Genomic DNA, 119,442 nt, shown 5'->3' with positions numbered 1-119,442 from the left:
CGGGGTGGGCGCGGCCTGGGCGTCCCCCGGCCCCGCTCCCAGGCCCCTTGCTCTGCCCGTGCAGAAGGGAAATAATAAAAGCCTTAATGAAATAAAGCAGGAGATTGGAACGTGTTGGCTCTTCCCCATGTGGGCGCCCGCCCCGCAGGTGCCCGCTCTGTCTGAAGATGGGTTGGATTGGATGATCTCGGAGGGCTTTTCCCAGCCCAGTTGATTGAGTGGCTCTGCGAGCCCGGCCGTCGCAGAGGCCGATGGCGAGGGCGGGAGGCGGCGGTGCCGCGGCACATGGGCCGTGGGTGCCTCGGCCCGGCCCTGCCCGCTCGGCGCTGCCCTGGCGGGGAGCTGGGTCCGAGCCCCGGCCGGGCTACCGCAGAGCCCGCAGGACCGGACAGCTGCAGGCTGACAGTCTGTCCGCCTCGCTGTCCCTGCGCGGAGCCTCGCCTCGCGTGGAGTGCCGGGCTGTGCCTAACCTGGCAGCGTGTCTCGTCTCCCGCTCCGTGCTGCAGGATCCGATCCTCACCCGACCCATCAAACAGCTGCAATGCCAGTCCTCATAAGCGAGCAAGCTTCCCGCTGACAGCTCAGGGCTCGCCCTGGTGCACCATCAGTTTCTGTAGAGCTTTGGTAGTTCCATCCTGGGCTGGTTTGGTGCTGGGTGTGAGTCACTTTCGGTGCTTTAGTAGAACAGTCCAGAATTTCAGCATGGTCAGTTTCATGAGTGCACAGTTTGACTCTGAAACTAAAACACTGTAACATTTAATCTTCTGGAAGAAGGCGCGTGGAAAGGAGCTTGGGTGCTCATAAGCCATTTTTTAACTCCCCTGTGGTCAGTCTGTCCCTGAGCCAGGTTGATCCAGCAGAGGTGCAGCCTTAGTTAGTCAGGTAGGCACATTCAAATGTTTGAAGATTTGTTTGAATTGTGAACATCTGCTTGTGCACCAAGTGGTCAGTATTCCCTCCTGTGCCACAGCTTCATGTGCAGGAGGTGTGAAGGAACCACTCTGGAATTCACAGCTGGAAATTCCCACAGCTGAGCTCTCCTGGTCTCCTGTGGGCCTGGGATGAGCTATTTGGAAAGGACCTATTGGACAAAATTGTGTAAAAGAGTGAAATTACAGGGGTGTGATAAGTGCCCAATTTTCTGTCATTCATTCTGACCATAAATGCACTCCATCACCTTTGCTGTATAGCAGAAGCTGTTCTTAACCAAGTTTCATCTGGATATTAATGGACTATTTATGACCTGCTTTGGCACTTTTTAGGTTTTCCCTGTACACTTAGCTTTGGAAATTCACGATTACCAGAAACAAGTTAGATTCTGCCTTGGAAAGATTCAGTGGGTGTAAAACAATAATCTTACAGCTGTGCGTTTTGACAATCTGAGACCAAAAAGTAAGGCTCAAAATCTGGTTCTCTTGCTAACTGACTGCTTCCCTCCAGTACTGTTGCCTCCAGAGGGCATTTGTTAAAATGACAACAATCAGTTGCAAAAAAGACAAGTTTGGGTTATTATTTAGAGAAAACTGAGCCTGTTGTTTAGAGCAGGGCTTCAGTTCTGCTCTCTGAAACTCTTCTCCACCAGTGGGCTGGGTATCCTTTAATGTCTAAGGAAATTTTACAGGACTAGAGGAATTAGTTCAAGGGAAAGTTACTGTAACTTGAGGACTGGCTGTCCCAGATCCACCTGAGCTGTTGAAATAGAAGCTGTACTTAGCAGACACAGTCCTGTAAGGCTCTGCTCTTGGTGGATGTTCATCCCTAAACACAGGAGTTCTAGTGTGTTCTTGTGATGCTAATGTACACTTTTGTGATTATGTCGCTGGTGAGAAAGTTGTTTTAGGCAGGCAAAAAGTTAGCCCACGGAAAAAAAAACCTCTTCTGTTTTACATCTAAAACTAAGCAAAAAATATGGTAGCACACATAGTTAAATCAGTAGTTAAATTGTGTTAACTTGATGAGTCTGGTGCCTAGAGTACAAAGCTCAAGCAATGAGAAGGTAATGAGAGAAATGAAATTATTCTAATAGTAAAATAAAATGTATTGATACTGTAGATAAGTAAAATTGCTTACTCTTTATATACTGTAAATTTGAATAGTGTCCCCTCCATTCTTATTGATAACAAAACAAGACTATTTTAGATACCACCAACTTCCCTCAAGTAATTTTAGGATGGTCTGTTAAACAGAGTCTCTTAATTTTCCTGTTTATTGCTTCCAAATGTAGGCAACAGTATTATTTTGGAAAAAAATGCAGTTGCTGGAAGGATCTGCTTGATCTGAATATTTGGGATAATGGGTATTGTCTTATCTTTATTTTGTTCAGAATGGTGTATGGCTTCAGATTCCCGATGTGTAGTCAGATTTCTGAGAAACACAGATTGGTTTGGAGAGGTTTCAGAAAACATTCCTTCAGTAGCCATTTCCTTGGTTTCTTTTTCAGGATGTGATTTTCTAGTCTTGAGAAACTTGCCTGGCACCAGGTAAATGAACTGTCTGAGAAATAGTGTCACAGGTAGAAGGGAAGGCAGATAGCAGCATCTGGCTGACTGCTGTCGCATTTCAGCTGCTGCTTATACTTCTCCTAGCCAAGGTCAGGAGATTGAACCTGAGGCAGGTGTTTTGTAGCTGCCCACTCAATGCTCAGTGGCAGCTGTGAGGCTCTCTGGGGCTTGGGCAAATTTGCTTGGCTGTTTGGCAGAGCTCTGAGCAGCAACAAGGACACTGAAGCCATCTGTGGGCAAGATACGCTTATCTTTCACCCATGCTGAATTTTCCAAGTCCTGTGAGTTAGACTCAGATACCTGATACTGATCATTCTTCAGCTTGCTCCATTACCAAACTTAAGGTGAGCATCATGAAGAAACAAGATCTCTGTATTGATGATATTTTGGACTTTAAAGTGTTGTTTGAGTTTTATTCCTCAAACGGTTTTCTGAAATGGCTTGGTTTAATAAAGCAGATCTGCCATAAATAATACTGTTGCCTAACTGTACTTTTAGTGATGTTTCCAATGGTGCACACTTCTTTTCAACTGGCCTTATATTCCTATGGGTAAGAATTAAACAAAAACCAATTTGGCAAACAAAACCTTGTGTCATTAGTGGTTGCTTGAAGAGCCTGAGGAATGGTAGCAAACTTGACTAACAGTAGTTGATTACCTGCCTGGAAGATTGCCTTGTTTGTCTCTGGTTTTATTGGCACTGCTGGTACCTTGCCCTTAAAGACAGAGTCATCTTCTGCAATAGTCCCTTTTTTGTTCAGTTGAAAACAGGAGTCAGTGGTCGAAGTGTCTGAAGTTATAAACTAGGTAAAATTACACTTCAACACTGACACTGTCAGAGCCACGTTTCTGGTCACTTTGCTAAATTACAGTGGTTAACAACTGCTGTTAACCACGCATATACAAAGGTGTTTATGTTGCCTGGATTTTCTTCATTTTCAAAAGGTCTACCCTTGCTCTGTGTTTGTTGGCTGGGTTTGATGAAGAGTGATGATTTCCAATTTCTAGTCCCAAACACTATGGCTCTGCATGCTTTTTTAAAAATTATGATCTATCTGATCTCTTAAAACTTTTTCTTATAATGTCAGCATTTGAATAAGGGAACATCATGTATCTTCTAAGGAACGGACTAGACTGCCAATCTGGCAGCAGTATCTCAGAGCAGTACCTTTTAAATGTTGCTATTGACAAGCTCCTAATGTCTGAAAAATTTATTCTTCTTTGTGGCAGGTGGGTAATTTTTATGGCCAGAGAAGTTTCTTAGGACACCTTGTTGACTGCCTTACTCCCCTCTGTAGTCATCTGCTCTACAACTTATTTTTTCCCATGTACCTGTGTGTATATCTTCAAACACAGCAGCCATCCTTCCCCAGCAGAACACATCCTGCTTGAATGTATTAGAGTTTTAATGTTTTTCCCACTTCAGTTTCTTGTATTGAACCCTATCTTATTTTCAGAAACTTGTGAAGGCAAATCTTTTGGTGTGAACTTAGTGGTTGGTCTTTATCAGGCAGTGGCGTGTTTAGTTTCCCTGCCCTGTTTTTTCCAGGAAGCTGTAAGACTGCAAGATGCAAATTTGGGGTTTAATTAAAATTACTTGTACACACTTCCACAGATTTGAGTAAAATCAAGGCGTACGGGAACGCAGATGCAGGAGCTGACTTACACTATTTGTACCTAACAATTACCTTCATGTACTTAGGTGATTTTTATTTGTTTATTTTATTAACAACTGTTTGGTAATTGAGCCTTGTAAGTTTCAGCAGATGCAACTGATATGTGACCAAAAGCTTGTTTTGCCCATGTAAGCTTTAGGCCTGATAATAGTTTTATGTATTCTGGGTCAAGATTTGGAGTCATTGTAAAGTGATGAGTGTAATGCCATCCCATACATTCACCTTTACAGGAGGAGGTGTTAAAAATGCTGCCCAGGCACATTTGGAAATAGTTTGCATTTGGCTGGTGCTGCTAGTGCCATATTGCATCCTGTTAAGTACTGATCACCTGGATTTGGCAGAAGGGATCTTTGAGCCTAAGGTGGGGAACAAGGGAAAAATTGATCCCTTTTGGCTTTTGTTTATCCTCTGACAGCACTTCACATGCACTCTGTACATGTAGGAGGCCGTTGTTGTTTGAGAGTTTGCACAACGTTCTTGGCCTGATTCTTCCTATTCCATGTACACTGGGAGGAGGAATGTGGTGGTAGCAGCTCCATTAAAGCCTCTGGTGCTGACAGGGGTATTTCTGTCTCTAATGATATATCCAAAAAGGCAGGTGTTAGTTTACTTCTACCAACAAAATATGACTTGATCTGGATAGCTTGTTTCATCTTGAGCAGAGGACTTCTTGCACTGTCAGCTCTTTCTCTTGCCTGTACCAGTAAAGTCATGCCTGGTCCATGATATGGAAGCATAAACAGTGGAATGATACTTGCTTCCTTTGACAGCTCTACTTATTTTTTGATTAAATAAGTAGGTTTGAAGTGCAGAAGTGGCATTACTTATTGATTTGGCATGGAAGGGCTCTCAATCTACTTGAAGGCCACCCTGGTTTGCAATATAAATACTGAAGTATATATCCATGTAGCATTTTTAAAGTTTGGGGTTTTTTTTTAATTTGTGTTTTTTAATATGCAGCTTTAGGAAAGGGGTAGATTAATTTTTTAATAAAAGAGTAGGAAGAGTCACCACCTCACTCTGGGTAAATGAAGGTGTCTTTTCTGTGGTTCACTGTGAATTATAGTCATTATATACTTTTACCCTTATGGCCTTGTTTTAGTAATAAGTGCTTTTTTGCCACAGTAAGTACCTAATATATAAAACATCTAATTTAGATAATACTTACATTTTGTTAGCAAATTCAGGTTCAGGAGACACAGGTTCACAACTAAAAATCAAAAGACTAAGTTAAAATTAAAGGAGCTTCTGCATACAAAGTTACCTACTTTATTTAATACTGATAAAGGGCATTGATATGTGCTTACAGGTCAGTCTCTTCTGGCCAGCTGAGCTGTGGAGTGTGTAGCTGGTGCATAAATGTGGTCATTGTTGTGAAGGAACATGCTGTGTTCACTCACGCTGGCTATTTTGGGGTTTTACTCTTTTACTGTAAGAAAGAGCAGGGCTGGCTGGGAATATGTTTTGGGTGGATTAAGAGCTATAGCCCAGAATATTCTGTTATTTTCTCCTTCAGGGCTAATGATTCAGAGTTCTCTGTTTGTGGAGAACAGAAGAGAGCTGTCGAGGGTGGGGCAAATCTGTATTTACATTTTGCAGTCATTTGCAGAGTATCGAATGGCAAGAATGACTTTGCCTTAAAGGCGAGTGAACGTGAGCAGTTTTCAAGTATGAGGGAGCTTGAACTGTATCTGCTGATACAGTTTTCATTCATTTTCTTGCATCTGGATGGTAGAAGTCTCTTCCCTTGTTTTCCTGAAGGGAACAGGGAATAGCTTGGCAATGGAGCAGTGATCAAGAGGCACAGCCTTTGTGTTCTGTGTAGGAAATACATCGTTTCACACGCGTGGTTTCTTTTTTGTTCATCTACCTGTTGGTTTTCGTTTTGGTTTTTTTTTTCCTGCTTCTTGAGCATGGGAGGTGGGTAGGAGTCTTGGGTACATAAGGAGAAGTGGGGACAAAGTAAAGGGATGGATGGGAGACCCTGGTTTTCCTGGTGCAGGGATCAGCTACTGTGCAGGTACCTATATATTGCATGAGCCATTCTTTCTAGGATTGTTCTGTAACCTGAGCCAGTGTGGGTTTGAAATTGTCACTGCAAACCAGTATATTCACCTTGTAATTTTTGAACTCAATCAATAAGATTGTTTAATTCTACATTGATCAAAATTGATTGTTTTGGGAGCTACCATCTTTTTCAGACATTTCCTAATTGCTTCAATTCTAGAAGGATGTCCAGTTCATAAGATATTAATAGGCTATTAATGAAGTTTATGACCCATGTTATTTAAGAAGTCTGTGTAGACAAACAGAAGAGTTTTCAATTTAATCAAATGGAGAGCAAATTTGGGAAGAGGTACTGCTATATTAACTTTTTTCTTTTTTTTTCCATGTGTAGCTATTGGCGAATATGAAGAGCTTAGAGCAGAAAATAAGAAAACAAAAGAAGAGGTTTGTATATGTCAATTATTCATTTAATACTAAAATACTAAATACCAGAATGCTGTGTTGACTGTGGCAAATTGTTGACTGCTTTTTTGAGTTCACTGTTACTTACTAATAATATTACTTGTACCTATGTTTTAAGGAGCAGTGAATGCAACTCTCACAACTATTCTGGCTGTCCCACTCCAGAAAACTTCCTGTAAATATACTTTAAGTGATTGCTGCTTTACCAAGTTTGTGATTACAGTGTGAGAACAGACCAAGTCATGTGTTTAGATAAAATTATTTCTCTTCAATCTAAGTCTTGTTTTATTATGACTTCATTTGCACAGGGGACTTAATTACTGAAAAGAAAAAAAGAGAACAACTTCCCTCAGCCAGCCCGTCTGAACATTCAGAATGTAAGAATATGATTTCCGAAGGTAGGGAGGAATGCAGGGGAGTCAGTGCTACACTGTATTGTAAACAAAATTCTTCTTTCTCCAGTATGAGTGAGCTGAAGATGTAAGAAACCTGTTAGTTTTCATATCCCTGTTAGCTGCCAAGGCATGTATGTTTAATTCAGTTTCTTCTGAAGTCATTTTGGAAGAGTCATTTTTAGTTCCAAATGTTGCAGTTCAAGGCTGTATTGAGAATACCTTGTCCTTAACTCTTTTTTTATTATTAAAGAAAATTTGAAACTTATGTTCACTTATGATTGAGCAAACATTTTATGTATTTCTACTGAGGTCAGCATACTGTTCTTCATTCCCCCCTATCCACTGACCTCCTTGTTTTTTTCACTTTGCTTATTGCTGCATTCCTGTTCTGCTGTCCTTCACCAAAGTCTCGGATATCCTAGGATATCTGTCCTCTGTCTTTGCTGTTTGGAAGAAATGCTCAGAAGAAAATGAGAATAAAACTGAGTTAGACCAAGATTCCGTCCAGCCCAGAATCCTGTTTCTGACAGTGGAAAGGGAGGCCTGTAGGAGCATGTTTTAACACCTGGGCAGGTTTCTCTTGCAGTTCTCCAAACCATTTGCAGCCTTGGAGCTTCCTCACCTGGAAGTGATTTCAGCATCCTGCCCTCTGCTGCTCTCTTCCTTTAGTTTGTCCCATGCTGGCTGTTGGCTTCTCTCATATGTGGGGAGTGTCATGCCAGGACATGTGTACACCACATGAAAAACAGGCTCTCCAGCTTTGCCCTGAACCCAAGTCATATCAGCTTTGGTGTTTCTTCTGCAAAGCTTTGTTTAGCTTGGGAAGGAAGGACTGGGGAGACTTTCCTGAGCTACATTTTTATTTTAAGGTTTTTTTTCTTCAGAGGGAATTTCAATGAAAAATTTGTTTCTGAAATTGAGATGGAATGAGATGTTCTGAGGTTTCTTCCATTCTGCTCTTCTTGCTTCCTTGCTCCTCTCTCTCACAAGACTTCTTTCCTACAGATGCATATCTCTAGCTGCTCCTGTGTGTTTCAGCTGAAGGCTGCTCTGAAGTTTTTCAGAATACTTGCATAACACCTGAAAATCCTCCAAGCTTGAGCACATGAGGATTACATTCCCAGCTGAGCAAATCAGTTAAACACGTGCTCAGGGCTGGATTTTCAGTTGTTACACAAGTATTCTCCATCCAAAAACTCCATCCTGCAAGTTGGTGTGCTTGTGTGAGCAGTCATGGTTCATTGTTTAAGTGCTTGGGCTCAAGTGGTTAAGTGTGAGGCCCTCAGTGCATTTCCTCCACAAAAAAAAAAGAATCTACTGATAGAGAGTTCATGGTTATATTTGCTTCCAGTGCCATTACTGGAAGAAGCTAGTCCTTGTGTTATGGCCCTAATCCCAAAAGGTCCTTAGCATCTCCTGCTTTGTATCTTAGTTTGAGCTCTGCAGAATCAAACCTGCTACTGGAAAAATGTAGCACAGACTTTCTCTGCCTGTGGGTCTGGGAAGTTGTGGGTGACTTCTGTTCAGTTTCTGCCACTGTCTGTCACTGTGAATGTAAGCAAATGGCTTCCTCTGTATCAATTGTGGTCACATAATTGCATCGACAGGAGAAGGAGAAGTTAATTTTTTTAGCAGGTGACTTGCAGACTGTTTGTGGAAAGTGCCACAGAGGAATTAAATAGCAGTCTGTGTGTATGTGCTTTTGATACACTTGGTGGAATATTTTCTAAGTCACTCTTATACTTGTTTGGCTCTGAAAGATGAGCTGTGCATGCAGAAATTATCCTAGTTTCCATTAGACACAGGGAACTTGGTGGATAATTGGCAGCTAACTTAAGATATAATTTTAATTTTTGAAAATGCATGCTCTTTGTTCCGTATTTTTTCTTAAAATTAGGAAGTAAATTGACTTTTACGTGGGTTACTTTGTTCAAAGCACTGCTGCTTTAAAAGGGTGCTAATAACCACAAAAATTCAGGAGCAAAATACGAGGTCTTTGATCCACAGTGTCTCTTCCTCATTGCCTTGCAAAAATGCCAATTTGGAGACCACTGGTGGAGTCTCTGACAACATTTCCCCAGGCATTTTGTGTTAGTGTTTTTAAATACTTTCAGAAACAATGGAGCCAAAATGATATTGGTAGATTATGTCTCTTAGGTCACCTTTTCTTATTGATGTAACCAACAAAACATTCATACCAGCCCCCCAAAAATGCATAACTAACGTTCAGCTGCACACAAATGTGGGTGACTTAATATGCAATTCTGACATATTCAGAGTCAGATCATGAATAAATATTTGACTACTTGCTAATCAGATAGAAATGACTCTGAACGCTGGTTTTGACAGTGTTTTGTCATGCTGCCAGTAGGGGGAAAAAAAAAAGCAAGACAGCTATCCAAAACAGTAGGTGTAATACAGTATCTGTGTTACGTCATTCATGGTGTTTGCTCTGTTAAAACACACATATGCAGTGGATTTTGTGTTTTGTCACCAAGTGGGAATGGGGAAGGGATTCTGCCTTGATGACATGCTCATTGTTTCTGTAAGTAGAGTATTGCAAATGTCATTGGATACTTCAGAGCACTGCACCAAACTCACAGTTTTAGAACAAGCATTAAATCTGCATACATTTCACAATCTGTGTAAATGGGAAAGAATTGTGTCTTGTGTTGCTTAGCAATGGTTTAATTGACTATATGACTACTACGTGAGCTTCTTGCATCTTAATATCTGGACTGAACAATCTCCCTGTTGTTTTTGCCCTTTGAAGGCCTTTTACTGAATTCTGTGGGAGCTTGTGTGCAAAATAGTTGGCAAAAAAGAAGCCTGCAAGTAGAGAATACACAAGAAACTAGAAATTAAAGTATTGCCTTGTATATTGGGTAGGTACCTAGAAGGCAAAAATCTGAAAGGAGTGGAATTGACAAATCTTCTGAACTTGCACCTGCAAAGATGAAGAATATATAGGAGTTATTCACAAAATTAATTTTGGCAACTGGACTGTTAATTTCTAAAAATACAAATGCAATGTATTTTTACTGCTAAGAGATTATATTGACTCCTATAGCCAGTTCAGGACTGCAATATTGTCTGTTTACATTGTTGGGGTTTTTTTTAAGTGAGATAGTGGTGGTTTAAATATTAGATTACTAATACTAGATATATTCAGTAAAGTAGAATAAATGCTTATTTTACTTTGCAGAGAAGCTGGAACTCTTAATTAAGTTAAAGACAGAAAATTGACTGGCAATCCAGGAGTTACAAACTTCTTTATTTTTATTCAAGGGTGCTCTTTAATATGGAGCTATCCCTTAACACTGACAAGGGCAAGCTTAGTAAATACATGGAAACTGTTTCTCCACAACAGTTGTATGTGCTTGAATGTGGAAAGTGAACAGCAGATTTTAGAGTAATGTTACACTATTTGCCTTCTATATTTAGGAATAGTGATAATTTTGTCCATTAATGATTCTACTGTGTGTGCTTCAAATTGCTTTTTTGAAAAGTGAGGTGATCATGAACTTCTAAGGCTTCTGTGGAACATTTTATGAGCAGCTCATACTTCTAAATTTTGATTTTTAAACTTTTGAGTTTTAAAGGTTAAGGGCAATTTATTTTAAAGGATGACAGTATTTTTTACTATGAAACATAGTTTATAGACTTTTTATTTTTGTGGAAATTTCAAATTTGGAACAGTTTAAGTAGTTAAAGAGAATCTCATATTCTCCTAATTCTTAGAAGATAAACTAGGGTATTTTTTTGGAAGGACCTATAACAGCTCTGCTTGCATGGCTCTGATTGCAAGACAAGGCAAAGTGCTTTCCATTGATCATTTCAGCAAGGGCAGCAATCTCCCGCTCTCCTTTTCTTCTTCCTCTTTCATTCTGAAGCACAGTAGCAGCAAAAAGAAAGTATTGAGAAAGCTTCAACTGGGAGCAGGAATTGCTCTGCAGAGACCCAAGCCTGGAGACCCTGATTGTGCAGAGAAATGTCGCAGTTATGAGGAGAATAGTCAGCTTGCCGTGGTCCAAATGGAGCTCTCTCTGCAAATAGCACTCGAGGTGAAGTGGAATAGGTCATTTAACTTCCCCTTTCCCTGCACAGGGAAAGCTGCTACGCCTTACAGCGTGCTGCCTGGAGGATTTTGAAAGGAGTTTTTCGTGTTGTTGGGATAGGGAGTGTGCTATGTCCTCTACATCAAGGTGTCCATCAGTAGGAAAGTGTCATTGGCTTCCTCAGGCAACAGATGAGATCCTTAAAATGCTAATGTTTCTGGGTTTTAAACTGACCACTAAAGGCATTTGCTCACTTAATGTGCAGTGGGCTGAAAGCTTGCAGTGTGCAGGAAAGTCCGTGGGTGAAGTATGTCAGTGTGGCTGCAGTGTCTTTCTTGGGAAATACGAGGCAGCAGCAGCTCACACCAATTCCCCTCTTACGGCAGAACTCTGAACTGTGCTCTGCAGGAATAGCCAGAAACGCTTTCTGCATCTTTCACTGCCTTCTGCTCTTTGACTGCACTTCTGCCGCGAAGGTAACACAAATTTTTGCTGAGAAAACAGAGGGAGGGCAGTGAGCAGCAAGATACATGCACAGATTTCCCTTCCCCAGCTCTCCTGTGCAAGATTCTCTTAACCGGTTCTTTGTTAACAGGGCCCCAGGAAACGGTGAGTCCTCGTCTGGCGCCACTTGCTCAGCACGTCTTTGCTCCTTGTGCTCCTTGTTTCACAGTCCTTAGAGCAGCTGGTGACTGACCTGTCCCCCTACTCAGCCCCTGTCCCGTGAAGCCTCATCACCCCACTGCCATCAGAAGAGAGATTGCTTGTTGAGTGCAGCTCCTTTGGTCCCCAGATATCCCATCAGCTGCCTCTGAGGCAACACCAGTGGCATCCTCGCCTTGCCCAAGTGCAGATCCTTCTTTGAGTCTCATCCAAGGTCCTCTATGGCTGATAGAAGAGTTCTCTTGAATTTGGCTGCCTTTGAATCGGATTCTCCCCCTTCTTGTTGCTTAACAGCAGGCTCCTTTCCCAGCCAACTCAAAGTGGCTCCTCATGTGGAAAAACTGAAAATCGAGCAAAATCATTTCAGGGTTGTAGTTTTTTTTTCCCCCAGTTCTGTTCCAGTGGCCAGCATCCTTGTAATTGGAGTTGGACTGTAAGGAGCTCGGTCACACAGATCTCTTCCAGAAGTTAACTCATGGTCTTAGGTTGATTTTTTGCTGTGAACATGCCCAGCCGCATGTGAGGAAGGATGTGTGTGTAAGGCACCTTGTGTGCCAGTCATACTTCCCCCTGGGTCATGTGTTTTTCACACTGTGATTAATCACTGACTGTGTCTCTTGTGAATTTTACTCATTTCTTTGAGTCTTTCATTTACTTACAGAATGGGTTTTCTTAGAGAACTTTATTTAACATCTGTTTTATTCTTTCTGTTTGAAGAAACCATTCCATCGTAAGATCAGTGATCGCAGACCTGTGTAGTGTTAGCAATGACCACAAAATTAATAAAACTGGGGTGATGGGAGCTCCTTAAAGCATGAAAATGAGTGTCATTCTCTCTACAAAGCTGAAGCTTTCCTCATGATGTTATGAAACTAAAAACAGCGTGTCCCTGATAATTGGCTTTGAGGTTTTCCTTGCACATGGTAGGTATAGAAATGTAAGCCTCTTTCCTGAGTCTATTTGTGTTAAAGAAACTACACTTACAGCCTATTTTTGGCATGCAAAGTATTGCTTCTACTGTTGGTGTAACATGGATAACTGTTTATATCAGTTTTGGATAATGTGTCTCTTTAAAATATTTTCAGAATAGCTCTGAATTGGAACGTAAATCAAGTAGAGCATGCCGGTTTGGTTAGGAAATACTCTGAGTAGTGAATTTTTAATGCATAGTTTCCATCGATCTTACATGGCTGTAGGGAAAAAGAAATGCTTTGATAGGCTTCTGTACATTGTTGAGCTGGCAATTGATCTTGGTTGATTTTGCATGTTGTGACTGCTAATTAAGTAACTGGGATCAGTGTTTCATTTCAATTTTCTCTTCTCCTACAGTGTGACAAAATCAAGCAAGAACGAGATGAGGCTGTCAAAAAGCTGGAGGAGTTTCAGAAAAGTAAGCTGATAATATCAGTGTGATTTTCTTGATGTAGACAATTATGAACATAGTTCTGCATGCTCTACAGCAGCGTTAAGAATGCTGAGATTCAGGTCCATTTGCTGTTTTCCTTCAAAGCTGTGTTTAAGGAGCTAGTCCAGTGAGACTTTGCCCATATTCGGACTAAATGCTGTTTACAGCATTTGTACTCTCTGGCACAGGTAGTCATTCTCAAGGTGCAAAGTGGTGAAAATACAGTGGTGCAAATGTGGCTCTATCTCACCTGGATTCTGCAAGTGACTTTTGGAATGATGCATGCTTGAAGTGAGTGGGATTTGATGCTGTTGCTGAGATTCCTAATAATAATAATGGCAATTTTTTTCATGAAGGGGTAATAGTACGTTAAGCATAGACACACCAGGAAAAGGTTTTAGGACAAACTGCTCTCGTGGTAATTTTTAGTGCAAGTTCTATCTTGTCTGGACTGTGAGAATGTCAATATTCAGTTTTACACTTTCATGGTAATGGTTCTATTGAAACCGTATGGTGTCTGGAAGCAACAAAGCACATCTAATGGGAGTGGAAGTATCCTAGTGGAATAGCTCCTTAGAAGAGACAATTACAATGGGATTGTGGTCTGTTATGTCTGGTTTGTGCCAGTACAGTGAACTGCACTGGTGAAGCATCAGAAATGTGCATGAAGTTAATGCAGGAGAAGGAAATCACATGGTCTGTACTTTTGTGTGACTGTGTTAATAGAGGAATTTGCTCACTTCTGTTTTATAATAGTTGGTGTGATACAATTATGGAAAATAATCTAAAATCAACAGGAATTGTCTACTGCCTTAAATTATCTAGGTAACTGTTCTGTGAAGCAAGAATGTTCCCTAAGAAGGAAGTATAATTCCTCTGGAAAAACGGCTGCCTGTTTTGTTTTTGTTATGATATAAGGAATACTGGAGTGTGGCAGAAAATGTCAAGTAGTTAAGACTTAAAATTTGAGGTAATATTTGATGTTGTAAGATTTTATAGGTTTCTTTTATCTTCCTTTCACATTTTTAAAGGACATACCTTGTAAACATAGTGATAAAATGCCAGGAATATTAGGATTTTAAAGCAATAATGGAGCCCATTATTTAAACGACAATATAAAAGGCAATTATATTGATGAAGAGCTACATTGGCTTTGTGTCTGTGAATAAACTTGGCCTGTACTCAGCTTCTATTTGTTCTCCTGGCATAAACACATATTGTGTGTGATTCCAGTTTAATGGGGCCCCGTTTGTATGCCAAGCAGCTGCATTTTAGGCCCTATTGCGTGATTTCATAGCTCTCTGAAAATTGGTTCTATTGAGCACAAGAGATAGAAGGTGGTGGTGGGGGGGAAAGCTTCAACACACAATCATTTCTTTTCAATTGGAGCCAGCAAGGTTGATGACAACATGACCATTGTGTTATAATGATAAGACCACTAAGGATCTGTACCTCTCATCAAGGCTTTCACACAACAGCAGATACAATTTAATTCACTGCTCTGTCAGCAGTGCTGATACCATTATGCCGTCTGTCTCCACAGTTATAATCACTGTCCTCCGAGAAATGCAGTTGAAATGATCTTGAGCAGTCAAAGAAACTCTCAATTAAGGCTGCCACTTCCAATGTGTCAGATTGTGTCTTATGCACTTGGTACAATTTTCACTTCCAATCCTGTTTATTTACAATGTCTACCAGTAATTACGCTTAACATGTCATTTAGTGAGGGTGCCCCTGCCAAGGAGATTGTTGGGTGCTGCAGTACCATTGAGGGGGAGTTTCTCGCAGTCAATGCCATCAGCGGCTTTTAGTCCCTGATGGGATGCAGTAGTAATGTTGATAATGCAAGTATCGTGCTCATCAAGTCATAATTAGATGCCACTCAAATGTGCCACTTGTAATAACAGTGTTGATTCATGTTTTCTCGGTGACTGCAACTACTAATTAGTTAAGTGGTTTTTGGTTGGCCTGCATTTGCTGCGGATTATTATTACCCCTGAAAAAAACTGTCAAGGTTAGAGATGTTTCAGGCCACTTAGTGCTTCTTTATGAATATTAATATTGACATAATAAGAACTTTGGACAGACTTAGGAAATAATATATTTTTTGTATTTAATTTGGAAAGACTTTTTTCCCCTGAGTTAATCATAATTGCAGGTTAATTAAGTTTAAATGAACCAAGAGTAATCCCTAGTTCTGCCATGAGAGCCTGATCCTTGTTTCCTAACTTTAGCCTTGCTTGAGGCCATTAGATTCCTGTCTGTAAAATGGGAGCAGCTCTGTATCTCCACTGCTCCCTCGTCCAGCCCAAAGCATCTCATTGCTGAGAGCTCCCAGGCCTCAGCAAAATAAAAACAGAAGAGATAGGTTCATGTACCACCTAAAACTTTTCCTCTCTCAAATTAAACGTAGCAGCTGGTGTGGCACACTTGGAGCAGGTAATTTCTCCATAGTCAGGAGAAATGGAAATAAAAAAGACAACCAAAGAAAGAGGTCTGGTTTCTCTGCTGTTAGAAGGCTTCATGTGAATATACCTTCTAAATCTTTTTAGACCAAGATTTACCAATAGGCTCCCCTGCCTTTTCTTTTTTTGTAGATTTTGTGTCTTTCATGCAGCTACTCAGCAAACCAATGTGTTGCTGGTTTCCTCTGATAACAACAAAACTTTAACAAGGAAACCTTCAGTTGATACTAAGTATAAAGCTGCGTAAATAACATTTGTTGATGGCCTTCTTTTTCCTATCCTGAAGTCCTGTTTTATGGTCATTAAGATGACCTCTGTGTATCAAAGAGGGCTGAAATATCTCTCTTCAGTTTTTAGTCAAAACTCTTGGAAGAGGGCAAGGGGGCTTTTCTACCCAGTGGTATAAAATCACTAGGTTTTAAAGCTTATCTTGATGAAAAGGAAAGGAAATCCTATTAGAAAAAATCCTCTGTATTTACGCTATATTTTCCAGCCTTGTTCCTGCTTCAAAGTGTTGTTCAGCTGCAAATAGCTCCTTTCCGTGCATTGAAATCCTGACACTGGGCTGAGAAGGAATCTGTGCCATGCAATGGCTTGCAGAATTATGGTCCAGGCTGCTGCTTAGGATGGATGAGAGTGCCAGGAGCCAAGGGGGAATTGCATCCATGAGCCTGAGAAATGGAAAATTATTCTTGGGTTTTCTGCTTTGCTCCCCTGTGCAGCCTTAAACGTGTCCCTTAGAAAAAGACTTTGAACACTACTAAAGTACATATGTACTGCTGGAAGTTAAGTGGAATGCAAGCCAAAATGTACCTATACTTTTAAATTTTTTCTGACTTGCATTGGTTTCCTGTGTTACAAAACAAGATTTGGTCCAGATTTTGTGAGTGTGTTGGAATCTTATGTTGTGGACAGTGAAGGTAGGTGAGACCGTGGTGCTTATTTTAGGGCCTGCTCAAGCACAGAGAGACTTCAAATAAGAAACCGACTAGAAAGTGAAAAGAAACTTTGTAATACACCTGTGTTAATCTTGCTGATTAAAAACACCAAGGATCCACTCTTCTGAAAATGTCTTGATGGCAGTCTTAAGGGATAATCCTAAAGATCTCATTCTGATTCCTCAAGTGTTAGTGAAATACAGATGAGGAATGAGGGTGGTCAGGAAGGGTCCTGCTGGTCTTCTGCTTCCATAAGTTTATGCTCAGTTCTGCAGTTGCTCTAATGCTGCAAACATGGCTTGAGAGAATTGCTTAAAGAAACAAACCAAGTATTCAATGCTCAAAACAGTTCCTGTCCATGCAGATTATCTAAGGCACTTGTATTTGAAATGCTTACATTGAAAGTTAGCAAAAGGAGATGTGCTGTTTCTGATCATGGGGGGCATGTGTCAAACTCTGGAAAATACTGACTCATTTTTGAACTCTTCCCTTAGTTTCTCACATGGTTATTGAGGAAGTAAACTGTATTCAGAACCATCTTGAAATTGAGAAGACGTGCCGTGAAAGTGCTGAGGCTTTGGCTTCTAAGGTGAGAAGAATCATGGTGATGCTGTTTTATCTAATCTATTTATTCACCTATTTATCTCTTTATTTATTTAAAACTTGAGATTGTATGCATGACCCTTAATGTGTTTCTGTATAATCTTGTGGAGCTGTGAAATAGTTTGGAAGTGGCAAAAAATGAAAAGCCAGATGCGAGATGCAAAATACCATTCCTGCCTTTAAAGAAAAAGAATACGCATTTTAATGTAGTTTCTGTTTTCATGGACCAGCATCCTGATCTCTAGTTTTCATATGCATTTAGGTTAAATGGAAAATAAGTTTTAGAACTCCTCTGTGTGAAAACAATAATGAGCATTTCAGTGTCTAAATCAAATGGAAAAAGTCAACCACTGCATTACATTTCAGGTGATTGTTTATGAAAGCAAAGTGAGGGCAGGGGAAAGGTGACCTCCACTGCTCTGTTGATTGCGTCTAGTCTGATGAATTTAGCAAGTGTGTAATTTTCTATATTCCATCTCATCAGAAGTGCATTATTATTAAAGAATGTTTTTATCTCTCTTATATATTTTTGGTTGTGTAAAATGCATCTGAGCCACTTCATCAGAAAATGGATTACAGCAATTTTGAACCAAATTTCATTAGCAATGCTGACTGCCTTTTTTTTTTTTCCTTTTCCCCCTTCCCCCCCATCCCATTCCCTGCCCAAAGTACATCCTTAGATATGGTAAAAATCACACCAGCAAGAAATCACTTTAATTTAGATGCATTAGCAATGTACTTTCTGGAGGTATTTACTTAATTGTTTGCATAATGACACTATATTAGAATTCATAAGATAGACAATCAGCATATAAGTAAGAAAATGAACACATTTATGCAACTTGTCTTCTTCTCTGCACTTTCCCTGTAATGCACGTACAAGGGCAGTTCAAAGACTCTCTTTACTCTGTGGGGCTGTTTGTCCCTGTGAGCTGACTAAACCATGTAGGGTTCTTCACACCACTCTCCCCACTTGCTCACTTTCATTCTTTGGGAGTGAGATGAAAAAGATCCTTAGTAAATCTCACCTAGTTGAAGGGCTGAGGATAAGGGGATCAAAGATGATGGCTTAGGTAAAAATTCAGGGTCACATGAACTGTATAGTGTATGTTTTCTTTGAAAAAGAAAACGTATTGGACTTCTGAAGTCAGTGTTGACTTTGACATATAGTGTCTCATTAGCAGGAAATTGAGTCCCATTTTTAAACCTGGGCACAGGGAATGCTTGGCTGGTTGGGTGGGCAGTCACCCTGACATTTACCTGAACACCCCTGAGGCTGTGCTGAGCGTACAGAGAGCTGCTGCTGTGGGGTGTCTGGATGCAGGACAGTGAAGGAGGGAATTAAACATTTGCAGTGGCTCCGGTTCAATTTTTCCTGATCAGACAGAGATGCCTTGCAGAATCTCTTCTGTACCGTCCACCAACCAGTCATGTGTTTAAAGATCCAACCTAAAGTGGTTTTTGACTTGTGGTCTGACCCATAAAGAATTGGTTTATGAGATGGCTTTCATCTCATGTATGTTGACTCTACAGTAATAACTCAAAAGAATTCTGAGATAATACCGCTGTGACTACGAATATAGTAGTGGTAGTATTTGTAGTTTATAAGCAAAATAGGGCATAGGAGAAGGTAAGAGTTTTTATTTAACCAGTTGATACAGCTGGGAAAACCAGGTGAGCTTTCAGGGACACAAACTCTTCTTCAGGTCATTCAGTTGGGACTCCTGGTACATGTTTAAAGGTGAGGAGCTGAAGCAGCTATCACAAAGCATGTGTAGCATTAAGTCAGCTTGATAACTGGTTTGATTGATTTGAACCTACACAGTAGTAATTAAACAGAAGTACTAGAGAGGAAAAAAGGGCATGGATAAAGCATCATGTTGAATTCAAACCTCTCAGAGGAGAAAGTGGACAAGCATCCCATCTTCAAATCACTCTAATGTTGGATGGAACATGTAATCTAAGGTTACTTTGTCTTCTTTGTTTGATACATCTTTTAATGATAAAGCAAAAAAAAAGTTGACTTTTTTCCTTGCCCAGCATCTTAAAGACAGACTAACTCGCTTCTTGCTGTTTGTCCTTCTCACCTTTCAGCTGAACAAAGAAAATAAGACCTTGAAAAGAATTAGTATGCTTTATATGGCCAAACTGGGCCCAGAAATTATCACCGAAGAGATTAACATTGATGAGGATGAATCATCCACGGATACAGAAGCTACCTCTGGATCATGCAGTTCTGTGCACTGTCAGCAGCAAATAAAAGGTGAGCATTGTTGCTGATCCTACACCACCACTCAAGGCAGAAGTTGTCTTAAGAACAGCAGTGTTGGTTTGGACCAGAGGTTGGTCTGGTTCCAAGTCATGCTTCTGGGAGTGGTCAGAATCAAAGGATTTCCAGGAATGACTAAGAACATGGTGGGCTGGTAGTGTGTAACATAAATGGTGGGGGATATACAGCCTGCAGAGGAACTTAAATGCAGTAGGAAAATGAGATCTACCCAGCTAAGTGAGTTCAGTGCTACTGAGTCAGTAAAAGAAATATTTCCTAAGACCCTTAACAAGGTAAAAGTTAAGTAGAAGGACAAGGTCACTTTTAACTGCAATGTCATTATTTCAGAGCTTGTCAGACAGGACTCTCCATTTCTGTTTCCATTATGTACCTTCGTATGCACAAACTTCATTCATGTTCCAGAGCTATTACCAAACAAGCAGCTTAAAAAGGGACTGTTGTACTGGGTAAAACAGCAAAGCTTGAGAACATGGAAGTATATTGATAAGACAGATCTGTGCTTTTTTTTCAGAAATTTCTGGTTCTTTTTTGAAAGCCAGTTTATATTTCCATCATCCAAAATCAGCCTTATTTCTCATCTCTGTGATGAAATCATCATGATTTTAGGTATTGTTGTGTCATAGTATCCAAAAAAGGGGAACACCCACATTCTGGATTGGGTGACAACAGAGATTAGGTGTTTAACTTCTTAAAAAAAAGCTTTCACTGTTTTTCAGACTGTAACTTAGAGTAGCAAATGATGTTTAAGTACAGATTTTCTGAACTTTCAGTATGACCTTGTCTTTTTGAGTGCAGCAGCCACAATGAAGTGGTACAAAGTATCACTGAGGAAAAACATGTACTGTAAAAATGCTTGTGAAAGAATCCCACCCAAGAAATAAGGTGTCACAGTACCCTTCTATAATCAGCAGATTTATACCCTATAGATGTAGGAAAAGAGGCAGCAAATGGTGTGATGTACACCATGCAACCTATGTGAATGAGAAATAAGACTCTGGAATACCTCCTGCCTTTTTTGGAGAAAGGTGTCAAGAGTGCATTTAAAGAGCAAACAAAGGTAGCAGATCTGATGGGAGCATTTTTAGGAGGGTAGCAGGGTCAAACTAGAGAAATACTGTAGAAAGGCTCTGATGTATCTGCTTTCTGTCTTGATGAACAATTCATTAAAGCATGAAAAGTGGTATTTCGGGCTCTTCTAAGTCCTTTAGCCTTCTCACCATTCAAGAATGTACTGAATGTTTCTTGGAATGCTTTCTTCCCTCCAACGACTTTATTCTGTAAGGATACATGAATAAGGCAGTAAAACCTGAGGCTCTCTGTGGTATGTGGATGTGCCTTCGTCTCTGGATGGTGAGGTTGATAGATGTGTTGTAAAACCAGAATTAATCCAGGTACCATGAATTTCAGTGAGACTTTTTTCCCCATTAATTTCTCTGGAGAGCACAAATCCTTAAAACGAACAATGTGTATCAAGAATCTTCTGGGAAAACGGGTCTTTTTATTTGCTTTAGAAAGTGTATGCCTTTGATTTAGAGGACAATAAATCTGAGGCTCCAGAACTGGGAGGGGGGATGCTGGTGTAGAATGAACGTTTCCAAGATGTGAGACCAAACAGAATGACATCCAGCATGTCATAATCATCTGCAATTGATTAGCCATAATTTTCTCAACCCATGGCTGGTGTTCAGTGAACAGCAGTGCTGTGAAATACTGGAAGCAGGTGGGGAATGAGAGCACTTACTGAAAGCTAATATATATCAATAAATTTTGATTTTTGTGGTGATTTTATGTTAACCTAAACCTTGATACATTATGTATGCAAACTGATCTCCTGTTAAGAAGTTATTATAATCAAATGTTTTATTCCATTGTGAATTTAATTTATTTCATATTTTAATAATTAAGGAACAAAAATTCTGAGGGGAAAATTACAAGCATTAGCTCTTCCATCAGTAAAGGTTATATTCTGACTCTGTTCACATAATGTTGCAAAGACTATAAATTGGCAGCTGTTCAGGACAATTTCTTCAGTGAAAACCTCCCAAGTATTAACTGCCTGTTGTTTTGTTTATTTCCCTTGTGACAAGAACTCACAATCCAAAAAGAATTGAAGTGCATTAATTTGTTTTAAAGGATGCCTCTTAAAAATTACTTTCTGCTGCCCCCGTACCAGAGTCTCTGTGATGTGACAGTCTCCTGAGCAGGACTGAGGACACTCTGCAGTGGCAGGATTGGCCCTGTTGTAGCAGGAAATGAATCATTCAGAATGCAAATAAAGACAGCAGGACTGAACAAGGAGCTTACCTCAACAGAGTAAAGCTGAGACTGTGGCCCAGTTATAGATCTGTTACTTGACACTTATGCAAAGCTCATAAATTATTGAGGATGTTCCTTGATTACAACTGATGCTGGATACATAGTTCAGGTGTTTCCTACTCAGCTGTACTTGCACTGCCATGACATTTCCTTTGTTGTTGTTTTTCGAATAAAATATATTCTTCATTTCCTTCCTCAAACTGCAGAGCTGCGAGATCAAATTGTATCTGTTCATGAGGAAAAGAAGACCTTGGCCATTGAACTGGAAAACCTGAGGTGCAAACTTGCAGAAGTAATTGAAGAAGTATGTATTGTACCATGGAAGGCGAGACCATGTTAGCGTGGAGTCGGTACTTTCTGTATCTTATTCTGCTAAAAATGCTCAGTTGTGAAGTTAATTGAATACTGTCTAATCTCAAGTCCTGCCAGTGATGGATCACTTAGGGCATGTCCCTGGAAGGGACCCTCTACGTCACAGTCCAGTCTGCCACTGTAGCTGGCACATGACTTCTCCTTGTCTGCTTGATCTGTTCTAATGCCCATATTACACCTGTCACCTCCCCTTCCTGACAGCCCCTCACCCTTCACAGCCTGCAGCTTCTTTGGATTTCCTTAAACCCGTAGATGTGTAAGAAATACTTTTGTGGGACTGTAGTTTAATCACTGGTGCTACTTCATTGAGTATATCCTTAAGTTTAGCCATTGGCAGTGCTGTGTCATGGTAATTAGACCAGCAAATTGGCTTTTCAAGCCAGCAGAGTTTCATTCCTGCTTGAAAACTGGATAAGCCATGTACTGATGCAAATCAGGACTTAGTGGCTCTTCCTGTCTGTGCAACACTTGCATTCAGAAAGACACAGCTGAGAGCACTTCGACAATAAATAGAGCCCAGGAAAAAAAAAAAAAAAAACCAAAAAAACCCCCCCCCCCCCCCCCCCCAGGAGTCTGACTATATTAAAATGCAAACAGTCAAGTAATTTTTCAACCAGGTGCTATGGCACCTGATCCTGAAAGGTTCCAGAGATGTTATATTTGCAGCTGTGACTGGAACGTGCCATGGGAGGATTAATTCATAGCCCTTTTATGACATCTGTTATAACATCTGTAAGGTGGAGTAAAAATGCTTTCCATCCCACTGGAAACCCCAGCATCAAGCCAAACCTAGGAAACAGAACTACTGACAGCAAAATACTGCTTGCATTATGTATGTGCTGTATGCTTTATGCCGTTAACTAAAATGCTCTTGTTTTTGATGTGTTCTTTATACTTTTCTAGGTAAATAAGTTGAAAGAAGAAAAGGCTGTTTTGACAACCGAAGTTAATAAGCAACAAAAGCTGTTGGAGAAATGTAACAGAGGTGTGTGGTCACAGCAGGTTCTCTAAGAGTTTGCTACATCCTTTGCAGAAGCTTCAGAGCTTTTCTGTTGCAGTACAAAGAGTAGATTACAGAACAGTGACTGTGGTCCAGATCTGACACTCGACCTTATTGCTGCAGGCACTGCATCAACACGTGGGCTGTGCCAGACTCTCTGTACTCCAGACAAATGTGACAATGTAAATAGCAGGTGTTATGTGAGAATAGGAAAACTTTTCCTGTGTGACACAAATAGCAAATGAGGGCAGGGGCACAGTCCCTCGCAGAGATGGAGTTTGAACCTTTATCTCCTGTTTTCCTAAATAATTACACCAGTCTTCCTTTAAGTTGGGACGCAGCTTATAATTTTGAAGGTCTAAAGACTTGGGAGCAACTTGTTTTATTTCCAGAGGATGATGAGAAAAAGGCAGGAGTGCTAGAATATAAGAGGTATGATTTTCAAATGATGAAAGAAAATCAGAAATTTACTGGAAAGAGAAGACAGGTAAAGCCAGGGCAGGGAAAGTCTAAAAAGAGATACGGCTCAGAAAAGGAAAGCTTTTGCTTAATGAAGGTCAGTGCTTCTACATGAGTAATAGTTGACCCCAAAGAAGTTTAGAGGAGAGGGAAAAGGTTTTAGTGCCTTGGATTACTGTGGCCTTTCCTCTTGTTGCTTACTAAGCCTTAAGAAATTAAAAATTGTTTGGTAAAAAGCCTCACTGGGTATTTCACTTTTTTCTGAAGTGGAAGACAATGGGTCTGGCTGAGATATAGTAGGACAAATCCTGTAAGCTTTCTCCAAGTGTCCATCTCTTACCCCTTCCATGTGTCTGCATTGCTTAAGCCTATGACAGGCAGTACTTGAAGGCTCTTCAACTTCAGAACAGTTGATTAAACAGTTTAGCTTGAAGCTTTTGATGGGGTAGTGTGGCAGATGAAAATTTTCTGAAATTTTTTCTTTTTTCTAAGCATTATCAAAACAACAACCTCTGTTTTCACATGTGCCTGTTTTCCTGGAAGGAAGAGTTAAATTAAAGCAAGATTTGTTTGTATGCATGAAATGAGCTAGCAAAGTATTCAATACCTCCTGTATCCTGTGTTTATGTAGCACTGTGTTGGAGCTGTGCACTCAGTGCATTTCAGTCAGAGTTGATGAATTTATCTTAAGTCTTTCTAAGTGTGTGGATTGTTTGTTGGCTATTTTTTGTGTGTGTGGTTGGTTTTTGCTTATTTGCTTTTTTAAGTTAGCATCATTTTGTGAGTCAGGTGAGCTGGGATGTGTATCCTACTGTCTAAATTACCACTGACTGTACCTGCCTTTAAAAACTGCTATGCTCATCTCCAAACCAGGTAAACAAATACAGATTCCTCAAGAATAACATAATCCTTGATTATGTTATTCAAAAGAGCAAAGCTCTTTTGACGCAGAGGCAAAATATGGTCTGTGGTACTTAATGCCTGTTACTGGAGATTTTGAGTCTGAAAAGGAGGGGGAGTATTACTCTATTAAGAAGATCAGTAATTGTGCATATGTGTGGTGAGGTTTAAGAAAATATTGCAAAGAAGACTGTATATGGAAATGTGAAACTAGGTCATGCTGTCAGTCCGGGATTCATGGTACTAGGGAATAGCAGCTTATCTGGGTAAATCAAACAGTAGTTCTTCTTTTGATCTGTTCCACTTTTATTTCTGATCTTCTTTCATTCTTATAAACAGTGTCTGTGCTGGCAGTAGAGGAATATGAAGAGCTTCATGTAAACTTTGAGCTGGAAAAGAACCTGCGTAAGAAAGCAGAGTCATTTGCACAAGAGGTGAGTTGTCAAGGAAAAAGGATCTGGTAAAATGAAGACATGGTAACTGGGCAAAACCTTATCAGCTTGGATGACTTGATTTCAATTCCCAGCTCTCATCCAGCCCTACATATGACTTAGTCAACATCTGTATTTCATCCATAAAAACGGGTTTACTGTTTCAACAAGCATTTGTAAAGCACTTTGGAATTATTCATGCAGTCTTACCCTATGTCCCTTTTCAAGGCAAGGCTTTAAATTTATAATGGGCTTAGTTAGCCACAGTATTTCAATGTGGAATATGTAGTTGTTGGATCTGGGAGGGATTAGCTGCCTTTCTAGTGATATGTTTTGAAGACTGTGTTTTTCCTGAAAAATATGTGGACTCATAAAAAAGGTGTTGCAGTAATACAGTATTAGTTGAGGGACACATATTCATTTTGAAAGATTGTATTGAAAGTACTTTTTGTAATTGAAAAGCAAACTGACAGGCAAGAACTTAAGTACAATGCCAAAGAGATGCTGATTATTTACAAACAAATATATCTTGGATTTTGTCATAATTTAGTTGTTGCCTCTTACAGAATATGGGCCCCTGTTGGTGCAGACTGTCAGAGTAACTGTTCACTTGAAGGTTTTCATTCCATAAATTCCTCTTATCCAAAATGAAATCATTATAATAGTGAACTTCAGGCCTGCATTATTCTTCCATTTGTGTACCTGCTTGTCTTCCTTTGGTATCTTGCTGCTCAGAAAGATTTTTAGAAAGCTTTCTAAAATACATGACCACATGACAAGAAAGGCATTGCTGATTAGTGTTTGGGGAACCAGCATTTCAAATTACTTAAAAAACCTCTTATCATTGGCCTGGTTTCACACTGATGATGTCCCTTGAGTGACCTGAGACATTAGGGACAGGCTCTGGGCCACCGCTGCATCCACAGCAGCGCAGCTTTCTGCTCGAGTGAGGCTGTGTGAGCTTCCTCTCACATGGATTGTGTTGCAAGGTCACAGCTGTGTTTTGAGAGCTAAGTTTTCTAGGATGTGCTTACAGTAGTTGTGTTTGGATTATGCTAAGGGTGTTCAGGGCTTTTCTGCTTGCTTTCATTAGCCGCCTGTTTTCTGTCTCTATAAAACCAAAATTTCTGCTGGATTTTCCCTTGGATTTTGCAAAAGCCCCAGTGCTTGGTTGTGATAAGCTGTGCAGTGTTGGGAGAAGGAAGAGCTTAGAGTAAAGGGCAACACTGCATGTTCAGTGCTTTGTTCTTGATTCGTTTGGAGCGCTTGGAGAACGGAAATAGGAAATAGGCTCCGAGTAACGTGGTTGTCACTGCAGCTGAAGAGTGGCACCTCTTAGTGTCCTGTATTAGTGTTTGAGATGTCTCAAACAGCCTAAGTATGTGTTTTAGCTCAGTAAAATACAGAACTGTGGAGCTGCCTGTTTGGTGGTGGACACATTGTCTGTCCAAGGGGCTGAACCACCTTAATTTTGCCTTCATGGTGTGGTTAGCCCATGCATTCAGACTCACCCCTTTCCCTTTCTCCATAGCATGGCTTCATTTTCTGTCTTTGCATTATGGCTGCCATGGGAGGGACTAGGGAAGTGGCTGCTGGGGGCTGATTTTTGGAGGGATGCCCTTGGCCTCCTGCCCTTCTGACAGGTGAGGAGGATTTTCCACAGCTAAGGAGCACTTGGGAGTGCAGGTGTTGAGAGATAATGGGCAGGTGAGCCTGTGTGCAGAAGCGAGCACAGATGGGGGAGAGGAGAGACATGGAGCAAGAGAGGGAGGGAGCAGGCACATATAGGAGTTAGGGAACACTTGAAAATCAGAGCTTTTGATTAAAATAAAAAAAAACCCAACCCAGTACAGCTTTAATTATAGTCATGCTGCTGGCACCACCATAATATATATTTAATTAATCAAAAGTGATCCAACTTCAAACATTAGAATTCATGCTCTTTAGAGGTTCTAAAGAAACTGAGTAAATATTGTCAGCCGTGGTGTGGAGAGGGGGAAGGAAGAGGAGAGAGGGTTTGAAGTGAGTCACAATCCATTGTGAAAGGTACAGGAATCTGCATAAAAGAACTAAATAAATAGAGTGTGTAAGGGGCGGAGGCATGGAAAAATCTGTACCTACCTGAATAAAACAGCGTTGTTAACACAGGAATCTTGGCAAGCTTAACCAGAATTCTAGTGTCAGGTTTTAAGAGACACTTTAGATCTCTCAGCTGTTTGTGGAGCAGTTTATAAGAAAACAAAGGAAGGCAGAGAGTATCTTGAAGGCCATTGCAATAATGTAGAGGTAGCCCTGAAAAGCACTCTCCCACAAAGATGAGCAAAATACAATACATGCAGCCAAAGCAAGCCAAGAGCAGGAGAACACGGTGTGAGAAGCAAATTGAAACTCTTAGTGATGTAAAAATCTCATGAGTTTAACAAAATAATCTTGCATAAGTGGTTTATTAAACATACATCCTGCCTTGCAGCAGTATTTTGTAAAGCGATGTTGTGGTTTAAGCCTAGCTTGGCAACTCAGCCCCACACAGTGACTTGCTCACCTTCCCCTGATAGGATGGGGGAGAGAATTGGAAGTTAAAATGTGAAAATTCATGGGCTGGGATAAAGACAGTTTCCTAAGTAAAGCTAAAGCTGCACACAAAAGCAAGGCAAAACAAGAAATTAATTCACTGCTTCCCATGGGCTCAGCCTTCTCCAGGAAAGCTGGGCTCCACTGGGTACAACAGCCACTTGAGAAAACAAACACCATCACTCTGAATGTCCCCCTCTTCCTCCTTCTTCCCACAGCTTTACGTGCAGAGCATGATGCCATGTGGCCTGGACTATCCCTGTGGGCAGTTGGGGTCAGCTGTCCTGGCTGTGTCCCCTCCCAGCTCCTTCTGCACCCCTGGATCACTCACTGGTGGGCTGGGGTGAGGAGCAGAAAAGGCCTTGACTTTATGTAGGCACTGCTCAGCAATAATGAAAATATATTTCTATTATCAATGGTGTTTTCAGCACAAATCCAAAACACAGCCCCAAACCAGCTACCATGAAAAAAATCTACTCTTCCAGCCAAAACCAGCACAAGTGAACAGTTTATTATTAGTGTATGCTGGAGTGGAGATAATCCTTGCAACCAGAAGTTCTCTGGAAACCTCATGGAGAAGAAGCAGTGTGCTCTCAAAGTTGACATTGAGATGGTTTTTTTCCTGTCCTCTGTATCGTGGACAAATAGAAATGAAGTGTCAAACTGCTGAGCAGTTTGTTGGGGTTCCTTTCACTTCTGAGGCTAGTGCAGGCTTTGGCTGAAAATGCACAACTGGGAAAAGAAAGTGGTTCTCAAGTGTTTGTGGTAACCTGTAAAACAGTTTGCAGTTGAGAAGTTGAAAGGCTGCATTCAAAGGAACTATGATCCAGATGGATTAAAACAATTCCGTGAATCTCTAATGTGCCATCGTTCACCTTTCCATTGACTTTCTGCCCCATCCTACAGCTGTTTGTGCTTCTAAGTAACTGTTGCACAACAAAATGTTTGCATTTAACTTGTTTTTTCTCAAAATACCTGCATCCCATACCTGGGCCAGTGCACAGCTGACTTTACTGACTCTGCAACTCAGTCTTCCCATATTGAAAGATAAAAGGTGGCTGTGAACTTAAAGAAAATCATTGTCACTCTTAGCAAATGTCTGCACTACTCATGAGGTTGCATGCAATGAGTTCAGTTATCTTGATGACATGAGCTCCCAAAGAACTCTTCCTTAGATGCATTTGTGACCTTCTGGGTTAATTTGTGAGGACTTCTGCATTAACAAGTTACATTTGTGAGTGGATGCTGCAAAACCAGCACTGAGAAGCAACTCCATGCTTACAAGTGCCACACTCTGTGCTTTGCCAAGGGTAGTTCAACAGCAACTGGTATCTGAAAGTACTTAATTTTCAGTCCAGCTGACTGAACTGGATTTAATAATTAAAGAGACATGATAAGTAGTTAGTACTTGAATTCTCCTGAGCTTGGATGTTACCACTTTTGAAGCACGATTTAATGCTAATATGTTTCATCAAGCTTTTTCCCAGGAAGAGGCTTGGGGAATGGTAAGAGATGTATGCTCTAGGAAACTCCTTGGTCTCTTTCTCTTTCCCCCCCATCTCTTTTTGTTCAGGCAATTAATCTATGGGGGGAAAAAAAAAAAGTGAAGATGTTTCCTTTTTTTTCATGAGGTGTATGATCTACTTCTGAATCTATTAGATGGTGTCTAAATGCTGTAAGGCTGTGAGCATTATAGAATGTATTACTATGCTTCTACCAAGACAGAAAGAAAGCTGCAGGAAATGAAGAAAGAAATAAATAACAATAGAGATTATTTTTTCCCCTGTATTTTGGGCAGTTATGCCTCATAAGTAAAGAATGAGTGCTGTAGTTTGAGAAACCCTTTTACACAACAGGCTGGTAAAGTAAATAATGTTTCATTTTTAAGGAAGTCACATTGTTGATGGGAATTCAGTTTGCTCACACTCAAAAGTACATGCTCCAAGCACCTCTGTGGTGAGAAGCAAATGATGGACAAAAAAGAGGCTTAACTCATCTACTCCAGTTCTCCCATTCTGAGTGAATTAGACCTCTTCTTCTGAGCCACAAAACTTCCTAGTGCTGCAGCTTGTAGCTCTTTAAAAACAGTCGCTTCAGAAGCTGTCTGGCAATTAGCCAGGTAACTAAAACCAACTGTGTTGTATCTTTATTGGTCTGAAATATTACGAATCATCTACATGAGTGACTGTTGGCTGTCCATAGTATGCATATGTCCTTTTTCATGGTCACACTGCTCACTTTCCTGTGGCCGTATGAAAATCCAACTCAATTAGACTTTGACTCCTCTAAAGGAGTGTGTATATATATATATTTTTTTTTTTTCCTGAATAGCCATTGAACTAAAAACCATACCTGGAGTTGTATTGTAATCCTGAATTTAGAGCCATTTAGTGCCCTGTCAGGCCATAATCAGACATGATCACTGTGTCATCCCCATCACATAAAATCCTTCAAACAGCCTGTTCTTTTGGGGAGATACGAGTACCTTGATCCTACCTCCCTTGGGACTTATTTGAGGTCTGAACACAAGATTCAGGTACACATGATGCAAAAGGCATCAGCTCCTGCAAACTGTGACCAATGTAAATGGTTACCCCTCTGTGAGGATGACTCACTAATTCCTCTGTAGGTTGTGGAGGGGATGGGGTGATGCTGCTGAGGATTGAAATAAGGACCAGCTGCTCAGTTGAGTGATCTTCTCTTTTCTGTTTGACACTTCCCAAGTTGGACTCTGCCTTGCTACTTACCTTTTGTTATTCTATTTATAGAGGACAGCATGCCACTGATTTTTATTTCACTTTATGCAACCATTGATTACCCTACTAGAACAACACTTGCTGTATTGGGACATTTTTATCCCTTCAAACTGTAACTAAGACAAAAAAGTTACTGCTCACAGCAAATGCCCAAAGGATGTATAGATGGAAGCGTAGCCACACATGGATATTAAAGAATTTCCTTTATCATTGTTTTGCTCCTGGGAGAAGGGTTGGTTGGAAAGCATCCAGTTTTATCCTGAGCCTTGTTTGAACGAGGATCGGTGTTCCCAGGGACTTGACACTAATGGAGTTGCTTTCTAACTTTTTTAATGAGGAAGAATTCCTTTTTCAGTCCTGCTGTAAACAAAAAACAGCTGCAGTGAACGCTCTGTTGGGTAGGGGCTGGAGCAAGGGGCTGAGAATGAGGTATGGCCTCACTGAGGTCAAGGGAAAAACTTCTATCATTTTCACCCCCTTTTTTCCACCTCCCCAGTTCTTGTGAAAACTCTGCTGATGCAAAGTGGCCAGCTCCCAGATTCCCTGTATTTTGAAGCTTCTCTTTGTAAACTCAGGGAGAGAAAAATACATAACTGGTTTGCACAACGCTGGGAGATTTAAAAAATCAGACTGATATGTGTAAGCAAATAGTTTTTCTTTGTGATGTGCCTTTAGCTGCAGGTGTGGTTTTCAGTAGATTCCTGCACTATTGACTTGTGTTTCCAGCATTGATTGGGATGCTCTGCAGATAATTGTCTAGCAGGTGGCAAAGTCGGAACTAATCCATCAATTGGTTAAATTCCACCTAGTCCAAATAATCTTGTTAGTAGCTGTTTTGCCCTTTCAGCAGTCACTTTAATTAATATTCAGGGTTGTGCAGACAGTCAGGTTTCTGCCCTGCTGAACCAGGAATTGATTTTTTTAAAATTTTAAATTAGAATTAATTTTTAAGGGTCTTTTTTGTCCTGTGTCAAACACACAGAGCAGCCTCTCAAAAACTTTGAGTCAGTACCACCATCTTGCTTGACAAGACTGTCCTGTCTGGCTTTGTCCCTTCCACTTAGAATATGTTGGCACTTAGAGAAATTGTGTAAGTAACTTCTGGGATGGATGGGACTCCCCGTGAGAATTTGGTTCCCATGTGTTGATTGCAGCATTACCTTATAATCAAAACTTTTTTTGGTGGTGTTGAAGACACTTTCATATTTGTGAGCAGGAACATATTTGCAATATCATGAAAGCAATTTATAAAGCTAATTGAAAATGCAGGACTTGATGTGAAAGCTTCTGAGGGAAAAAGTTTTCATCCAGATCTTCAAAAGGATTTTTATCATTTTGTTGCAGAAGAACATGAAACAAAGTGAATATGAATTTTCTGCACTTGGTGAAGTATCTGCTCAAGTTGAAGAAATCAAGTTGCTGTACTTGATTTCTTCTTGTTTTGGCAGCTTTTTGCTCCCTCAGGCTGGAACAACTCTGGTTGGGTTTAGTGGCAGAAACTTGGTGAATAAAAATCTGGAATTGGTCACGTTAAACTATTTTTCAGATTCCAAAAAAAAAAATCCAGGTTTTCGCTTTGCTTTGAAAGTTCGCAGTGGGTAAACTGTGATGTTTGCTGAAGTTGGCTTCTGGAGAGAGGTTGTTTCTGTCAGGGTTAAATAACTTCTGTGAGTGACTTAACAGGAACACAGAAGACTTTGAGACAGTATTGAGTTGTTTTGCAGTGACTTAGAGGCCTTTCTCAATATGATGTTCAAAGATGCTGTTTCTTTTAAGAATATAAAGTGTTAAATGAATTAGTTGCAATACAAAGGCAAACCTTTATGGATTGTTGTGGGTAGCTTTTATTCTGAAATTCTCTTGCCTTTGAACTGGTTTTGCCACAGCCCTACTAGTATAAGATAACATAAGCATAAATTGGTTTGACTGGCAGAATATGGGGACAGAGAGCTGATGTCCAGTGCACATTTGACTTTGCATCGTCAGCAGTTTGTTCCTGTTTGTTTTATAACAAAGTGTAGCACCAGCGCCTACGTTCATCATTTCCTCTCCATCAAATGCTTCCAGTCCTTTGCTGCCTGCCCCCATGGCACAGCTTTGCCCAGTGGAGTGTTCATTGCAGGTTTTATTGGCATTAGGGCTGCATCAATTGACTCCTCCTGGCACGCAGGGTCAGGCAGGCTGCGAGGGGAGTTAAAAGTTCAGCGCGGTCAGTGGCCTTGTCGCTCTGTCTGCACAGCTACACTGGGAGCTGCTTGCTGGGAAGGCTCAGCTGAAGTGTCTGTGCAAAGAATGCTTGCCACAAACCTGCATCAGCTCATATTTGTTTAATATCCAAGTGTATTAAAAGAAATAAATCACAGGGCAGTGCAGTAGCACCAGATGGGAAGAAACCATGTGTTTGTTGTATCCGTAGTTTTGGTTTGTGAATAAACAGGATGGTAATCTGAAAAGACATCATGGAACTTTTGTATATTTCTAATACTTTATTTTTAAAATACCTCCTTGCTTTTGCTGAGCTCAACAGCAAAACACAGCAGTGTTTTTGCAGTCTGAGGGAGTGCCTGCCTTCTCAGGCTGTTCTCTGCTCTCCTGCCATAAGTGGCTCTGCTGACCTGTGCACACTCATGTGAAACCTCAGCATGACCCAGTCCCTGTTTCTGCTCTGAGAACAGGCACAGCTGAGTTTGTCGAGTGGAAGCCCGTGTTGCCTGGGGGCAAACCTCTATCTGAAAGAGATGTCAAGGTGCAGAATAAATACACCAGGAATTTTTTTGTCAGGAAGCAAGCTTTTTTTTTCCTAGTTCCTAAACAGTCTGGGAGGAACAGATCTCATAGGGAAACTGCATATGCTGACAGCTTCTGCACCTCTTAAGTGAAGCCTAGAGAAGTGTGTGATTTTTTTTTGGTCAATGTCAGGTCTCTAGACCTTTTGATTTTTGCCCACCTCCACCAATGTATTCATTTGCCACATCAAAAATATAACTTGGGGAGAGGAAGGAACCCAAGGATCAGAACTAAAAGGCTGAAATTGCCCTGAAAAGCCTTTTCCCAGGGCAAGTACATACACTGATTACACAGACATGGACTGAAATTCATTTCCTGAAGAAATGAATTTCCATCATTCACATACCCAGCTAACCCTCAAATAAGTGGGCTTTATGCCAAGGCTTGCAGAGGTGTTTGAGGAGATAGCCTGTGAATTCATAGATACTTTATCTTCCACCTAGAGTTCTTTTAATCTTTGCAGAGCTCCCAGAATGGGGCTCAGATTGTTCCCATTTCCAGGAAACAGAATTCACAGGTGTGTTTAAATTCTGAATGCTGCCAACATGTGGGTAATTGAGGTGTAGCAGTGGGTGGTTCTCGGCAAACACCTGGTTCCTTTCAGTGTGAGCTTAGCTCTTGTGAATTTTATTCTCAAACTTCCTTTCCCCTTCCTTCTCAGCTTCTTCCTCACTATTCCTACCACATTAACACAATGTTAATATCTAATTTTCTTTCCAATTGCCATTTTAGCATTAGACTGTGCCTGACTGTTGTTTTTGTCGGGGGTGGGCTTGTGTTGGCAGATGTTTATTGAACAAAACAAGATGAAAAGGCAGAGTCAGTTGCTTCTGCAAAATTCTGCTCCTGATCAACAGCTGTTGAAGGCTTTGGATGACAATGCTAAGCTAACCCACACATTAGAAGAAGAGAGGCTTCAACACCAGCAAAAGGTAAAACAGAATTTCTTTTAATCTCATGCAGAAGTCTTTGAAAACCTCCTGAATTTAAGGAGTGATATGTCTTTATAACATTCAGAATTACTTGAGATCATATCCCCTGTAAGAGCTTGGAGTTTAAGAACTAAATTTCAGAGAGAGTTGTGACTCCCTTCTTCTGGGTCACTGTTCAGACATGAGTACAGAACTCTTGTGCCCGAAGGCACTGGTTTAGGTAAGTATTTTATTCTGGGTGCCAGTAAAGTGCAATTACAAGCAGTAAGTCAGGTTCCATTAAGTGAAGAGATGACAGGAGAATGTTTTGGACATTGAGTAATACAAAGGGTGTCTTGGAGGGATAAGCAAGAAAGAACATGAGGTGAGAGGCAGTGCACAAGTGGTCTGGGTCTTGCTGAACAAATGGATGGGGGAAAGCCAGACATACTGGAGTAAGGAAGGGTAAGGTGAATCTGCAAAGTGGGGTGAGAGGATATAAACAAATGTATTCTCTGAAACTGGACTAGATCAAGCTCTTAACTGGGAGAAATCACCATTGCTTCCCAGGAAAGCCTGAAAATGAGCTTTCCTTTAGCCCTGAGGCCTGTTCCTAAAACTCTGGTAATAGAGCAATGCTAGGGATAGGTAAACAATTCCTGTCATTTCATCCATGCAGCAATACTGAGACTGTGTAATCTCAAATGATTCCAAATGAGTATTTTGGAAGAATAATTGCCAGTTCACAGAAAACCTCTGCATCTTTGGCTACTTTGAAGTCTAGAGCAAAATGTATATATTTAGGGAGCTGTGAAGTTACTGCTACTCTGCATCTGAATGCTGCCTCTGAATCCATAATATTCCATTCCATAATGTTCCACTGGCATCTGCATGATTCGAGACAAGGGATTTTAAATAATGAGCCTGTCAGTGGAAGCAGTAAGAGAACAAAAATGTCAATGTTCTCGTGCTTCAAATGAGGAAATGTTCTGAAATTAAATTCTAATTATGTGATAAAAACTCTATAAAAAGAAAGGGAACAATGTAGAGCTTAACCAGTTTGGAGCTAAAGACATATTTTAAAGAAGAGATAAAGCAAGTTGGGGTCGTAACAGAAAATTCTGACATCTCTCAGAAGAATCTTTCCAGCTCTCATTAAAAAATTTTCCTTTTTCTGGGACTTGTGCTTCACTCCTATACTATAACATGATGTTTTCAGGCCTAACTGTGCCTAGTGGGTTATTTGCCAACAGGAGGGACAGAAAAATCCTTTTATTGTGATGAATGCTCTTGTTTGCCAACTGCAGGTCAAAGAATTAGAAGAGCAGCTAGAGAATCAATCACTGCATAAGGAGATTAGTCGCCTTAAACAGCAACTAGAACTTTTGGAAGAAGATAAAAAAGAACTGGAGCTGAAGTGTCAGCATGCAGAAGAAAAAGCTAGAGACCTAAAGCACTCAGGTAAAATTGTGTAATAACTCCCATTTTAGGGGTAAAGTGTGTGTGGGGAGGGTGGTTGGTACACATCTAATGGAATTATATGTGTTATATTTGAGACCCCAGAAGCTTTTGTGTAGCTGTGATCCAGACCTGTGCTTCACTAGTCAAAGTACAGCAACTGCCTTAACTGCAGAACAGCTGTGTCCAAAATGTGTGTGAAGAAAGAACCTTGTAAAATTTCTGTAAGGAACAAAAATCCTGGTGTTAGGTTGCCCTGAATCTTACAGATGGATAAACATATGGAGATGGCTCTCTGTGTGAAAGACATGAAAGATGGTACCTGGAATTTAAAGCCACTCAGTTGATTTTTAATTTGTTTACATATTTAAAAGTAAGTGTAAAACACTGTAATTTTAATTCAAATCCGTCATTGCAAGAACAAAGAACCATGTCCACTTTGGAAATCATATTCTTACTTCTGCCATAACCTACTGTACACAGAACAATTGCTAAGGATTTTTGTAACTAAAAGAAATTCAAGACTTTTTTTCCTCTGTTTCTGCCCTTCCCCAGTTAATTACATTTGACAGCATTTCAAGTGCAGAAAAGTAATTTCCACATTTTAGGTCCGACATGAAAACAGTAGAGGAAAAAATCCATTCTGTCACCACCCAATTTTGACCATTTTTATGGGGAAAGCCCACACCATCAGTAAGACAGAGATAGGTCTGGAGGCTGAAATTGCCAATTTCTGTCATCTCTTGTTAGTTCATTCTCAAATACAACCTCAAATAGAGCATTGCAGAAATGGATAAAGTTTTCTCTGCTCTATCATTTTATATGAAGAATCCTGTATGAGGCAAAATTTCAGTTTCAGTAGTAACTCAGGTTGGAGGTAATTGGTTTCATGGGAATCCTGCATTGTTCTTGGTAGAAAATGCCAAAAAATGGACTTCCAGCAGTTGTGTGGTTTAGTCTTGTTTGTTCTTTAGTTAATTAGTAGGGTTTTTTTCTTAAACTGTCAAAGCTGGTTTTTAGAGGAGATGAGAGAGCCCAAGAACTCACTGTGGTTTCTTTCATTGCTCTTGTGCAGTTGATGAACTTCAGAAGCGAGTCCAGCAGTCTGAAAATCCTGCTCCGCCCCCGCCGCCACCACCGCCCCCGCCTCTCCCTCCTCCTCCTCCCCCCAACCCCATTCGGTGAGTGCTCACACCCAGTGCTGCTCTGCAGAAGCAGAATTCCTTACATCAGCTGGCATCCAAGCAGGAAGAGTGTTTTTAAAGGAAAAAAGGCTTTCTCCACCTGTCTGGGGCTCCTGAGCAGCAGCACACGCTCAGGGCCCCACCTGCCCCCAGACTTAACACCCTGACCAATTTTGAACAGTGTCTGCCTTGCCAAGCCCAATAAATTGTCTAGACTGTGACTTTGGAGGAGGAGGGATACCTGTCTCCTCTAAATTTAGGAGATTATTTTTTTTTCTATTCACCTGATAGCTGTAATTACAGACTTGTGAAATGCTTTCTATTGCCAAGAAAACTCCTTTGAACCAAAGGATATGTTAGATTATTGTGTGTCCCTTCACGTCAGATACTGATGATGAAAATGCAGACTCTGTTGAGTTCCCACAATTACTTTCATAAGTTAAAAAGGAGAGGGAAAAAAAAAACAAAAAGAAAATTACCACCCAGTCATCAAGCAGTTTTGGGCAAAATTACCAAAATTTGGCCTGATTTCTGCAAAGGACTATGAAAGAGCATGACCAGCCTATGATGTATCAGACATTAGACCCAAATGAATTAACTAAATACTAAAGGGTGCTTAGTTAATTTTAGAAACCCAGCTAATCTCTTCATGTTGTCTGCTTAGTTTTAAGAATAAATGGACTTTGATGACAGTTTGCAACCTTCTGTATTAGAAGTGACATCCAGGAGTCTTGTAAACTACTGTGTTAAATGTATGAATAGATAGATTAGCGGGGAGAATTCATCCCTTTGTTCATCTTGCATTGTTTTTAGAAACTCAGCATGTTCAGGAAGATTGTGTTTGGCCTTTTGCTTCTTTTATGTCCATTAACTCATTTGGCCTGCTTGCTTCTTTCTCACTGATGGGATAGCATGAATTAACTGTGTAGGGGTGTTGTGGGATTTTTTGTTTAAATTTATGCCCTTTACTGTTTGGAATAGGTGAAAGTATTAATTTTAAGCCCTGTAGTAGGAAAGTCAGACATCTTCCTCATGCAGTATGACATGTATGTGTATAGAAGTTGTTTCAGGGCATAAGCACTGGGTGCTGGTTTTTTCTGGGACAGAGATTTGACCCTTGATGGCAGGGATGTCACTCTGCTGTGTAAGGAATGATGTTCAGTAGGGAGTGACTGGCCTTACTGACACATCAGATGTGCACAGGAGCTTGTACTTGTTCTTGGAGATGAATCATTTACTGGTGTGGAGGTTTACGTTGTGACTATAGCGAGGGGATAATTATTTGACACTGTAGGAAGATTACAAACCTGGAGATGGTGAGGAGATACTGATCACCATATTTAAGTGTCCTCTGGAGAACAATACTTCAACATCTACAGCTCTCCTTTCTGTTTATTATGCCGGAGCAGCTTCCATTTGTCATGTGTCACAATGAGACCCTGGCTTTTAATATTCAAATCTGGAGTGTTTTGATTTGTGCCTAATGTCTGTTAAAAAGAAATAAATTTCTCTGGTGCATTTTGATGGGAGGCATTGTGGGGGGTAATTCAGTGCATCTGCATTCAAGAACCATTAAATGAGTCTTTTGTAAGTGGCTGTATAATCAGGTATAAGCAAGCTGGTGGTGTGTTGTGTTCAGGCTGATCCAGGACAGAATGACAATCTCTGTTTCCTTTTCCCCCCAAGGTCTCTCATGTCAATGATTCGCAAGAGATCTCACTCCAACACCAACGTGAGCAAGAAGGAGAAACCTCCTCAGCAGGAGTCAGGTATGGCTCATCCCTTCTCAAGCCATGTGGGTTGTCCACTGGTACTGCAGGAAAAGCTGGTGGAAAGGAACTGTGGATAAAGGTGGTGATTCAGATGCTTTTAAGTGTCAGCATTAACTACAGCTGTCCGTGTCCCAGCACATTGCTCTGCCTTGCAGTCCAGAAATGGGATTGCAGCCCAGGAATATGTGCACCAAGATGGGAAGTGGTATCTTCAGTACTGTAGCTTCGGTATTCCTGTGAGGGGTGGCTGAGGACTCTGGGCTTGTCTGCTATGGAGAAAAGGAGGCTGAGGAGGGACTTTATTGCTCCCTACAGCTCCTGAGGGTGGGACAGGGAGAGGGAGGTGCTGAGCTCTTCTCCCTGGGATCCAGTGACAAGACACAGGGGAGTGGTTCAAAACTGCCTCAAGGAATGCTTAGACTGGACATAAGGAAGCATTTATTTATGGTGAGAATGGTCAAATACTGGAACGGGCTTCCCAGAGAGGTGGTTGGTGCCCCAAGTCTGTGGGTGTTTAAGGCCTTTAAGAACATGCTCTTACTTTTGGGTAGCCCCAAAGTGGTCAGGCTGTCAGACCAGATGGTCACTGCAGGGCCCTTCCAGCTGAAACATTCTGTTGTATTCTACTGCAGATTTCCTTGAGATCCCAAGTAGATTTGTGTGGCCCTCATGGCCATCTCTGCCTCCACAACTGAACTGATCATCAGCATCCAATTTACTTTTTCCAAAAGGATTTGAGTATGAACAGTCTTTGAGGCTGCAGGTCAAAAACCTCAAGGGAAGACCTAGCACTTGCTGTAACTGGAGGAAAGTTCTAATCTACCTGCTCGAGCTGCAGCATGTGCAGGGCTTTGTGCTTCCACAGGTTACCTGGAAGAGGCAGAAGACCAAACCTACGAGCGTTAAACAGAGAGCAGGTTAAATTCAGCATAATACAGGGAAATTTCCAAATTTCCACATGGCAATTTCTTCTGTCCAGAGTCTCTCCACAGAGCTTGTTTGTTAAATGTTTCAGTTTTCATCCCTCAATTCATATCTTGTGAAATTACCACTCAGAGTTGACTGTAGTTTTAATCCTTTAATAACACTGAAAACCTAAAACAAAACAGTCTTACACTAAGGTGGCTCTGCATGCAAAGTAACAGCTGAAATTGCATTTTATTGTTGTTAATGGAAGCTGGAAACTTAGTACGTTGAGAACAGGAGTTAAGTACAGACTTACAAATGACTGTGAATGCCTGAAGAGTCAGAGCTAGTTAGACAGGCATTGCCAGTTAAATAACCAGGGATTTTCTTGCTGTTTCTCTCTTCCTTCTGAAACAGCAGGAGTTTGTTTGTGGTGAATTGCTTAACTCATTTGCTGCCACTTAAACAAAGAAGGGAACCTGGCTGAAATTATAGGATATAACTGTTAAAAAAAAACCCCTGCTGTTAGCAGACTAATGGTATGTAAGTCAGGCTGGATTGTTGCATGGAACCAACAGGCAGGAAGTGGGGGAAGGAAAGTATTACTCCTCCCATTTTTCAGGTGAGGAACTGAGAAATGGAGTGACTTGGGCAGGTCCCTGGGGGAATTTCTGGGAACTGGTTACCAGTCTGAGAGAAATAAGGTTCTGGGTGTGGATAAAATAGTTAGAGAAGTGACCTTGTACTGAGACCTCTGATGAAGAGTCAATCTTACCTTTTGGTAGAAGTCCAATTATGGTGCCTTGATTTATCAGGGTTCCTTACCTTGAAGCATCCTAGATGTTTTGATTACACCTTTTTGTTGAGACTGTCGCAAACAGTGATTGCAGGAAATACTATGAAATTCACTCCAAGTTCTCTACTCCCCATTCTTTCATTGTTTATTAGCAAACTAACAGTTCTGACCTTTCTTCAATCACATATAAACTGCTTTTTCTCTTAATAGTTGAGCTGTTCTTAAAATAAAAATAAAAAAGGAGAAAGTTCTGTCTTGATCTAGTTATTATATCAAACTTGAGGCTTATTTTGACCCCTGTTAAGGACTTAGAATTTCTATCCCATACCACCAATTATGCTTTTATATTTGAAACAGCCTGTTTGTGAAATTAAAGCCTGACATTGAATCGGCTTAGAATACAGAAACCACATTTCTATGAATCATCAATAGTACCCTGACAAGTGAGAGAGCAGAAGTCTTTTTAAAATTCCTGTTATATAAGGTACAAGGTTGCAGCTTTGAATAGCATCAACCCTATTTCTCTATGTATTTGCTTTAAGTGCTCTTCCCCCCTCCCCTTTTTAGTATGTTAAGGGTCTTTTGTTTTGTTATCCAGAATGCTGATAAGTTAACAGGTATTGTTTAGGTTCATCACAGAGTCATGTCATCTGAATATTTTGCAGTCCTCATACCAAATCTCTTGAAAAAGCAGCCATTTTCATTTCATGGTATTTCAGTTTTTCCCTTTAACTTGATGCAGTGTTTTTTCAAGGGGTAGGTTTAGCTCAGTCTGAGGTGTTGGTGTGTTGTTCCGCCCAGGTTCTCAAACCCACTTGAAATGGGAGACATAATTGGGAATCACTGTCATGGGGCATTTGCAGCTTGTCCTGTGTCAGTGGAGCTGTGAATTCCTGCTGAGCCACACAGGAAGCAAAACTCTGTTCTTTCAGTCCCTGGTGCTTCATCCTAGAGCACTGAGCTTTTGCAATTCCCAGACAGTTCCAGGAGCTTTATGTTTTTCAGGATGTGGGTCTGCTTCTGTCCAAACTTCTGCAGTTTGGCGTTTGCAGAGTCAGGATCTCAGTGTAGGTTGGCATTTTAATCTTTAGGAGCTTAGGACAGCTGAGCTGATAGCAAAGGTTGCTGTATCCAGAATGAGAACATGGTTTTTTACTTTGTACCATTTTTCTGCAGTTCCTATCTGAAATGTGATCTGCTCTTTGACTTTCCTAGCAGGTGAAGAAGTTACAGATCTGAAGAGGCAAGCTGTGGAAGAAATGATGGACAGGATTAAAAAGGGAGTTCACCTGAGACCAGTCAACCAGTCAAGCAGGCCTAAAACAAAGGTTTGGAATAAGTAGCAGACCAATAATTTTAGCTAAGTACAGTAATTTACACTGAAAATAAACTTTTCTGTTAAATATTCAGGTGAATACGTTTTCCTCCCCTCATTTACTTGGCTTGATTTTGGATAAAATGAATTAGAGGAGCATATACCTGAAGAACAGAAAAAAAATGAAGGCAGCAGTTAAGTAAATGAAGGCCAGTTTCTTGGACACAGAAAAGAAGCCTGTAAACAAACAGCTGCTAAGAAGCAAAAAGCACAGAGAGAATACCTGAAGTGGTTAAAGGGGATGATCAACAAGTAGGCTGTGTTAGCACTTTTTTTTTTCTTTTATGCAGCACTTACACCTAGTACCTGAATGGTGCTGTAGAACATTGCTTACCTCCTTCACAAAAGCATAATCTTTATGTATAGTCTGTGATTCACAGTGTCAAGAGCTGAGGCTCTTCTCTTCATCTGAGTAAGGAAGTAGATGGAATGTTAGCCCTGTGCCCACGGGAGGAGGGGGCAGAGGTGCAGAGTCTGTCCTGGGCCGTTTCTTGTGGCTTTTGACATCCATGTGTTGTGTTTGTTTACAGCCGGAAACACCAAAGCCCTCTGAAAGTGCAATGAAAGAACTAAAAGGGATTCTGGTAAGAAAACTTGCATATTGTATTCCATTTTCTTCTCATTGAGCTGACAGGGCCTTCTGTGCAAAATGTGGAACTTCTGCATTTTGGTTTGAAGCCTTAGAGCAGTTTTAGGGCAAATCCCCCAGTTCCACCTTTGATTTGACTTAAGGATGGTTTTGGTCTTGCTAGGAGAATTTGTTTTTGCACTCTGCTCTGGGTTTATGTGCTCCTGCCACTAGAAGGGATTTTATGGTGTGTGTCTGCCCTAGATCCTTGGGAAACTTTCCAAATACTCACAGTGGGGATGCTTAGGAAGGGAGAGGCAGCTGAGTATCTGTATCTAGTCCAAAGCAAAGCCCCTGGACTGGACATATAGTGAATGTAGAGTTCTCCTCATCAACTGCTGCCCTCTTTCCTGTGGCACCAAATTTCTTGTTAGCATAGGTGAAGTCCAAATAAAGCAATAGCTGTGGTCTGCCTGCATTTATTTATATGTAGAAAAAATTGATTCTGAATAGCTATCCACATAACCACTTCTCACAAAATAAAAACATGAGGCATGTTTGGTTCAGCTGAGAGCAATGTGCTAAGTTTGCTCCTGTTGTGTCCTTTACTCAAGTGTTGCATTGTTTGTTTTTAACCAGTTGCTTCTTTTGCACCAGAGCTAAAATTGTATCAGTCAGAAGGAGCTGCAGTTCTTGCTCCCTGACTTCTGTAACCCCGAAGCTTCTCAAGTGCCATTTTGGCACATCGGGTGAAATTCTGCCAGTATTGAAGCAAAATACTTCAGTTCCACTCTGCAGAAGGTGAAGCTAATCATTCTCATCATCCTGTGGGTAAACAGCCCTTGTAAAATCCAGTTCAGTAGTGGTTTGGGGGATGCAAGGCAGTACAGCAGAGTGTAGCCATAGCCTTTGCTGTGATTTAAAATCACCAGTGGGGCACCAGTGATGTGTTAAAGTTGCTGTTCTCCAATCATGTGAAAGCAAGGGAAGAAGGGAAGAAATGATCTAGAGAGTCACCAGACCTTAATGCTGAGCTCTAATTAGAGGGACACGTAATTAAATGCGGCGCTAAATAGGAAAGGAATGAAATGGAACTCTGAGGCTGTGCTTTAATCAGAATTCCATAATTACAGGAATAGCGGGATGCGGTGTGCTGCTTGGACCAGTGAGGGTTGGACAGAGCCATCCTGCCCAAGGTCCTTTCGTTCTCTAATAGCTGTTTTATTTCTTCAGCACTGTGTCACTGGCACCAGGGGAGACTTGATTATGCACTTCAGAGGGAGCAGAGAGGAACCTGCAGGCACTGCACTTCTGTGTTGGGCTCATTGCTTTTGAGCCTTTCAGGGTATTTGCAGTGCAAGACAAACTATAAAATGCAGCTCCAGTCTATTCTTGAGAGCAGTGATTATGCACAGTCAGACAACAAACATGGGGGTGGAATGTGATGGAGTAAACATTTGTTGTTCCTATGCTAATTATGCATTTTGTGTAGACCTCCATATAATTGTTACAAACAAAACACATTTATGTTGTGCAAATTCCAGAGCTTGAGTGGCTCCCTTTTTTAAGTTGCTTTTGTACGTGTACATTTGTACAGATCTGGAGCATACTACTAATGAATAACCTGCTCAGTAAATTTCCAATGGTTTTGAAAAAAAATATTTTAACTTTTAGGCAAGAGTGAAGAATTAAGTTACTTTGCAGGGCTCTTGAAAGTAGCACAGCTTGTGCAACTGAAAGTGCTATTTCCTTTTGTCGTTGGCTATTTCTGCTCAGAAGTTATGTGCTTATCAACAAAAGATGTCAATAGAATGTTATCTGTGGTCTGGAAAAATGCTATTTGAGTCTGACATGTTTTGGAAGACTGAATAAACAAGATTTCTGGGAAGACTCAAAAAGAGAATGAAATAGTATATGGGTACCAAATTTTCAGTTGCATTATAAACATTTTGGGTGAGTTTTACAATCAAGTGGGTTCTGATTCAGTAACTGACTGTTGTGGGTTGGGAAATGCATGCAGTATGCACTAAATGCATGTGTAAATTCCTGTAGGCAAGTTGGCTTTGCTTAAAGCCTCTCTTCCTCCCACTTTAAGAAAAATGCTCCTGGACCTGCAGCTTCACTGATTCTACATGCTAGCCTTGGCATAAGGCAGTAATAGCATTTACTTCTGTTCTGTATGTACAAAAAACCGTTTCAACTTGAGATCTAACTCTGTGCAAAAGAGAAACCTTGAAGTGTGTAGACATAGGGTCAGGTTTATGGCAGACCAGCTACACTATAGGATATAATATGCTGCAGTTGTGGCTGATAAATACTGACTTTTGCAGACATATGTACACACCAGGATGCAGCAACACAGGACCATGCTAAAATAGAAAACCCACTGGAGCAATAACAGATGGATCTTTGGCTTTTTGCTAAGAGAGGTTAATTATGTGCATGATAACTCTCTGGCAGTTTTTTAAGATCCTTTAAATGTTAAGATGGACGGAGTTGGCAGCTCCTTGCGAACATCAGAATTTGTTCATTAGTGATCCAGAGCATCCCTCTTATGCCTGATATCACCCCACTAATGTGTAGTAAGTGTGGTTTATCCCCACATTAAACCCAAGTAAGGGTGGGGTGGCGAGCTGATCCCAGAAGCTCCTGTTGTACCGATGGAAGAGCTTGGCCCGCTGCTCTAGAACTGCAGTGTGAAAGATTCTGAAGTTGTGCACATGAGCTGCTTAGCAAGGCATGATCTGTCCTCAGAGAGCTTCTCATGCCTGTTTCTTGCTCTAGGAAACACTGAATAAATCCACCAGTTCCCGAAGCTTGAAGTCCCTTGAAACAGACAGTGGTGAAACAGAGCTGGAACGAGTCCTGCGACGCCGGAAAGTGACCACTGACCAGGACAGTGGCAGTAAGTGCTGGGCTCCTTTGGAGTCCTCTTCCTCTCCCTGCATTAAGTGACTCTTGAAGCTTTACATTCTGTTCCAGACCATTGCCATTGCAGCCATTGAGAGCTCCACCTTCTTCTACAGTGACTCCCTTCCCTGTCTCACCTGTTGCTTTTGATCCCATTTTCTCCAAGAGATGCTTCTGTCAGGATTTTCTGCACACACAGACACATACACTCAGGTTCCTCTTTCCAGCCTGGAGCTCAGATGTTACTGCTGGAGTTATTGCTCGAATCTACTGTGAAAATACTCTTGAAAGTAATGCTAGCCAGAGAAATGAGATTTGGGACTGGTGATTTGAGTTAACCTTCTCTGCAGACCAGGGGTCTGCAGTTTTTATGCTGTGCTTTACTGTAATCTTCTGTAAAAAACTGTTGACGTTCTGCTTGGTTACAAACACAGCCTGTGCAAGTGTAAGTCCATGCCATAGTACATGCAGATGTGGCTGGTTTGAATGTCACTGCAGAGTTTTATCTTGGACTTTGCAGACAGTTCACTGACTCCTCATTACTACTGAGAACAGGCTTTTCAGCCATCAGGTTGGGAGAGCACCAAAGTTGTGCCTGGGTAGGGCTGTGTGGGCAGCAGGAATTCCCACCCCAGAAGGCAGGAGGATCAACCCAGCAAGTGCTGCCTGTGGTAAAAAAGGCAAATCTTGGTGGGGAGAGCAGAAGCTGCAAATGTGGTGTTTTGATACTCTCTTGCACTGGATGCTGTTGATTAAAATTCCATTTTGATTTCTGCACTTAGCTAGAGTTCTACTCTGCTCTTGTGTTGTTTCTAGACCAATCTGGATAATGGAAGCATTAAACTTTCTTTGGATTCTAGGTCCCACTGGAATCTTGGCCACATCAGAATCAAAGTCTCTGCCTGTGCTGGGTTCGGGAGCCAGTGCCCCACAGGCAGCGTTGGACAAGAAGGATGTGGAGACAGAATTCACTTCCAAAGTACCCAACTCAGGTCCTGTCCCCAACCAGCCTAAGGGTGCTACAGGCTCCAAGCCTACTTTACAGTAAGTAGAATATGGATTTATAGATATATTGTAGAACAAGATGTGTTTAGCTGGTGTGTTTTGAAAATGATTTAACACCAATTTTGGTTAACACAATAAATGTGCAGTCTGCAGCTGTTTACCACTGACTCCTCAAATAATTTCCAGTCTCATGTGAAAGGAGAAGTTAAATTCTCTGTAATGAAGTTCTTTCCCCCTAAAACCTGTGGACGTTCTTCAAAAAAAAGTTCCTCTTCTCAGTCCAAAAAAAAACCTCAAGAGATTTTGAAAAATAACAAGGCTGAGGGTTTATTCCATATCCTGAAGAGAAGAGGGATGATAGTTATATTGTTAAGTCTTGATTAAAAGTAGTTCTGGCAAATATTTTCAAAAATACAATCATGTGAGTCATCTTGGTCTATATGCTGGTGTGCAGGGCAGTTTCTGTTGAACCAAAACAAGTCCTGAGTATTACTCTTAAAAATTGGTTGGCAAAAAATTTGAATTACCTTGAAATGTCATGATTAAAAAAAAAAAATTAGTGCTGCATTGCACAGATGGGCAGCAGAATTTTTCATCACAGCAGATTGAAGACCTGAACCCAGCATCAGAGTTAAACTTACTTCAGCAATATTTATTTCAGATTCCCTGGAGTATAGGTTTGTTCTCCAACCATACCAGGCTCCTTTTGGAATTAGGCTGTGCACTTGCTTCAGTTCCCTTGCCAGATTGCTTGTCAGTTTGTCACTTCAAGAAAAGGAAATAGATGAGACAAGTAAGATTGGCAGAAGATTGTAGTTATGGCTAATTAAACCTCTGATTTCCCACTCTGTCCGTTATAAAATACCACCAGTACCAATTCTAGCAAGTCTCCATTGCTTTTTTCAGAGGAGCAAGTCATGACAAATGAGCTGAATATTCAGTTTGCATCTATTTTTATGAACTGATACTTCACTCTTACGCAGGTACTTCCATCCTTTATTTTTGAGTGGATGAAGAGCCCAATTTCCTTTTGTGCTCTACAGTTGTATTTAATTCCTACTAAGACTTAAAAGCAGAATGCCTTTTTCATTCATACGTATTTTCCCCTTTTATTTCATGTAAGTATCCTTAGAGGAAAGATGATCTTCATTTTAATTTAATCAGAAAGATGAAGATATGTTCAACAGTTAATTTTATTGAATAATGCCTTTGCATTTTCTTGAACTCCTACTCTGACAGAAGGGTGAGGTTGTTCCTGAAAAATGTGTTTGTAGTTCGTGGATTTCTACTATTTTGAACAAACCAGAAAATACAAGCAACTCCTGCCACCTTTTGTGTACCTTTGTTCCACTGAACTAAGTGGAAATTGCATTTACAAGAAAGGAAATGAAATAATTGCAGGCCCCAAGGTCTTACAGAATGCGTGGTGAATTGACAGTGAAAAGGATCTTGTGTTGACAGTCACAGTTGTTATGTGTTATAAAAGCATATGTGAAGCTCAATTTATTTCTCAGCTTGCCTATTCAGTGACATCCCGAAAGACACATTTCACTTCAATTTATCCGTTTAAAGCATTAAAACAAACGTAGTGGGCCAGAGTCCTTCGTGCTGCAGGGCTTCCTTGCACTGAGCCACTGGTGTAAATCTGCTCAATGGGCAACACTCATCCTTTAGGGATGGTTTTCCAGCAAGAGGGAAGGTGCTGGGGCTCTCCTGCTCTGGTTTGGCCAGGCTGGCAGGAGGAGCAGGGACAACCTGCAGGCCCCATACCACGTTGCAGTGCAATTGCTTTCCTTTTCTCTCCTGGGTGCTGTTTGCAGCAGAGGTTGGCAGAAGCAGCCTCCAGACTCCAAGGTGTGAAAGCACTGTTGGAAATAGGGCTTGTTGGAAGCAGGTAGCAGAGGGAAGTTCATTTGGCCAGCAAGTCTGACAAGTGGACTCTGTAGTTAGGGCAGTTTTCTCTGAGCTTCCCTGGAAGCAGCTTAGTTTGGATCAGCAGAGCACTTCTGAAGCAAATCTCACTGTTCTCTGCGTTTGCTATGCTTTGATTTGTATTCTGGAGTGTTCTTAGTGCATCCTGTATCCCTGGATTCAGTGGATGAGTGAAGCTAAACCACGGGATATGGTCCAACCTTTTTGGGTGTCCTGGGGGGTCACACAAGAGCTGGTTCAGTGAATTACCCTGAAATCTGCTCTGCAGCAGGGGCTGCTTCCCTCCATACTCTGCTCCCGTTCCACCACTCCATTCCAAGTAGCCCGTGCTAACTGAACAAACAGTGCCCTGCCTGGACTGCATATCCTACATGAGAAATCCTCTTCTCATTCTTCATACCTGAGGTTAAAGGATGCAGCTCCCTCATCATTTGCCATTCCTTGAAATCTGAGCAAGGTGTGACTTCTTCATCTGTTTGCAGCAGGTAGCAAACATTTCCCATCACAGGGGAGGACTGCATGTCTCATAATTGCCAAGTGTCTCTTGCAGGGAAGGGTTTATTCTCTTTTCTTCACCTAGATTTTAATGTACAGCTTGCTATAGAAAACCTGAGTTTAGAACCTCTAGGTGAGGTGTCATTTCAGTGCAAGAGGTTCTTGTGTGTCTGAAGCCATTAAGGAGGTGGTTCGGAATGTGTGAAATTTTGCTGAGGTGGTGCTTAGGGGGGAGACATCAGTAATGTGTGTCCTGTAGGCAAACTGAGGCCTTACCTCAGTGTGCAGGTAACTTCCTCTGCAGATCTCTTCCCCAGTGTTTAACCCAGCATGAGTGTAATTCTGCTTAGAAGAGGTGACAATTTATATTCCTTGGGAGCAAAGAGAGTTCCCGTAACCCCCTGCAGTGTTTAGGCACAGAAGGGAAAGGTGTGTCTGGCTCTGCCCCTGGGTTTTTGGTTGTTTGGTGGGGTTTTTTTCAGCACTTTGTAAACATTGTGTTTCTGGGCTGCAGAGTTCTCTGCTGACAGAGTGCACTACAGAGAGGGTTAGTGTTAATCTGATGATTTTATACAATTAAAGGATTTGTCCTCCCTCTCCCGGCTGTAATCTTAGTACCCCAAATCATCCACCAGCTCTGCAGGGAGCAGCTCAGCCTCAGCTGGGCTGAACTGCAAAGGTTTTCCAGTGCAGCTTGAACATGGGCAATTTGGTTTGAACAACAGATGAAGAAAACAATGGGATGTTCTGGAAGTTGGAGGTCTCCTCAGTTTTAACTGTTGTAAAAGCTACCGATAGATTTTTCTTAGCTTGTACTCTTTGTGTGCCTTCTCAGTGCAGGCAGATGCTCTCCCAGATTCTTCATTTAAGTAAATTTTCTGATTTTTTGGGCTTTTTCAAAAAAAAGTACCTGAAAATGGGAACAATTTCCATGCTAAAGATTGTCTGCAGTTCTGTTCTGCTGGCTGCTACATTGACCACCTTTGTACTCAGCTGGATTTAGCAGGGGCATTCTGAAATGGAGAAGGTTTCTTGCACGTCCTTCACAGATGTCTGGTGTTGCAGGTAGCACTGGTACTATCAAAGAAGGGAACAAAGGGCTAATTCACCAGTGTCACTGTTTATATTCCCTGTAATCTCTGTTGGACAAATATTGGTAGTAGTGTGATGGAATTTTTTGTTCATTTGAGACTTTCAAAACTTGGAATTGGTGTATTTTTTACTGTTGCTCAGTATTAGCCTGTGGTCTTCTCTGGCTTATTCTCCTGCCTTATCAAGAATTCTGAAATAACAGACACATCTGCCATTTTTGCTTTTGTTCTCAGTGAATATTGACATAAAATTCTGTTTTCTAATGGATGCATATTACAATGATTTTACAATGATTTCATGAATAGAGCACCAACCCAGGTTAAATAATGCCAAGATTCTAGTATTACCAGAGGAAACAAAGAAAATCCAAATCTCAGTTGACAAGCTGATCCTTAGTTTGTCCTTTTTACTCCTACTGTAAATTTTATGCAAAGGTCACAGCAGTGCTAGTTCGCAGACTTTAGTAATCCTTTAGTATTTACACCTTCTGTAGGTTCTGTAACTATATATACAGAACAGATTGCTTCTGATACTCTTACATAACAAAGCATGCAACACTGCACATCCCATAGAATTGATCTCAAATGCATTTGTCATCTAAATCTAAATTTCACAGTGCAGATTTTTTTGTGTTTAGTCATAAAAATATATGCAGACTTGAGAACAACTGTGTGTGAATGAGTACAATAGAACTAGGGTCTCAATGTCTGGTTTAATATATAGTTGCACAAATAACAAGAATATTGATAACAGCATTAACAATCTTAATGAGGGAAGAGCTTTGCATAGAACTAAATGCAGATACCTTGGCTGGACAAAGTTGAGTTGTTCAGAACTGTGGCAAACTCTGTCTTTACTCACTGCTTTTCCCAGCTTTATTTGTAGGAGTAGATGCTGTTTTTTGAAAAGGAGCACCAAAATTATGTTCATTCTTCACACTGAAACATTCTGCTCTTGACAAACTGTTGAAAGTAAGCTGTGAATACCTGATAAATAGGGTTAATAATTTTTAACAATGCCTCAGCTGTAACAGCAGCATTGTCAGGCTGGTGCTGCACCAGTGTAAAGGATTTGAAGAAGGCAATACTAGTACAACAAAGTCAGATAGTAATTCTTATTTTTATGCTGCAAACACTGATTTAATCACCGGTTTTCTCCATTAAACTACTTTATATCGACATCTTTCATTTTTCTGTCCTTTGAAGGTGGTAAATATGATTGCCATTTTATCCATTTTTGTTATAAATGAAACAGACTTCAGAGCGTTTGGCTGTGCATCAGTTGTTGGAATGCTGCCATACACTAATGCAGACTCCCCACTGTGAGCCCAGTGGAGAATTATACTTTGATTCACCAGATTGTATTAAATAGTCCAGCTGTTGGGATTTGAAAGATAGTTACCTCCAAAGTGAAATAAAAATGAACTTGGCATTTATAGCTTTGACCATTTTTGTAGTGTTGGGCAATCAGCTTTTCAAAAGTAGCACTTTTTAAAATAACCCTCTTCTGGTTACACTGCTTTAAAAAGTTTAATTTGCTGTAACATTCAAAATACCCCGCCCTGTATTTTTCTGGAATGATTGGCAACTTCTGCATAAAATAAGCATTATTTTCCTTTTGAAATCACTAGCTTCTGAAGATAATCAAATGAGTCTGAAACTGTATCTATTAGTGCCAATTTCTGCATTAATTAACTTATACCAAAGTTCTAATGTTAGAGACAATTCTTATAATTAAAGCTTGAACATGGAATTTCATTTGCCGTATCCAGCGCTGCAAGCTGAGTAAATTCTTTCTGAAATGGAAAGTGCAGCAACTGTTGTTTCTGTGATTATTTTCTTGGTTTTAAGCTGTTCATTTACTCTCTCCCCATCAGGTGGGAGCTGGTGCAGTCCCCACCCCATGTTCTAATTGTTGAGTGGGCTGACCTCTTTCTTCTTTGTCATTTTCTTTAGGACAAAGACTGTCACAATAAAGGGCAGTTCATGGCAGATGGATCCTGTAGCTGAATTTCTTTCTATGGCCTCCAAGTTGATTCTACTTTTTCCTATCAAGGGTGCTGCCTTGCCAGTATGGAAGACTGTTTGTAATAAATGAGCATGAAAATTTAAAAGAAAAAAAGTAGAAGAGAGGAAGAAAAGACTCTGGACAAGCCAGTGCAGTGTGTGTAGGACCTTCCAGCACCAGGGATTTCAGCCCAGTTTGGGCTCTGTGGGTGTGGACAGTGCATCCATAGTGGTGTGTAAGGCCCTACTAAGGATGGGCCAATGCAATGTGGCTGCCATCCCTGAGCCTGCCTGGCTCTGAGCCCACAGGCACTGGGCTGACAGGCTCTGGGAGGCTCAGGCTCTGGGAGGCTCAGGCTCTGGAATGCACGGTGCAGGAGGCACAAGCCTGTGCTCCCAGGCTCTCTGTCAGCCCTCCCAGCACGGTTAAGGTGGAACACCCCAATCTGCCACTTGTTCAGGTTGAGCATTCCCAGTGTTTGCCATGTTCTCTGCTGGTGCATTCTGGCTAATCTAAGGATTTGCCTGCATGTTTTCAACACCAGTACAAAGCTTTTGAATATAGACAAGTGCTTTTAGTGTTCATAGGCTGATGCCAGCTTTGACAAATAACCCAGGTGTCTCTGACCTTTCCTTCCTCCCCGCTCAGAGGCTTTTTATCCACACAAATCCCTGCACTGCAAACAATGGTGGTGTAGCCCCATTTCTGCAGCACAGAGTGTGGGTTGAACACCCTCGAGAGCTCAGCAAAGCCAGTGGGTGAATTTCCAGAAATCATTAGCACTTGCTCCCAGTGAGACCAGCAGCAGCCAAGGGAACACCTACCTGGTTACTCTGTGCCTCAGAGTTGTGCAGTGCAGCCCCAAGTGGGTGGCTCTGGGATAGAGATGTGGAGAAGCCATTTCTCAGTGCCTTGTTTGAGTTCATTTTTCATCTTCCATGCCTGGCTTAACGAATGGTCCAGGAGGGGGAATGTGACTGCTGCATTTTGTGCACTGCTGTCTGTACATAACAGCTGTTAAATCCTTAAATGTATTTGTTAGCTTAGCAGACCTGTCTTGGTCATATGTGCTACTAATAGAAATGCTTTTCTGTGTTTTTATGCTCTTCTGAATATGTGAACTGTCATCTGTATTTATATATTTATTCTTTCTCCTCTAGATCAACCAGTCACACAGAATTTACAAGAAAAGCTTCGAGCAGTGAACAAGAGACCGAATCTGTGGTAGTTTTAGATCCTGTGTCCACCAGTGGAGATCAAATGTCTGAAAACACCCTGAACCAGAACAAAGTGAAAGAAGAGAAAACCAAGCCACCGCATAATGAAACTAATGTTGAGAAAATAAAAGAAACAGATAGTTCTAACTGTTAATTGTTACTCTGAAAGGCTGTAACTTTTGGGAATCATTATCTGGACATGTGAATTGCTTAGGTGTGTTACTAGGGGCTACAGTCTGTACTCCAGACAGAAATAATACAGATTGAAATGGTCTTTTGTATGCAGTTTTTGTTACATGCACTGAAGTGTTAAATTACTGTGTGTCACTCAAAATCCCTTTCCCATTTAATTTGCAGGTATGGTTATTAATTTCTTAGATAGTGTCAGTTACCTTTAAAAATGGATTTGAAAAGGGTTTTTTAACTCTTCTTTTATTGAGAAGATGCCTTGTTAAAGGTCTGTTCCAAAGCTTGCCAGAAGCCCCTTGCATCCCTCTTGAGCTGGACAGGTTTGGGTTAGACCCTGTAAGTGATTACACCCTCATCAACTTCAGTATGGGAGGGGTGATACTAATTATTAATAAAAATGTGTTTAGACACATTGCTCTAAAAATATTTTAATATCCACTTAAACCAAGATCTTGTTGGTCCCCTGACTGCTGTTCCCACACAGGGAGGAAATGAAAAGCACAAGCACAACCCTTCTGTCTCAGATTCCCAGGGGACAGAGACTGAAAAGCAGAGGCAGTGCAGCATCTCATTGTGGTACCAAGATTTTTGGCAGCGATAGCCAGAGTCAGGGGTTTGTGGGCTGGGACTGGTGCTCTCATTTGGGTTAAAAGCTTTCCAAAGGAGGACTTGCTCCTGAGTTTTGTTTCAATGTTACACAGCAGCTTTTGGAACTGCTGCAGCTGGAGTCTGTTTTTACTGCTGCACAAAAATAACTTGCCTTAGGCTCCAGTGGGCATGGGCTGCGTTTGGGATTGATTCTAGGACTGCAAGTTATTGGGAATCAGCGTTCTGAGAACTCCCAGTGCTAACAAATGAGCCCTTGCTTTGAACCTGGCACACACTGGTGGCATTAATTTCTTTATGAGGTGACACTTCAGGTGTCTGTGTTTGATAACACAAATCCCAGTTTCCCTCAGCCCTTATTGCCTATGACGACGGTGAGATAGGAACATCATTGATTTGCTCTACTGCCAATTCACATTCCATTGTAGTCTCTTTAAATTCAACACAGTATCTCATTCTTTTATAATGAACAAATGGAATCAGGGATTTGCCTAAAGATTGGTGTAACTGAAATTGGGTGGGCACGTACTTGAATGCACTTGGATTCTTTTTTATTTAATTATTTGAAACAGTGATAGTATTGAAGGATGAATGTTCTGAGTTTGTTGGTTTGGCTCTGCATGCAACTGTCTGGTGCTTTTCCTAAAAATAAAATGATAGTAATGAGTGTGGTGGTTTCACATCTCTTTTGGTGGTTTTTGCATGTTTGCTACGAAAATCTTGGGCTTGATCTAATTACTGAATTACATACAGTTCATAAACTTGCGGAAATTTGTCTCTCATTGATATTTTCATTTCTTGGGGGCAGCTGGTTCTGGTTGTTAATTTTTCACTTATTTGTCTGTTACACTGAATTTAAAATGCAAAATTTCATATATGTATTTTTTCCTCAAATTATTGCTGCTGTATTATATGTTCAAATTTTCAAATTATACAAAACCGAGAAGTTTTTCAAGAAGCATTTCTTTTACTTAAACTGTTTTGTTACCTAGAACATAAATTATTTCTTTAACTTTTCATTGTTGCTTATTAAAAAGACTCCTGACAAGTTTCCCAGATCTTGTGGAATTGACTTGTTACTCTCTGCTTCCAACTGGAGCAGGCTTCCTACTGATGCCAGTCACAACTCTGTGCCCAACATTTGGGGTTTGCACTGATGCACTTGTCTTGAGGGCTACAACGGGAGCAAAATCTCCTTTGCAGGCTGGATCTCAGAGCAGCATTGAGGGATGGGGGGATGGAGCAGCGTAACAGTCAAGGCCTTTGTTTTTTTGTAAAATGTGGTGGTTTTTTTTTTTTTTTTTTTTTACTGTTTGTCAACAGCTTGCTCTTTGTATCAAGGGAGAATCTGATTTTCTCAAAACAAACATTTAGTTTTGGACTTAACACAGCAGTATTTGTTTTGTCAATTTGTAAATGCAGCACAGAATTTTCAGACTATAGTCGCTGCTCAGTTAATTTCGCTTCAGCTGAAGGCAATGATCCCTGGGAAAAGAGAAGCCAGTATTTGAAATCTCTTAGAGATATTTGGCTGAAATGCTTGAAAAGAAATGGATTAAGGAAAATTTAATATATAAGTTTCATACTAGAATGAAAATAAATTGATTTAGGAGTAGTTAATATATGAGTTTCCTAGTAAAATGTTTTTTTTAGAGATTTATCCCAAAGTTAATGTGAGCTGCTGTAAGTCAGCTGCTGTTCTCTGGGAGCTGAGCTGTGAACCTGCAGGGCTGGCTGAGAGCTGTGGAGGCAACTAATCCTGCTCTGGAGCAGGAAGCACATCAGGAAGTTGTTCTGGCTGTGATTCTGCAGCAAAATCAATAAATTCAAGTTTTGCTTCACCTGAAACAGAAGAGAAAAAAGCAGCTCATGTTTGCTGTAATCGAGTTTGTTGTAATGTTCTCTGGTGCACACAGATGTTTGAAAATGTCACATGATTCTTACAAGAGTTGAAACACCTTTAGAAGTCTGGTCCTTAGAAAGGAGCACTTTGATTACAGGATCAGGACATGGTGCACATCAGCCTGAGTTATGTATTGCATTCCTTTCTTCACTGATCATCTCACCTTACTGCCGTATTTTTTTTCCCCTCTGCACTGGTGCTCTTGCAGAGTTTCCATTAGCTGACTCTGCCTTGTCCCTACCCCAGCCTTGAGCAACTAGATGAAAGCCCCTGTCCCGGTGTTGCTCCCGTAACAGATCACAGTTACTGCCACTAACAGTTCTCCCTGGTTTTCCCAGCTCTGTGACTCTTTCTCCATCCCTGCCCTCACCACCAGCTCCCCGTTTTGCCCCACACACGATGCCCACGCCACCCTGAGCGCCTCTCAGCCCTGTGTCACCGCCAGGTGAAGGGGAGGCCCGGCTGGAGCAGGTCACACACCCGTGCAGGTGAGCTGCTGGCCCATCATCGCCACCGGGGCTGCTCTCAACTACTCGAAGGAGAGCGGCAGGCAATGGGAGAGCCTGGATGCGATGCTCCTGAGCCCCTCACACACTCCTGATGGGCCAGTGTCACCTCCCAGCCATGAGCCACTTAGAGTGCCCTCGGCACGGGCTCTCCTGTGTATTCCCAGCTCCAGCCCAGCCAAATGAAGAGCCTGGTATGCAGCTCAGACCTGCTCTCACTATTTCCCTGCTGTTGATTTAGGTACTGGATCTTATTTCTGCCAAATGATTAACGGTGTCGGGGATTGTTGCTGTTTCATTTCATCAGATATAGGTCTAAATATTTGTCAGACTCGAGAGCCTTTGTTTAGACTATACTATTTGAGGAGGGAATATATTAATACTGCTGAGGCAGTTAAAATTCATAGTTCTATAATTATCTGTCTTATTTTTGAAAAGTGCATTCTGTGAAACTACTTTCTCAGCAAAAAAGAATTTGTGTCTGTGTTTCAATTTTTTGCAATGATTATTTATGAGCAAGGAGGAGATTTCAAAAAGCTCAAAATATTTTCGGTAAAAACAAATTTCAATTAAAAACTTTGTTCTATAGTGTGCATGTCAAGTGCTGCTACCCTATGTGTAGAACACTGAAAATTATTACAAACGAGGGTAAAATGACTTAATTCTGCTTCGTGTTTCCTTTTCTTAGGCATAATACAATTCCTGCAAGCCTTTTCCTTCCTTTCTTCCTCTCCTTGTCTCTCTGCCTCCCCTTCAGATTGCTTGTCTTTATTCTGGCTTGATTGATACCTGAGCAAGTGAGAAGTGGCTCTAATGAACTGTTAAGCATTTAACAGTGCCTTGGTACAGTGTAAAAAGAAGATGCAGATCCTGAAACAGGCAGGCAGATGCATACAAGTGGCTAAGGCTGAATGTGCATCGTCAGCTTGGGGTTTTCTTGGGTTTTATTTAAGGCTTACCCATGCAATTGCAGCTTTCCAAACACATTTTGCTGGAAATGTACAAAAGAGGGTTGTGAAATGAAGTTTTGTTAGCAATATATGTTTAGGGCCTCGAGGGAGGTGGGGTATTTGCCCTAAAATTCCATTTTGGCAGCTTTTCGACATGTTATATGCATGGTTTTTTGTTTCGTTCCCTTTGCACCGTGGGCTTCAAGATTCTAACCAATTAATTCTGGAGAAAAAGCTTAATGTAGGCTACTCCTCAAGAAGGGGGCTCTATTTTAACATTCAGTAAACAGATAATCCATTAGGACAACAATATACATTGTGGCAAGTGCTATCCTAGGTTTTTTTTGTCAGCCCTTATTTACAGCCTTTTGATTTCCCTTCCCTCCTGGGGTGCAGTTTCAATCATTCTCCCTCCAATCTTTTTGCCCGTATTCATGGCAGGCTGAAAACAAAGTAAGAAAGAGGCTCGTACGCAGCGTTCCATTGGCGGCCAGTTCCTCCTCTATAGCCAGCAGCCGGTTGTATTTGGCCACCCTTTCTCCGCGGGAGAGACCTCCCAACTTGAGAAACCTGGCACCCAGACCAACAGCCTGCAACGAGAGAGCGCCCGTGGTAAAACTCCACACTCGGGGAAGTGAAGTCATTCCCAGTAATTCAACACGGTATCCTATGTCTAATTTAACACCCTCATCTCTCCACAGAGTGAAACGGGGGAAATAAAACCTCTCAGGGAGAGATTTGCCAGATACAAACAGTAATTTTTGCTGGTATATGAAATGAAATTTTATTTGCAAAAGATTAAATATAGTAGTGTTAAGAATTTTTGCTTAAAATATTGTTACTACACAGGAATGTTTTAAGTAACTCGCATTTTTTTATAAACTAATGCAAGCAAATGGATCATAACACTTTTGAATATACTCCCTGCTTTGGCAAATTTCCTGTGTGTTCTCTTTAAATTCAAAAGAATAACCACTCTCTGTGGGGAAAAAAAAAACAACCCTCTAGAAAAAGCCCATTTTGTAAAATGTTGTTTCTTTCTCAAGCACAAAAAGGCTTTCTCTGTGAAAAATAGTACATGTTAAAAGCAGTATTTTGCAATTCTGCAGTTGAACAGCTTTCAGTACTTACCAGATCCACGAGGCTCTCATCTAAAGATTCTCCATCTGGACTTCCTAATATGGTAATATGTCTTTGACCTATATATAACGGGAGGGAAAACCTTCATTAGAGTGTATTTTATGTATTTGACACAGAAATTGTTTGGACCTCTCATTCTTTTTTTTACCCTTGGGCTATCCAAGCTTAAATACAAACAGGAGTAAAACCCACCTTACAAAAATGTAAACTATATTTGTTTGTTAAGATTCTGTTTTATTTTCAGATGGATAAGGGAACATCTAACATCCTGTCCTAGTCTCTGTCTCTCACTGATCTGTATGGTCAGGCTGTGCTATTTATTTTAAATATGCTCCTCACTATAGTAATGATTTTTCTTCTCTTTGAAAAAGAATTTACCATCCTGACTGAATGAAATCTCTTAATTGCTATTTACTCGCTTTGATACAGCGATTCTGGGTGTTTTTAAGGAACAAGAAAAACACTAAGCTATATTAAATTTGTCCATCTATTCCTTGGGTATAAAAATGAATAAACAAAATGTGATACAAAGAGAAATCTTACATACAAAGTTGCCCAGGTTCTTAGTACTGTTACTACAAAGGCTCAATAGTATGTAGTCAATAATCTATGTAAATGCAATTTTAAATAGTTTGTACTTGCTTTAATTTTTAAATTATTAATGCTAAAATTAATCAAAATTCAGATGAATTGATCACATCTCTTTTATTTTAATTCTGATATCTAACTTGGTATGCAGCATGACACTTAGCTGCAGTGTCAAAGGGCACCCATATTCAAAACATTCAGTGTATTAATTGACTACGGTTGGAGCTTTGAATGCTGTTTTAAGCTCCTTGACAGGGATCTGTGAATGAAAACTTGAATTTCAGTTTCTCCTGACAAGTGCTTTCTAAATTAGAAGTGTCAATAATTAAATAAAAAGATGTAATATTTATGGGTGTGGCTCGTAGGGTTTGGTTTCAGCCTTTCCCCCCTCTACTCACCATCGAGAATTCCAGTAAGTTCTATGAGGTCTGACACCTTGGTTTGGTTAATGTATTTCAGCACAACACCACTGCACATTGCTATATTTATGTTTTGGTCAGTTTTGAGTTTGGAAATATGTGTGGCAGCATCTTCAGCAATCAGGTAGCATTTGGAACCAAGGGACCAACAGATGCTACTCCACTGTTCTCTGTCCTGCATAAATGAATAGAGTAAACAACTGGAGTTTAAAAAACTAAACTGAATGAAAACCCCAGCAGAGGAGGTAAAATAAAAAATTAAATAATAATTTGGGTTTAATTATAAATATGCCCTTCATATAAATAAGTTACATTTTATACTGTATTTTAAATTTGTCTGCCTAAGAAAAACATACCGCTTGGATTTTCCTTGGATTTTAAGATTTTGCTAGAAAACATAAATTTCAATCTGAAATTAACCAACACTATTTGCACAAAATATAGTTAAAAATATCTCAAATTAAATTAAGTGTAGGGATTTTCTATTTTGATTTCCTTCCTGAAATTTACTTCATTTTGATAGAATATAAAAAAATTTTTTATTGTTTTATTCAAAGGACTCATTTTTGTGTTCACATTTTAAGTGTCATGGTTGTTTGAACATAAAATAATGAACAGGAGACATAGACTCAATGGCAGGACCCATAGGGAACAGCAGAATACAACGCTCTCTTTTCTAGCAAAGCTCCATTTTTCAGGGTCTTTGTTTCTTTATTTTAATGCATTGTCCACATGGTAGACGATTCAGGCTAAATAAAGGACAAGGATATGTAAAGAATTCAAAGGAAGAAAAGTATGAATTAATTTGCTTGCTTCGTGTCCACAGAAGGCAAAGTTCTCACATTAAAAACATTTCTGCTTCATAATTCTGCCAGTGGTTATTCTTGGTCTGTGGATCAGACAGATTTTTGTACCTGTCGACTTGAAATCAGCATCGGGGCCATTCCTGTACGGATTTCAAGCCGGTGTGTTAAAGAAAATGAAGTTTTTGACACCTGAACAAATGTTTAAATTTAAGCACCAACGTGGTCTGGTGTCTGGCAATGAATTATTGAATTGGTACCAGTACTAATCCTCAAAGATCTAATTATCTGGGGCAAAGATGTGGCATGGGTAAGCCCTGGAGATCTGGGAGGAGGAAGAGGAGGAAGAGGAGGAGAGACATTTTTCTTAACTCTGTACTCTGTTCCCAACTGCACTTCACTATCTGCTGTAATTTTCCTGCTGATTCTCATCTTGCAAATATTTTCCTTCATAAGAATTCCTAAAGAAGTTTGCAGCCCTGGCAGGAGTGGGGAATAACCTGGTGTTTTGGAACATGGTTTTTCAGAGAGTCAGACTGAAACAGTACAGGGAGGCAAGGCTAACAAGGCTGAGGTAATACTAAACACAGTTATTCCGAAAATGAACTTTTAAAGTTCCAGCTAAGGACAAAATGAGATGGATTTTGAAGTTCATCAGTTTTAGAATTATTGATTCAGGCACTGGGCAGATTCACAAAGCCAATATCACTTTGCTTCTCCCTTCAATCACAGTCTTTGTGTTTTGTTCATGAAAATGAACTCCCTCTATGTATTTTTAAGAAGATAAAGTGCAATTTGACACTGAGAGCAAATTTTTATTAAGTTGTGCAACTGCAGAATCTTGGCCTACAATTGTAGGTTCTGCAGCAATTAAGTTTTTATTCTTTTTTTTTAATACATGGAAATTTAACCTTATGTATAAATGTATATATTTAATGTTATGCAATCTCTTTTATCCATCTGTAGTTTGATAACATGTTTAATAGTATTGTGCTTTATTGCTGTAGTTGATTTGCCACACTAATTAACTTCTCTAACTTTGATAACAGAGGTAAATACAGGGTGTCTTACTCCCACTTCAAACATTCTGCCAAGCAATGTTGCCAAGTGACAGGACTTTAGTTACAAATGCCCATCACAAAGAATTGCAGCAATAGTGTTTTTTGGTGATTTTTTTGTCTGAACATACAACAATGTTCAAATATTTTCTTCTCCAGCATAATATAATATAATATAATATAATATAATATAATATATATAATACAATATTAGAATACAATATTGCATTACACATGACTTCTTGTAATACACTTGAATTTTACAGTTTTACCTTACAATTTGAATTGTGCACATAAGGAGGGAAACGTAATAAAAATAACAGTGGTTTAGCAAGTAAAATCAAATAAAAGAGCAATTTCTTTTAATTCTTTAAAGTATGCATACTGACTGTATTCTGTTCATGCCAGGATTATTTCCTATCAGAAATTATGTCAAAAATACAGAAAAATTTGGATATTGACAATAAAATATATTCAAATAAATTGTTAGATGCATTTTCTAGTGATATTTTTTGGTGCTTAAAGACTTGAAAAACAGAAGCTTTGTATTTTACATGTTTTGTAAAAATGAGAAAAGCTCAGTGATATGCCACTGAACAGTATCATCAGTTTTTAAAGGACTGCTCTGTGTCTTACCTCTTTTCTTAAGGGATCTATTAATGCAATAATAAAAGGAAAATTATTAATCATTTCCACATACATGGCAACCATTTCATCAGGACTTTTGAACGTTCCAGTGAGTATTTCATATTTTCCTTTATCCTAGAAGGTAAAAAGCGTAAAAGGTAGGAAAGTAAGACCCTTTTGAAAAGCAGGGTGTACACATCTCTGTTAAGGCAGTGGGCTGTGTGTGCTTCAAAGAGAAGGCATTCACTCATCTGCTTTACTCTGTGTCTGAGTTGTCAGCACATTGTTACAGAAAACTCTGCCTAAAATGACACTGTGGGTTCCAGTGGGCTCATGCCAAAGTCTCTGAACAATGCCACTGCCAAAGGAAGAGAGATCTATTTCAGCACTTTCTAGGCATCACTGCCAGTTTGACACTGGCATTATTATAGCATAAGGTTAGCAGTATTTGACATTTTTATTGAATATCATGTGAAAAAAAATCTCATTTTTCTCTTCAAAAACAAGGGGATTTCTTTTCCTCATTTTCACAAAGAAAATATCACTGGGGAAAGGAGTGCACCACCCTCAGTGCTCAAAACCAAGATACTGCCTTTCCCTGCCTCTTTCCCCTTTCAAAAAAAAAAAAAGAAAAAGAAAAAAAAGACTAGTTTAAAATCACTATCACCATTCTGGGAATCACAAACTACAGCCTGGGAGGAATTTTAAGAACACATTGTGAAACTGTGCAGGATATCCACTGCCTTAGTGACTTTAACAGTTCAATAACAGAAAGTTACAGAATTACTGATAATTCAGTGGTTAAGATTTTGCACATTCTGGTATAAGGATACAGATATCACAGGAGAACAACTGCTTTCACAAAAGATATTGGTAATGGAATCTTTGGCACTATAGAACACCCAAACATGTAAAAGCTCATGAGGTACTAAATGGAAATGGAAGTTTCTTTTCCTGCTTAGAGAAAAGCCTGATTGATCATGGAATAAGGGGCAAGAACTGTAAGATTTCATTGGGACATAAATAGATTTTGTCAAATAAAAACATTAAAAAATTAAAATTAAAAAATTAATGTTGATGCACAGTGAGATGGGCACTAATTATATATAAACATACCATAGTAAAAGTACACGGAAATGTTAGGATAGTCAGAACAAAACAAGAGATGTAGCTTAATGTAATGGGAAAAAAGCAGATTCAACCAGAATTTATAAATGCAGAGATAATTCTTTCTGTTTGCTTGGTTAGTACTTTAAAAAAAATGGAGTTAGGAGCTAGTAGGTGAGTTTGCAACATAATAATAAATAATGTTAAACAAGAGCTACGTTTATTTTAAAACCCAAGAAAATAGATATTGAAAAATAACTTACATAATCCATTAATTGATGAGCAGCACAATTTATTGCTAAGTACATGTCTGTTCCTAGCTCCAGACCTGTATTTTTGCAAGCTGCTTGCATTAGGAGTAGCAGTTGTTCTAGATTATCATATCCTGTTGTCAGGCAGCCTAAGTGTGATATTCTTTTTAAGGGTGCTGGCTGAAAGCAAATCAAAAATAATCACTTTATTTACACACATATATATTATAAATATTTATATTCCTTTTTCATTGTCATTTCAGTCTGCATTTAGTCATCAAATTAAAAATTTGTTCTCAGAAATCTCCTTGGCAGCTTTAAGGACAATTTTCTAGCAAAGAGGGATTATGAAGTGCTAATGAGTAGAGAGCCAGTAGTCCTTGGAAATAGTCTGGCCATGTAGATCTCAGTCTTGTGTGGTCAGTACTGGTTTACAAAATTATTTTAAAGGCACTCAACAACCACTGAGGTGTCATGAATACTCTTGTGCTGTGGACCAATCTTTTGACACAAAAACATATTCTGCTTTTTTAAATAGCTTTTACTCATTTATCCTCAACTACAACATTGATATTGACTCTATGGAGTGTTCCAAGACTTCTAGAAGAACAAATTTCATAGAGGGGAAATACCTCCAGCCCAGCTGCATGCAGTTGTCTGCTTCAGGGACAGTATTCCTGGACATGAGCCTCAAGCAGAGTTACACTGAGCAAGTATTTCACATGTCCTTCTGTTGTCAGTTTTTTTGTAGGTTTTTCAAGTACTGATTTTTAACTGTAGGGTCTGCGAATTTTGGGTTATAAAGATGCAGCAACAGACAGCAAAAAAAGCTGAAGTCTTCATGCACTTCAGATGGAGGTTAAATCTGCAGTTTCATGTGGTTTTCAAGATGTCCATATGCTGTGCCTTATTACATTCTATTAAAAGCACTTTTTATCTGTATAAAAAATTTCTCTGTCTAGTTTTTACTTCCATAACCTAAATAAGCTCTTCTTCTTCACTGCCTACTTTGTAATTTCTTTTTTTTTGCCCTTACAAAAAAGTTCAAACTCACACGGTGCTTTTATCAGTTTTAAATTCAGTTTCACTACTCTCTCCTTTAGTTTTCTTCCACTGAAATAAAAGGAATTTTTTTCAGAGAATCTAATGCACTGTTTCCTTGTGTGTATCTTACAGAAATATTCTACTTTATGATTGCAGTACATATTGTGGTACTAATATGGAAACTACCCACCAGGAAAACACTGGCCAGCATCTTAATGATGGTGAATTTTTTAGCAACAATAAAATAGGAAAGCTCTTCTTCATCCTTTCTTTTTTATACTTCACAACAGTAATGATTCTCACCTGATAATATTTAAATCATCTCAGAATGAGGAGAAAAACCTGCATGGCATTTCCATCCCACTATTTGGAAAACTCATCAACAAACTACCAGTTTCGAAGGGATAAAAAAGATCATTTGAGTCATATAAAATACAGTCCTGTGCAATACTGTGAGTGCTGCCCTTTAGCTGCTGGTTTGTATCTGCCATTATCTATAACCTCAGACTGGACCTGGGAACTGAATGCAGCAGGATAAAGAGGGGAGTTATGCTCCCAGGGTTAGGAAACAGCACAGTCTGCAAGTCTTACAAGTAATAGTTTTATGGCCTACATGATCAAAAGGGCATGTTCTCTGCTGGTGCTGCAAAATGTTCATTTGGATAAATTACCAGAATTTCTATATGAGAAAAATTACCAGATCCCAGGAATTTTCCCCTATTTCCTCTACTGTCCCCCAGGAAGGGATGGTATAGTCAGAAGAATCTAAATTATTATGTAAAATATGAGCCTTTGGAATATTTAAGTCTTGCCTTGACCTTTCCAAAATGGTGATGTAGATTAATGCTTCCTTTCTTAAGAACATTTCGGTTCCTTGCTGCTGTTAATACCTTGTTGAAGGCTTAGAGTTAAAATCTCTTTTCTTACCGGAGCTTTCTTCCCCAAACTTTGTGCTTTTCCTTTCTTACTGTCTGCTTGTGGACCAGGCTGTTGGAGTGAAAGAAGAAAGAAATCAATTCCATGGAAAAATAAAAAGATGACAGAGACATCTCAGAAAGAAAAGATAAGATAAAAAGATTGACAGAATTTTGGTCAAAAGAGATTGTAAATATGTAAGTTAGGAAATAGCTTTACTTAATAGTTTAATAGTTTTATGTTGTGGTGGTTACTCATTTAAAATGTTTATTTCTATGTGGACATCTGTCCAACCATCATTTGGTTTTCAAGACATTCTCACCCAGCCCATCAAAAATACAGGGGATCTTAGAAATGAGAATCTAGACTCTGTACTTGGAGAAACCCAACTACCTTGCCTTCCAAAAAGCCCATGACACACCAAGACTTATTTACTACTACAGTAATAGTAATACCTTGAATAAAACTTGTTGCATGTGAGAGGTGTACCAAGATCAGAATATATATTGTATATTCCCCCTCATACTATTCACTCCCAGTATATTCCTTCAGGTAAACAGAAAGCCTTATGCTTAGGACAATATTTTGTTCTAAATGTTCTAATTTATTATCACCAAATGGCCAATGTTTTATTCATCTGTCAGAAAACAACATCTTCTGTTCTGTGTCATGAGCCTGTAACAGGCTAAGTGTTCCACGTGTATGTTTAAAAGGACAATGGTAGTAAAAAGATTAAATTAAGTACATCTCACTGTTAGAACACATTTTTATTGTACCATTTTGCCTGAAGGCTCCAACAGTCTTGTCAATTCTTTCTGAATATCCTGAATTCTTTCTATGCCCTGAAATTAAACAACAGTAATCTTCAAAAGGAAGTTCTATTAATTCATATTAGCAACTTAAATAAAAAGAGATATAACATTTATTCTAAAGGCAAATTTTAATATAAAGTCTTAAAAAAAGCCCAAACCTTTAACTCAATCTCTCCACCCACAAAATGCAGACAAGTGTCCAACAACAAACAGTTAGCAGCAGTGGAATGAGAAGGAATATTTGACTGTGGGATGTCAAGGAAAGCAGTCTCTTCCCCAAAAGTATCCCTTCACAAATCTAACAAGTAAAAAATATATGGGTCTGCATTTATATCTGAGAAGTGCAAAGGTGATAATCCCTGTTCCCAGTTGTGACTCTGCCTAAGACTTCCTAAGATCTGACAAGACTGAGTGCATTTACCTTCAGAATACTTCCAGGAAGCAGGAAAAAAAAAAAATCACTGTCTTGATTTTAAACATTGGGGAACACTCCAATTAAATTAATTCATTGCTTTTAATGCAAGACTCTTTTTTCTTTTCAGCTGAGCTGGTAAATGTTGAGTGCTAACTTTGTAAAGGACATTTCAGATTTTCTCAAACTGTGCCAGTAAAGGAATACTGAAGGGGGCAGAAGTCAGTCACAGCTGGCAACACTACAGGACAAACAGCTTCGTGTTCTGCACTGCAGCAAACACCTTCCTCCTCTCCCATGGGCACTGGGAGGCATCCTTTGAATGGGGCAGAATTAGTGACCTTATTAACAGCTCTGGGGGACAATCCAGAAAAGTTAAAGGAAAAGCAAAAAGAAAGAGAATCGAGCTCAGCTATTTTTTCAGGTCACCAGCACACAAAGTAGAAATCACAGCCCTAATGAAGGCATCTTGTGCAGATACATTCTTTAATGCAACACATGGCTAAACAAAAAGAGAGAGGGCTGATCCCATCTGTCTCACACATCCTTCTTGTTCTTTGTATTCCCTTCTAGTGTCACAATATCATTTTAGAGCAACATATTCCCAAATATTTTATGCCTTCCTGTGAATTTGTTACGGCTTTTGTTGTTTTGTATGCTATATCAAACAACTGCTAATATTTATAATCTACTAATGCAAAATCTATTATTGTATAACAGAATCCCTTGACATCTTCAATGCACTGATTTTTCTCCTCTATATAAACATACATTTTCAAATTAAATCTTCATGGTTCTCCTTTTAAATCATCTTTTCACTTAATTTAATGTTATTAGTGTTAGAGTTCTGCACTGACTAACATCTGTTAAAACTTTGGCCTTGCAAGCTAACAAAAAGATGAAAAATATAGTTTGTAAGGACTATATTGAAAAGACCTGTATTCTTATGTACATATGTAGTTAGTATGATGTCTATAGAATACATTTACAAAAAAAAAGGAAACAGTACCTGTTTGAGTGATAACTCAACTGGTGGTATAAGCATAACTTCTTTCACTAATTTCAGTTTCGTAGGTAAATTTTTTTCACAGTTCAACAGAGTAACCATTGGGAGTGGTAGAATCATTTCTTTAGGTGACTCCTGTAATTGGGAGTGCCAGGTGAAAATAAAAACGTAGAATAATTTCTAATATATTTTAGTTACGGTACAGGGTTCAAAACTGCTACAGGCAATGGTGTTAAGGGTGTATTCTATGAGGCAAATTTAATAACACTGTCACAACTGGCTACGATAATTATGATAACTGGGATAAAATAAACAAAATTACAAAGCCACATGTACCTGATCATGTTTCAGCAGTGCAATATATAAGTACAATGGGACACGGCTAATGGTGGCCCCAGCCTTTGCTATGGCAAGTGATGTTCCCCCAATGGCCAAGCTGCCACACAGCACGGGTTCAGCAGGTTCTGCAGGTGGGATGGGATTCTCTTTCACTAACACCTTCTTTACTACAAGAGAGAGAGTAGTATTAAATATTTCCTTGGTTCTAAACATATGCTTGTGGATCACAGTCATGTGAGTAAATATGATACTGTCATTTCAGTGTGTACTCAATGTATTAAAAACCAATAATTAATTTTTTAAAAACTTCATTTTGTCAGCCATTTTATATGGAATGACCTTACAAGTAAGCACAGTATCTGTCCTCACTTTGTTTCAAATGCATTTCAAGTTTGTTTCTTTTGGAGATCTTTCAGCCACTGAAATATGTATTTTTATTTATCTGTGTTTGAATCAAATAACATTATATCATTTTCAGGTTCCTTTCAAAGCATGTTTTCAGTTTCCTTTATTGTGCTCCTTAAATGCTAGGATTTTGCATTAAAAACTGGAAGATTACATTATAACCTGATTGGGAGTACAAACACTTGAATTCTTCTAATAATTACTGTGAAAAAAGTTCAGGTCTATTACAACTGGAATTCCCAAAGAGAAAACAGGTCTTTTAAATATTACACATTAAATTTTCATAAGAATTTATTTCCCTTTCAGATAAAATAACTTTTTCCAAAATGCTGTAAACCAAGCAGTTCCCAATAGCACTTACAGGGAGCACCTACTGAAGCTGCAATAAGTGGTCTGATTCCCAAAAATCACTGCACTGGGGACTGTTTTATATTGGCTCCAAATAGTCAGGCACTGAGTCTAACAGTAATATCACAGTTGATGTCACAATTAGTGAAAACATGTAATAGATGTATCAGCAGAAGCTTGACTGAAGTATCATATACACCACAGTGATATCTGGATGGACCTGACAACTGCAGAAGTTAAATTTCAGGTCAAAGGTGAATTTACTGTGCACACATTCAGCATATGAAGTGGGAGGTTTTTTACTGACAGCGTATGGTAATTGCAACTAAACTGATAATAATAATTTGCCAAAATTTTCTGCCCGTCCAACAAATGACAACAACCCTTTTTTCTCTCAGTTTAGTGTACAGATGGAGATAACATATGGGCTTTTTTTCCCTTTGGGTTGTTTGGTTTTGGCCATGTTTTCTTACCTTGTTTTTCTAGTCTCACACTACTTTTTCCTTTTTCCTCTAGTAGAATGTTTGCTTACTTCCTTTTACTCTATAGTACCCTTCATTCCCATCTCATCCCCTTCTTTCTTTCTCTTTTGCTTTTCTCTGTATTTCCTCCTTTTCTCAGTGTTAGAAGGAAACTTTCCTTCCTCCTTCTTTCAACTGTTTTCAACTTCTATCTCAATTCAATTTCCATTTTCCTGCTCAGTTCTGTGATTTCCTTTTCTTTCCTTATCATTCTCATTTTTATTCTTCATTTACATCCTCCTCCATTCTTATTCCTCACTCTGAAGAATAATAACCTCCTGTCTAAACCAACTGTAAAACAAAGGCAGAAACTCTGTTCAACCAATACATGTGAATGATGAGGAAACTGTATTTTCCCCTCCCTCATTCTGCTGCTGAAACTGCTGTGATCAAAAAGGTCAGGAGAGAGTAACCAAACCCTCTGAACATGAGACAGGATGTGTTTTAGGACTTTAATCAGTATCTGTATTGCAGAAAATATCAAAATTAATTTAAGTAAACCTGGTTTTCCTCCTTTTTTTTGCTTAGGTATTGGGGTTGGAGGGCATGAAGCAGGGGCAGGAGTAACTTCTGCTGCTTCTTCTTCCTCTCGCTTTTGAATTTCCTTTTTCTCTTCCACCTTTTTTGCAAAGTATTCACTGAAGGAAGAGGCATAAAAATTACTGGGTCAAAATACTGTTAGATGTGATAAGTAGACATGTGATACAGGCTAAAGAACATGCTAGGAGGTAGATTAAGTGCATGTATTTGAGCTTCTACCACAGATGCACTGTGTGAAGCTGGAAAGTCCATAAATTTATCATATAATTATTTTTTGGTAGTCATCTGCAGCATTGATTAAAGAAAAAGAACCAAAAGCAAGTATCCCAGACCTTAGCACATGCTTTGTAAATCACTCTGGTTTTAAAGTCAGCTCTGAGAAGACAATCTGAGCATGAAGGGTTTATTTCCTTTGCATGGGTAGTAACAGATCCTGTTGTAACTTCATGCCATCCACCAGCCTGGCCTAGGTTGCTAAGCCAGCAGAGGTGAGCTGTACACTGGTTATTGTGTGGCTGCAAACTCAGGGCTGGCTGAATTTCAATTATATGCATGAAGTGAAATCTTCACCCATGGGTCACAGAAAGCCAATTCAAGCAAACTGAGTATGTAAGATGCATAAAGTAGTGTAAACAATGCATTGAAATCTTACTTAGACTCACTTTCCAACCAAGTCCTTATTCCCTTTATCAAGGTTTTCTCAAATCTAGCCTATGTGGAAGGCAATTAGGTGTGTTTGCTACAGTCTGTGTTCAATGTGGCAGCCCAAACCAGCATGATTTTTATATCATAATTAAGAAAAGCAGTAAATAATGTAGTGCAGTGGATCTGAGACAGACATGACATCCTAAGAATATTTTTTTTAAATAGTAGAAAACATTGAATATTCTATATGTCTTTCATTAACAATGTAAATTAATGGTAAATATTTTGAATGCAGTAATTTTTATAATATGCAGGACCTACCCAAGCATCTTATCAGCTTGACACTGGTCAGTAGACTCCAAGTCTCTCAACATTGTGTTCAGTGATTCATTGACCCATTCCACAGCAGTATGAACAGAGTCCTTTCTTTCTTTCTCATCAGCTTCAATTGTTTCAGGTAAAGCATTTTCAGGTATTTGAGAATGAGAAGCCATTATAGTGGAACAAATCCTCTGAAAAAAAATAAAAACCCCCAAGCAACAAAACAATGTAAAAAGGTTTAAAACACTATTTAGTTTCTAACTTGGAAATGTCATTTGAAAGACTGAGAAGTATGTCCTTACCAACTCTACAAGTACCTATCTCCAAATCTATTTGCTCCACTTGTCTTTTCTCATCCAGCACCTTCTTCTGAGACTCTTATACTTTGGTAATTGTAGACATTATTCAAGTTTTTTGACCAAAATTATAACTACATAAAGAGGCAAAAACCCTCTGGCAGATCTTCCTTATACATATATTATGCTACCAGAATAGAATGGAGTTATTTTAAGGACCATACAGTCATTAGGACACCTTTTATTGCAGCTGTTGGTAGCCTGTTGCACCATGATTCATCAGCATTCATGCTTAATGCCATCCCTCATGATCAGTTACTTCTGTCTTACTTAGATAATTTGAACCTATCTTTCTGTACTGATGAGGAATAAATGGTATTAAGTAAATTCACTTAAGGAAGACATCATTTACAAATTTCCCACAGCTGCCTGCACTAACAGCATTAACTTTACATCCTGTGAATATCTATGAGGTTACATGTAATTCAAGAATTAAGTGAACCAGAGTTTAACTGAGGGAAAGTAGAAATAATTACTCCACAATAGCTAGAGCTGCAAAGATGTAACTTGAATATTTCAGGCTGGGGAAGAGATGAGCCATCAATTCTGCACTGCAGGTGCTAAATGGCTATGTTTGACTTTACTATCACCCACATCAACCTATTAGCTCAGTGTAAAAGAAATGCCTTCACCTATACTGTTTTTCACCTGTACTGTATTTTTCTGAAAGTGTCACACAAAGAGAAATATAAGGGTCTGAAAATTAAAGAAAAGGTGAAATGAAAGTGAATGTATAAGGTTAGTATGGGGTGAAAGGAAAACCTATATGATCACTAAGACAGAAAAAAAAATTAATATACAAAGATAGACTATCAGATCCCACTCATAAAATATTGTCTAATTCACAGAAAATAAAGTTGCCATAGTTGCTGCCACTAACTTTTCACAGCACCTTTTTTTTTCCCAAGTTACAACACTCAACTGTTGAGTCACAGGGATTTATATCTTATCATAGAGATGGAAAATAAAACATTCCTTGAGATGTGAGAAGAACAGTACCTCTCCCAGATATTGTCCTAGTGAAATAAGTAAAAAGAGAAGAAGCAGCTCATACCTTCTCATAGTTTTTAACTGTGCAGTATATTTCCACTTCTAATGTTGGCTGACCAACTCCATCAAGAACTTTTCTTCCAACCAATTTGCATATTACTGGTGCTTTTGAAAATTTAGAAAAGTAGTTAGCCTTAAATGAAGGAGAAAGAAGTCCATTAAAAGCCAATTTCCAGGCAAAGAGGCTTTTATTCCACGAAATATCTTTCAATCAAATCCACCACTGAACAAATCCATTATGGGTCCCTTCCAACTCAGCATATTCTATCATTCTATGTTTTATATGTTCCAGCAACCTTTGAGCCCTGTGAGAAAGGTGGAAACCAAGACTTCTGGTAAGTGGAGTTCTCTTTCTTCTTCCAACATGGTCTTTAATGGGCCTGATGAACTATCATAATTCAATATATTTGGGTCTCTGTTTGTAGTTAATAAACACCAATGGTTGGTTTAAAAGAAGGATTACATTTTTACCTGAGCTTTCTACGTACTTCCCTACTAGTTTCATTATTTAATCTGGTATCAGAGAGTCATCAAACCACAGCTTGCCAAATGGGAAAACTGCGAAACACTTAGAGCTACAAAGAAGAGGAACATGCCAACTACCAAGCAAAGCAAGAAAAGCTGTTACCAGCTCCAGTCCCTTCCACTGATGATGGCAAAACACTTGGAGATGGGAAACAGTATAAGACGGAATGAAATGAAATTTCAATTCCACAGCCACTCTCCCATCAAAGATCATACTAGAAATCATTTTTTTCTAAGAGTTGCTGGCAATTCCAGTACTGCCACTAATTGAGGTTGCATTAGGACTACTGTAAACAATATTTTGCCAAGTGGGAATAGGTAAAATTGGTCTGACTCTTGACCCTTCCAGTGCGGCCCATTTGCCTTTCATGAGCAGTTGCAGTGTGAACAGCACCCGGTCTCTTGCTGGCCCGAGAGCCATCACTGCTGAGCAGCGGTTTTGTTAAGGACAAACAGCAGTCCATCTGTGGACTACTTTGTTTTTTGTGTCGAGACAAGCAACTAGCAGGGACACGAAGCCCGGCAGCTGCGGACATGTACTTGGCACAGCGTCCAAGTGCCACTGGCCACAAACACAGAATCACCGCAATCCTTGCGCGGGCCAGGGGGGAAACCACTGAATTGTCACCACTGAGACGCCGAGCTCCTCGCTGCACCCCCTGGCCTGAGGGCAAGGGCTGGCAGCGAGCACGGCGGGTCACCCACACGGCCCCTCGCGCCGCCACCCGCCGGGACGCAAGGCCAGAACAGGCGTCTCCAGCCCCGTCCGGCTGCTTCCCGGCCCCGCGCTACCAGCTCCCCGTAGAGATCCCCGGGGCGCAGCGGGAACAGGGTGTTCAGCGCCTCCTCCATCCGCTCCGGCACCCGATGCCCTCGGTAATATTCAGCCGCCTCCCGCCGCAGCCGCCCCCGCCGCTCGCCCGCCTGCATGGCGGAGCCGCGGCCGCTGCCGGGCAACGGAGCCAGGGAGGGCCCGCCCCTTCCCCCGCTCCCTGCCAGCCCCGCGGCGGGACAGCGGCGCTTCGGGGCCCTTTGCCTGGGCCCCACGTTCCCGGGGCTCTGCTCCCTCAGGAACACCCCGGGCTGGGAGCCGGAGTGGTTCGGTTTGGCCCGGTTTCCTCCTCAATGCCGCGGGGTGCTGGCGCTTCTCTCGGAGGCTGGTCATGACCTTCCAAGTCAGGACGGCCCGAGCAAGCGCTCCTCGGTTTTAAAAGTCTCCGAGCAACAAAACTGTGCAAGATTATGGTCCTGAAAGAGGGACAGGATGTGGTTTGGGAAATGTCTGGTGGAGACGACGCTGTAAAACGCCCACAGTAACTCCTGCGTTTTAAAGCCCTCCGCTTTCAATGAAGAGAAACATTTCTCAACCGAAATGATCATTTTTAGTCTGCAATTTCCTACAAAAACTTTCACTTTGTTACACTGTTCACGGGTAATTTTGTTGAAGTAACTGAAAATGGAGATACTTAAAAGCTGTTAGGTGCACACTTCCCCAGCTCTAAAATCAATATGTGTGGACCTTTGCTCATTGTGTGCTCACTTCTCCAGGTGGGGTGATAATGAAGAAAAACCCTTAAGAAATCATTTTCTTTTCCTTTCACACCCTTTAGAAATACTATGCTAACTCTCCAGAGAGTTAAATCCTCTTTTTAAAAAGCTGTTTCCTCTGAAAAAGTTTCTAAACTGACACTACGTGTTCCCTGAGGAGAGTGGGTAGCGAGTGCCTCATTAAATTTTTTTACTTCAGGAGGAGTTCATGTGGTGGATGGCTGCTCCTTTGGGCACATCACTGCTTCATGAGGGGCCTGTGCAGTCAGGGGGCTGGGTGGCAGTAGTTAGGTAGTGCCAGATCTTTGTCACATGCACAGGCTTGCCCCAGAAAGCTCCAGTTCAAATAAATATTCCTGGAAGAACAGGCTTCTGGAGGTAATGGTACGGTGTGGCGGTCTCTGAGCACGATCGTATGCTGGGTGATCCCACCCAATGTGAGAGCTGTGCCTTCTGATATATTTAAGTGCCTCTGTATCAGTTTCCCACCTTCTGGCCTTTAACAGCCTCTAAACAAAATGCATCATGAAGGAACATGTTGGAGATAACAGGGAGACTAGGGAAAATATAAGACTTCTCTGGAAGGAAATGGGAGAACTGATTGCCTAGGATATGAAGAAGGCTGATATACTGAATGACTCTTGTGCTTCTGTTCACTTGAACTGCTCTAGCTACACCACCCAAGTCACAAAAGAAAAAGTGAAGGACTGAGAGGACAAAGGGATAACAGTCTTGGTGGGTGAGAGAAGAGTAACTGATGTCATCTGCCTGGACTTATGCAAAGCATTTGCAACTGCCAGCACAACATCCTTTTCTCTAAATTGGAGAGATGGATTTGATGGATGGACCACTTCGTAGATAGGTATTACCGCAGGCCTGGGCCCTAGGGTATATCACCGTGTCCCGCAGCCATAGGGAGGAGGAGGAGAGAAGATCCAGCAGGCAGGAATTGTGCAGCAAGATTGATTTATTTAATTATTTTACAAACTCTTTTATAGACTTTTTTCTTCATAGTCTAATTGGACAAGGGATCAGCCACCCCTTGGGGGTGATTGGCCAAAATCCTAAAACATCCATTATCAAAATATTTTCTACTATACCATAAACAAGACTTTTCAAGGTTGCAGGTGGCTTGGTTGTTTACTTTCCCTGCTACCTCTTCTGTGAGAGAGAAGTCTCTCACGGACTTAGAAAATAACAAGAAGATCCTCACTAACAGCATTTTTGTATCTACAGATAAGGAATTGGCTGAATGGTCACATGGAAAGTTTTGTGTCAATGGCTCAATGTCCAAGGGGAGAGCAGTGGCACGAGGCTTCCTCAGGGGTCAGTGCTGGGGTTGGTGCTATTACACATCTTTGTTGGCGACAGTGACAGTGGAACTGAGGCACCCCCAGCAAGTTTGCCAATCATCCTGAGCTGACTGGTGCAGTCAACATGCTGGAGGGAAGGGATGTCCTCCAGAGGGACCTGGACACGCTTGAGAAGTGGACCCGTATAACCCTCATGAAGTTCCAAAAGGCAAGTGCAAGGTCCTGCAACTGGGCCAGGGCAATCCCAAGCACAAACACAGGCTGGGCAGAGAATGTGTTATGACTGGATTAGGGAGAGATGCCTCTGCCTGAATTCAGGCGCAAATGAGACCATATGATGGCAACATACAGATTTTATTTAACGTGGATTTTATTTAACGAGAAATGTGAAGGAGAGAGATAGAAAGAAATACGAACTAGGTCTCAGAGAAAGAGAGCAGAAGAGAATCTGTTGGAACTAGATGATCGATCTTTGAGGTCCTTCCCAAATTAAACCTTCATGAGATGCTAGAGGATGTGTGGATGTGTATTTTAACTTGATATTATTGTTATAATAATAATACTTCGTTACTGTCATACATGAAATCCCTATTTGTGCTTGGTCTTTGCATATTAAGTGCTTTAATTAATTAATTTTGAGTTAATTATTTTTAAATTAAATTTTACAATTAACCCATCAGCCCAGGTACAAAAATCCAGTTCCATTATCAGTGTTTTCATTTGTTTAAAGTAGTTTATTAATAGAGTTGCACCCTTCCCAGTTAAAATTTTCCCAGTAAAAAATCACAAACTTGCCCTTTTCAAACTTCAAACCACTGGTACACCGTAAGAGTTACCTTTCCTGTGTTTACTGTATACTTTTACAAGTGTTTTGAGGTGTGTTGGATGTATTTTAATACTTTTTGTAGGTGTTTCACTTGTATTTTGATTCCAAGGCCAAAACCCCACCCAGTCTTAATAGCCAGCAGCTATTTTTAGCCACGGCCATTACTCTGCAGGCAAGTTCCAAGACAACCTGAATACCTGAATTTTAACGAAGGTATTGTATTCCCCTTATCTCGACCAATACCACCCCTCCCTGACAACGATGAGCCATTGGTGGACAGAGATGATCCATCAAAGGGAAAGCACCAATCGCTTTGGACCGAAGGGGCGGGCTGTGGGTGGGCTGTGGGCAGACTGGGGGCGGAGCAAAAACTATAAAAAGGACGAAGCCGAGAGGCGGGTCCTTTTCTCTTTTCCTCTCTTGCTCTCTCCAGACTAGCTGTGGGAGACATCGGTGCTGGGGCATTCCAAGCCTTACCCCTTTTAAGGGGCTTTTAGTAATTTTTTTTAAAGTCAGCCCTGCACTGCAAGTTCTTTTTCTCTACCTGAGGTCTAGTGCTGTCTCAGCCAGAAGATCTCATATCCCTGCGCTCCTGGGGCATACCATCTACTCAGCCATAGGATCCCAAATTTTTATATTTTTCTGATTTCTGTAATTTTTTGTCATACATGAAATCCCTAATTAGCTTGGTCTTTGCATGTTAAGTGTTTTAATTAGTTAATTTTGGGTTAAACAATTTTTAACTGAGTGTTAATGTTCACCCATCAGTCCAGGTACAAATACCAAGTTCTGCTATTAGTGTTTTCACTTGTTCAAAGCAGTTTATCTGCACCAGCTCCAGTTAAAATCCCCCAGTTAAAAGTGTCCCAGTTAAAAATCCCTTTTCAACTTTAAACCACTTGTACACTGTAAGAGTTGTTTTTCTCATGTTCTCTGTATACTTTTACAAATGTGTTAAGATGTACTAGATTTATTTTAATTTTTTTTTTAGGGGTTTCTACTTTGCTCCTTAGTCTCAGAACCAGCTCCAAACCAGCTAACAGCCAACAGCTAATTTTAGACCTTTAGCCCTTGGTCTGTAAGTAAGCTCCGTGGCAACCTGAATCTTAATGACGGCATGTTACCACTCTTACTCCAGCTGCTACTACCCCCCTGGCAACGACGAGCTATTGGTAGACAGAGATGATCTGTCAAAAGGGAAGCTCCAATCACTTAGGACCAAAGGGGTGTGCCATGGGCGGTCTGTGGGCGGACTGGGGCGGAGCAAAGGTACTATAAAATAGTGAGTCAGCCTCCGAGCAGGCACAGAACACTGCCGATTTCAGCTCTAGTGGGTGGTAGTGTGGGCACTTAAGCCTTACTCCTATTTAGGAGCCTTTAATAATTTTCCTTTGACTTTCAGATTAGCTAAAAGTCAGCCCAGCACTGCAAGTTTTCCACCAGAGGTCCAGTGCTGTTTAAGCCTAAAGATCTCTCATCCCTGCGCTCCTGGGGCATACCTCTTGAGCCACTAGGATCCCAAATTTTTATATTTTTCCAATTTCTCCATTCTTAATATTTTAATTTTTCTAAGAGTTGTCTCGTTCCTCACATTTTTCAATAAATTAATCTTTTTAAGAGTTGTCTCATTTCTCACAGTTACTAACACTATTTAATCTTCTTCTTTAGCTTTTTCTTATTCTTCTTCTGATCCCCATTATTCTTCCCCTTCTTCCTAGTGTTTACTTTTACTCCTCTTTCTTCTTCTACATCAACTTATTCTTATATTCTTTTTTCTTTGTTTTGTTTCTTTTCTTATCCCTGTTCTTATCCTTGTCTTTATTCTTACTCTCATTCTTATTCTCATTACTTTTTTTTCTTGTTCTTAATCCTAATTCTCATTCTTATTCTTACTCTTCTTTTCTTATTTACTACCACAATTTCTTCATTTTCTTCATCTTTGTATTATTATTAGTCCTATTCCTATTCTTTTTGTGGATTTTGTGGTTTTTGTGTGTGGTTTTTTTTTTTCATTACTGCTACTATTTCTTAAAGCCAACTGCTCTCTGTTTTGGAAGAATTGTTTGGCAAAGTCGTGCAGTGGCCTGGGAGCAATGCCTCCTGTCTGTGCCCATTCCTCATGGATAAAATCCCAAAGGATCAGCACGTAGTTCTTTCAGGATGAGAGGAAATGGCCTTGGATTCCAGCAGGGAAGGTTCAGATTAAATATTCCAAACAATTTTTCCCTGACAGAGTGGTCAGGAATTGATTGCAAGAAGTTGCTCAGGGAGGTGGTAGAGTCACTGTCTCTGGAAGTGTTCAAGTATTTGTCTGGATGTGGCGCTTGGGGACATGGTTTCAGGGTGATGATGGTGGTGCCAGGGTGAGGGTGGGACTGGATGACTTTCAAGGTCTCTTCCCACCCTGCAGAGTCTCTGGCGTTCACCGCTGAGCCACCTGGCACCAAGTGTCCCGCATGGATACTGGTTGGAGGCTGGCCACACGGGTAATATTTGCTCTTGGGGAGAGTGGCTTGGGATGCTCCCAAGCAGCCGGGGACTGCTGAGGCTGCAGGGACATGTCCAGGCAAAGGCAGCCCGTGTGGCTCCCCCAGGACGTGGGGCAGGCTGCCGGCCAGCTGCCGTCCAGGAGGCCCGGGCTGGCGCCGGCTGCAGCCCTAATCCTCGGGCTGTGGCGCCAGGCAGGGGCAGCGGAACAGGCTGCGCAGCATCCGCAGCGCCCGCCCGAGGCGGGAGGGGCGTTTCTTGCGGGGACCCAGCTGCTGGCTGAGGGCCTGGGCTCCCAGGTGGGGAGGTGAGGCACAGAGCGGCACTTGGGGCACGGCTCAGATGGCCCGTGCTCAACCCAAGCCTCGCGAGGGGCAGGCACTGGGAGCCTGCCTCCTGCCAAACCTCCCAGCTCTCTGTCTTCTTCACGGAGCTCGAGGAGGCTCACTCCATCCCACTCGTCCTCCTCCCGCAGCAAGGGCTTGTCCCCCATGTTCTGTTCCCAGCTGTCCTGCATCAGGTCTCGGTCACTGTCATTTTCCCAGCTAGACTGAGCTGAAGGTCTCTTGCCATTCCCCTTGGAAACCTCCTGGCCAATGGAGACTTCCTCTTCAGAAAGCTCCTGGCCAACGGACTCTTCCCAATCAGACACTTCTTGGTTATTACCGCCGGCCTGGTTCCTACGGTATATCACCGTGTCCCGCAGCCATAGGGAGGAGGAGGAGGAGGAGAAGATCCAGCAGGCAGGAACTGTGCAGCAAAATTGATTTATTTAATTATTTTTCAAACTCTTTTATAGACTTTTTTCTTCATAGTCTAATTGGACAAAGGACCAGCCACCCCTTGGGGGTGATTGGCCAAAATCCTAAAACATCCATTATCAAAATATTTTCTACTATACCATAAACAAGACTTTCCAAGGTTGCAGGTGGCTTGGTTGTTTACTTTCCCTGCTACCTCTTCTGTGAGAGAGAAGTCTCTCACGGACTTAGAAAATAACAAGAAGATCCTCACTAACAGCATTTTTGTACCTACACTTGGTAGCTACAGACATCTCCGTGGGACAGCTCATGCTCGCTGTATTCCTCCCAGTCAGATTCTGGGATCTACCGACTTGTCCCTGAGAAAGGCCTTGCTCCGTGCCTTCTTCCCAGTCAGACACTTCTATGTAGCTGCTGGCTTCTCCTAGGAACAGCTCGTCTGCAATGGATTCATCCCAATCGGAGAGCTCGTGGTAGCTACCGGGTTCTTCTGGGGAGAGCTCCTGCTCAATGCAAGCTTCCCCTTGGAGCTCTTCCTGGTCGTTTCTGGCTTCTTCCAGTGACAGTTCCTGCTCAATGCAGGCTTCCCCTTGGGACCCTTCCTGGCGGCTACTGGTTTCTCTGGCGTTCACCGCTGAGCCACCTGGCACCAAGTGTCCCGCATGGGTACTGGTTGGAGGCTGGCCACACGGGTAATATTTGCTCTTGGGGAGAGTGGCTTGAGATGCTCCCAAGCAGCCGGGGATTGCTGAGGCTGCAGGGACATGTCCAGGCAAAGGCAGCCCGTGTGGCTCCCCCAGGACGTGGGGCAGGCTGCCGGCCAGCTGCCGTCCAGCCCTAATCCTCGGGCTGTGGCGCCAGGCAGGGGCAGCGGAACAGGCTGCGCAGCATCCGCAGCGCCCGCCCGAGGCGGGAGGGGCGTTTCTTGTGGAAACCCAGCTGCTTGGCTGCCTCCTCCTGCTGCTCACTGAGGGCTTGGGCTCTCAGTGGGCTGGGCGAGGGGCTGGGGGTGCAGCAGGGGCTGTGCAGGGCAGAGATGGGGCTCTCTTGCTTTTGTTCTGGAGCTGCTGCTTCTAGTTCTGCAGCCGTGCTTTGCTCCAGGTCCCTCTGTTCCTGTGGCTGCTGGCCTGCTGCCTGGACCTCAAGCACAGCCTCTCGCACCACCTCATGGCTGATGTGCCACGCCAAGTCCAGCAGAGCCTGGCTGTAGCCTGGGGGGCTGTGTGGAGCAGGGACTGGGCTCTCTGGCGCTGCCGATGGCACCTCCTCCCTGAGGCCAGGAGAACCTGGTGCCTTTTCCACCTCGGCAGGCAGAGGCTCAGGGGGCTGCTCCTCCTCAGCAGCTCCAGCTGGAGCAGCAGTGGCTGCCAGCTCATCCTCTGTGGGACTCGGCGGGGCAGGAGAGGCGCTGGGCAGCTCATGGGCTGCCTCTCCTGCCACGTGCAGTGGCTCCATGTCCAGGTGGAGGCTGGGGACGAGGGGTGTCCATCAGGGCTCTGGCCTTGGCCCTGGGGCTCTTGAATGGCTTCGCCAGTGACACAGAGAGTGGACGGAGCTCCCCCTCAGCACGGGGTTTGCAGGGGACAGGAAGCTGAGTGGGGCAGGGGCTGAGGAGAAGGACTTGGGGATGCTGATGGAGGAGAAGCTCAGCGTGAGCCAGCCCAAAAAGGCACCCATGGGCTGAGCTGCATGGAAAGGAGCAAAGAGTTGCAGGTCAAGGGAGGTAATTGTGGCCCTCTAATCCATTTTTTGAGATCCCACCTGCACCACTACATCTTTGTCTGGGGGCCCCTGGATAAGGGATGCGGGCCTGTTAGAATGAGTTCAGAGGAGAGCGACTGAGGGTTCCTAACAGGGTTGGAGAACCTCTGCTTTGAAGACAGGCTGGGAGCGTTAGCACTGTTTAGCCTAGAGAAGAGAAGACCCCAGGGAAACCTTAGAGCCCTTGCCAGTACCTAAAAGGGCCCCCTACAAGAATGATGGAGAGAGACTTTTCACAGGGATATGCAGGGATAGAAGGGCGGGCAATGGCCTTTAACTGAAACAGATATGGATTAAATATCAGGAAGAAATTCTTTTGTGAGGCTGGTGAGGCATTGGCATAGGTTTCCTAGAAGCTCTGTGGATGGCCCCTCTCTGGAAGAGATATATTTGTCAGGTTTGCCTGAAATGAAACAATGAGATGAAGCAGAGTGATACTCATTTAATAACCCTGCACTCTTGTTTTTAATAAAGTGTTGGAGATACTAGCAGGGATAAAGTATCTATCAGTTGTGTTTTCTGATCAGTGAATGTTACATGAATTACCTATATGGCCATGTAATTTCCATTAACAGTAATAGTAATTGTAAGCATGTAGAAAATAGGGTGGCTTATCCTGTGATCCTCCCTATTATTAAGTAGTTAACTGATTAAGGTTAGGATACCACAAGCCACTTCATACCATCCGTGAACTCTCTGCAACCCCATTATCTTCATTAGGCTTGTGTGGGTGTAATTAATTGGTGTTTAGTTACCAGTTGTGTTGAATGAAAAGGATTTAGTTCTATTTCTCTTAGTTTTATTGGCCCCATGGTGCTAACAGGCTAAAGTGTAATTAAAAACTCTCTAATCAAACTATATGTAGCAAGAGCCAAGGAACAAACCCAGTGAGGAAAAGCCTGTGATTGGTGTAACTCTGGCCTTTGAAAAATAACTGGGTACAAATGACACCCTGTAGTAGTTCTTTTTTTTTTGTTTTTAAACAGTCAAGACACTTAGATCAACATGTACATTAAAACCCCATCTGTACAACTGCAGTCAAGACATTCCTAGGGGCGACATCATATTTTGATGTCTTCTCAACAGATTTTTTCCCCTGAATCTTTTAGACTGCCTCTTATTTTGAGGGCAGAAAAGGGTCGTGTTTCTTTTGAGAGCAACTGTTCGGAATTTTTTTCACCTTGTGCCTTTATTATAATTCTTGTGCTGGGAAACAAATTATGATCAGCTTTTCCTCATTTATGATACCATGTTGTGTGTGTTCCCTTTTTCACATGCATCTCCTTCGAGTATAAATACGTGGTGCTAATCAGGCATGCTCTAAACCCAAGTGTAATACCACATGCTTAAGGGTCGCATGAAGGATTTGCTTTTTGCTGTTCTAAAATGCTGCCTTAAAGATACAAACTTGACCCTTAAATCAATTAAGATCATGGTCTCACTGCCATCTGTGTTCTTGTAGGATTTCACAGAAGAGTAATACGTGCTCATTCCGCTGATAAGGGCTTCTTTTGAGTCAGCTCTTAGTACATAAAAACTGCATGACATTTCCAATAAAATCAGGACTATCTTTTTAGCTTGGTGATACAAATTCTCTTCTACAGATATATTATTGCTTTTGAGGCATTTTAATTTTTTTTAATGATTTTTCTTTTTACACCTAAAATGCTTCTGTAGTGTTTCTTCTTCATTCTTAATATTCTGTATTCTCTAAAGAATAAACTCCAACAACAAAGCTAAATATAACTTTATGTATAAGATTAAACAAAAGATTCAGTTCTTGGACATGGCTGAACACAACATTTAGATTACAGTTTTAGTCTAGATAAAAACTTGCAAGAACTTAAGTAATATATATACTGCGTATTTGGAAATTTCTAGTAATTATTTAAGCCTTCCCCCCACTCCCCCAGCACTATTATTTTAATTTCCCCAGTACTCATATAAGAGTTCATTTGCCTTGAGTAATGATTCTCCGCTCCAGTGGTTACTTCAAGTTGAGTGGGTTTTAGTACTAATTTCTTTCTAAAGTTTGAGGATCCTTCCTGTGGGTCTGTTCAGCTCCCGCTGTGAGAGGGTCCAAAGGAGCCTGCTGAACTGCAGGGTGAGAGCTCATAGGCTTTGATTTATCATTCTAACTCCCAAGGTGATTCAGAACACACAGGATTTAAAGACAAGTTCTCAAGCTGAGCTTTGAGTTTACAGAACATTATCCTCAAATTTGTGTGATGGGTTTTGTAGTGTGTAGGTTTTTTTAACATAATGCACAGGTTATTGATAACAGCTAGGTTTAGTCTTGGAATTTGCTACAGGATTTCTTTGTGCATGCAATTTGAAGTAACTGTTGTGAACTTTAGGGCATTATTAAATCCTACGCAGCTCAAGAACCCTGATATGATGGATTACAGGCATTTTTGTCTGTGCAATGTCGATATCCTACTCTGAAATGTTAACACACAAATATATACAGAGTCTGAATCTTATCAGGCTCTGTGAAATTCATATTCAGTGATCTTCCATTACATGAAAATGTGTGCTCATACATCAGTTACTGCATATGAGGAATTGACTTAATTTCAAAGAGCATGTGACAATGTGGCCATAATACATTTATAATACATAATACATAATACAATTTATATAAACTTGCAATCAAACTCAGAAATAGAGTTAGAAAATGGCAGACAGAACATTTATTACAATGGAATTACTCTTTTCGACCCATTAGTTGAAAAAAGAGACCGTTCTGAAAATAATTACTTCATACTTTTTCAAAGGTTCTGAGCACTAAAGCACCTTTTTTTTTTGTAATACTCTCCATTCATTACTCTCAGTATAAAGAGTTTTGCCGAGGATATTTTTTTAATTCAAATTTTTTTAGCTTCACCCTTCAGGTTTTGCATCTTCTTCTTTCTATATTGAATTAGAAATCTAAATTTGCTCAGGTATTGGAGAAGCAGCACTTGCGGTTCCAAAAGCAGAAATTTTTGGGGTGGTGGGAAGCAATTTGTAGGTTGTGTTACTGGTCAGCAGAACAAAGTTTTACATGACTGAGGAGTGAAGCCTGACTAGTGCAGGTGAACTGGTGATCTGTGGGGTACATCAAAAATAAAGTTTGAGATCTGAGTTACTTAGAAGTATGTAATAATTGAAGAAAATATCACAACGAGTGAGAAAGTGTTAACTGAGTTCTCAAGTTCTGTAACTTGTGGCCAGATTTTAAGAGAAGCCTTTACGTTTCTTTCTAGGTAAAGTGAAGCTAGAGGCAGAACAGTTTAAGGAATTCAAATAATATTTATTTTTTACATTACTAAAGGGAATTGGGGCATTCCTGCATCCTCTTATTTTCTTGTTGTTTTGGTTTAGGGTTTTGGTATTTTGTTTGGTTTTTCTTTTTTTCCTTAAACACATTTTTTTGGGGAACAAACTGAGTATGAAAGAAAAGAAAGAGTGGCATATTTTTCCCCATGGTATATCTCCTGATTTTTACAACCTTAATCACTTGGGGCATGTCTTGAACTTTTAACCTTCTTTCCCCAGCACTGATGCAGTGAATAATGGACTCTCCTGCTTGACACATAACTAGATTGCAGTTCAAAGTGGATGTCACAAGCACTATTGCACCATCTGGAGCAAAAGCTTGACTATCATTTCATGATAAGCCCATAAGATCATATGAACTTATAACTGACTTCATTTCTTCCATTTCACTAATTTAGATTTCTTTAATTCAAAATTACAGGGTTTTTTTTCCAAAAAACTTGCCTTCTGTTGTGGTATTTTTTCACAACTCAGAAAAATTTTCAGGTCTTTTATGAAAATCGTATGACGTTTATAGCCATTTTGATCTTCTTTTTGCTATAAACAAGGTTTAAATAATTCCCCTGGGGCTGGGGAAATGCTGCATGAGCCATAGAGGTAAAATTCTCTATTTTCCCCTTTTTCTGTTATCTTTGTTTTTTTCACTTCAATACTCATTTAGTTAATTTTAAAAAAAAAGAAATAGTGATCTTAGGTAACTCTTAAAAAAAAAAGCACGTTCTGTGACTGTAAAGTGAAAGCTTTTCAGTCTGACTTCTGAACAACACATAATCTTAACAGCTCCACATAAGACATTCAGATATATGTTTATATGACATCCAGCTGATGCAATGAAATATACCTGACTTTGTAGGAAAAGAATCCATTGATTAGCATTAGTGCTTGGAGCTTACTCATCTGCAAAATACTGTTTTTATAATTTTTTTTGTACTGACAGAATCCTATTAGAAGCTTCTTGTGTGGCTTGTCTCAAAGCAGAAGGTTTTGAGTGAGCCTATGCACCTTTGACTTCCACTGAAAATCGGTGACACTTGTAAATCCATAGCATTTCTGACAGGAAGCCTGGAAATTAAAGAGTTCTGCGACCATGAGGTCAGTCTGGTGGGTTTATAGTGCTTTGGAAGAGATGTGACCCCTGGAGCAATAACCAGGCATGGTGCATTTGCACAGAAGGGATTAGTTCAGATTTCATATATACCTGTTTTCTAAAATTGAGCACTGGCTGATACAAACATAGTGAATGTTTCCAATGCAAAACCTGCATTATCTTCAAACGCTGATAAACCTGCTTCAAGATTCAAACACATATGGACAGAAGTAGAAATATTCTACTTCTGAATGTGACTCGATTTTGTAAAGTATTTTTTGGTTCAAAGGAACAATTAAAAACTCTTTTGTCGCACTGACCGCTCGCTCCAGCCCGGCCAGCACCTGCGGTGTGCGGCAGGAGTGGGGAGCAGCCGAAGACTCTCGGCTTTAAAGCTGAGAGGTCCAGGTGCTGTAGCTGTCAGCAGCCCCGACGAGGGAGAGGATAAAAAGTGGTGGGGAGGCTTGCCACGACAAGCACTCCAAGCTCACAGGAGAATATCCACACAAAACAGCTGCAGAGCGACCATGCCCTATAAAGGAGGGTTGCACAAGGGGCGTACCCAAACTAGGGACCAATAGGCGGATCAGGAGGGAGGGATGCTGGGTGGAAGGACTCGCATCTGGCCCAATGGTCTTGGCGGGTGGAGGGAGAGGGGTCACATGCCCCACTGGGGCGTCGAGATTTAGGGGATTTCCAAGAGGGGAGGTCTCCGAGGGGGCAGCGTCTTGGGGGATTGATGGGGTCCACATAAGGGTAATTAGGGAGGGCTTGGGTGACAGACACAGAACAGTCCGGAACTCCGGGAGGGGTTTTTGGATGACTGATAGGGAAGGAGCCAGAACAAGGGGAGGGGATAGCCATTTTTGGGAGCACCGGGGGAGCGGCTTGGATCTGGGGCAGACCAACTGGGAAAAGAAGTGGGGAAGGTCGGGACGAACCATTAGGGTACAAAGAACATACAAAAATTACAATAAAAACATCACATCACCACACTCTTTGAAATAAATAGGGTAATTAACATTATGACTTTTAGAAGAAAATGCTGTTTAATACTAACATAGTATTTCAGACTCCTAGAGCACAATTCAAATGAATTTTCACAAAACTTGATATTTCTTTTCTGAAGCTATCCTATGATGTAAATTACAGAATCACAAGCATTTAGGTTGGAAGAGTCCTTCTGAGATTATCTACTCCATCTCACCTGCTCAGGCCAGGTCCACTCAAGCAGGTTGCCCAGGACCCTGTGCAGTCAGGTTTGGAATATGTCCCCAGAGGGAGACTCCATAACCTCTCTGGGCCACCTGCTCCAGTGTTTGGCTGCACTCATGGCAAAAATTATATTTTTGTCTTACACTGAATGTGCTATTTTAAAATTTGTGCCCATTGCTTCCTGTTTTGCCAGTGGGATCTACTGAGAGGAGTCCGGCTTTCTAAACCTCTTCATTCCCTCCCATCAAGTATTTATACACACTGATGGGAGCGCCCAGAGCCTTCTCTTTCCCGACTGAAGAGTTCCAGCTGTCTCAGCTTCTCCCATTAGGAAGGACACTGCAGCCCTTTAATCATCTTTGTGCCCAGCACAGGGCTCACTCCAGTAAGTCCTTGTCTTTCTTGCATTAATTGCACTGATGGAATTGCACAACCCTGTTTGGTTATGGTGTATTGATATGGTGTATTTCATTATGTTAGTGTAGGAAAAGTTATGGTTCAATGGAGCGTAACGGGAGTTGTGCTGAGGAATAGAATTCAGTGTCAGATTTCTGTCAGGTTGTATTGTTTATTAGAAAATATGCAGGTTATCCAGTGAAAATATTGCCTACTCGCATTCTGATAGGAATGTACCTTTATACAGATCTGCTGCTTTCTAATCTCCATTTCTTACAAAGAGCTAATGAAAAAGCATGAGAGGAGGAGTGATAAAAAGAGGTTTTTGACAGAAGACCCTGTTGATCAGGAATAAGATAGTAAATTTGCATTTGTACGTTTTCTGAAATGTACCTAAAGCAATGAGAAGCACAGTGTGTAAAACTCATCAGGTTTCAACCAGAAAACAATCACTACACCTAATGTGCCCAAATATCCATCATAAAAATCATCACATTCCTCAGCAAAGAAAGTGGGTATATTTTTTGTCAATTGCTGATGTTTAGTGATTAAGCCAAGAGTAGTACCAAATGTACACAGTTGTCTTCGTCAGAGTGTAAAACCTTTAGGTTTTTTGACTGTGCTGGTTTGTTAATTCCCAGTTACCTGCTCCATGCATGGGGAGAGAAGCAGTCCATCATACACAGACTAGAACGTTCTGTGTAGAAGTAGGTGACACAATGAAATTATTTTGAGAAGTGCTTACTAAAAGTTAAATGGTATCCTGGCACTTACAAGCTTAAATCCACAAAGGGCTATTGGATCATCTACTCTTCATCTCCTGTGTATATCAAGCATATGATCTACAAGTTGAAAGGCTTTTAGGCTTAAATCTGAGATGGATTACTGCCTGCTTGCAGCAAAATATCTTAATAGACAGCATAGCTCTCTATTGTGTTTTAATTCTACCCATATTCTGTGAGCATTGGCAGTAAGAAGCAAGAAAAAGAGCACAGGAACATCTTCAATTCCCTGGCTCCTTGTCAGAAGAGAGCAGAGCTTTTCTTTTTTGTTTCCTGCTTCTGAATGGTCATTTTTTCAGGACTGTCATGAAGTGTTTGTGAAGCTACTGCACTAGTCTGCCCTGTAATGGGAGTTCATTCAAAGGCCAAGTTGTTTCAGGACAAGCATCAGTAGCAATTACCACTTCGAGCTTTTCTCTAGAAGTGTGAGTTTTTGTCAAGGGCTCCAGAGTCAGACTGCTAGCCTAAGCTTCAGACACAAAGAGAGATCAGTTACTCTCAGTTTCCTGTATCATAGTGCTTCATGTTAAAATTTTGGGTAGAGTTTCAACTTTCATTTTTACAAACAAGTCATGGCACTCTTTAAAAAAATTGTGCCTCTTGCAATGATCAAGTTTTCAAACCATACTCATGAAAAGAGTAAGAGGAAATTCTATTTATATGTCTGATGAATCCTTTTACTTGACTGCTACAAAACTTATCATCCAGCAAAAGCTTCAAAGTAATTCAGAATAAGTTATAAAATGGACGTCAGAAATCAGTGCTTAGTTTAATTAGATACCTACACTATAATTAATTCAGATTTTCATGGAGCAAGTCCTACTGCATGTAGCTTTATATAGCAACACGTAACCATGAAATTAGCTCTAAAATAGTGTTCAGTTTCTGAAATATCCAATGTATAAACAAGTTGTACATCTGGCTCTCTACATAGTTAAACTAGTGTAAGTTTGGTTGAATAATATTGCAAGATTGGGGCCTGCATCTCTCCAGATATCAGCCACTGATTTGGGTGCTCATAATCCAGTGATGCTACAAAAAACAACTGTCATATAGTTGATGCCATGAAGATTTTTTGCCTTTTCTTTTATACCCCTGTTATACCTTTTCACAACTTCTGTATTCTTAGTGCTTTTTGCCTACATTCGTGGACTTGCTTGTCAAGCTGAGAGACTCAACATTTTAGAAGCTTCATAGTTAGGGGATTAGTGTGCCCCAGACCGCAAGGTCCTCTCCAGAACACATTCTGTAAACTAAGATAGAACCATCCAGGGGAAGGTTCCTTGGGGAGGGGGGCTCACTCGAGCCTCTCATTGGGGAGTCTGTGATAGATATGCTAATTAGTAAGACCTCTAATATTATACCAGATCTTTTGGGGTGGGCATTGTGGTGTGCATTTTGGTGCATTCGACCTGGACGTGGTGCACCTGGGGATCCTTGAAGTGGATACCAAGGTGGGATCCCTTTTTCCCTTCTAACCGTGTTTGACTCTTGATTTTAAGACCAAAGAAAAGGCATCATAGTTGCCTGTGTTGGAGTTCCTCTCCGAAGAATAAGGAATTTCCCTATGTTGGTTCCTCAGCAACTCAGCATATGAATAGCCTGTAATGATCCAGCTGCTGATTCAGCTCTCTACTCTTTTCACAGAACGCTAAGAAGCTTTCCAATGCTGTTTATTCTTTATGAAATTTACAGTAAAAAGAATTGATGGCTATGTGATGGTGTATTATTGTTGACAGTGCACATGCAGCATAGGAAAAATGGGAAATGGAAAAGGATAAAGGATGAGGTTTTGTGCAGTTTTTTCAATTGTGCTCTGAGTAAATTTTTGTATGTGTGGATTCTTTCTTGCTTATTTGCACTGTCAGTCAAATAAATGCAGATCTTGATGTTGTACAAAATCTCTAGAGCCTGTATACTTTAGTGATAAAAAGCATTATCATGCATTATCAAAAGCATGTGTCTGTGGGTGTGCTCTTGAATTGTTCATCAGGGAGTAACGTCACGTGGCTTTTGGCAGTGACAGTGTGTGTTTCAGGTGAAGAAGTGAATTAAACAGCGGCCCAAACTATTTCTGGCATTTTAATTGTACTTAAATTTGGTGTGCAATATTTAAATGACCTTCTCTTGGTATGTTACTTTTCTATCAGCTGTCACTTCACCTCAGAAACTTTTGTATGCACTCAATACTTTAAGATTAAATTTTAAGGTTAAAAAGGAATTGCATTAGTTTGGTTTCTAGAAATGGAATAGGAACTGGGGAAAATGCAAACCAGGCAATTCTGTAATATTGTCTTCCAAAGCTGAAGTAATTGTGAGAAATGCTTCCTTATGTGAATTGAGGTGTGTATGTTTACATTGTTTAGGTTGTTTTAAAAGTGATGAAAATATAAAGTATGTTCAAAATGTTGCTTATAAAGTAAAATCAACCAGGGGATCTGGCCACTGCAAACTTGCTAAATATACCCACAGATAGGTACATATATAGGAGCTGCCTCTTTTTCACCTCCTTGTTCTTGAACTTCACTAAGAGCTTTAAATTGCTCTGACATTTTCAGCAAAGGAAGTAATAGTTGTTGCTGAGCAGTATTCTACAGGCAATTATCTTATCTGATTGTTGGAGCAATCCCCACTAGAAAGGAACCAATGCGATCAAGTTAAATCATTACAGAAAGGCAAGAGAAACAGAGGGAGGAACAAATGGAGGGAAAAGGGGCTCATCTCATTAACGGGTGCCTGTGCTGCAGGGCTCAGAACAGCAGACAATGAAGTTAGCCTGTAAGACAAAGCTGTGCAGTTGCCTCCTGTAGCTGTTGACAGGTCTGAATCCTCTCTTCCAGAGGCTATTGTGGCTATAGTGCGAGGCACCTGCAGAAAATGTGCCAAAACTAGGCAGGGAGCACTGGCTTTTCAATAAGCTGTCACCTCTCTCTCCCTTCACCCACCCCTCAAGTTCCCAGCGGGAGAGGAGAAGCCATACTGAAGAACTAGACTGGAAAACAGTCATGTGATGGGAAAAGGGGTCACATATAGACACTTTACAGTTTCCAACTTCTTGAGCCTTGTATGATTCAGCTTTCTGGGCAATTCCTGAAAAACTCTTTTTTTTTTTTTTTTTGCTATACTGCTTTTAAACTAAAAACCTGCATCATGGGGATAGACAAGTCACTGGATGCATATCATTAGCAAATAAATTTGTAAAATATCTATCTCTTCTTATTTCTGCTCTAGAAAGAAAGACATGCATTTTGTTTTTGTTAATTCACTGGTAAAAATTATTTCAATGCTGACAAAATGACCTGCTCACTTGCTGTCACAGCTGAGTCAAAAGATCAAGCCAGGCTTCTTACATGCATTTTTAAACTTAGTCTTGTGCTTTAAAGATCTATATCTAGAATTCCATGTTGTTCCAAAGGCTACGCACACTTGTTTAAAAAGAGAATGCAAACACTCATTTGTGCATAGATACGTACGCAAAGAGAGTAAGAATTTACATGACATAATCTATAGATCCCAAAGCATTTACAAAAGAGAAACAAGTGATACACAATACAATTGCTTGCCACCCACTGACCCATACCCAGCCCATCTTCCAGCAGTGACCAGTGCTCCTGGCCAACTTCCCCCAGTTCCTTGGTGTGGAATTTCCCTTTGGCAAGTTGGGGTCATATCCTGGCCATGGTTCCTCACAACTTCTGTATCACCTCTTTACTGGCAGAGCATGAGAAACTGAAAGTCCTTGACTTAGGGTAAGCACCACTTAGCAACAACTAACAACATCAGTGTATTATCAACATTAGTCTCCTGCTAAATCCAAAATACAGCACTGTGCCAGCTACTAGGAAGAAAATGAGCTTTATCCCAGCCCAGACCAGGAGAGATGCATAACTAAGTTTTGAGTTTGTTTTTTTCCTGATATGGTGTGTATGTGGCTTGGAAACAGTCAGGGACCAGAATTTCTGGGTAGGCCAATGTGTGATAAAATGACAACATTGTTATTTCATTTTTAAAAATGTGGTTCTGAGAAAAAGGATAAACTTCCATGGGTTTCAGAGCAAGACTGATGAGTTGGGTTTTGAACCAACATCTTCAGTATCTGAGTCCCAAATCATGGGAGATCTATTTTAATCTCTTCTTACATTTGTGCATTATTGAGAAGGCATAAATGGTAGGCTATGTAGCTAGAATGTAATGGAATGATTTCTTAACAAATGAAAACTTCTTTGGTGGAACAAAAGTGTTTCTGGTAACATATGGCTGCTATAGACTGAGGGAGAAAATTCCAATATCTGGGGTACTGTGGTCTTTATCTAGCCTAAGGAATTAGCCCTAGTGCTGAATTTCGTAGCTTCCATTGGAGGAGGAAGAAGAGAATGGGCTCAAAGAAAATAAAGTAGCCTGCACTGGGGCATGTTCATAGGAAACAGACATAAAATAGCAGAGGGCTGTACACCTTTCCGAGTTCTGTACAGTTCTTTATTAGGAAGTATGTTTGTAATAATTTAATTTTCATATATCTCTTATCTCCCAAATCTGTGCCAGTTTTTTGGGCAGATATTGATAAATTATGGAAACTCTTTAGTTAAATAACCTGCAGAAAAAATGGAGTACTAATAAACTGCCTCAAGGCTGCATGCTCTTCTGTATGAATAAATAACTTTTCACAGATAAAGTGCTGCTAGTGGGGACTTAATTAAGGTAGGTTGCTACTATGCTTGAGTGGTATTTTTTGGTAATCTTCTGTCAAAGGTAATGTGCAATGACTAAAGAAATTACAAAGAAAGAGGAGGACAGTATATTCTTAGCTGTTCATTCTTTTACACTGCTGTAGTATTTGATAGCTGTGGCAAAGGGTTGCAGGCTTACTGGATTAGGCACCTATTCTTGGATGTAACAGAAAAGAAAAAGAACACAATGAATACACTTCGAACAATCAGATGAACATGTGATTTGTATCTCTGTGCTCTGGGGTGGGTTATGCCTGCTTTCCCTTTCAGACGTCCCCTTAGGCACGTTGCAGGTAGGATTGCATTTACTGTTTGTTCACTCACCAACACGCTGCCCAAAAGACAAGAGTTTGTGTCTGATTGTCTAAGACCTTGCTTCTGCTTTGAACATGTCTCGTTCCCTTCGAAAAACAGTCCCTACCTCCCCATCCCCCTTTAGAGAAAACAAGTGAACTATTCATGCAAAAAAGTGTGTGTGTGGTTGGGAGAGTGGGGGGCGTGCAGTGCCACCGACAAACCCTATTGAAATGCATTGGCTGTTCATTTACATTCACACTTTTTTTAATAAAAATGTTAACTAATGATGTTAAATGCTTTGCCAAAGGTCCTGGCGGGTCAGTTGCCGAAGTGCCATTTCTGCCTAATTAGGGCTCTTGTGGCAGCCCAGGGGCCTCCTGATGCAGTGGGTGACAAGCCGGGAGCTGACAGCTTCAATCGGCTCCTACAGGAAGGTTGGACTGGTCATGTTTTCTAACTCAGCCAGGTGTTAGCTGAATGTAGGGGGGGTCTTGGCCAGACCTGAGCATTCGTTTGATCTTCCTTTCTTTCACTTGCTCTATTTTGAGCTCTTCCCTTTGCCTGTCCCATCTTGTGTCAAGGTCAAGAATGAGCTTGACTAAATCAGCAATTTCCTTTATCTCTGGGAGATCATTAGCAGCCCTTCTCCCTCCCCTCCCCAAATAAACCTGAGGCACTGGTGCAGAAACAGCACAGGTTCCAGAAGCCAGACACTGGGCAGTCCAGATATGGAAAGGAAAAGGAATAAAAGCAGATCTTTCCATAAATAATATCCTTTCTACTTCTTCATTGCAAACCTGTTCCTTATTATCAATGAATATTAAATAAACACTCTGAGTAACCCTCAAAAACATAAAATGCTTCTACAGTCACAATTAAAAGCCTAGAACATGTTTAAAATTTTATTTCATCACTACTGTAGAAAAAATAGTTTCTTAAAAATAGCAAGGAAAGTAGAATAAATAAAGTTTTCCTTTGACTTCACCTGTTTCTTAGTAGCACACTGACCATTTTCATGTGTGTCCACATGCTTTGGAACAGTTGGCCAGTTTTAGGAGTCTTAAAAATTGGATCACAAACTTATTGGAGAATTGGCTTTTTAAAATGTCAATCCCCACTTAGTTAGTCAATAGCACTTTGACTTCAGTTGAGTTATGTTAATTTATGTTAACTGAGAAAATAGCCTTTAAAACATAAACACATTGCTGACTATTGTAAAAATAAGTCAAGATTTTCAAACTGGTTTACCCAGAAATGGCACAAAACATTAGACTGATGAAGGGTAAAATAATTTAATGTATTTCCTTAATGTAAGGTGAATATAATTTCCAGAAAGTGTCTGGTTTACAGATCTTACAACTAAGACTTGTTACTCCTAAAATTAGGCTGATTAATTTAACCATTCCCCATTTACATAAAAGTCACTACGTGCAGGAATTGCTTTGGCCTCTGTGGAATGAAACCACTGTTGCAGTCAAAGGCAGCAGCTGGATAATAACAGACAACTGGTTAATAATCCTCAATAATATTAAGGGCAGGAAACAATAAAGGAAATTATATCACTTGATAGTTTTAGCCATAATGTAATGATAGGGCGTGTAGGGTTTTTTTAAACAGGAAGACTAAAATAGGAAACAGTTGCATCCCATCTTATTAATGATGTTAAACACTTCCTTTTTTTTTTCTTTAATTTTTTTTTTTGCCCTTATCTCTGATCCAAGAGACAATTCAAAAAACAGTCCACTCTGGAGACAACAAATACTCTTCTGTTGCATTCAGCAAAATTGAATAAGAAATTGAAGAAACTGACGAAAAGACATGTACAGACAGGAAGAATTATGCTCTTGTGCAGAAATCTGCTCAGAGCAATTGCTCTTGCTGCCGCAGGGTAGATCTGAGTGTTGTTCAGAAGTGGAACTTTAGACTGGAGCTGTGTGTTCAGAGTAGTCATGACCTTGGGGATACAGTGTGTGTTAGCAGTCCTTCCTGCTCTCTCCCACTCAGAGGAAGGTAGTTCCAGTCACCTTCTTAATAGAGTCTCTTTAATTCTTTTGCAGTTTAGGGCAGGAACAAGCTGTGAGGCCTGACCAATGACCCATGAATCCAGTGAAGATTCACCCACTGACCTGCACTTAGCAGTGAATCAGGGCTTTAATGATTCTATATTTTTCCGCTCTTTTCATGTTTTCAATCTTTTATTTCTATTTTCATATCAGATCAGTAGAATCCATCTGTTAAAGCTAAATACAGTGACATGAGGTCTGAAAAGGTCAGGAGCAGAACAGGTTTCTTTCCTCCAGATGGAAGCTTTAAAACAACAACAGGGAATAATTACATATAAATGCAAGAATGGTCAGGTAACTGATCGGATTTTATCTGCCTGATCCTTGCCTGATGCGAATAGAAGATCGACCTGTCCCTGAACTCTCTTGGCAGCTCCACGGAATGACTTAAACAAGATCAGCTAAAACGATTATACTGGATGGGTTTTAATGATTAGTCAAACCAATTTATCAGCTTGTTTCTCATTGGTACTTTCATTCCACCACAATACACTGGCTGACTTTACAGAGTGGCTGCATCTTGTTGACAAAACAATTTAGAATCTTGGAGGTACAGCTTTTGAGTTTAATTGAGAAGTCACTTGATAAAATACCTGTGCATGTGACATGTATGTTGTGGTACAGCAGCAGTAGGCAGTCACTGAGTTAAGCTGATGGAATTCTTGACTTCTTAAGAATGATTTTTTGGCAATGTTAGGTTAAAAAGTTGGAACACTAACACCAAAACAGGCTGAAGCCTTTCAAGCTCACAAAAACATCCACTGTAATAAAGACAGAGTTAAATATGAAAATTAAAAAAAAAAACAACCCAGTCTAAATATTCTCACCCTGATCGTATCTGGAAAGATGAAAATAAAAAACCCATAGTGCTTTATTGTGTTCATCTAAACTTTAGGGGGTCTGTTGAGGAAAGAGGATATTTGAGCTGAACATAATAGAGCAAATTCCAGAATGATTAGAGACTGTGACATCTAATTAATTAGCTTTTGTGGTAGCTAATTAAGTGGTCAAGAGTAGTATATGAGGCAATAAAATCTGCTTCTAGCATTTAGCAGAGCCAATGGTTATTTATAGGGCACTGATAGTGATGTAATTCTATTGTACTGCAAAACTTGCATAGAAACATGTTCATTAATATGGCTCAAGATTTGTAATATTTTTAATCATGTGAATAACAGTTAAGCCCATGGAAAAGTCTCCTAGTGAATACTTGGGCAAAATTACTATCTATGTAATGTTCTAAATTATTCTCACAGATGGTGATCCTTGGGATGTAAAATTCTACTTCCCATCAGTAAAATGAGCAGGCAGAAAAAAATTGCTTCATAAGAGCAAAGATGGGAATTTTCTGCTATTTTTAGCAGCTTCATGTTTTTTCTGTCTATCTATCTATCTATTTATCTATCTATGGAACCAGGCTTATCTCTAGGATTACTTCTGTGATTTCTGAATCTAAAATTCTGGGGTTTTTCTAGTGCTTCCCTGGTGTTTAACACTGCAAAGGTAATAAGACTTGTGAATATAAAACAACATCGTATCTCCAGGACTTTTCTAAGATTGCTTAGGATATCACTGTCAAATCCTTGACATAATTTTTCAATTTCTTGCAAATATCCAGTAAGCTGAAAACAGTGGATATTAGTGAAATATGACTGAAAGCAATTTAGATGTCTCCGTTGACTACTGACTGTTGATTAGTCATCTCAGTTTTTATTTTTGTGTAATAACATGAAAACTGCATAAATTCCTGCAAGTGCCACTTTATCTGACATCAGGGTACAGATGGGTACAGATAAACCCTGGGTACAGATAAACAGTTCTGGCATCCAAATTTAGTCTCCTGGAGAATAAATGGAAAGAAGGAGATTCTGACTTAGTTGTTCATCCTTAAACTTCTTGAGGACAGCCAGGTCAGATACCCAAGGCCCCCTGCTCTCTCAGAAGGATTTCTTCATGCACAACAGCAGATTTCAGCAGTGTTCATGTTTGAAGACATGTGAAGTGTGATACCAACCCTTACCTTTTCCATACAAACACTTTCCCAAATTTGTACAGTTTTTCATTTCTCTGTCCATTCCAGAAACGCCACAACGTTCCCTTTGCACTTATCTCTTTATTGAGACCTTCTGCAACCCGTGGTAACAAATTTCTTTTTTTTCCTTCTTTTTCTATTATTCACACCTAAAGGCTCGATCTGTCTCTCCAAACCTCTCTGATAGATTCCATAGAGAAGAAAATGGTTCAGGGAAAAAATCTTTGAATGCATTTTTTGAAAAATATTGTTACTAAAGTGTCCTAGGGTGATGTTATGAAGCCTCTTTATTCCTTAACTATCCCCTTAATGTCCAAGGACGCTGTGCCTTTAAGATGGACTCCAGAGTGTTTCCTCCTGAAGTTTTGTCTCAAAAACTGAGACATAAAGCTACCTTAAAACTCCCTGCAGGTTTAATGAGAGTGCCTGTTAAATTTTCTGGGTATAGAAGAGTAATTTGCTAAACAAAATCTCTGCAATCATACCTTAGTTGCTTGTCTTTTTTATCTTTTAAACTTCAGAATAAATGAAAAATCGATCTGTATGGTCACCGAAACATTAAATTGTCTTATCTGTCACTTGTTCAACATCAGCTTCTTAAAAGGGAAAACAACAGTCACAATCAGTAGTTTCTCAGTGCCTAGAAGAAAATAGAAGCTATAAATGGACAGATGAATTATGTGCTTCCAGTGGTTTTCAAGGGAAGCATTTACTGAGGGAGAAAATTGTTTTAATCTTATAACAACTAAGGAGTGTAGAGTTTGTAAAAACATGGAACACCTACACATAAACTAAATTTTTGTTGCATAGGAACAAATACAAAATAGCTTTCAACAGAAATGGTTGGGGAAACAAGCTCTTTCATTGTTTGGCGTGCTATTTTATATCTTTAACAAATCTCTGTGAAGCACTCAGGGAAACCTAAATACAGTGGGTTGGTTGAGTGTTCGGCCTTTACAGTATTTAAGAAAAATAAAGTGTGAATCTTCTTTTAACTGGAAATAAATATAAAGTCATGGGGTGTGTATCTTTTCTTTCTTTATTTTGAAGGAGTGGAGAAAATTAATAGGAGGAAGTAGTTTCAACCCCAAACACAGAGCAGCCTCTGCATCCTTTTCATTTCCCTGTCCTGTGTTTATTTCTAGATTTTGCTAAGGATCCACTGAAGCAAAATACAGAGCTGCAAACCTGCCAGTAGGAGACATTCATCTCATCTTTCTTTGATTAATTAATCCTGGCCATTAGAACACCCTTTCCATCCTTGTTTTTTCTTGTCCATCTGTTTTATGGTCAATAGCAGAATGAAACAAAAAAAAAATTTGGGAGGGAAAAATCAGAAAGCTTTCAGGAATTAAATTGTTTATTCTCTCTGTGGGAAACTAAGTAAATAATGTACTGGACATCCAGAATAAAATAGATTATCAGTTAATAAAGACAGAAATGTAATATCTGAATGCTGTGTAATTATGAGAAGGTAGCAAAAGTCATCTTATCCTTAAAATTAAGCTGTTTTTGACTGAAAATCTAGAAGCCACGTAAGGCTAAATAGAGATGCCCCTTTTATCACCATTGTAATGGACTGCACGGTGTAATAATGAGATTTTTTTAGAGGCTGCCCTTTGTGCAGGTGTGGAAGGACTGATTAACCCAATAGCAGTACTGGGGGGAGAAGGGAAGAAGGGGAGAGAAGGTTGCTGAGGACTGGGAAGTGAGGCTGTTCCTTTGGGCTTAGCTCCCATGTGTGCAGAGCAGGGAACACAAAGGCAACCAGATATTTAAAACTTTGACTTTTGCACAAGGTGGCTCATCTGCCAACCCCTTCCAATAACATTTTCCCTTCTAAGTGGAGGCATGGGGACGCATTACTCAAAGCTGAGTAATGCCCAGGAAACGTAGATCCCATTCTTTCTTCCACTGATGTCAAAGTAGATGTTTAAGATCAACTATCAGAACTGTGAGCAAAATTAAGAAAGAAGAAGTGAACTGGTGGGAATTTTTTTAGAAGGGGTGCTTTGCTGTGGAGAACTTAAGGTTTTCTAAGCTCTTCTTGCATGGAGGTTACAACTTTACACACAGAAAAATGCCAGGCAATTTCCCATCTGCTTCTGCTTTGTTTTAGTGAAGCCACATTGTGGGAGGTGCCTCAGACTCCAGTACAATCACTTTGAAGAAAAAGTTTCTTCAGGGTTAGTGAAATAACAATGGCAAACCCACTTGTAGCTGGTGGTAGCACATGGAAAGGCAGCAAGTGGAATGTAATGAGTGAAATATGGCAAATGAAGTTATGGGAACAGGAAGGCTCCAGTTCTTGGGTGGAACCTGACAACTGAGGATTCAGATGTTGTGTGGAATTCTGAAAGCTAATTTTCTTCCAAATATCTGGATTCATTTGACCATAGGAAGAAGGAGGGTGAACAATATCTTCAGGGGCTAATATTTATTTCACTTTTATCAGAAATAGCAGTCAGCAGCAGTAGCTGAAAATGGTACAACTAGAGAGGAAAATGCTTAGAGAAAGCAGATACCCATTATGTTCTGCAGAATGGTATTGTGGACAGACTGCTATTGAAGGTTAAGCATAATTAATGACTCCTCTGAATACAGATACAGTTTTGTCACACACTGAGGGGGTTATTAATACACCTATCTTTGAAACATACTCTGAATTCTTGAAGTATTTGACACTTAGTTTTTTTATCTTTTCTATGTTGCTTTGCCACTGCTTACTACCTTATATGATGGATAGCAAACTTACACATTCCATTTCAAAGTGTTTTTACCATTAATTGCTATTTAAAGTTTCAAACAGATTGTCTGCTTGGGATTTATCCACTCCCACAAACAAAATAATATTATTATTTTAATAGGATTTGATAATTTGGGATAGGGTGGCCTGTATATTTTTTCTTATGGGGCTTTTTTGTGTTTGCACCTCTAGATGAAATGAAATTCGAAAAACTCACTAAGATTTTCCAGCCTAGCAGATGTTTAGGGCTCAGTACATAAAAAATAAGTGATTACTAATTGAGATTCAGGCAATGTAACAGAAATGATTAATCTTTAAGGTCAGAAGTTCTCCTTACATGTGAGGACTGTGGTTTTCATATATAATGAAAGATTAAATGCCTTAATGAACAGATATCTATGTTCCCACAAATATGATGCCCTAAACAAATTGTGGTTGTAAGTGAAGGTTCTGACAAAGGGAGTTCTTCTGACTAATAAACCATAAGATTCTAATTAATGTAAAAGCACAGCCCATCTAATTTTTTCCTCAGTCATATTTTACTGGATTTTGGGGCTACATTTGTGAGGAAAATTGTTAAATTCTGCTAATTTATTATGCCTCTGTTTAGGCAGTGCTACTCCTGTTTTTATGGAAATACCACAGAGGGTCATGTGCATCAGTGAAAACCTGCTGCATCCATCAGTGTGGAATAAATGGTACACAAGACCAAATGGAAGTTTTCTGCATAAAGGTATTTCCCAGTTCTTGTTCTTCCTTGGCATAGTACTGAAGGTGATGAAAAATCAGGCCAGAAAAAGAAATGTTAGGAATAAATAAAATTATTGTTAAAATTCCAGTCAATGAAATACAGTGGGAAGGTTCATGGTAAGGAGCAGAATTAAACATGTGGAAGAATCTAGAAAACCAAAGTTTGTAAATAACTACAGCCTTGAGGCTTTTAATATGTCAGTCACTGGCCTCCTCTACTGAGGGCAGCTAAAATGTTAACAGTTCTTTTTTTGGGTGGATGACATTTAAAATCTCGGGAATGAAAAACTTGCCTTTTTCATTTTAAGCAACTGTATACAAACATGTATTTACGAAATTTTTGATTGCCACCAAGAGAGACTCAGAAGTAGGCATAAATCAGTTCACAACTGTTACCTTCACCATAAGTACTAGTTTACTGCCCTTTTATTCTGTAAATAAAAAAAAACCAAAACCAAACCAGAATTCATATTGTTGTTTTTATGTCTCCAATAGCTGATCAGTAATAGCACAAGGGTAAAGGTAAGGTCAACAAAAGGTTTGTTGTGGAAATATCACCTAGATCTCTGAGGTCTCATCGTGTCTCCTGCAGAAATTTCATGGGAAAGGTAAACCTATGAAACAAACCTCTTAAGTCTCTGGTCTTCAGACATGAGTTTCCATGTGCTGGGGCACAAAATTCAGTGCCAGGTTAGGTGATAAGCATCTGTCCAGTCATTAAAGAGCCGAATCCTGCAGCACACAGCCCTGAGAGGGGAGCATGCCTTCTAGCAGGGCTCCTGTCAGCACTGGGTCCTGCTAAAGAGCACATTCCCCAGCTGCAGTGCCAGGACTGTGACCTTTCTTCTGCTCCTTGACCCTCACATCAGATTGCAGCTGGTCAGATAATCACCGAGCCCACTGACCAGCTGCATCTGATGTGTGGGATCCAAAAGTGGGAGAGAAGCCGCGGTACCGCCGTGTGGAAATGTGCACTGCCGGCGGTGACACAGTGTGATACAAAAGAGTGAGTCAGTGCATGAGACTTGACAGGTCTGCTTTAGAGCACAGCTGGGGATTCACCAGATCCCACAGCATGGGGAGTGGGAAGGGAAGTGCTCTGTGTGCTGCCAATTCCCCCTCTTGGCAGAGCAATCCTTAGAAGTCTGTTTCTGCGTGCATAACTTACCAGCCTACCTAATGAGATTTGCACTACGGACACTACAGCTAAGGCTGTCTTGTAGATAGTGTGGAAAGCACTTTAGCCTAAGAGAACATGATTTTTCACCTCTTCTCCATTTATTTCATAGAGAGCTCTTGTTAAGCATTCAGGTTTTGAGTCAATGTTATCAAAGCTACATGTTTTGACAGGTTCTCTCCTGTGTGTGTGTGTATATGGAAAGGTTCTTCATGCATGTCCTAAGTTGAGAGATATAATTTGAACAGAGAAAATTATGGTTCATAAAGTGCTCTTGTTAGGTGACATGGCTATGCTTAGTCCACTGCAGGACAGCCTCCAGAGAGAAATGCATATTTCCATACAAATTACAGTATACTGCAGCCAAGGGATCAATTAGAATGTCTGCGACCAAGAACTCTCAAGTGTCTCCATTCACTCTGCCATTCAAAGGAGACAGAAATGCGTTCAATTGGTGTAAAGAATTTGAACTCTTTCAGGGAATGTGCAGAGACTGCCGCAAAGTGGCATTCTCCATGGGGTGGGACTTGCAGATTCTGTGAGATCCAGCAGGGAATTTTAAGGGTTCTGTAACCTAACATTTCGTCTCCTGTTGAGAGAAAAATTGCAGGACCTGCTGAATATTGTGGAGAGAATGAGGATTTTTCATTGGTCAGATATAACTGACTATGCCAGCTCTCTGATGTGTTAGTGGTCAGCCTGACCATCTTAAATTCAGGATGTATTTCATTTGAAAGGAACCCAGAGCATTTTGCAAACTGTGCTGCAGACACAGCACCAGCATGTGCAGTGTTGAAATGCAGGTCCTGTGGAATGAAACATCACAGAAATAAAAAGGTTGTACTGTTTAACTAGGTATCATAAGAGCGCACAGGTCGAGACAGGAAATTCAGGTTTAAAAAACCTTGAAAAGGTAAAAGAGCATATTTTCAGGGCAGCAGAGTATGATATTGTCTACTCTTTTGATAAGTGCCTCAAGATAATAATTTGCCAAGAAGTTATCAAAAACTATGTTTAGCAATTCAAAGTACCCACCTTTCATCAAGATGAACTACGATCCCTCCCTCTGACTGGAACTGTAAAGTTCAATTTTTACTCAAGTCAATGAAAAAGCTCCCATTGACTTCAGTAATACAGCAGCAGAATGCATTAGAAAACATGAAAGCTATTCTAGCTTTCACTTAATAAAAATCCTTACCAAATCAAGTCACTGAAAAGTAATAGAATTTAAAAGTTAAAAATGCCTATAATATTTATTTCTGTATAATATAGTTATATGGAAGTTGATAATGTTAAAAGTACTTCAAACTTTAAATAGTGCAACATTCATCTACATTATAATTTTCCTTAGATATACCATTCCTCTACGTTTTATTTTCATCACTGAATGATTTGAAATATATTTGATGTTTTAAGCAAAAGGCTCCTGACAGCTGTTAGTGAAGCTTTTTAAACAAGTCTAGCTTCTCCCATTTAAAAATATTCTTTAACTGTAGAAAAGATGTTAAACTTCAAAGAGAACTTTTATTCAGAGGCAGGATTTCCTTCCTTCATGATTCTTAAGGGTTTCCCAAGGCATAGGATTGATAAAGTAAGACTCACAAATTATTTGGGAGGACAGAGTTTGCAGGTATTTCCTTTGGAATTCAGACATCCAAATCCTCTGATAAGCTTTTTATGTTGGTTCCTGTCCCAAAATTTCATAATATTTTACAGAAAATATTCTGAGTTGGAAACAACCCACAAGGATTATCAAGTCCAACTCCTAAGTGAATGGTCCCTACAGAGATTGAACTCACAACTCTGGTGTTATCAGCACCATGCTCTGACCACCTGAGCTCATCTTTGGGATGTCTCTCCTGGTGCCTGTTTACAAAAGAGATATTTTCAATGACTGTCTGACCTGCTGAGTGTCCAATTTTGAACAGTCTTTTTCATAAAGGGATATGGGAGCTCTTTTCTGGTAGGAACTAGCTCAGGTTCAATATTAAATACGGGTTTTCAGTGAGTTCAGCCTAAAATTCTGAGAAGCAATTGGTGTTTAGCAGCTCAGACAACTGACCAGGTTTAAAATCTTCACCTTTCCGTCCAGAGCTCTCACGCTGCAAAACTTCTTGAAATCTAAGCGTTGTGTGATCATTTGCTTGAAGAAGTCCAAGGAAGAGCAGGGAAAGGCTGGGAGTGCCGGCAGTCGGAGAGCTCCCAGATGCCGGGGAGCGCAGGGATGCGGGAGGGCAGCCATCCCCCAGAGCCCGGGGGAACAGCGAGCACCCGGAGTGCCAGGAGGAGGGAATGCACTGTCCTGGCTTCCTGCAGTCACCTGCCTCCCCTTACACGGATGTGCTGCTCCCGCTGCTGATTTCGGGCTGTTTACCCTGGATCTTTGCCAGGTCTGGGCTGGCCATCGGGGACACGGTCACTTTCCAAAGCAGCCGGACGCCCTCCTCTGGATCGCTGTGTCCAGCGGCACGTCCTTCACACGCCCAGGGAACAGAGCAGCGCTGGGTGAGGGTCTGGGAAAGACTTCTTTATAAACTCTGTTTTCTGGAACATAACGGAAGATGATGTAATACAGTGTATGGCATAACATACCGAACAGCCTGTGGAATGTTGCAGTGTATCTGTCCTCCCAGTACCACAGCGAAGGGCTGCACTATAAACAAAAGGAAACTGAATATATAAAAGTAATGAAAATGTATATGTTTATGTATACATAATTGTATGAACGTAAATTAATTTTACATGTTTGAATATAGAAGTGCCAGAAGGAAAGCAAATTTGACTTTTTGTTAATTTTAGATCAGAAAAATATTTGTTAATACATTCCAGGATGTCATGTAATTGTGGCAGTGATTGAGTCAGGAAGCCCTTTTTCCATGGATAACAAATACCTGGTGTGAGCTTTGAATGCTGTCTTTTCCAGGCAAGTTGTTTATTTGATAATAACAGCCAAGTGTCCAATGGTGGTGCTGCTGCAATCCTTGTGAATAAAAATAAAGACAGCCTTTTAAAGTGAGCTGTTGCTTGTTCACTGTGCAGTAACAGCTATGAGTGACAACTGGTGACAGCCTACCCTCTCAAAGTCAAATTCCTAAAAAATACCACACCAGAATATCATCAGTGCTCCTAAGAGCTCAATTTTAGGGCCATTTCTGTTCAATATATTTATCAACAATCTGGATGTAGGAATGTAATGCACCATGAGCACATTTGCTGATACCAAACTCAGAGGTGCTCTTGACTCTCTTGAGGGACAAGACACCTTTAAGATGGATCTTGATAAATTGGAGTGTTGGGCAATGATTAATTGGATGAAACTGGACAAGCCCAAATGCTGGGTTCTTCATTTAGGATGGAGTAAAACCAGGCACAAATATAAATTGGGAGAGGAGTGGCAAGTTATTATAAGACACAGGATTGAGGGAATAACTGGAAAGCCATTTGTTCTTTCTCAATTTAGAGAAGCAACTGAACAGATCACTAAAGTTATGAGCATGAAGACACATACTTAAAAAATAACATAATTATTCAAAGAACTCAGACATTTAATTGAAGGAAATGGAAGGATGCCAGTGGCCTACATTAGAAATAGCCCAGTATTAAAATAAAGTAAACAACATATTGTTCATTTTGAATAATGTCATTGAACATTTTTAACTCTTCTAGTCTGAAGAGGGAATCAAATAAATTGATTCATTTAAAAGAAAACCCCACCTTTCAATAAATACCCTGAAAATATAAAGTTGGTACATTATTAGCATAGTAGAAATCAAAATTAGGCAAGCTCTGTGAAAACATCCCGGTATTCCACCAGTTGCCGGTGACAGCCTGAGCCACACGATGGCAGCGTGCTGTTGGCTAAAGACAAGGACTCTGCTGAATTGGGCTGAACACCAACCTCGTTGAATACCAAGAGTTACAGAAACTTTTGTCTTTTAGGCTCATCGAATCCTAATTTTAGCACCAGGAGGATTTTCCCAAGGACCTGGTTAAATATATCTGCTCTTTGAAAAACAACAGAAGCTTCTTTCCAATAAACCGTGGGGCATGAGAGTAATTTGAAGAAGTGGCAGCTTCTCCTCGGCTCCAGACTCCGTGACCTTGTGAACAGCAGATCATCTTTGGATGCTAAATATAACTCCATGTTCCCACTCCTGCTGGAGCCAATATTAAAACTGTTGTAGCATTTAGTGAGAATTGGATTAGCCTTATAATAAGGGACAGGAAAGAAAGATCACAATTTTAATGTGTTTTGTAAGAAACACCACAGAACGGCCTTTGAAGGGTCCCTTGCAAAACTGGGTCAATGTGTGTGACTCCCTTCAAAAGCTGGGCACTCTGGTTTCATCAGTGGCCAGTGCCTCTCCTGAGATGGAGAAAGAGGCAGCAATTAACTCACTGACAGATAGGGAGAAATGGAGTATCTGAGTGCTTGGAGTCTGATCTTTTCTTGGTGGCAATTAGTGGCAACTGCTAAACTGAGTGTTTCTTGGAAGCTAAGATTTTGTACATGACCTTTTGCCTTGGTGATTAACTGCCAAGTCAAATATTCTCTGCAATGGTCTTAGCTGTTCAAAGCAAAAAAAAAGGACAGGAGGGAGAATGATACTGCAAAATTGCTCTGTCCTATTTATTTATTTGGCCTAAAATATTCTTATATATATATATATATATCTTATCTCAGCATAGTTTTAAAACAATTGCAAAATACGGTATGCAAAAGTGTGACAGGGGTTTCAATGGGGGAGAGCCCATCCCTCCCTTCTCTCACATTTGTTGAAATTTAACTTTCTTCCAACGTGTAATGAAGGAGTGCCACAGTGTGGTTTGATAGCTGAGTTCTGCTAGATTAGAGGCAAAGCACACTCCAGAATTAAGGCTCCTTCCCTCCCCCTAAACAGTTCTGAATGGAGAACTGTTGTAGCTTAAGGCCTGATGAATCTTGGCTGTTACACACATTGGTGAGAGGGGCTGGTTTTGGGGAAACCAAACCAGTCATTTTGGCTGAGATTTTCAAAGGTGGGTAAAATGTTTGAGCTTTAAACTCTGCTGGCTTGTGTAGAACAGCTTTCTTTAGGAGCTGTAGAAAAATCCCAGCTCTGTGGGTTTACAGGCAATCCTGCTACCAGAGGCATTAACAAGAACTTGCACAGGTGCAGCCAGTATGTGCAGCATCTTACAGTGAACATGAGGGCTGATTTCCAGCCAGTGGGATACCAGCTGTGCAGCAGAGCAGGTCACAAAGTCCGGGAGCTGCTTGGGCCGTGCCTTTCTTGAGAGTGCCTTAGGGACAGGCTGCAGCCTGGGTGGGCAGTTGACAGCAGCCGCCCACTTCTATCTCCAAACTATTTCCTAGGTGACATCATCTGTTCATAATACCATATTTAAAGTTTTAAAATACTTTCTGGTATTTAGTATAAACAATTTTCATAATTTTATCCCATTACAGTTTTTTTAACAGTAACAAATGATCTCCCATTGCTGCGAGTCTGACCCCATATTCCTCGGATTCATGTAGGTTGGGTAACACTGGTTACACCCATGTTAGTGAGCTGCTCACTTCTGAAGGTAATTAAATATGTACTACCCAAGCATCTTAATAATTTCACTCTTCTCTGAATCCCTTCCAATTTCCCATTAGGCTTTGTTACGGTCATAAAGATTAACAACAAAGATTTAATCCTGTTTCTCAGTTTCCAAGTCATCTTAATGTAGCTCAAGACATAACATAGTTATCACAAAGAGAACAGCAGGTTCAGCAAGAGATTGAAAGAGCAGCACGTTTCTGAATAAGCTGTAAACTTTTTTTTTTAAAAAAAGTAAAACTGAAGGACCACTAGGAAAGGATTAAAGGAGCCATCCAGAGAAAATGCCGGTGCTAATGTGTTTCACAGGATCAAAATGACATTAAGAATTTTCAACAAGCTAAGTGTGCAGGATAGTTAATAAGATACGGAAAACAAACGTGATATAAGTAAGGACTTTCCCATGGTTATATTTCAGCAGAGGTTTTCCAAAAGAAGGTGAAAATTTGGGTCTTCTCTGTCCTTTTGTTTCTGAAAATCTTTTCTACATGAAAAGATGACAAGGAACAATCAACACAGTTCTTAAATGATGTATGTTTATGCACATATTTATGTATTAGATACATGAGATCTTTTGGGTCAGTTTGGGAAAGGAAAGGTCAGATTTTTCCCACTGATGTGCAGCTGGAAGCTGTTCACTACAGTAGTTAGAGAACTCCTTGCTCACCAACTCTGACTGGTCAGAGTTTGCAGGTGGTAGAAGAGTTCAACACCTCTTATTTGGAATTTACAGCATGTACAGGATATTCAAATGGTTCTTCCTGAAGCTTCCTTGCATTTCTTTTCCTTATGCGCCATTGGGACATTGGTGCTTATCTAAAATGTAATCTTTCAGCATTACCAGTGTCTGATTCTAGATATGCATCACCTTTCACAGTGCTGTAGGAATAAAGTGCTGTCTTTGTGCTTCTGCAACATTGGGAATACAACAGTGAACTGGCTTCAGGTTTACACTGCTGGAATTGTAAGCAGAACTTGATTGATTTCCTCCACAAAGTTAAGCTTGCATATCAACTTGGCTGAAGGAAAAAGATCACATCAAAGGGCACAGATTAATCAGCAGGAACAGTATCATTGGCTATTAAGAAAACCCTGGCTCTGTGTTTCTGGAGCTCCTTTCATAACACATTTTTTGGTATGTTGTCTGCCATGCAGAGGGATGCCTAAAAGCAGGTACAGTGACAATAACACTGAAAAGGCATAAGTATTTTTGTCAGTGGTTGAGTGTTTACAGGTTTTGTAGAGAGCACTGAATGAAACCTCCAGGCTCCTTCATTTATGCCTGAGAAGAAAAGGTAACCTAAGGATAAAAATTTATTGTAAAATTCAGGCCTTGGGACAAAGAGGGTTTGGTCTGAGCATTGTGGCTTTTGTGAAATGTAGGGGCATGATCTCAGATTTATGTTCTCTCAGATTGGTTCAGATTTTTGTTCAAATTTTTGTTGACCTTGCATTTGGATTTTGTGTGTGGTTTTGTTTCTTTTTTTAGCATGTGTTCAGTTCATCACCAACACGTCAGCAATTGTTTTGGTTCTATGTTACATGTTTGCCTCTGGAAGGGCAAATCAAAGTGATGTTTATCCAAAAATGTTACTGGATTCAGGTTTGCCTGTCAACCCAAAGATTATATACGTTTTGCAAGGAGTTGATTTCCATTTTGTTCTTGCCTGAGTATATTTAACATCCATTAGCTTTAAAGAGGGTCATGCAAGGTTGCTGAGGGGCAAAACAAGCACTGCACAAAAAAAAAAAAATAGATAATGGGAGTGGATTTCTGAAGATGATATTGTGCCATTCTGAAGATGTCCTTGACTGTTCCAGAATGCTTAGATAGCAACGGCTGCCAGGAATGCTTTTATCATCTCTGTTTGCCCAAGAGTCTGCAACCTTTCCTTTCAGAGGTTGGCCTTACAGGGTTTTCTGTGCCTCCACCACCTCCTGAGGAGATTAGTGGAGTACATGGTATCTGGAGTAACACACTGCAATCATTGGAAACTCTGGCTGCCGTGGAAAGTGGTTGCTGCCTTATTTAAAAAGAATGATTCAAGTGTTCAAAGTCCTGAAGAATTTGGATCCAGCATGATTTTGAAGTCATCCGTCTGGATGACAGGCTTAGAGCCTCATGTGCATCCTTCCCCTACTTTAAAACCTTGAGGGAGTTGGATACGAGGATTTAGGGAACTTTGAGCCAATGGGCATGTGTTTAACTTGCATGTTGTGCACCTGTTGAGATTTTGATATTGAGCATAATATTTTTCTGTTCTCATGGATTTTCCTGCAGAAATTATTGATTCCAGTAGGAAGGAGCGAGGAACTGTGGAAATTCTGCAAAGAATTTAAATTGGGCCTTTTTAGCTGAGTTTTGCAGGTTTTTAGGTTGGTGGGGGTAGAATGCCTGCTGTTTTTTGGAGATGGCAGGCAGACACACAAGTCTGAAGCTGGAGTCTACCTGCTGGTTACCTGCAAACAAAAATATTGAGCAGAAATTAATCCCTCAATGGATTCATACTTTTGCATCTCTTTTCATATTCGGGGTGGGTGTCTCACATTGGCACTAACAAACTCTTCTGAATTCTCATTAGATTTTGTATTTTAGGGAGAATTTAGGTGAGCTTTCCCTTAAAGACTTAAAATTTAAAATGCTTTCCAGGCTTATTGTTGTGATTTATTTATTGTGACAAGTGACACTACTTACATGAAGGTATTTAAAAAACCTCTTGCTGGGTGGGATAAAAAGAAATCCAGCTGGCTTCAACCTAGACCTTTAAAGGTATTTGAATACTTCAGTTTCTCCAGGTCTCCAGTGAGCCTTGTAGATAAACCAAGTCCTCAGTTCCAGAATTCCCTCAAGCAATTTATAAGAAAGGGTTGGGCAACCCAGAGCAGCCCCACAGGTGTCAGCTGTGGGAGAAAAAATCTTGACTGAACAAGGCAGGAACATCAAGAACTTTGATGAGAACTACGATGGTTTTGGAGCAAGCAGACACTTCCACTGGGATTCCTAAACGTGGGGATTTTCTAAAATTAGGGATATGTCTAAATTACAGTGTATGAACATACCATGAGTGTGTGAACAGGAGTGGTAGGTAGGCCTGCAGAATGCTGTTATTTTCTCAGCACAATTTGGAAATATCCTGAACCTCTATCTCGACAGCAAGAAAAAGTTCAAGTCTCCCTGACAGAACACCAGAACACCTGTTTGACAGGCACCTCTCTCTCCCACCATATATATCTGGAGAGCTTTTGGCTTAGGTGTGCTCAAAGCATCTAAAAGGATCAGAAGTCACTGGCAATGAAAACACAGAAAGTCACACTTTCAAAATCCTGCTGCTGTTCCTGAGGCCCTAGCTGGAGCTGAAGCTGCAGGCAGCTTATTAGCTGTGCAAGAGTATCAGCATCTGCCAGCTGGCAGTAATTCAGGTACCTACAGACTCAGAAATATGCTTACAGTAGGACTTGGTGAGAGCAGTGGTCCCTGACTGGTGAACAAAGGAACCTAGAAAGAGGCCAGTCCATCACTCTTACCTGGTGCTCCTGCTCAGCTGTACCAGTTAAGAAGGGCCAGCCACACACAAAGAAACATTACAAACAGAAGAGTCTATAAAGCAGAGACTTAGCAGTGGATTGAAAGGAATAATGATTGTAATTACTCATCTAAAATTGTGGTTTTGCCTATAAACTTTACCACATTGATGGGAAATGATGGTATGTGTCCACATAAAGCCTGTTCACACATAACACACATGATTTCAAATATAAGTACAACTGCTTCCTTCTTTGTCTGTGGTAACTGTATGTATCCAGTCATTCAAGGTCCTTAAAATTGCAAATGTCTGTAGGAAGTCACAGATTTAAAAGAATTACCTCAAGGCAAACTTAATTTTCTTTCCAGCAAAAATCCTTGTAATTGCTAACAGACTCTAATATCTTGCAAATGCACAAGTACACAGAAGTATCTATTACAGGGAAGCACACTTGTGCCAGTAAAGTTGTCAAAGGACCTAGAAATGGAGACGACTTTACAGCTGGCTTTGAAAAGCAATTTTACAATTATCTGCTGTGATTTTCACTAAGGATTAGGTGCCTCTGTGGGTTTGAAAATCAAGATAGGCATCTATCTATATCCAAGTACTCTAAATGCTCTTTCTGATGTTCAGCAGCTGCAGCTCAGAGAAAGCAGCAAAGAAAGCTCTTTGAAAACCTTAAATTAAGCATTCAGAATTAGTGAGCACTTCTGAACTATTGTTGTCCCCACCTTAAGTCTTGAGGGATACAGAACCCTCACAGCTCCCATGCAGTGCTATTGAAAATGAGTTATAGATTCCTCTGAAAAACTGACTTTATAACCCTTTGTTTAAGTTACCTCAAGTGCAGAATTGAGATGATGAGAGTTAAGTGTGCTGCTCTTGTATGGATTATACTGGATATCCAGTATGGCAAAGTTTGAAGAAGGAAGGGTGACTATAAATAGTTATTCATGGCCACGTTTGGATTGCTTATATGTCCATTGTCTTCATGATCTGTTTATAACTGGGAACACACTTTTAAATTAACATAATTCCAGGCCCATTTATCTGCAGAAAGTGCCCCTCAGACCTTGCTTCGGTGAACAGGAAAATGTATTTGATACATGCACCCTATTTTTCCCTGTAGCCATATACATTATTTCATGTCTTATTAACATAATCTATCTACAGTGAAGCGTACAGGCCTTGACAGATAGCACCTCAGGTGAGAAAAAGGATGACAGAGAAAATTTACTTTTACAAAGTCAGTCCTTCTGAATCTGTTCTTAGGCAGCTTGACACCAAAGGCTATAAACATAGTCTGGAATCTGAAACCTTTTCTGCAATGACCTTGTTTTCAAAAATACTATTCTTATCTCCTTATGCTTATTCTTCTCCAGGCCATGACTCCTCACTGTAAATTCCTCACCATGTGCTCCTTATGTTTCTTTAGCAGTACCTTCATAGTTATTTTTTTGTTTACTACCCATTTTTCTTTAAGTCATGGAAGCTGAAGACCTACTTTTATGCTAGCACCAGAATTATGTTAAGTGAACCATTTGGTTTTATATAAACTTGTCATCTCTGTTTCTTTTCTATTTCTTTGGAAGAAGGCTATTCCAGGAGGAGTACTGCTTCTGCATTGAGCACTGCACTAAATTATAATTTAATGGCAGTAGTTTTGTACATTTCAATTTAAAATTGCCCATTCTTTATATTAGTAAAAGAAGGTCACTACTTTCTAAATAACAGAGCAGTCATATGCAAGCTTAAGGCAAAAGATTGAAAATACAACTCAGCCAAAAATACAGTCCTTTGGAAGAGAGATGTCAAATAGATTTGAACAGTATTTTTACACATATTTCACTATTTATAAACACTGTAAAACATTTATTTTATAAGAAATGTTATGCTGCCATTCCAAACAAACCAAGTGCAGTTTCCTGTGGTGATGGTTCTTTTATTGTGCTTGCATGACATATACTATTTGCAGAACTGATTTAAAGAAACCCCTACATTTACTTTCATTGCCCTGTGTTTCAAAGCCAGGAGATCTTGGATGGACAAAGATCATCTGAAGTGTGAGTGAATAATCTCAGTGCATTTCCTCTGTTTGGGTTTCCAAACGTCCCTCCTGAGATCTGCTGGTGTTGCAGGATTCTCAAAGCAATCCAGCCTCCTTTTCAGCATGACCTGTCCCTGTTTTTTTAAATCCAAATTCCTAATGTGTAGCAGCCTTCTTAAAACACCTGAATCCAAATTGTGTGACAGTCATTGTAGGGATGCACACACAGTTCCTGTGTAACAGCACAGATGAAGGATGTGCTGGCTATAGAATATCTGCATTAAAAACATCAGCATATGTTACACCCTCTATTACACAGTTCCTAGGCACCAAGGCAGCTAGCACCTAATTTAAAATTATTAAAATAAAATTTAAAAAAATCAGTGGGAGATTTTACATTGATTTAAAAAGACTCTGGATGCAGATGAAAGAAGCTGTAACCAGCGTTTGCCCTCATATCTCAAGTACAAAAAGGCATGTAGGATTCTTGTGGTCAGTACAAATCCTGGCTTTATAAGACACACATTCATACACAGAATAGTAAAATAATAATCCATGTCTTTTTCTAAATGCTAATCTTCACCAAGAAATAAACCCCAGATTTTTTATTGCAACTAAAGTGGTTGATGTTATGGGATTCTTCTTTAGTCAATGAAAAAGCAAATTAATATGATTTCATTATTTTTCTTCAAGGGATTAAAGCATCATTTTTCTGGTAGTTAAGTTTAAGAAAGTGACAACATTTAAACAAGTATTAGTTTTTCTTCTGAACAAATTCTTGGTTTATTGAATTACCAGACCTGAGCCATTTAGTAATAATGTAGGCTGAACACTTAGAGGAATGTCAACGACATTATTTTCTGCTGGAAAATAAGACTAAAATAATAAATCATTATTGAAAATACCTCAAGCAAATCCAGCAGATTTAATAGGAGGAAGGATGTTTCTTGCATTGTATGTGCCAGTTTAAAGATTTTGGTGCAGTTTGTTGTATTTAAATGAGAATGACAAAATAAAGGACTTCCAACACACAGCTTGATGCTTCACCAAAGCAAGATTTGAATCATGGTTTCTGACCACAAGGACATTTTAAGACAGTAGAGCTCTGCCATATTTTTTTTTTTTTTTAATTACTGAATTCTGAAGTCAGAGACAAATTGTATTCTTGTTTACACTTGTGTGCATACAGGAAATGGCGTATTTTTGCTTCCATTTTTTATATAGCTGTTGTAATTAATCCAGTATTCATTTATAGAAGTTAGATACATTAGATATTTCAGTGATGCTAGTCTTGTAAGATGAACTACTTTTCTTAAAAATAGTCATGTCTTTGTTAGATGACTGCTGGATTGTTACTTATTAAATCATTTGACTTTTTACTTACTTGCTACTACTCATGGTATTCCCTCCTCTTTGCAGGAATAATACCACTTATTGATTCATAGTTGTCCTGGGTTGCAGTGTATTCTATTACCATCCTCAGGAGCCGTTGAAACCAGGTGGGGCAGTGTTTCCTTGCCTCCTCCCCCCAGACTATCTTTCTGTTAATTGCCCATCATTGTCCTGCCGCCTGACTCAGAGATAACTCCCTCCGGACTATTCTCCTGTTAATGAGCCTAATCAACACTTGGCCTCATGACTCGTTACCCCATTGTGAGATGCTCCGCCCAGAGGGAGGAACCAAGCATCCCATCGTGGATATAATCTGAGGCTGAACACCAGAGAGACGGGCTTCCCACTGGATTTCCAGAGGACAGGAGCTACACAGCCACCACTGGACTTCCTGAGGAAGAGCAGACTGTTTTACTACAGGATCACCGCTTCAGAGGACTGCAGCCACCATTCTACCAGACTGCTACCACCACCCTGCCTAACAGGGTGTCAGGTTGTACCTTGACTCTGTCAGTTTGACAGTGTTTTCTTTTACCTTTTTTTTCCCCTTTTCTTTAATTTCCATTAAATTGTTATTCTGACTTAGTGCCTCCCACTGGTTTGTTTTCAAACTAGTACAATAGTCTTTATTTTAGCATACTAGACTCCATGCTTAGAAACTGTAAAAATATGGTTTTGATGTCTTTCCCCAGAGAGATTTTAAAACAAGGGGCAGAATGGTATAATCTTATGGAATTTGCATCTCTTTAGTGATTAGGGAGGAAAAAAAATTATCATAGGTCTCATACAACCTGTGGTGTGATAAATTAGACATGGAGTGGAAAACCTCACTCTGTTCATTTGGGATATTCTGTACTTCCATTTATATGTGCATGCCCTCATTAAAGACTCCAAAAATAGAACTATGTGGTATTAAAAGAGAATGTGCAGAGAGCACATCAAGATTTCGAGAAAATGTTGGTGATGCTCTTGACACCATTCATTTCAGACATTGTAACCAAGAGTAAATAAAATACTCACAGTGGTGACTGACTGGTGATTTAGCCTTTTAATTTTTACAGATGTGTTAGTTATCAGAATTTTCTCAAATGTTTTGTAAGAACATACTTCAACCAGTGGATTCATGCTAAAATATCTATTCGTACTACGTCTAGGAGCATTTCTATTTTTCCTTCCTGTGTGTGATTTACTGCGCTATTTCTGCCCATGACTGAATAAATAGTACCATTTGATGTTCTAAATTTAGTTTTCTATCAAATATTTTTTTAAAAGAAGTTATGCTCTGAAAATATCCAAGATCACTTGTATCTGCAGATCTATATTTCATGCACATTCCTAAGACATAATCTTTGTAAAAAATTTGGTACAAGAGCTTAGCCTTTTATTTTTGAATAATATTCTTAGAAGTCAAATTTATGATGATGTTCATGTATATGAAATGTTAAAGGTTGTAAAATCTATCAAAATATATTTATAATGATAAAAACATATCAGTATTTACCAGGCACTTCTTAAGAGGGTCAGAGGGTTTTTGCTTATTTTTCATTTCCCTTCAAAATCTAAAATGTCTCAGTCCTGCTGCATTGTTAAATGTCAGATGGAAGCTGGAGGCCAATGGCATTCATTAGGATTTACTCCAGTATGTAACCAGTTTGTCCAGCCTTAGGTGGAGCTACAGATTCCTCTGTCTACTGCAAGTAGCTTCTTGTGTTATTTCTCATTTTCTCTATGACTTTGCTCACCTGCATTTCTGCAGTTGGCTTTAAACTTCTTTTATTCCTCTGTACATGTGTGTCTCACTTCTGTGTGATCACTTCTACCCCCTAGACAGAGGGTGAGATGGATGAAATATGATGTGCATCCCAGTTCCCACTTTTCCAGTTTATTCTGTACTAATCTGGAGGATCTGGGTGACATTTTTATAAGGTTTGGATATTCTCCACACAGCTTCTCAAACACCTTAGGGAAAAAAAAACCTCCAAACCATTAAGCTGATATACATAAAACCTAAATGTCTGTTCCTATGAGTAATCAATCTGCAGAGACTACACATAATTCTGGATTCAGATTTTCCCCTCAGATTCAATTTGTTTTGGGTATCATGTCAATCACGTGTTGCTTGTCTTTCAGCATGCTGCCTTTTCTTTCTAGTATTTAATTGGACCACAGGAAGCTTCAGAAAGCAGTCAGGAAGGAGCCTGGTAACTCTCATATGTTCTGTGTATTTCTGTGATGACATTTTTATCTATCACAGGTGCACAATGAATGTGCTCCCATGTCACTTGTTGAGTCTGATAATTTTCTGAGTCCTTTCCCCTTTACATTGGCAAATTCTGTATTCTTGAGCTGCTGCAGGATATGTTTAAGGGACAGAACCCTCACTTGCACTGCAAATAACCCTGCAATTTTGCTAATGCTGTAAAATAGAGTGAAGCAGTCTGCAAAGCAAGGGTGTGAACAATACTACCTAAACTTGCCTCCTGAGGGGTACAACCTTCTCTGGAACAGAGAAATAAGACATAAGGTAGACATGATTTTGCAGAATTTTGTCCTACCCAACTGCAGTTCCTTGGTTTTAGAGGTGGCTGAGCCATCTGCCACTTTTATTGACTTCAGTGGGAGCCAGAATGCTCATCATTTACTTAAGCAGTATACATGTTCACAAAACTAAGTTTATTGTTTGATGCATTTAGAGCTTTGTTTCTTTTAGAGTGATGAGAAGTGAGTGGTGAAACAAGCCAATATGGATGCACAATCTGGTTGATACTTTAAAAATGCCTTGACAGAACAGCACTTTTTACTGTATATGGATGAGTGCATGTTTGGAGAGTAATAGATGGGTGACAACATTGTTATATAATAAATCTATTTCTTCTGGGATTTTGTTTGTTTGTTTGGGGTTTGTGTGTTTTGTTTTGCTTTGCTTTGCTTTGGCTTTAACACAACCAAAGTAGAGGAAGGGCAATGAATTTAAGGTAAAAAAGGTGTTTGGGACACACAGTATGAGTGGAGAGTTTTGGGATGGAACTTATCTTTTAGTTCTGTGCACACAGCAGCTACCACAGACCATTGGGATCCAGGAGAAGACCACAGAACATTTATATTTTGGGAGTGCTGGACACACCCAGACAGTGTGAGGACTGTCATGCTTGATGAGTAAGTGAGCCAGAGATCTGTGAGCACCACACACTTTCAGTGTCTCCAGCCCAGCAGTTTTCCTGAAAAACCATCCTGCTGAGAAATGCTGGAGAATTCTTTGCAGGCAGTGTTTCCCGAGTGATACACTTCCAACAGATGTTGGGATACTGGGGATGAGAAATGTATAAAAGACAGGTGAAAATTATATAACCTGTTCCTTTTGAAGAAACCCTTCATGTTCCTTTGTGCACAATAAGCTTCTTTATTGAAAGGCTGTGACAGTGATGAATCGTTTTTTGTTCTTCTTATCTTTACAGAGATTTCTTGAGTATTAAAATAAAAGGCTGTTTTTAGGAAAGGGGAAGATAAAATTGCATCTAGGGAAACAGATTGCCAGTTGGCTCTGCAATAAAAATAATTTCTAAGTTTTTATCACAGGAATAAGTCGAATTGGAGAGGTTAAAGTGCTGTAAAGGTGACAAATTGGACAGCTGGAATGAAGGAGAAGACTGCAGTAACAGTTATGCAGGTGGCAAACAAAACCCAGGTATTGTATGTTTAATGATGCTCCAGAAACTACCTAAGAAGGAATTTTGAAGTCAGGAACCATTACTCTAGGAATTTTAATTGAGCAGATGAACACAGTGCTTGATGAGGGGGTCCTGAGCTGCCAAGATGCAAAGCATGCTTACCTGCTTTCTATTCCTTTGTTTTAAATGTGGTGGTGTTTTTAAAGATTCACCTCTCCCTGGTGCCAGTGCTGCACTGGGTGTTGGGCTTCAGTGGCTCACCGGTCTCTGTGTCTGTGATAATGTCTGTACATCCTGCTGCCAGGTGCATTGAAAACAATATTCAAATGCCTCTATTTCTTCCAGATCTCTGTGCCTGGTGTTTCCAGCTCACTGATTTTCAGTGCTACCCCATCAGTGCCTCACTTAGACTCTGGTACTCAGGAGTGAGAAGCACATAGCTCTTTCCACTGAGCAGCCCCAGTTTTGTGCAGCTCTTACAACGTGTGGGAATGGCCCCGAGAGGACACTGTGGTGATCTCCAATTCTCTCATGAAATTTTTATTGATGCTAATGGATAACATGCTTGTGGTAGCTCTGCTAAAATCAGAGGTAGGTTAAGCAGCTATTTTTCTTGTACTGTCAGTTTATGCCAGTGTATCTGAACCCTTTGTGTGATGAATGGAATAGTTTGAGGCTGCAGCTTTCTGGGGATCACCTAGGCTGCAGATGAAGAGTACAGTGTATTGAATCACTTCGTGATTGTTCCTCAGATGTGTTCAGTCCCAAGCAGATGCAAGGGGGAACTTAAAGCAGACACAGTCCCAAGCTTCTGCAGAAATCATGCTTTTCTCCATAGTCAGAGTAACTGCATAATAACTGAGTTGGTGCTTGAGTTCAACACTGATGGGTGCCTTGGTTGTTTGACACAAAAACACTTTGATGTTTCAGGGTCAAAGAAATGTTCTTCCTTTCTGCTGCTGCTACTCCCCTGTAGTGTACTAAGCTGGCTGATGTTAGTTCCCTGAGAAGGAAAGAAATTCTTTCCAGACCCACACTGAAACCGAATCTTGTGCAAGGGACAAGCTAAGGTGTTTGTAAGAACAGGTGTTCAGAGGATGTAGATGACTTTACTTGTGCCATCCTCTTCCAAATCTGACCATCCACTTTTATATTTTAATCACTATATTTTGACTCATTTTCTGTTACGCTTGTAACCATTGAAACCACAGACTCCAAACAACCTTTCAAAATGACCATAAGAACAACAAACTTCCTATGGAGTAAGTAACAAAAATGAAGCTTCTTCAGCCCCAGGGCAGGCTCAATTGAGATGGTGACCTTTTCAAAAAGTGTTTTTCTTTCATATGAAATGTACTTTTTTTTTTTCATTTATAAGGGAGAGAGAAATGACAAGAGAGAAAAAAAACACCAATAGTTTATTTTTCTTTGATTTTTGTCTTTATAAAACAGATTTAAATTTACAGGGCCTTAGTTCTTAATTTTATATTTCAGACTGAGAATCTAATTTTACTTCAAAAGGCTGTTGTTTTTTTTTTTTTTGTAATGTGGTTCCTCTCATTAGGTTTTAAAAGGACATACTAAGCTCTCTGGAAAAGGGTCTAATTTCTGAAACTACCAGTCAGTCACATGCCTTCAAATATTCTCCTTCTGCATTATTCACAACACCTACAGCTGAGTGTGTAACTTAGGCAACCTGGCTTGATACTGAATAATGTAGTCACCACCATGACATTGGGAAAGCTGTCTGTACCCAGTGAATGCTATTTTTGTGTGTGTTGTCTTGTTGCTTGAGGGATCATTAAAAACTAGCCAGAGTACTATGTATTTTCCCAAAAAGAATATGATTTGGATATGTGTTTACGTGTT

General features: G+C 40.3%; 2 protein-coding genes across 5 annotated transcripts; one reads left to right on the top strand and one right to left on the bottom strand.

Moving 5' to 3' along the window:
- Positions 1–6,570: 6,570 nt before the first annotated feature.
- SHTN1 (shootin 1) lies at positions 6,571–54,144 on the top strand. Of its 2 annotated transcripts, none has more exons than XM_042019419.1 (16): positions 6,571–6,627; positions 13,091–13,151; positions 17,064–17,158; positions 19,267–19,435; positions 21,985–22,082; positions 23,054–23,135; positions 24,849–24,943; positions 33,840–33,986; positions 35,273–35,426; positions 36,499–36,604; positions 38,294–38,376; positions 41,300–41,409; positions 41,987–42,040; positions 44,809–44,929; positions 45,795–45,978; positions 52,626–54,144. In XM_042019419.1, exons 3-16 carry the CDS (start codon positions 17,072–17,074, stop codon positions 52,834–52,836), a joined length of 1,701 nt encoding a protein of 566 aa, XP_041875353.1. In that variant the 5' UTR covers positions 6,571–6,627; positions 13,091–13,151; positions 17,064–17,071; the 3' UTR covers positions 52,837–54,144. The 2 variants fall into 2 exon arrangements, with proteins under 2 accessions (XP_041875353.1, XP_041875352.1); XM_042019418.1 differs by having other exon boundaries at positions 41,297–41,409.
- A 620-nt stretch (positions 54,145–54,764) lies between these two features.
- Positions 54,765–73,357, bottom strand: ENO4 (enolase 4). Of its 3 annotated transcripts, XM_042019415.1 has the most exons (14): positions 72,861–73,354; positions 71,548–71,676; positions 70,138–70,328; positions 69,133–69,269; positions 67,355–67,524; positions 67,022–67,153; positions 65,565–65,630; positions 64,801–64,860; positions 62,842–63,009; positions 61,481–61,606; positions 58,963–59,158; positions 57,968–58,035; positions 57,309–57,426; positions 55,138–55,319 (listed from the first exon to the last, which is right to left on the bottom strand). In XM_042019415.1, the coding sequence occupies exons 1-14, from the start codon at positions 72,996–72,998 to the stop codon at positions 55,231–55,233; spliced, it is 1,788 nt and encodes a 595-aa protein (XP_041875349.1). In that variant the 5' UTR covers positions 72,999–73,354; the 3' UTR covers positions 55,138–55,230. The 3 variants fall into 3 exon arrangements, with proteins under 3 accessions (XP_041875350.1, XP_041875349.1, XP_041875351.1); XM_042019416.1 differs by lacking the exon at positions 57,309–57,426 and having other exon boundaries at positions 54,765–55,319; positions 72,861–73,357; XM_042019417.1 differs by lacking the exon at positions 61,481–61,606 and having other exon boundaries at positions 72,861–73,355.
- Between the last annotated feature and the right edge of the window lie 46,085 nt (positions 73,358–119,442).

This window comes from Corvus kubaryi, unplaced genomic scaffold, assembly GCF_017639235.1.
Source record: "Corvus kubaryi isolate FWS band 111438036 unplaced genomic scaffold, C.kubaryi_AGA036_p1.0 138, whole genome shotgun sequence".
NCBI lineage: Eukaryota > Metazoa > Chordata > Aves > Passeriformes > Corvidae > Corvus > Corvus kubaryi.
Note: the sequence above shows the minus strand (reverse complement) of the source record. Positions and strands in the feature narration are given on the sequence as shown.

Bases quoted from the DNA above. Each gene is read 5' to 3' on its own strand.
- SHTN1 (XM_042019418.1), top strand. From the start codon at position 17,072: ATGGTTATTGAGGAAGTAAACTGTATTCAGAACCATCTTGAAATTGAG. The intron at 22,083-23,053 runs GTATGTATTGTA...ATACTTTTCTAG, and splicing joins TTGCAGAAGTAATTGAAGAA to GTAAATAAGTTGAAAGAAGA. The intron at 35,427-36,498 runs GTAAAATTGTGT...GCTCTTGTGCAG, and splicing joins TAGAGACCTAAAGCACTCAG to TTGATGAACTTCAGAAGCGA.
- ENO4 (XM_042019415.1), bottom strand. From the start codon at position 72,998: ATGCAGGCGGGCGAGCGGCGGGGGCGGCTGCGGCGGGAGGCGGCTGAA. The intron at 70,329-71,547 runs GTATGAGCTGCT...ATTTTTTTTCAG, and splicing joins CAGTTAAAAACTATGAGAAG to AGGATTTGTTCCACTATAAT. The intron at 55,320-57,308 runs GTACGAGCCTCT...CTTCTGTTTCAG, and splicing joins GGCCGCCAATGGAACGCTGC to GTGAAGCAAAACTTGAATTT.